Consider the following 139496-nt stretch of genomic DNA (forward strand, 5'->3'; position numbering starts at 1 on the left):
CTTCCCGGAGGTCAATTGTCATGTAAATCCTGAGCGAGACTGAAAGGAATGAAGACTAATCCTGAATGCGGAAACCACACACGTACGCACTCAATCACAGTGTGTCTGAATGGGACTGGGTGAGTGTGTGTGTGTGTGTGTGTGTGTGTGTGTGTGTGTGTGTGTGTGTGTGTGTGTGTGTGTGTGTGTGTGTGTGTGTGTGTGTGTGTGTGTGTGTGTGGTGGTGTGTGCATGCTTGTTGTATGCGAAGGTGTGTGTGTGTGTGTTGTGTATGTGTGTTCATGTGTGTTTGTGTGGGTGTGTTGGTGTGTGCATGCTTGTTGTTGTGCGCCAAGGTTTGTGTGTGCATGAGGGTTGTGTGTGTGTGTTTGTTGTGTGTGTGTGTGCATATGTATGTGCGTGCGGTAGACAAGGGGAGCGTGTGTAAACAGGTGATCAGTGTAAGTAGCCGAGGTGTCCCTGAGCGCTCCTGACCACTGGTGTCAGGAGGCCGTGATGACATCACCAGGAGGCCCGATGACATCACCAGGAGGCCCGATGACATCACCAGGAGGGGAGGGCCCGCTCCACACATATCTCAATGTGTGTGTGAGTGTGGGTGTCACCAGACGTGAGTGTCTGAGAGTGTGTATGTTGTCTATGTGGATGCGTGTCTGCCAGCACGTACTCGAGTTTGTGTGTCTGGGTCTGTGTGTGCACGACAGTGCATGTGTGAATGTGAGTGTCGGGGTGATAGTCGATATGGGCGTCCGTGTGTGTGCATACTAATGTGTGTGGTGCGTGCGTGCATCCGTTGTGTGCGTGTGTGTGTGTGTGTGTGTGTGTGTGTGTGTGTGTGTGCGTGCATGCATGCATGTGTTTGTGTGCCAATGTGTATGGTGTGCGTGTGCGTTCATGCATGTGTGTGTGTGTGTGTGGATGGCATGTGTGTGTATAAGTGTGTGTGTGTGTGTGTGTGTGTGTGTGTGTGTGTGTGTGTGTGTGTGTGTGTGTGTGTGTGTGTGTGTGTGTGTGTGTGTGTGTGTGTGTGTGTGTGTGTGTGAGTGTGTGTGTGTGAGTGTGTGTGAACGCCTGGCTGAATAGGAGAAGGCAGACAGACGGTCATTAGTCAATGCGGCCCAACTTGTTTTTCTACCCTGTGCACACATTTTGACCCCCACCCCCACACCCCCACACCCCCCTGCCCCCCCCCACCCCTCTCTCCTCACCCTGTCTCGAAAACAACTCCTCAGGCCCCGCCCCCTGGCCCGTCGTCTGACCGGACTGAGCAAACAAACAGAGCTTTATGAGACCACAGCCGGCCGGCCAGCCCTGACGTCACCCCGGGAACAGGAACCCAGACGCAGCCCTCCGGAAAACAACCGTGGCTCTCTGGTCCTCTGAGGACCGGAGGGAACCGGAGCTCAGGAGGACGTCCCTCCTGGTTCTAAACCCACGCTCCGAGCTGATGCTGGGCAGCGTTTACAAAATATAATTACTTCCACATGGGGTCTGTGTTTCTAATAGGCTGAACGACGTCCAGAGCCCAGTAATACTACGTCAGCCCCCCCTCCAGGTAGGGACCCTGGCAGGACACAGAGGTCTCCCCTGGACAGCATCCTGGGACAACCTTCTCCTGGTTAGATGAGTGACTGTCAAGCTAACGTCATAAACAGGCTGCCCTTGAAAACAAGAATTTTGTTCTTAATTTGCTTGCCTGGGTAAATAAAGGATAATAAAAAACCATCCCTAGGAAACCAATATGAAGGAGAAACAGAGAGGGGGGAAACAGATGGGATCCTTTATAAATAAATTCAGTCTTAATAAAATTATGAAAATGATAAACAATGATATGAATTGAACTGCCACTGTAATCGTATTGTAATCTAATAAATACCAAAAGCTTCACAGGAAACAGCAGGATAATCAGACTGAGGTCAGAGCAGAGATCAATGAAAGAGCCAAAGTCAAAATGATCCTTCAAACCTGTCCATGAAATATCCAAGTTTAGAAACGGACATACTTTTTACGTTTAGATAGAAGTACAAACGGGTCCAGCTACGACCTACATACATGAGCAAGCTCTCCCCTGGAGACATAGTATACCGTACATACTAGTACAGCTACTACCTGTATCCCCGAGGAGCCCCCCAGTGTTTACATAGTATGCAGTACAGACTCTTACAGCTGCCACCTGTGTACTGTACGTGAACAGGCCCCCCATCGCCATGGCTACGGGACTGTAATCCCCTCGGAGCCGACCGAGTGTAAAGGCCGACCGGGCGTGGTTCTGTGTGAGCGGGCCGTCGGTGTCAGACATCACATCATAGTAAATGACACGGTGCGCCTCGTCTCCTGTGAGCCGCCGGCTTTGTGCTGAGCAGCTGATCCACGGTGCGGTGTGGGGTACAGCCCAGGATAGTCCCGGTCCTCACACACAACAACAACAGACACACAAAGGCACTGTGGGCGGTGGTCGGGTTAAATGTGTCTTAGTAAACCCTCTCATAGAAACCCAAAGGGAATGAAGAAACAGGGACATTATAACCTGCCCTTGTCCCTTGCTGAGACTCACAACACTCCCAGAACCTCCCAGAACATACGAGACAGGAAGTGGGGAGGAGGAAGCAGAGAGGGAAGAGGAGAGGAGAGGAGAGGGGAAGGAGAAAGAGGAAGAGGAGGAGGAAGAGGTGGAGGAAGAGGAGGAGGAGGAGGAGGAGGAGGAGGAAGGGGAGGAGGAGGAGGAGGAGGAGGAGGAGGAAGGGGAGGAAGAGGAGGAGGAAGGGGAGGAAGAGGAGAGGAGAGGGGAAGGAGGAAGAGGAGGAGGAGGAGGAGGAGGAAGGGGAGGAAGAGGAGAGGAGAGGGGAAGGAGGAAGAGGAGGAGGAGGAGGAAGAGGTGGAGGAAGAGGAGGAGGAGGAGGAGGAGGAGAAGGAGGAGGAGGAGGAGGAAGGGGAGGAAGAGGAGAGGAGAGGGGAAGGAGGAAGAGGAGGAGGAGGAGGAGGAGGAAGGGGAGGAAGAGGAGAGGAGAGGGGAAGGAGGAAGAGGAGGTGGAGGAGGTGGAGGAAGAGGAGGAGGAGGAAGGGGAGGAAGAGAAGAGGAGAGGGGAAGGAGGAAGAGGAAGAGGAGGAGGAAGAGGTGGAGGAAGAGGAGGAGGAGGGGAAGGAGGAAGAGGAGGAGGAGGAGGAAGGGGAGGAAGAGGAGAGGAGAGGGGAAGGAGGAAGAGGAGGAGGAGGAGGTGGAGGAAGAGGAGGAGGAGGAAGGTGAGGAAGAGAAGAGGAGAGGGGAAGGAGGAAGAGGAAGAGGAGGAGGAAGAGGAGGAGGAGGAGGAGGAAGGGGAGAGGAGAGGGGAAGGAGGAAGAGGAGGAGGAGGAGGAGGAGGAAGGGGAGGAAGAGGAGAGGAGAGGGGAAGGAGGAAGAGGAGGAGGAGGAGGTGGAGGAAGAGGAGGAGGAGGAAGGGGAGGAAGAGAAGAGGAGAGGGGAAGGAGGAAGAGGAAGAGGAGGAGGAAGAGGAGGAGGAAGGGGAGGAGGAGGAGGAGGAGGAGGAGGAGGAGGAGGAGGAGGAAGAGGAGGAGGAGGAGGAGGAGGAGGAAGTAGGGTGGGCAGAGGAGAGGTGGAAGAGGAAGGGGGGTGGAGGAGAAGGAGGGGACGGACGAGGCAGGGGGTGGAGCAGGAGGCTGGCTGGTTCTCCCCAGCTGAGGAGGAGTAACCCAGGCCAGCATCAACAGGAAGACTGGCTGTACTGGGAACACACTGGGAGGAATGGGAAGGGAGAGGGGGGGGGGAGACAGAGGAGAGGGACAGAGAGAGGGGACCGGGAGAGAGAGAGAGAGAGAGGAGAGAGAGAGAGAGAGAGAGAGAGAGAGAGAGAGAGAGAGAGAGAGAGAGAGAGAGAGAGAGAGAGAGAGAGAGAGAGAGAGAGAGAGAGAGAGAGAGGGAGAGAGAGGGAGAGAGAGGGAGAGAGAGAGACATGGCTGAATGACCGGGTTAAATGAAGACAAACATGCTTGCATATATACCGTCATTACGCACACTGAGAGAAATAGAAGCATACTGAGGAACTGGCTCAATCTGGTCTGTGCTGACTGAACCGGTCTAAGTGACTGAAGTGAAGCGGATGATGTGTGCGACGTTGGGGAGGGTGTTCTTGACGGCTGAGGTGATGGCTGTGTTGGCAGTGGTGTGGTGGTGTGGTGGTGTGGTGGTGTGGTGGTGTGGTGGTGTGGTGGTGTGGTGGTGGTGTGGTGGTGTGGTGGTGTGGTGGTGGTGGTGGTGTGGTGGTGGTGTGGTGGTGTGGTGGTGGTGTGGTGACGGTGGTGGTGGTGTGGTGGTGTGGTGGTGACGGTGGTGGTGGTGTGGTGGTGAGGTGGTGACGGTGCTGGTGGTGTGGTGGTGAGGTGGTGACGGTGCTGGTGGTGTGGTGGTGAGGTGGTGTGGTGGTGACGGTGGTGGTGGTGTGGTGGTGAGGTGGTGTGGTGGTGTGGTGGTGACGGTGGTGTGGTGGTGTGGTGGTGTGGTGGTGGTGTGGTGGTGTGGTGGTGACGGTGGTGTGGTGGTGTGGTGGTGTGGTGGTGGTGGTGGTGTGGTGGTGTGGTGGTGTGGTGGTGCTGTGGTGGTGCTGTGGTGAGGTGGTGTGGTGGTGAGGTGGTGTGGTGGTGTGGTGGTGACGGTGGCGCTGTGGTGACGGTGCTGGTGGTGTTTGGTGGTGTGGTGGTGGCGCTGTGGTGGCGCTGTGGTGACGGTGGTGGTGGTGTGGTGGTGAGGTGGTGACGGTGGTGGTGGTGTGGTGGTGAGGTGGTGACGGTGGCGCTGTGGTGACGGTGCTGGTGGTGTTTGGTGGTGTGGTGGTGACGGTGGTGAGGTGGTGACGGTGGCGCTGTGGTGACGGTGCTGGTGGTGTTTGGTGGTGTGGTGGTGACGGTGGTGGTGGTGTGGTGGTGAGGTGGTGACGGTGGCGCTGTGGTGACGGTGCTGGTGGTGTTTGGTGGTGTGGTGGTGACGGTGCTGGTGGTGTTTGGTGGTGACGGTGGTGGTGGTGTGGTGGTGTGGTGGTGACGGTGGCGCTGTGGTGACGGTGCTGGTGGTGTTTGGTGGTGGTGCAGAGAGGTTGCAGCTCTAGATACCAGCAGTGGGTCACCCAGCAGAAGGGTCTCGTCTCATGGCCTCCAGAGCCCTGTGAACCCGCCTGACCCCCGCGCCTCCCCTACAAGGACAGAGGGGAGACCTGGCGGCCGGAGGAGCACAGCTGCCAGTGACAAGGTGACACCGAGAGGGTGTCAGGATACGACCGCCTGCCTGGCCTGACAAAGAATGATGCAACTCTACGGGGGCCTGCATCGCAATGAATGAAGCGTTTATAAAGCCTGCATCGCGATGAATGAAGCATGTTTATGACGCCTGCATCGCAATGGATGAGGCATGTTTAAGGTGCTTTCATTCTTAATAAAGCTGATCCATTGACTCTGTGGAAAACATAAAACAGGACCCTGTTAACGTTGTGCTTCTCTGAGTTAGAGAGATTGAGCACACAAAGTTCAAAGTGTAACCAATTTAAGATGTTCCTTGTAACATATTCACCAGTTGTGTAACTGGAAAGGTCCCAGGCTGCAGTGTGCGTGTGCAACGTTCCGTGTGTGTGTGTTTGGTAGCAGCCTCAGCAGCCGTAGCAGTGGTTTGTGTGCGCTCACCGTAGCCACTGAACCTCTGCACTGACTAAATCAGGTCAAGTCAGGCATGAGACGTGAGTGTCATGTCGTGACTGATGTTCACCTAAGGTGTCCTTCACCTGAATTACAACTATGTGTGCTTGTTGGTGTATGCACGCATGTGTGCGTGCGTGTGCGTGTGTGTTATGTTTGGCTATCAATCAAAATTGTACGAATGTGGGAATGCTTGTTACATGAGAGCTGACACGGTGGTTGGAGGCTCGCTCTCTCTCTCTCTCTCTCTCTCTCTCTCTCTCTCTCTCTCTCTCTCTCTCTCTCTCTCTCTCTCTCTCTCAGCAGTGAACCAAGCCTTCTGCTCATTTTATAGACGGTCTCAGCAGGTGAAGTCCCAGACTCTTTAATATTGACTTAGCGGCTCGTTAACACGGCGACAAGGTCGGTTCTGATATTGCGCTGAAGCCCCGCCCCAAGTGAAGAGTGACGGGCCTAAATACAGGGCCCGGGGTCCAATGAAAGCCTAGTGTTGAATCGAGTGGTCTATCGTAGCATTATAATTATTACTTTTCCTACTGATGTTTATTTTGACGTTTGGGTTATAATAGGATTATGTGTAGTCCTGCTAAGGCCATTAAAAACGATACGATTTTAATTGAGAATGCTGAAGTTCATTCTCAAATGATCCAGCGATTGTTTATGTAAATTAATTCAATATGAATAATTATGGGCATGGATTCCATAATCATCCCTTTTCTGGCAGGTCCAGGAGTACAACTGAGACTATAACTAGTCATTGTTTAAACACTTTATTCTAATATGTTGCATGCATCATTCATTCAATGAACTGCCAAACTGCCTACTCAATAACAAGATGTAATCAGACCAATGACATCTTTATCTTAATAGACATTTGAGCTAAGTTGAAGTTGTGTTGAAGCTGTTTTGAAGTTGTGTTAAAGCTGTGTTGAAGCTGTGTTGAAGCTGTGTTAAAGTTGTGTTGAAGCTTTGTTGAAGTTGTGTTGAAGCTGTGTTAAAGATGTGTTGAAGTTGTGTTTAAGCTGTGTTGAAGTTATGTTTAAGTTGTGCGCTTCAACACAACAGACTTAAGGCGGTTTACTTTGGCACTTGAAATCAGAGTCTGATTAAGAGTTTCTGTGAGGAGTTTCTGACGCTTCTGAATACTGCAGCAGATCAACAGAACAAGCACGCACGCACGCACGCACGCACGCACGCACGCACGCACGCACACACACACACACACACACACACACACACACACACACACACACACACACACACACACACACACACACACACACACACACACACACACACACACACACACACACACACACACACACACACACATACACACACACACACACACACACACACACACACACACACACACACACACACACACACACACACACACACACCACACATGTTCTTCCTAATTCCATATTCAAATTATGAAATATTTGTATAATTTACAAACACAGACGCACATCATTGATGAAAGGTTGACTATTTAGAGTATTAACAAAGGAGCCTCTATGTCCATGATAAGGAAATAAATAGCTTAGATCTATACAGTAGCATTTACCTTTAGCTCTGACCCCGATTCCCCCTCTGGGGTCAATAAAGTTTATCCGCACTCTTTAATGAATAGTTTATACAAGCACACACACACATCAACACGCACACACACACACACACCCCCCCACACTCCCACACTCCCACACACACACACACACACACACACACACACACACACACACACACACACACACACACACACACACACACACACACACACACACAGACGCCATGGGCATGTGTGAAGCCTTCAGGGGAACATGTGATGTTCCCAGCTCATCACTAGCAGGTCTCGTCTTGATCAAGTGCGTTGCCCGGGGAACCGACAGCTGCCACTCCCACTGCGGTCAGGAGATTGATATTGATATATTGATATATTTATGTATAAAACGTTAAATAACGGGTATGTAACTGGTATATAACAGTATTACTTGTATATAACTGGTATGTAGTAGGCTTGGAGGAGTGAGGGTCCCTCCCTTGCATTGGCGACACACGTACAAAAAACCTGAAGGATCCGGTTCCAGCCCGATCCCCCCCCCCCCGGCGCCCCCGCTGGGGACTGTTGATCCAGATGTGCTCTGAGCACCTCCAGCAGGCGGAGGCTCCAGCGGCCTCGGGTCTGAACCACTTGAGTTACGCAGGGAGGGTTAGCTCAGGTTAGCTCAGGTTAGCTCAGGTCCGCTCATGATAACAGAGGCTGTCTTCTCCCTTAACCAAATAAAGTATGTTTTAGGAGTTCTATTAACAGATGGATCCATAGAGGAATACATTAATACATATATATCATGTCAGACAAACTAATGCTAGCCTCTGAGCATGAAATCATTAACTGTTGGGGTGAAGCTCTGCAGAAACTCTAAAGGACATAAGACTACAAATAGTTTGGGCAGTTTGTCCAAACGTAGATACAGATAAATGAATCCTGTTGATTAGGGTAAATTATTTGAGAGGATTCCAGTGATATGAGAGAGAGAGAGAGAGAGAGAGAGAGAGAGAGAGAGAGAGAGAGAGAGAGAGAGAGAGAGAGAGAGAGAGAAAAAAGTCAGCGCGGAAGGAGGGGTGAGAAAGCAGGCGTGTCTGTGCCCATGCTCCTGGGATCAGCTATTTAAAGTACAGTCGCTTCACTCTGAGAAAACATTTCCACTTTGCGTCGCGGGACCAGAGGCGACGGAACCGACACACGTTAGAACCTGAGAATAAAGACCTGACGGAGCTACACGTTTACGCGTCAGAAAGCGACGCGCGTTGACCGCCCGTTTGGACACAGACGCGCAGACGCGCGGACGGAAGATTCAGACGCTTCACGTCTCTGATCATATTCCACTCATCTCAACCGCGACACATCTTGCAGGCTGCCCCAGGTATGTAACGTCATCAGACAGACCCGCAGTCAAATGATACGCGTCGGGTCAACATATCCCCCAGGGGTTTATGTGGGATTTGTTCTGATTAAGAGAACTTTCTGGAATGGGTTGGACCGTTATTTTAAATAGAGGGGATGCTATCGTGCGTCTGATTTGTGGATCAACAACAGCCTGCCTGTGGAGGCTCGTGTTTAACATCGGGCCACAGGGTTGTTTACGTGGAGGGTTGGAGAGGGAGAGTGGGTTTGGAGGGAGGGAGGGGGGTTGGTGGGGGGGGGGGGGGGGTGCGTGTGCGCGCATGTGTGTGTTGGAAGGTGGGTGGGTGTGTGTGAGTGTGTGTGTGTGGTGGAGGAAGGGTGGGTTGGTGAGGTGTATGGTGTGGTGGAGGGTGGATGTGCGTGTACACATGTGTGTGTGTGTGTGTGTGTGTTGGAAGGTGGGTGGGTGGGTGTGTGTGGTGAGGGGAGGCTGGGTGTGTGTGTGTCGGTAGGAGAGTTTACGCAGCTCCGCGAGGAACTCGCGGGCGCGGCTGATCTTTGATTCGGTCTCAACTTCGCTTCGTTTTATTAAGCAGTAGCCTATTATACAATTCATGTTCAACTTAATGTCAGTAATTAAACGCAACGAAATGGCTCTCAGAAAGCGTAGGCTATGTGTGCATGTGTGTGCGTGCGTGCCTGTGCATGTCAGTGGGAGCATCTATAAAGATGAGTCCGGATTAGTCTGTCGTCTCCCATACGCACAATGACCACATTATCCAAGTGTCCCGCCCATAAGTCTCTAAAGCATGTTGAGAATGCAGGAAAAACATGTTGAAAAACGTTGTTTTTCTTGACATTCTGAAGTATTCAATCATTTAAATTAATTGTATTTAATTCACTGGATGAAAGGAATGTATAGATGTGTAGTAGGTCGAATGAACAGATGGAAACCTGTCAATTGCTGTCGTTGCCATGTTTTAAACAACACACAAACACACACACACACACACACACGCCTCCAGCTACGTGCAACTTCGGACCTCAAAGACGTGTCATAGAACTCTGTTTGACAACTGGATGAGACATGCCGGCAGTGTGTCGGTCATCATCTCTATTACCACACACACTGTGCCGCCGTGCTGTCACACACGCACACAGACACACACGAAGCGCAGAAGCACTGCGCAAGAGAGCAAGACAGAGAGACACACAACCCAGCTCAGAAGCCTTGAGAGAGAGAGAGAGAGAGAGAGAGAGAGAGAGAGAGAGAGAGAGAGAGAGAGAGAGAGAGAGAGAGAGAGGAGAGAGGAGAGGGGGAGGGGGAGAGAGAGAGAGAGAGAGAGAGAGACGAGAGAGAGAGAGAGAGAGAGAGAGAGAGAGAGAGGGAGGAGAGAGAGAGGAGAGAGAGAGAGGGGGAGGGAGAGAGAGAGAGAGAGACACTAACAGTAACTGCACTTCTGCACTCTCTAAACCCCCCCCCCCCCCCTCCCGTTAGAGGGGCTCACCCCAGTCCTTGATTGTTGATGTACGACGCTGATTCGTTCAGTGGGCGCTGGATGTGACTCATTGTCTCACTCTCTCTCTCTCTGTCACTCTCTTTTTCCGTCTCTCTCTCTCTTTCTGTCACTCTCTCTGTCTGTCTCACTCTTGGTCGAGCACGCAGTGTTCCACTCTGTGTTTCTGTGCATTCTTAGTAGTACATTTGTGTGCATGTATGTGTGTTTGTTGTTTTCTGCCAGAGCCTCTCTCCCACACACACACACACTGTGTGTGTGTGTGTGTGTCGGTCAATTGTGTGTCAAGTGTGTGTCGGTCAAGGCCAGATTACGGTTATCACAACCTCTCAGCCCACAGGAAGGCCTCTGGTCTATTCCAGGGCATCATTCACACTTTCCTCCCATTAACAACTCACTGAAGGCTGGTTGGGTTAACCCATTCTGTCCCTGGTGGACCAGGGTGAGCCTGTTCCGAGGCCCTCGTGGACCGCTCTGAGCCTGTTTCGAGGCCCACCCTGGGATTCTGTGTACCTTAGAAAGAAGAAAGTGTTTTGCCAAATCAAGTTGGAATAGGAGGCAGCGATAACGAAGATGCATTTGACTATAAAGTGATTTTGGCTTGTTTTCTAAAACATTTGTATATATTTGGATCTTGTCATTTTCTTACAGCTGTTGAAAAAAAGGCTTGTTACTTCAGATATAACTTTAAGGACACCTGGAAATACCAAAATAACCTTATTTTTCAACTGATTCAGCTCAAACCAAGTGACCCAATAAGATAATTAGATTACACCAACATCGTCATTTGTAACGAAAGGTAAATTCACCGCTGTGGATAATAGGTCGTAGGGTGATCTTATCAGACCGACAACAATGCCTGAGTGATTAATAACCGTTTGAGTGACGGCTGAGTTAACCAACTGCCACACTCCTAAACACGAGAGAACCGATTAGATCAGAGGACTCAGGACCAATCAGATCATCAAACACGTCCACCGCTTACTTTCAAAAACAAAGGTGAGGCTCTCTAACCAGAGTTAAGCAAGTATGTGTGTGTGTGTGTGTGTTAATACATAAGATTGTGTGTGTTTGTGTGTGTCTGTGCGTTAATGCAGAAGTGTGTGTGTTTGTGTGTGTCTATGTGTGTCTGTGCATTAATATAGAAGTGTGTGTGTGTGTTTGTGTGTGTCTGTGCGTTAACATAGAAGTGTGTGTGTGTGTGAATGTGAGTATGGGTTTGTATGTGTGCGATCATGTGTGTGTTTGTGTGCGTGTGTGTGCTTGACGGTACCGGTTTCTGTAGTGCCTGAAGCTACTAAAGAAGCAGTAGCTTACAGAGAGCAGGAGGAGATGTAGAATAAGACCAGAGGAGGCAGGAGAGTGTTGGAACGGAGCCGACTCTCAGCACCACTGCGATGCCAAACGCCCCGAGCTTTGTATCAACACTAATCTTTTGTAAGAGTTGCGTGTGTTGTGCATCAGGTGTGTGCAAGTGTATACATTTGGGTTATGGGTGTGTGTCTGTGTGTATTTTGGTATACTGGTGGGTGTTTGTGAGTATGTGTGCATATGTGTGTTTTGAGTACATCAGATTGTGCTTGTATGTGTGTATATTTGGTTTTCTGTAAATGTGTGACTACATGTGTGTATGCATTCATCTGTGTGTGTGTATGTGTATTGTGTGCATGTGTTCGTGTGTGTCTGTGGTCATTCACATTTTGCAGTTGCATTTATCCAAAGCGACTTACAATAAGTAAATTTGTCAGAAGAAAGAGTATATATCACTCTTGGTACAGTATAAAGATGGTCATAGAACAAAGTGCAAAGCACTTACATTCACAAGGTTAACCCATTCCCCGTACACAACAAAGATGGCTCGGATAAGTATAGGTTAATTGTGTTTCTTCATGCGAGTGTGTTTATGTGTGCTTGTTTATGTGTTTGTTTGTGTCTGTTCATGTGACTGTACGCGTTTGTGTGTGTTTATGTGTGTGCATGTGTGATCGTGTGTGTTTATGTTTGTGTGTCTGTTCATGTGACTGCGTTTGATTGCGTGTTATTGTGAGTGTGTCTGTTTATTCAACTGTGTGTGTTTATGTGTGTGTGGTTATTTGTGTGAGTCTGTGTCCGTGTGTGTGTGTGTCCGTGTGTGTGTGTGTCCGTGTGTGTGTGTGTGTGTGTGTGTGTGCTGTGTTATCCCCCCCCCCCCCCCCGACCACATGCCCCATTGACGTGTTCCAGGATTAGCCGCCTCAGCGCCCGCGTGCAGCCGGCCTCCGATTGGCTCCAGGGTTCCCCTCTCAGCCGTCCCGTCCGGGGAGGGGCAGTAGATTAGTGTCTGGGGAGGAGCTGTCAGGGGGATAACGGAGGTAGAGGACAGAGGGATAAGACACAGGCTGGACCGCAGACAGCTGGTCCGTCCGTCCGTCTGTCTGCACAGACAAACATCAGCAGGGGGGGGTGTTGAATATGGGTCTGCAGCTGGAAGGTTCTAGGGTCAAAGCCGATGTCCACAGCATCACCGGTGGGCTTCCTTCAGCAAGACACCCTGACCCCGGAGAGTTGTTACAAAGGCCTGCATGGGAGCTAACTCTGAGGCTCTGTTATAGACTCACAGGGAAAGACCCAAAACAACCAAAATACTCTGTGGGAAAATAAAACGAATCTTATCGGAGGAATTTCTAGATGGAACAATTCATCACCATTTGTCAAGAGAAACCCTATTAATAGGTTCCCCCTCTCTGATTTAAGCGGTCTCTTGGATCATCGGCCATGGGCGTCAAAGTGCTCCAGTGCTTCCCGTTCTACCTCCGCTGTAAAGAGCGCTGCAAGGGCCGCAAGTGCCCCCCAGAGGCAGGTGAGGGTAACTACACCCACAGAAACGATCATCTCATCACAGTCCACGGTCCGACTCAGGGAAAGGGGAGGGGCGCAGTTTCCATTTCGACATCAGACCTCACCGCATCCTTTAATTGTGTTAATAGTAAAGATATCAAAGTATTAAAGTACTAACTAATAAAAAAGTCCACAGTGGATCCCAAACTGTGGGCCAGACGCACAAATAAGTCACAACCAGGGTCAAGGGAAGTCCACGAAATATAAAATATCTATACTATGTTTAGGACAGAATAGTAAAATACTTTTTTGATGAATATTCAAAGTAACATTTACCTTTACATTCAGGACATTTAGCAGACTTTTATCCAAAGCGACTTACAATAAGTCCATTTGTCAGAAGAAAGAGTAACAACAATATATCTGTCGGTACAGTAAGGATGTTACTGCCAAGCACTAACTATCACTAGGTTAACCCATTCCCCGTACACAACAGAGATAGCTAGGATAAGATGCTAAACCATGCAAAGTCATATTTTTAAGTGCCAGGACGTACAACATACAATAAGTGTGTGCATTAAGTACCATGACAGACAAGATACAATAAGTGTATCACAGGTGGGTGGGGGGGGCGGGGCTAAGCAGAGTCGAGGTGAACTCTGAACTGAGTGAGGTTATGCATCTCACTTGTTCATTGTTAAAAGGGAAATGAGAATGAATTATTTTTAAAACTCTCCCCCTCCCCTCCTCCCCCTCACCTCCTCTCCCCCCCCTCCTCTCCCAGCACCCGATGAGGACATGAAGCCCCGCCTCTGCTCCACCACGTCCTGTGGCAGCCAGGGCTCCGCCCCCGGCTCCGCCCACGGCCCCCAGGTGTACTTCTCCACCAAGGCCCGCCTCTCCTTCCGCCACCAGCTGGACAGCAACGTCAACGCCGTCGACGCCACCTACTGACCGGCGCCGGGAACTGCAGCTTCAGGATTCCTTTTGATTCTGGGAGGCGACCGCGGTGGAGACGGACAGAAACATCGTCCAATCACACGGGCTGACGGTGTCGTGTGTGTGTGGGGGCTTTAACTCTGTTTGGGGGGATGCCCGCCCCCCAAAGTATGAACTCTATCATGGATAGAAGCGTCTTGACTCTGCTCTCTGGCCATTGGACCTCGCACTGCGCTGGATTCTCGAGCGATTTAACACCAGAGAGTACTGAAGAGAGAGAGAGAGCGAGAGCGAGAGCGAGAGAGAGAGAGAGAGAGAGAGAAGGCCTTCTCTGGCTCATTTGATGCTGAGGGGAGGCGGAGGGGTCTACCCTTCAGACGGGGCCGGAGGGCCGATGCGTTGCGGCGCCCAGACGGAGCTGATCTTTGTTTACAGAGTTCCCGCCCACCAAGTGCTTTACTTCTTACTTCTTCAGATTATTTTACATTCAAGTGCTTGATTATTTTGCCCCCTCTTTTCTTTGTTGTTATGCAAAACAGACTTGATTATGGATAAAGAAAGTGTTCACCAGGTGACCAGAGCAGCAACACCGTGTAACAAAATGAGCTCGTACTGTTAACACCATGAACCCCCCCCCCCCCCCCCCCGATAAAGCAGAGTAACGAGGCCTCTGCTCGTTACACTAACGAGGCCTCTGCTCGTTACACTAACGAGGCCTCTGCTTGGTGCAGGGCAGCAGCACTAGCCCTCATGTTCGCTGGTACCCAACACGATGAGGCCTGTGTGGGTCTGGTCTGGTCATCACCAGACCAGACCCCAGGAGGGGGGGGGGCTGAAGACACTCCACGGCCATGTTACAAAGTTATAGTTTAAGCTTTCTTTATCATTTAAAAAAGAACTGGCTTCGGCACAATTCTGTAACTAACAACGTACTTTGATGAGTTTCTTCACTAACTAACATAATTCCATATAAAGAAACTATTCTAACAACATGTGTTATGTTTCCCCCTCCATTACAACATCTAGAAGTCAACGATGTACAGAAATACGATTAATTAATGTTCCCCAAAACAAACCAAACCCAAGCATCTTTCTACTACCATTTATTTAAAAAATAGGATGTCATTGTATAAAAAAACAACAAAAAGAATCAAGAGACAAAATGAAAAAATACAAAAAAAAGAAAAAGGACGCCTGCTTGCGTCATGGTCCGATGGTTGCCACGGGCAACCGAGTGCACACTACCTCCGGTTGATTGACAGGTGCAGGGGCGGGACATCACAGCATGTTCTTGGGCTTGGAGATGACGCCGTCGGGGTAGCGCTTCTTGAAGCGGGCGACCACGTCGGGGTCCAGCAGGTGGATACCGTCCAGCTGGTTGCCGAGGGTAACCCTAGGAGACGGAGAAAAGGATGGGGGGCGAGGAAGAAAGAAAGAAAGAAGGAAAAACAAACAAGAATATTAAGTTTTAAAAATGATCAACTCATCAGAACTAATCATCAATAGATGGAAACAGAGTACACACAGGGCACTACGTAACAGAAGCCACCCCGTTAGTAGTGAATCAACAGCCCCATTAAACGGGTCGTGGTCCTAATCGTCTATAGTTCTAGGGTTGCTCTCCAGTGACGCCGCAGGGCGACGTACCAGTTGGGCTGAACGTTGTGGGGCCGGCCGAACAGCTCGATCTTGCGGGTCCCCGGGGACAGCCTCTCGATCATCCCGTAGATCTCGTCTGGCTTGTGGCTGGTGGAGCGCACCTGGCAGGGGGAGGGTGGAGCACAGAGCGGAGAGCAGAGAGAACAGAGCAACGATCACAGAGCGGAGATCAGAGACCGGAGATCAGAGAGAACAGAGCAACGATCACAGAGCGGAGATCAGAGACCGGAGATCAGAGAGAACAGAGCAACGATCACAGAGCGGAGATCAGAGACCGGAGATCAGAGAGAACAGAGCAACGATCACAGACCGGAGATCAGAGACCGGAGATCAGAGAGAACAGAGCAAAGATCACAGACCAGAGATCAGAGATCAGAGACCGGAGATCAGAGAGAACAGAGCAAAGATCACAGACCAGAGATCAGAGATCAGAGACCGGAGATCAGAGAGAACAGAGCAAAGATCACAGACCAGAGATCAGAGATCAGAGACCGGAGATCAGAGAGAATAGAGAATAGAGCAAGGATCACAGAGCGGAGATCAGAGATCAGAGCACGGATCGGAGACCAGAGCTAAATGGATACACAGTCAAGCAGTGAGGAGTACCTCGGCCACGATGACATCACAGTCCAGCCCTCGGTTGAAGCCCTGGGGGCTCCCCTTAACGCCCACCTGGAACACACACACACTAAAGTTTACATTTGTACTCTCTTGACTCCATTGCTGGCCAGTGTGTGTGTGAGTGTGTATGTGAGAGTGTGTGAGGGCATGGTAGTGAGTGAGTGAGTGAGTGAGTGAGTGAGTGAGTGAGTGAGTGAGTGAGTGAGTGAGTGAGTGAGTGAGTGAGTGAGTGAGTGAGTGAGTGAGTGAGTGAGTGAGTGAGTGAGTGAGTGAGTGAGTGAGTGAGTGAGTGAGTGAGTGAGTGAGTGAGTGAGTGAGTGAGTGAGTGAGTGAGTGTCTGTGTGCGAGGGTGTGTGAGTGAGTGAGCGTACCAGACAGTGCTCCTTGCCGTGGTTCAGCCAATGGCCGGTCCTTCCTGTTCTGATGATCCTCTGAAGCTGATTGGTCTTCACCCAGATGATCTCATCCACGCGGTCGTAGCTGAAGAGACAAACAAACAAAGACAGCAATAAACACACAGAGTAAACACAGCCACGCAGTGGAGTATACAACCGAACGCCCAACATCAACATTATTTAGCTGGAAGTCGTCTAAGCTCATCTTAGTAACATAGTCCTGACACAGGGACAGAGAGAGAGAGAGACAGAGAGAGACAGAGAGAGAGACAGAGAGAGACAGAGAGAGACAGAGAGAGACAGAGAGAGAGACAGAGAGAGACAGAGAGAGAGACAGAGACAGAGACAGAGAGAGAGACAGAGACAGAGACAGAGACAGAGACAGAGACAGAGACAGAGACAGAGAGACAGAGACAGACACAGAGAGAGACACAGAGAGACACAGACACAGACACAGACACACACAGACACACAGACAGACAGACAGACAGAGACAGACAGACAGACAGACAGACAGACAGACAGACAGACAGACAGACAGAGACAGACAGACAGACAGACAGACAGACAGACAGACAGAGACAGACAGACAGACAGACAGACAGACAGACAGACAGACAGACAGACAGACAGACAGACAGACAGACAGACAGACAGACAGACAGACAGACAGACAGACAGACAGACAGACAGACAGACAGACAGACAGAGACAGACAGACAGACAGACAGACAGACAGACAGACAGACAGACAGACAGACAGACAGACAGACAGACAGACAGACAGACAGACAGACAGACAGACAGACAGACAGACAGACAGACAGACAGACAGACAGACAGACAGACAGACAGACAGACAGACAGACAGACAGACAGACAGACAGACAGACAGACAGACAGACAGACAGACAGACAGACAGACAGACAGACAGACAGACAGACAGACAGACACACAGAGACTTACCCCCAGAGGCTGAGACACTCCCGGCCTAGCTCCATCGCCCTGTCAATCAAGAAAACAAAAGCTCTTTAAAACCAACTGAAGCACCCTCCCTAAACAGCCCCTTATAAACCACCTATCATACATATAGTGTACCAAACCTAACTATTTCACTCCTTCGTGCCTGTGACACTATGCTTATTAATCGGACAAATAAAACTAGAAGACCAAAAAATATGAAAGAGAGAAAAATAATTGCAGAAAATCTCCAAACATGGAACAACAAGATAAAACTACAAAGATGGAGCAACAAGCTAAAACTACAAACATGGAACAACAAGATAAAACTACAAAGATGGAGCCTCCACTTCGGACTCCAAACATGGCTACCTGCCGGTGACCCAGAGGAAGAGGAAGCCGTCGTCCTGCAGCAGGGGGATGTGCAGCTTCCTCATCTCGTCGTCGGTCAGCGTGCCGTAGGGCAGCTCCATGTGGATGTCCCAGGGGGGGTCTGCCATCACCACCGCAAACTTACCCAGGATGGACACGTCCAGGTAGCGGATGTCACAGCAGATCCACTGTGGAGCGGGGGGAGACACCTGACTGAGTGGGGGGTACGAGGTCTGGGTGGGGGGTACGAGGTCTGGGTGGGGGGTACGAGGTCTGGGTGGGGGGTACGAGGTCTGGGTGAGGGGTACGAAGTATCTCATTCACCCAGACACATTTCCTGCACACCCAGGCTGAACAAGATCCCGTATTAAATGGTGAATGGACTTCATTTATACAGCGCTTTTAACCAGCTAACCAGTGGCCACTCAAAGCGCTTCACAATATCGCCTCACATTCACTCATTCATCACACATTCACACACCGACGGCGGAGTCAGCCACGCAGGGCGACAGCCAGCCTGTCAGGAGCAGTCAGGGCGAGGCGTCTCGCTCAGGGACACCTCGGCACGGAGGAGCCGGGGATCGAACCAGCGACCTTCCGGTGACCAGCCGACCCGCTCTGTCTCCTGAGCCCCATGCCGCCCGTTATTCAGCCCTTCAGTTGGTGACATCCACCGCGCCGCGGTCACCTGCGAGGGGAACAGCTTGCCCACGTTGCTGTCGGCGTCGTCGGGGTGCAGGCCCAGCTCTGCGGCCCCGCCCTGGGGCCCCAGCAGGCCGCCCTCCGCCTCGGGGGGGCTGTCGATCTCGTAGTGGACGTACTTGCAGGTGTCCATGTGGAAGCAGGTGTTGAGGAAGGAGCAGTCGCCCAGACTCTCGTCAGTGTGCTTGTTGATGATACGCCTGATGAGAGGAGAGGAGGAGAGGAGAGGAGAGGAGAGGAGGAGAGTAGAGGGGAGGAGAGGAGAAGAGAGGAGAGGAGGAGAGGGGAGGAGAGGGGAGAAGGAGAGGAGAGGAGAGGAGAAGGGGAGGAGAGGGGAGGGGAGGAGAGGAGAGGAGAGGAGGAGAGGGGAGGAGAGGGGAGGAGGAAAGGGAGGAAAAGAGAGGACAGAAGAGGAGGAGATGAAAGGAAGAGGGGGGGAATAGAGGGGAAGGGGCGAGGAGAAGAGAAGAGGAGAGGATCGACCGCCATCGTTAGAATGTCCTTCCTGAGTCTGGAATACTGTCAGGATAGTCTAGAGGCTGAGGGGTTCCCCTCCCAGCCACCAGGAGGTACCGTGTTCTGTGAGGTGAGCAAGAAGCCCCGCACTGCTCCTTAATGAACACTGAATTCAACCCGGAGGTCTGCGTATAAAAGGGTCCCTCTGCTAAATGTGTCTGAATTAGAACATCTTCATGATGGCTGAGCTGCTTTCACTCACTGATGGTCTCAGAAAAAGGATCTTTACACAATCTGACACAAAATAAAAACATATTTACCACATAAACACCAGCGATGAATTCACAACATCAATCAAGCGCTGCATAGTGAGCTTCATCGGCGGACGGACAGACGAGGGACAGACAGACTGAGAGGGGGGGCAGTGGTGGGGGGGGGGGGACACTGACCGGAAGTGCAGCTTGGTGCAGGGCTGGGGGGCGTAGCCGGAGCGCATGCACTCCTCCTTGGTCCCGAAGTCGCAGAACTCCTGGACCTGGGCGCGGCCGCGGGACCGGAACTTCTCCACGATGGACTGCTCCTTCGCCGTGCTGGTGTTCAGCAGCTCCAGGATCTCCCTGCTTACCTACACACACACACACACACACACACACACACACACACACACACACACACACACACACACACACACACACACACACACACACACACACACACACACACACACACACAGTCTTTAAAATGCTTTCCATGTTTCCTTCACCCCACGTTGTTTTGGCTGTTGTTCCACATATGAGCATAAAACTAACAACGAGTGCAAAACAATAAGACCCTAAGTTATAGTGTTGAACGGATCCTTGATGTTTAAGTTTGCATCTTTCTAAATACAAACATAATAAAGTTAAACCACTATCGACAGTAGAGGTGAAAACATTAACAGTATGTTCAGAGCTGCATTATCATCGTTATCGTCATCACCCCCTCCCCCATCTTTTCACATCCTCCTCCTCCCCCCCCCTCCTCCCCCCCCCCTCCTCCTCCTCCTCCTCCTCCTCCCCCCCCCCCTCCTCCTCCTCTCTCTCCCCCCCCCCCCACCTCACCTTCTTGCTCTGCTGCTCCTTGGTGGACTGCTGGTTCAGCAGGCTCTCGATCTCCATGTCCAGGTGGGACGACGGCCCCTTCCCCGCCCGGCTCTTCTTATCCGCCGCGCCCCCCGAGGACCCGCCCGCCATCTGCAGCGAGGAGGGGGCGGGGGCCAGGGAGATGGAGGAGGTGTGCGGCGGCGAGGGGGGGGCCGGGAGCGCCGGCGAGGAGCCGGGGGGGCGCTTGTGGTGCGCCGGGTCCTCGGCCTTCCTCTTCACGCCGCCGGCGCGCTGGGCGGCGCCCGCCGGCCCCGTCATGGCCCAGAGCTTGGTGTGGTCCACCGAGACGACCAGCGTGGAGGAGGGGGTGGAGGAGGTGGAGGAGGTGGAGGAGGAGGAGGCCTGCGAGGGCTGGCGCACCTCGATCAGCTCCTGGGCGGAGAACTTGAGGAGCAGGCTCTGGATGCAGCTGTGGGTGACCGGGGCGTCGGCCTGTCCACGTGTAAAACAAACGCACCATGAGGACGGGGACTGGGACACAACATCAGAACACAACACACAATGAGGACGAGGACTGGGACACAACATCAGAACACAACACACCATGAGGACAGGGACTGGGACACAACACCAGAACACAACACACCATGAGGACGAGGACTGGGACACAACATCAGAACACAACACACCATGAGGACGGGGACTGGGACACAACACCAGAACAACACACCATGAGGACGAGGACTGGGACACAACATCAGAACAACAAAGCCGAACCCAGATCTCTACATGAGGTTTAAATCACGCTCTTACACTGCTGAGGTCGGCGGTGATGGACAGGGACTCTGTGGGCAGGGACAGGCTGAGGTCCGACAGGTATCCCAGGAGCCTCTTCTCCAGCTCGGGGTCCGGCGGCCGCTGGCTCCCCCCCCCGGGGGGGCAGGGCGCGGCGGGCGCGGGGCTGTCGCAGCGCGCCGCCGCCCCCTCAGCGCTCGCTCCGGCCTCTGACACACACGACACATGAATTACACGTTACATTTAATTAACGCTGTGCCATAATGAGAGCGAGGAAGTGATTTATTATTAAAAGCGCTGTTATTGATCAGTAAACAGCAGTAGTTTATTTACATATCCAGCATGAACTTCTCCCTTCTGATTCAGTATTCTGTCTGTTCTAGCGTCTTCCGGTGACTGCGACTGGATGCCTGGACTCTCCTTATGGTTAACCGGCCAGCACCCATCACCGATTTAAAATGTTTTGCCTGTATGTATGAATGCAATTACATCTTTAACTAATATACAAGGGTTTGGTAGCGCTTATTCCATATGGGTTACATATGTATGCCAATAACGGCCCCCATTGCACTCCAGAATATCATCCCTGGAAGGGAGCTCAGTGCGTTCCTCCTCAAGGTGTGTGTGTGTGTGTGTGTGTGTGTGTGTGTGTGTGTGTGTGTGTGTGTGTGTGTGTGTGTGTGTGTGTGTGTTTCTTGCCCTCTTGGAGGCTAGGGTGGGTCAGGGGGGTGTCATAAACTCACGACCTGTTAAGCCTTTTGAGACTGTAGCTGTGATTAAGGGCTATACTAATAACGTTAATTGAATTAAATTATCCGGTTGTCCTTACCGCCTCCTGCGCCGAGCTGCCCCGGATCCTTCCGCCGCCTCTGCACCCTCTCCCGCAGGGAATCCAGCTGCTTCTTGTGCGCCTGGATGTTGCTCCATGTGTCCGACATACCAACCGGGCATTAAGGTCGACTTTAATAACAATACTGACGACCCCGGAGGATTGTTGTTGCCTGTAGGTTTACAAGCCGCAACCCGCCCGAGGAAGAATGGATGTGCGGTGCGACCGTCAAACAAGGCCTACCAGAAACTAGAACTAAGGTTCCTACATTATCCTTTTTTGGTTTCTCCCCCTTGGACGCACCTGGATGGATGATATTGTTATTTATATTATATTATATACCACGTAAATCCTTCGTACTGGGTTTTTCATGATAAGAAGGAACATTATGAAGCCAGATGGAGTGGTTTGTTAAGCGGAACATAATGACAAGCGGAACTATTTAGCGGAGGTACACACATGCAGACTTCCGCTTAAGCCCATCGATCGGACGACAGATCACCATCCAGCCGTCAGACATCTAACTCTCACTCTTCCGGTGTTTACAGAGCTGTCGGAGGGTGATGGGTTCATATGAACCTCTGTAGGACGTCACGCTGTGCGGGAGATGAACGCATGACCCGCGGCTCAGTGCTTTAGTCTCCTTTTGTTCCTGCAGGTGAACTGGTCCAGTCCTCCTCCTCTCCTCCTCCTCCTCTCCCAGGAGCAGAAACATGGCGGAACCCACCCCGGAGCAGGAGGAGCTGCTCTCGCTGAAGGTGATGCTCCTCTTTTACCCAATATAAGATGTGTGGTTCATGTGCAGACTGGTCATTTTTATGTTAGATAATGCAACATCGGATTTGTTGTATGATGCTGCATCGTTACTATAACAACCGCATCACACCGGTCCGTCCTTCAGACGTGTTGTCATTGTTTTACTCACTTGAGGCCTGACCCCAATTTGTCGTTTATTTGTTTGTGTCACCTCGACCGGTTTGTATGCTTGTGTCCATCAGAGTCATCTTAACGTCTTCCGTCTCAATGAGACCCCACCCATCCTCTCCGACCCCACCCCTTCGTTCACCTTTCTTAAGCTGGTGTCCTCTCTTTCTCTGAACAACACGTTACTTCTCCCCCACAGGAGCTTGTGGACGAGGTTTATAAATTCCGAGATTGTTATTTCGAGACTCACAGCGAGAGCGAGGCCGGGAAGAAGCAGGGCGAGGTGGCTCAGAGGATGAGGCAGGCCCTCAAGACGCTAGAGGAGAAGGAAGGTAATGCAGCCTCCGCAACACCATCAAACACACCATTAACCACTTGGATCATCTAGGCTCAGTTTCAGACCAGATAATAAGGGCGGCATGTGGCTCAGGAGGCAGAGCGGGTTGGCTGGTAACCGGAAGGTTCCTAGATCGATCCCCGGCTCCTCCAAGCGTGTCAAGTGACATCTCACCCTAACTGCTCCTTATGAGCTGGCTGTCGCCCTGCGTGGTTGAATCCGCCGGTGTGTCAATGTGTGAATGAATGGATGAATGTGGGGCAATATTGTAAAGCGCTTTGAGTGACCACTTGTTAGAATAGCGCTGTATAAATACAGTCTGTTTACCAATTATAATGCTGATATTTTCAGGTAGGTTATATCACGTGTCACCTGTCCCAGACCAAGTTCGATTCCGACTTTCCTTGTTCTTCTTCGCTGTCCCGGCCATAAATACACAAAATTAAGGGCCACAAATGTAATATAAATGTATATTATCAACCCACCTGGTTCGTGTGGATCTCCCCCCCAGAGCGCTTCAAGCACAAGGCGGAGTTCCTGCTGCAGAAGGGGCGGTGTCTGAACGTGGCCCCGGAGTTCAGCGGCCCCGCCGAGGAGAGCCTGTCCCGGGCCGTGAAGCTGGAGCCGGGCCTGGTGGAGGGCTGGAACACGCTGGGGGAGCAGTACTGGAAGAAGGCCGACCTGGTGGCCGCCAGGAACTGCTTTACTGGGGCGCTGCAGCAGGTGGGGTCACATGACACTCACACAGGTCACATGACGCTCACACAGGTCATATGACGCTCACACAGGTCCCATGACACTCACACAGGTCACATGACGCTCACACAGGTCATATGACGCTCACACAGGAAGAAAGACGATGCATCTTAAAAAATATTGTTTTCCAAATTGTAAAAATGTAGGGATATATATATCACATCCCCCGAATTAGCGCTCTCTCTCTCTCTCTCTCTCTCTCTCTTCTCTCTCCTCTCCTCTCCCCCCCCCCCTGTAGAGTAAGAACAAGGTGTCTCTGAGGAACCTGTCCATGGTGTTGAGGCAGCTGCCCTCGTCGGCCGGCGAGGAGCAGGGCAAGCGGGTGATGGAGAGCGTGGACATGGCGCGGCAGGCCGTGCAGATGGACGTCTCAGACGGGACCTCCTGGTGTGAGTAGCCCTGGCCGGGCCGGCTGATTCACTCACCCAGGCTCTGCAGAGCCTCCCCCTCGCAGAACCCGTGCACAACTTCCAGTGAGCTTCAGTGACGCCTCATTCCTGCTGTCCTTTAACAGACATCCTGGGGAACGCCTATGTGTCGCTGTTCTTCACCTGTGGACAGAACCCCCAGATGTCCCAGCAAGCACTGAGTGCCTACGCACAGTCTGTAAGTACCAAACACTGAGTGCCTACACAGTCTGTAAGTACCAAGCACTGAGTGACTGCTCACAGTCTGTAAGTACCAAGCACTGAGTGACTACACAGTCTGTAAGTACCAAGCACTGAGTGACTACACAGTCTGTAAGTACCAAGCACTGAGTGACTACACAGTCTGTAAGTACCAAGCACTGAGTGACTACACAGTCTGTAAATACTCACGGGCTGCGGCGTACAGGGAATGGGTTAAAGGTCCCATGGCATGCCACAAGGTGTGGGCAGATTAGCCGCTACAAGCCGTATTGGAAATCTGTCCCTTCTGATATCACAGGTGGGCGTGTCCACCTAGACGTGCGCTGGATAGATCAGTCTACCAGCCTATCCAGTGGACGGTAGCCAATGTTGCTCATCTATCCGTCACACATCACAGGTGGACACGCCCACCTGTGATGTCATAAGGGGCAGATTGAACGGCTTGTAGCGGCTAATCACACCACACCTGGTGGCATGCCATGGGACCTTCAACCTAGTGGTTGTTTGCGCTTTGCACTTGGTTCTACGAACACCCTTACTGTGCCGACAGCGATATATTGTTGTTTCTCTTTCTTCTGACAAATGTACTTATTGTAAGACGCTTTCGATAAAAGCTTCTGTTAAATGCCCGAAATGTAAATGTAAAAGGTCCATGAATCAGTGGCCATGTGAGGAACACAATCTGACCCCTGACCTTTGACCTCTGACCTCTGGGCTGCAGGAGAAGGTGGACCGCATGGCCTCCTCCTACCCCGAGCTGCACTTCAACCGCGCTACGCTCTTCCAGTACGAGGAGATGTTCGGCTCGGCGCTGGGGGGGTACGGCCGGGCCGGGGCGCTGGACCCCGGCTGGGCGGAGCCTCCGGAGCGGGAACGCCAGCTGCTGGAGTACCTGGGGAAGGTCACGGAGCTCATGGAGAACAAGGTGAGACTGACCCCGCCCCCCGCCCACACACCTGGTCACCAGGTGAGCACGAATGTTCTCCCGAATGCCCGAGACAAATTTCTCCTCAGGGAGACCATAAAGGCTTATCTTATCTCATCTTATCTTATCTTAATGGCCGTGTCATTAGTGTGGCCATTAATGAAAACATCTAGTCGGCTAGATGTTTTATTGTTGTAGCAGTCAAAGGCCAATGAACATCTAATCACTCTGGTGCCGTAAAGGTTTGAACGGTGCTCTTAAAGAATTGCATTTCTCCGCCATCAACATTTGCTATATTATCAGCCAACTACTTTTTGTGTTTGTATATTTTCTACTTAAATTCGTTATTATTTCCATTATCTTGAGCTGAGCAATGGTAAAAGAAAAAGAAACGTATAAGTAGTAATCTGTATCAGCGCAACGTCGCTAGGGCTTGCACCGCCACCCGCGGCCGCTAGGGGGCAGCAGAGCGCCGTGTTTGAATGCGTCCCCGCTCTTACCTCCGCAGGGGAAGGTGAAGGCGCGGCGGCTGCGGACCATGCTGGCCAGCCTCAGCACCTCCTCCCTGGGGCCCTGCTCCTCCCCTCAGTTCCGGTCGCCCGCGGGCCGCGTGGGGAGCCTGGAGCCCCGCACGCTGGCCTCCCTCGCCCACGGCCCCAACGCGGGGGCGGCCGCCATGGGGAAGGTGGTCTTCAGCCTGGCGCCGGACGACCGCATGGCCTTGTGGGTAGTGGGAGTCAGGTGCCGCGGTTGTTGAATCGAAGTTATTCAGTTTGTTGTGAATCCTGATAAGTCTGAATAATGTGAATCCCACATTTTTATTGTTGATTCACTTGATTTAAAGGATACTACTCTTTACCCATACTACTGCAAGAAGAATAACATGCACTGCTGCCATCGTGTACACGTTATGTAGCATCTCTATCTCGCTCTCCCTCTGGTGTCTCTATTTGGTGTCTCTCTGGTCCCTCCCTCTGGTCTCTCTCTTTGGTCTCTCCCCATCTCCTTTCTCACACTGGTCTCTCCCTCTCTGGTCTCTCTCCCCATCTCTTCCTCACACTGGTCTCTCCCCATCTCTTCCTCACACTGGTCTCTCCCTCTCTGGTCTCTCTCCCCATGTCTTCCTCACACTGGTCTCTCCCTCTGGTCTCTCCCCCCATCTCTTTTCTCACACTGGTCTCTCGCCCCATCTCCTTTCTCACACTGGTCTCCCTCTCTGGTCTCTCTCCCTCACACTGGTCTCTCCCTCTCTGGTCTCTCTCCCCATCTCTTCCTCACACTGGTCTCTCTCTGGTCTCTCTCCCTGGCCTCCAGTACGTTCGGCATGGTGGACAGCGAGGAGACGTGCATCGTGGTGATGGTCTACAACACGGCCGACAGCTGGGGCGTCCTGATCGGAGACACCGTGGTCATCCCCGAGCCGCAGGTCAAACGGCAGAGCGTCACGCACAAGGACCAGGTAGGGTCACCGTGGTTACAGGACCAACAAACCATGCATGGGCTTCTGTGCTGGCGCTATGGAGGGCTGTTCCCCCGCCCTGCTGATGAGGTGCTGAGGCGAGACCTGTCCTCCGCTGATCGGGGCTGAACCGCAGGGACGTTTACAGGGCATTCGGCAGGACGACCGTCAGAGGGATTTAAAGGCAGGGCCCGGCCTGGGAACATTATCAACCAATAAGAAGTTCTGCATGCACTCGCATGGGTTCAGGCTAGATTAAAATGTTTTGGGCTCCTACAATGAACCCGCGGCGAGATCCCCCTCTCTGGTGGAACACGTTCACTGCCGTTGCTTCTTGCCCGACACACTTCATCCTCTGACGGGCCGTGGTCCTGCACTGGAGCTGTCAGCTCTGCTAGTGTATGGGCTTACTAGTCGCCCTATTGCGTCACATCTGACCATTCAACCGAGTGTGTTTCTCTAGATCATATCACGGTGTCACATGATACACCTATGTTCAACCCTACTGTTAAACCTCTGGGTTGAAGTCCATCGATTAATAATAATTCATATATTTTATTCTTCCAAATAGTCGATGGGTTAGAAACCAACCGCATTTAGAAAGTGTCATATCAATAAAAACCTCAACAGGCAGGATCTGGGTCCCCTGCTGACAGGATCTGTGTCTCCCCGCCCCCCCCCGCCTCCCGCAGTCCTTTGACTTCAGGAGCGTGCGTGTTGACACACCCCTGCTGCTCATCGTCAACGGCAAGCGGCAGAACGCCCAGAGCCAGATCGCAGCCCGGGTCAGCTACAAGCCGCAGAGCGAGTGAACGCCGCCGCGGCGAGGAGCGGATCGCGGCGAGGAGCGGAACGCGGCGAGGAGCGGAGCGGCACGCGGGCGACGGCAACCAAGGAGTCGGGATTTGGTTTTTGGGAGTTTGAACGACATACTGTGATCTGAACCCCTGAGATATGTAGCATGGAGTTCCAGAGGCCCCGCCCACACGCGGCGGTTTTGATATTTTCTTCCTTGTTTTGTACATAGGAGTTGTGACCCGTTACCTGTTATTGAGGAACACTTTTGTATATATTTATTCATACCCTTGCCTTTTTACATTGTTGTCAGGGAGTGGAGTTATGTTAAAATTATGTGTGTTGAACCTTTTGAGTTGTAAAATAAACTTGGTTTAAGATGGACGACCTGACTACCTGACACACTTTGGTTGGACACTCGATGTTTTATTGAATTGACTTGTAGAAGTTTAGTGTGAAAACCCACATTTCCTGATTGAATTATCCTCTACGCAACTAGAGAACTATACTGTATAACTAACTATACTCTAACGATAACCATTAGCTTAAATAAACAGGTGGATCCACATCAGGGTGACGAACACCTTTTGAGGTGCGTTACCTGTTAGAAGGGTAAAGCAGAACATTAGATAACAATAAAGGTCACTTATCTCAAACACTAATACACAGCGTCCACTGGAGCTCCACCCGGCGACTGAAGGACCAGACCACCTGCCTGGGGGCTCAGGGGTCCTGGGGGGGGCTCAGTGGTCCTGGGGGGGGGGTCAGTGGTCCTGGGGTGGGAGGGGGCTCAGTGGGGGCTCAGTGGTCCTGGGGGGGGGCTCAGTGGTCTTTGGGGGGGGGGGGGGGGGGGGGGCTCAGTGGTCCTGGGGGGGGCTCAGTGGTCCTGGGGGAGGGGCTCAGTGGTCCTTGGGGGGGGCTCAGTGGTCCTGGGGGGGGGGCTCAGTGGTCCTGGGGGGGGCTCAGTGGTCCTGGGGGGGGGCTCAGTGGTCTTTGGGGGGGCTCAGTGGTCCTGGGGGGGGCTCAGTGGTCCTGGGGGGGGCTCAGTGGTCCTGGGGGAGGGGCTCAGTGGTCCTGGGGGGGGCTCAGTTGTCCTGGGGGGGCTCAGTGGTCCTGAGGGGCTCAGTGGTCCTGGGGGGGGCTCAGTGGTCCTGGGGGGGCTCAGTGGTCCTGAGGGGGGGCTCAGTGGTCCTGGGGGGGGGCTCAGTGGTCCGGGGGGGGGCTCAGTGGTCCTGGGGGGGCTCAGTGGTCTTGGGGGGGGGGGGGGGGGGGGTCTTGGGGGGGGGGCTCAGTGGTCCTGGGGGGGGGCTCAGTGGTCCTGGGGAGGGGCTCAGTGGTCCTGGGGGGGGGCTCAGTGGTCCTGGGGGGGGCTCAGTGGTCCTGAGGGGCTCAGTGGTCCTGAGGGGCTCAGTGGTCCTGGGGGGGGCTCAGTGGTCCTGGGGGAAGGCACGGCCCCTCTCCATGGAGGGCGTCCTGAGGTGGAAGAAGGCGCTGGGGCGGCCCAGCTCCAGGCCGGTGAAGATGCTGCCCTCCCCCTGGGGGCCCATGGCCAGGAACGGGGGGCTGGGCCTGGGGGAGCAGGGCGGTCTGAAGCCCCCGGCCGGCCCCGCTGGGGGGCACAGGGGAGGGTTAGGGTTCCCCTCATGGAAAAAGTCTTTCTTTTGTCTTATTTCTCTTTGGGATTTAATTTAATATATCATTTTCATTTCATTAAGGGCAATTAGCAGAAGACTTTACCCAAAGCCACCCACTCACAATAAGTATTAGTGTCAGAAGAAAGAGAAACCACAACATATCTCTGTGGGTACAGTAAGGATGGTCATAGAACCAAGTGCCAAGCACTAACTATCACTAGGTTAACCCATTCCCCGTGCACAACACAGAAAGGTAGGATAAGACGCTACACAATGCTATTTACTATTCTGAGTGCAAGGACCTACAACATATAATAAGGGCTTACATTACTTACAGAGTTATAAGAGGAAACATTTGATTATTTGACCCCTCTCCTCAGTTCTGAAGGTTGATCATTTAAACCTCTTTATTCTTGGCCTTGAAATGCCCGTCCTCACCAAACCATGACTTCCTGGTGGGCTGACCTCCCGAGAACTACCCCCCAGGGTGGACGTAGTACTCAAGAGGTCCCCCACAACAGGGAGTCTGTGTAGATAAGTAAGTACCTATCACACTTGGCTTCACGAGTGGTGGTTCTGTGTCAGGGAGTTTTCTAAGTCCAAAACCCCCCGACGGCGAGTTATTGAAATTCATTTTGAATATGGCGCCATGCGGTCGTAACAGAGAACACCCAACAGAGTCTGTGGGGAGGCTGTCTGAGGCTCTGAACCATCACAAGTTCATCGCCATAGCATAGCAGTATTTATTATGAATTGGAAATATGAATTAGTTTGTTTGTAACAAAGCCAAACATCATGTGTGGAATTTTTAAGCATACGGTTTATGAATCATTATTGGTTAACATTAGATATCTGATATGCTATCATCATGCTATCAGATATTTGTATGTACTAGGACAACCCCAACATTGGGATCACCCTAACTCTGGGACCCCCCTCACACTGGGACCCCCCTCACACTGGGACCCCCTAGTGGATCATAGTCTGGCTCTCCTCACCTTGGTGGAGCAGGTGGTGGGGGTGTCTCGCCGGCTCCTCCCTCTCCACCACCACCATGTTGCGGAGGCGCAGAGAGTCGTACAGGCCCTGCAGCTTCTGGTACTGCCGGTTCCTCTCCATCAGCCGCTCCGCCACCTCGCTGTACTTCCTCTTGTACTCCTCCATCACCTGGGGGAGCAGTTCACCGACACACCGATATGAGCGCCTGGGCGAGGGGTGGCGTCGGCTGACCGGGGGAACTTTGGATAAACCGCGCTGAAACATGAGGTATTATGGTCGCCAATGGTTACCTTTAGTAATGGTTCGGTGCGGTTAAGGCCATGGTAGGACTCTGGGCAGCGACTCCAGGCTACCAGACCACTACAAGACGCTGGGGAATAAGTACTGCGCTGAAGTAGACTGCCTCTAATTAAAGTCATAGAAATGACGAATGTCTGACGGAGGGGAGCGGGTTGGGCACCGAGTTTAAAGGCCCCCCCAACAGGCATGGACGGTAAAGTCGGCTAATATTAGACATTAAACGTTTAAGAGGAACTGGAAAATCCTCTGGCTTTAAAGAATTACATGACAACGATCAGAGGTGGGTCTTCTGTAACGAAACGGGAGCTGTCACTTTGTGGTGCAACCCCCCACCCACAATATGGTCCCAACGTTTAGGAGCCGGCGGCTTCACAGCACACATGTGGACCTCATCATCCAGCCCTTGGCTTCAGTAGAGCCCGCTCAGCTGGAGCTCTGATGGTACCTTCTTCAGGGACGATATCTCCCCCCGCATGGCCCCCAGGTCCAGCTCCCGGCTCTGGTTCTGCTGGTTCAGCATCTTCTCCAGCTGCTTGACCTGCACCTCGGCCCGGGACAGGGTGTAGTCCTGGTACATGCGCTCCTGGTGGATCTGAGAGCAGGTACAACGGAGAATCAATCCTCTGTGCTGAAGTGTAATCGTCCGTAAAGTACCGCTGTTGTCCAGGGAAAAAGGCTGACGCATCAAACCATCGCAGAACCAGTTTCCTCTCCAGTCAACGTTCAAGTAATAGGATGAGGTTTCTAAAGAATAAAAAGCCTACCTTGTGAGGTTAATACTGCCATTGGACACACAGTGTGTTGTGTGTGTTTGTGTGTGTGTTTGTGTACCGGTTAATGTGAGGCTTCAATTGATTAGAGGGACAATCTGGGACTATAGAGGCCCTTAATAAATGCCCGGTCCCACTCGGTTAGGGTTTGGAGTCCGCTGGCCCACTCAGCAGCACCAACATGCAGTCATTAACCCCACGCTTCACTCAAAGCAACATGTGCACACAGAGACAGGTGGACTACAGGTACGGGACAGGGCGGCTGGGGGGCTCCATCCCCACGCACACAAACAGGGCGCGACAAGCGGGTAAACAACAACAAACAAACAAACCGCCCGGACCTGGTAGCTCCAGAAGGCCAGCGCCCGGGTGCTGATGTCCAGGACCACCTCGGGCCGCAGCCCGGCCAGCACGATGGCCTTGTAGTCCTCAGAGGGGGACAGCTCGGTGCGGACGATGTCCAGCTTCCCGGACAGGGTGGAGGAGCAGGCGGGACAGACGGCAGGGGAGCGGCTGAACTCGCCAGAGCCGTGCTGGTCGCAGAAGGCGTGCGAGCAGGCGGTGACCCAGGCGAAGCCGCACAGCTTGGCCCGACACTTGGGGAAGTTGCAGAGGAGAGTGTCGTCGCAGAGAGACAAGGCCATGGTCCGTGTGACGGGATGAAGGCCTTCAAAGATCAGCTTCCTACCCCAGAGCCTGTACATGGACGGGGGATATACATCGTTAGTTTGGGGGTCAAAGCTAAACATTAGGCCCTCAACCTAAAACATAAAGTTTATTAAGTCCATTAGCAAAAATTATTCAGCATATTTTCATTTTCTGATATTCTAATATATTAAAGACTATATATCTAACTATATAACTAACAACTCTGGAGTCAATATAGTTATTAGAATAGCAAACATAAATCACTGTCATGGTAATCAATGGAAAGGATTGTCTTCAATTGTTGAAGTTATTAGAATAGCTAACATAAATCACTGTCATGGTAATCAATGGAAAGGATTGACTTCAATTGTTATTCGTTTAGGAGACATATGCTTTAGTGTACACATATTAAAGACACGTGGGCATAATATATGTAATTATCAATAATATAAATCATTATTCGCCGTTTGTGTGGATACTATACTATACGACCTGTCCACCTCTGATGTAAATAATGTAGTTTATCGCCTCCCTCACCGTGTAAATCAACGTTATTAACGAACATACGAGCTAGAAGCTAATTAGCATAACTAGCTTAACGCCAACCGATATCATCCTACGATCTGATTGGTCCTTAGCTGATTGGCGTACGTTCCAATCAGAACCGTCCAAGCATTAAACCCAATTCGCAATATACGGAAACTGGGGGGGGGGGGGGGGCGCAAATAAATACAAGAATAATATTTAATTATTATTTAATTGAATTATTATTTGATAATTAATAATAATCTAATAATCTTCTAATTTTAGCGGAGTTCGTTCTACATGGATGGTTTTTTAGACGGTTAAATGGACGGCAGTCCATTCACAGTTCAAAACGAGGAGTCCTCCTGCTTTCCTCCACGCAAGCTTTGAGTGGCCCGGCTCTATAAAGTGAGACACCTACTTAAATATGTTCTCCCCCCTCTCTCCCTCTCTCTCCCTTTTATCCGAGCCCCCACGTGGTCCGGCCGGGGGTGAAAGAGGGGCATTGTGTGAGCGTTTCTGGGGGTTCATAGTGAGCGGGGGAGATGCTCAGTCAACCACGTCCAGCACGCCTATTGTCGCGGATTCCTATCTATTCTCTGCCTTTTAAAGAGAGCCCCAGCGTAAGGTGGTGCTGGTGGGTGGGGTAGGGGTGGGGGGGGGGGGGGTCTGTAGGCCAAGTCATAATGGGCGACATGAAATACATGGTGTGCGTTGGGGATGAGTGTGGGTCCTCGGCTGGTGTAATTAGCCCTGGAGAGAATTAAAGGGGGAAATACATCCACTATTAGTCCTTGCTTCCAAAGCGTTTGGCCCAAAGTGAAGTGTTTTGGATTAATATAGTCCATCATGTTTGCTTTTAATACGGTTGGAGCTTAGATGGTGGAGCAAATAAATTCCCCCTTTCATTTCAACTGATTAATAAGTCATTAATCCACTTTACGTCGAACAGAATACTAATGTTTTGGTTGGATTGTTTTTTGTATAGGACCTATGTCCTGCAGGCAGCTTGTTTATTTAGGAAGCCAACAGGTTTGACATCCCTTTGTCATATTTTATTTAAACTTTATGGCCGCTGGGCAAATGTCTAAGGTAGGAATAGGCAGAGAGGGAGAGAGAGAGAGAAGCAGCTAGGCTGTGTGTTACAGGCCATTGAAATGCAAATATCAATGAAGAACAAGGAGTGGTGTGTGTGTGTGTGTGTGTGTGTGTGTGTGTGTGTGTGTGTGTGTGTGTGTGTGTGTGTGTGTGTGTCAGCATCCAGTGTGTGTGTGTGCGTGTCCATATGCGCGCGCGCGCGCGTGTGTGTGTGTGTCCACATGCGCGTGTGTGTGTGTGTGATGGTGTGTTGAATGTGTGTTCATGTAAAGGAAGCAGGAGGAGAGGAGGGGCGCAAATTGGACAAGTTTGGGGGGAGAGAAGAGACTTTCAGAAAACAGCCACACACACACTCACACTCCCTGGCGGACCCGCACGGATATCCCAACACGAGAGACGTCAAGGTTTTCCCCCGATTCCCGGTACATGGGATGGTTTAGCTGCACACGCTCACAGTGGGACCGACTGTCGCGTCCCCGCGTGCAGAGCGCCGCGTCCCCGCGTGCAGAGCGCCCCCCCGCTGCCGCCGCCGCCTCCGTCTCCTCGTGAATCATGTCCCGCCGGAAGCAGAAGCGACCCCAGCAGCTTGTGAACGCGGACCCAGGGGGCACGAGGCTGCTCTCTCACGGTGAGGCTGCGATCCCTTCCCATTTGTTGTGGTTTTTTTTGCTCCGACTCCACGGGACCGGGTTGTGTTCCCCAGCTTCGGGCACTTTGAAAAGTTTTCCCTGGACCCTAAGCGGCTGAATGAGTGGTTTGGGTCATAGTGTTGACTCACCTCTTGGTGGGACCGGTGAGGCTGAGAGTTGTTGTTTATAGGAGTAAGAGCTGCGCTGTGAATGTAGTATGCAAATGAAGCTGTATTTGCATTATTGGATTCCTGCTCAGTCCCACGCAGCAGATTCACCTGGGGTGTGACTATGGCGCTTACCTTTTGTTGATAGTCTCCGGCAATACAAACGGGGCCCCGCTAAGTGGCTTTGGTCGGTGGTTGGACGGGGGCCCCCACAAATGTCCCTGCGAATAAAGTAAAGGATTAACCCGCAGACATCAGTGGACATTTTCCTGCTTCTTGGAAAGGAACAAGCTAATCAGTGCAGACGGTTGGAGGTCTTTGATTGGGTGAGAGCGGTCCCTTATTTGTTAACAATAAAGTGCGTGGTGGGCTCGGGGGGAAGGGAACGGCGGTGTTTCTGCTAAAGATTAAGCCTCTGCCCTTCTATGCTGTCCCTCTCTTGGCTCACTCTTCACGATTCTCTCTCCCTTATGTCCCTTCTCTCCCCCATTTTCCTGCCTCTCAATGCCCTCGCCCCCTCCTCTCCCCCCCAGTCCCTTTGACTGTATGCTTTCACACAGCTGGGGGTTCATATGGGTTAAAAAGAGTAAAAAAAGATCTGGGTGTGTGGGTGTGTGTGTGTGTGTGTGTGTGTGTGTGTGTGTGTGTGTGTGTGTGTGTGTGTGTGTGTGTGTGTGTGTGTGTGTGTGTGTGCATGCATTTGCGTGTGTGGAGGGGGTCGTATGCACTTATTTGCTGGTTAGCGTTACACTGGGAAAGTTTGCTCAAGTACTCCGTCGGAGGTTGTTCTGCAGGTAAGAGTTGCACACAAAGGAAAGAGTTAGAGAAAGGGGAATGGCTGGGTGCTGGGGGGGGGGGGGGGGGGGTAATGCATACATCTCATTGCCCTGCAGGTGCACTGCGCTCAAGAAAAGAGTTTAAAAGTGAATCAGAGTACAGTCATTCATTCCATCACTATATCTCTCCAGGAGGGAATGGGTGAGTTAGACCTCATTGTTAGCTACCTACCCTCCCCCCGCTCTCTTTCTCTCTCTCCATGCTCAAGATTCTGAAAGAATTTGACCCCTGAGCTGCAGAGGTCAGATCAGTTGACCAATCGGAGTGTCCGGACAGTGCCCAGAATCCTTAGCATGGGCTGACCCCTGACCTCCACGCTGATGTCACGGGGGTAGGGTGAATGGGAAGATGAAAGACATAACTGCTGCATAGAGGGGGGGGGGGGGGGGGTTAAGAGGGGTTATGGGTTGTCGTGGTGATGTCCATTGTCCTCTGAAATGGGTTGTCATAGCAGCCAGCAGTTCTGCATGTTTGTGTGTGTGTGTGTGTGTGTGCCTAAGACGTTTGGCTAGTTTCTGCCCCCGAACGGCGCAGATTGAGACGAGACATCAGAATCCCCCAGAAGGGTTTCTTTGTTTGTTTATTTGCTGGCTTCACGGCGGCTTCCTGCGGCCGTCCCGTTTGAAGGAGCAACAGGACACCCCGGAATGCACACAAAACCTAAGATAAACAATCGGTCGGAAAGGTGAAATCAACAGCCAGAGGAGGGCTGGGCGACTCCTACTCCTAATAGCCTTCTTTGAAACAGTCCGGCCACGACCAGATAAAAACAGACAGTTTAATGGCTTTAACTAAAAGGGGGCAGCGTGGTTCCGAGGTCGTTTTAAGCGGTGAAATGATTTTAATTGTTGTTTTCCCTTTGGTGCTCCTCAGACGACCACCTCGGGGTGAAGTCCCCCTCCACGTCGCTGGGCTCTGAGTTCACCTCCTCCGGCTCCTCCTCGTCCTCGCCCACCTCGCTGCAGGACTGCCAGCCCCCCCTGGCCCCGCGCCCGTCCCCCGGGGGGCTCCACGCGCCCTCCCTCCCCAGCGAGAGCTCGCCCCCGCCCCACTGGCCCAGCCACATCGTCCCCTACACCACCTCCCTCCCCAACACACACTCCTCCCTCTCGCCCGACTTCCCTCACCCGTCGCTCTCCTCCCAGACGCGCTCCCCCCCCCTCCTGCTGGCGCAGACCACCCTCCCCCACTCGCTGCACCAGGGCCGCCCCCCCGCCGCCATGACCTCCCCGACCATGGGCAGCTCGGCCACCACCACCACCACCTCCTCCTCCTCCTCCTCCTCCTCCTCGCACTGCGTGCCCCAGCACGGGGGCCACAGCCCCCCCGGGGGCCTGGGGGGGCACATGGGGGCGCCCCCCACCCTGGCCGTGCTGCTGGAGGAGCTGCGGGTGCTGCAGCAGCGGCAGATCCACCAGATGCAGATGACGGAGGAGATCTGCCGCCACGTGCTGCGGCTGGGCAGCGCCGTCTTCTCCCAGGACCACTCCCAGCAGGGGGGCGGCACCGACGGCCACCACAAGGCCTCCGGGGCCGAGACCCCGTCCCCCACCCAGCCTGCGCCCGGCCTGGCCGCGGGCTCGGCCTCCGGCCTGCTGACGGGGCTGCCCTCCCTCTTCCCCCAGGGGCTGGACTCCTCCAAGCTGAGCCTGTCCCAGTCCCTGGGCGGCAGGGCCCTCCCCCCGTCCCCCTTCTCCTCCTCCTGCTCCCCCTCCATCACCTCCAGCGTCAGCTCCTCCGTCTCCTCGCTCCACCCTCTGTCGCTGTCGCTGGGCCTCCCGCCGCGCTACCTCCACGAGAAGCCGGTCAACGCCTCCTCGCCGTTCGGACACGCCAACGGGCTGGGCTTCCCCGCGGGGCCGCCCCCGCTGCCCGCCAACGGCGCCCAGGACCCCCTGGGGCCCGGCTCCTCGCTGGGCCGGGCGCAGCACGCCTGCCGCTTCTGCGGGAAGGTGCTGAGCAGCGACTCGTCGCTGCAGATCCACCTGCGCTCGCACACGGGCGAGCGGCCGTACCAGTGCCCCGTCTGCTTCAGCCGCTTCACCACGCGCGGGAACCTCAAGGCGCACTTCCTGCGGCACCGCGAGCAGAACCCCGAGCTGTCGCTGTCCCTGCTGCCCCCGGCGCTGGCGGACATGCCCGGCCCGCCGCCACCGCCGCCGCCTAGCTCCTCCTCCTCCTCCCAGAGACGCAGGAAGCGTCGTGCCGAAGAGGAAGAGCCCTTCGGCGGCGTGAAGGGCATGACGGAGAGCATGGCGCTGGGCTTCCTGTCGCCCCACCCCTCGCCCTCCTCCCTGCCGCTGCCGCCATCGGTGGACATGGCGCTGCTGTCCACCGCCCACTCGCTGCTGCAGCTCAACCGCGCCTCGGCGGCGGCAGCAGCCGCCAGCGCGTCGGGCGCGGGGCTGACCGCCACCACCTCCTCCTCCTCCTCCTCGCCGATGAACGGCCAGGCCAAAGGCGCCAAGCTGCAGCGCTTCGACGAGAACACGCCGCCGGGCTCGGCGCTGCACGCCGCCTCGCCCTACTCCCAGCTCGCCTCCCACCTCCCCAAGATCCTGTTCCCAGGCGGGGCGGCCCCCCACCACCTGGCCCTGCTGCGGCCCCCCGGCCACACGGCCGCCGGCCACATGGCCTCCCCCCACCAGCTGCCCTTCCCCTTCCCGCCGTTCCCCAAGCCGTCCACCTCCTCCCCGTCGCCCACCTCCTCCTCCCCCACCTCGGACACCTCCAAGCTGCAGCGGCTGGTGCAGAAGCTGGAGAAGCAGCCGCGGGGGGCCGTGTCCTCGGGGCCCCCGCCCGCCGCCTCCACCTCCTCCATGATCTTCAGCCAGGCGGCGCTCCACGCCGACGCCTTCGGCCACGACCTGAGCTCCACCTCCAACGCCTACCGCCGGGAGATGCTGGCCGCGCTGGGCCTCAGCCCCAACACGGGCGCCCTGATGGGGGCCCACGGGCTCCCGGGGGCCGCCACCTCAACCACCTTCACGGCCCCCCTGCTGCCGGCGGCGCTGGCGGCCAACCAGTGCGGCGTCTGTCTGCGCGTGCTGAGCTGCCCGCGGGCGCTGCGGCTGCACGCCGCCACCCACCTGGGCGAGCGGCCCTACCCCTGCAAGCTGTGCGGCCGCTCCTTCTCCACCAAGGGCAGCCTGCGGGCCCACCTGGCCACGCACCGCGCCCGGCCCCCCAATGCCCGCGCTCAGAACTCCTGCCCGCTCTGCCCCCGCAAGTTCACCAACGCCCTGGTGCTGCAGCACCACATCCGTCTGCACCTGGGGGGGCAGATCCCCCCGGAGGAGGACACGCCCCCCGAGGACCTGCCCCCCCCCGAGGCCGCCCAGCTCCTCCCCCTGGCGCTCACCGTGAGCAGCGCCGCCAAGTCAGCCGCCGCCAACGGCCCCGTCTCTGGCTCCGCCCCCAGGCCCCCGCCCCCCCCCGCCGCTCCCGTCTCGGTGAAGATGGAGGAGACGGAGGCCGCCGCCCCCAGCGCCAGCCCCCCGCCCCCGGCCTGGGACCCCCCCCCAGCATGGGCCCCCGAGGACCCCCTGCTCCCGGGCGCAGCCCCCCTGGTGGGCGGCGGCCCTTTGACCGGCGCCGTATCCTCGGAGGAGGCCGGCCCCCTGGCCCGGGGCCCCCCCAGCCCTCTGAAGGCCCCCGCTGGGCCCCTCACCAACGGCCTCCCCGGGGCCCCAGAGGGGGAGGGGGAGGGGGCGACTGGGGACCAGGAGGGCCCGCTCTCGCTCTGCGTCTCCAAGCCGACCGCACCCCCCCCCGCCGCCGCCGCCGATGCCCCGCCGCCCGGTACGGGCCCCGAGCCAGACCCTCCGGCCGCCAGCGCCTCTCCCGCCCCCACGCCCCCCACCAGCCCCAAGCCGGCCCCCCCGTCGGAAGAGGCCTCGGAGGAGGGGGGGCCAGACCCCGCCCCACAGACCAAAGGGGAGGAGCCCGGGGAAGCGGCAGCCGATCCTCCGCAGGAGGAGGAGCCTGTGACGAAGGAGGAGGAGTCCAGCGCCCCCGAGGTGAAGCCTGCAGAAGAACCAGAGGCCTCCGAGGCCACGCCCCCGCCCCCGGCCACGCCCCCGGCCCCGCCCCCGGCCGCGCCCGCCCGGCCGGACAAACCCTACAGCTGCTCCCAGTGTGGGAAGGCGTACGCCAGCCGCAGCGGGCTCAAGGTGAGGAGACGGACGGACAGACAGGTTTACCTTCAGGGCGTTTAGCAGACGCTTTGATCCAGAGCGACTTACAATAAGTACATCAGTCAGAAGAAAGAGAAACAACAACATATCTCTGTCGGTACAGTAAGGATGTTCATAGAACCAAGTGCCAAGCACTAACTATCACTAGGTTAACCCATTCCCCGTACACAACACAGACAGCTAGGATGAGAGGCTAAACGATGCTATGTAATGTTTTTAGTTGGCATGAAGTACAACATACAATATGTGCGTACAAGGGGTGTTCCGGGGTTGGGGGGGGGGGGGGGGGGTATGCAGAGTCTAGGTCATCTCTCAACAAGTGAGTCTTGAGTCTTTAGCAGAAGCTGGTGAACGACTGACGTGTGACTGTTGCTCCACTCATCCTCTCTGTGTCGTTTGTGGTGGTTCTGTTTCCCTAACCACGTCTTGTATCTCGTTTGTTTTAAAGGGCCACATGAAGACTCACCCTGCATCGACCACCACCACGCCCTCCAAGGCTCCGGCCAATGGCAGTGAGGCAGCGGAGGGAAACGGCTCGGCCAATAAGGTCGAGCAGGAGGACGGGCCGGGATTGGCCAAAAGCTCTGAGAAGGACACTCCCCCAATCAGTGTGGCGACCAATGAGGAAGAGGAGAAGCTTATGGATACTACTGTGTAGAGATGATGAGATTATCGCTGGTGGCCTGTTGTCTGAAGGGCCGTGACAAGGGAATGTAACTCGTTTGGTTTTCTTCTATGACATTATTTTTTTCTAGAGCTTAATTCTTCTTGTATATTTTGTTTTGCGGTAGTCCTATAGATCCACTCTGTCAGTGTGTGACGCGCTACTTTGGTGCCGACTCAATTTGGCGACGTTATTTTTGTTCTCGGCGAGGCCTTACGTCCCATGGTTCAGTATTCGGGAGCTCACGACTTCTGCGTCTGTGCTTTTCTATTTCTTGAACAAATATTATCCAGGACCGATGTGTACAGCAAACGGCTGCTGTAGAAACGAGATTGTTACAGCCAGAGGCGCCGAGGACCTTGGTTTACTCGCGTCCGGAGTCGATTCTTGTTCCTCCTGCGTGAGGAAATGGCCGCCAGGTGTCGGGAGAAATGTAAAAAAAAAGAAAAGGGGATTGTGGACGGCGCTCATCCTGCTGCCTGATCGACTGTGCTAAAAACTGTTATTTGTTAACACAAGTATTTTCTTTTGAAAACAATTGTATTTTCACTGCTGTAATGTTTCTCGACCTGCAGTAATAAAGAAGACCACTACAATAGTGAGCAATACTGGTGATGTTTGTCTGTAGTGCCTTTCTGAGGAGGAACCCAGTCCGCCTTTAACCCAAACAAACCAAATGAGACCGGTGCGGGTCTCTCTGGACCTCCTGAACCCTCTGTGATGACATGATGCTCAACATGTCTGTGTGTTTGGTCTCACTGGCTCTCCTCCACTAGAAACACAACATGGGGATTATTGTGATTTCCATGACGATGATATCCATGTCACTGATGGGTGTGGAATGTAGAAAATGGCCGTACTCATAAATGATTGTATTTTGTTTTTTATTTGATTGTGATGGTGGCCGGTTTGAAACGTTGGCTCTACTGTGGGTCTCGGGCGGCGAAGGGCCATGTTATGTGTTAGTGGTTCACCTTTAGTGCCAGGTGAACCTCTCTACTTTTCTTCCACTTTTCTCTCAATGCACTTGAGTGTTGTTTTGTGCCTCTTCAGCACAGACCGCCACACTCACCACCAAAACTCGACCCCCCCCCACCCCCACCCTCCTTATTGTATAGCTCTCTGGTTTGGTTTTGTAGTCGCGATCTATCAACATGTTCCTCGCTGTGAAGTCTCCATGAAAAAATGAATAAAATGGTGTTGAGGAAGAGCTGGTGGTGGCCTTGATTCTGTCCTTGGTTCACAGTGGGTTTGCCTCCGGTCCTCAGCCCGTCAGTCTCTCCCCAGCGGAGGGGTTCTGCTCGCTGAGCGCTGGTTTTCCGCGGGTTCTACTCTGTTGGGTGAGTTTCTGTTGGTCCTGAGGCTCGGAATGGGCGTCCTTTGTCTCAGAGGCCGGGCGAGCTGTCTGAATATTCGGCCTTTCTTGCATTGGGTACTCCTTTCATATGTTCTCTCTCTGTGTGTGTGTGTGTGTGTGTGTGTGTGTGTGTGTGTGTGTGCACGCACGCTTGAAAGGGGATAATCGGGGCCTGTATGAGTGTGTGACTGAGGGTGCAGCTGTAACAGGGCACCCCTCCTCTCTCTCTCTCTCTCTCTCTCTCTCTCTCTCTCTCTCTCTCTCTGTCATTCGCTCTTTCATTCCCTTTTATTTTCTCTTTCATTTCTCCCTCTCAGTGGCCAGCCCCACACCCGCCACCTCTGTAACGGCCGACACACAGGAAGCCATAATCCCCACACAATGAAGCCCCCCCCCCCCACGGTCCCCATGTCCCCCTCTCCCCCAGTCAAACGGGGGGGGGGGAGAGGGGGGAGAGGGGGGAGAGAGGGGGACACAGCCACCAGGACCAAACCTGCACCAGCTGTCCCCAAAATGGCCGTCTGTAATCCCTCTGGGGTCTACCAATACTGTGGCTCCAGAAACCATGACAACCGGTATCCAAAGAGAGGAATTCATCTGGGGCAGAGTGTGTGTGTGTGTGTGTGTGTGTGTGTGTGTGTGTGTGTGTGTGTGTGTGTGTGGGGGGGGGCAGACAAAGGAAGAGAAGGCAGCAATGTGTGAGAAGTTTGTCCACATGCGTTCACAAGGGACAAGGGATGTGTCTCAATCAACAACAGAAAAAAGTTGAATAATAATTGGTGTCAATAATTCCCTGGGGGAGAGAAGCTGCCAAAATGGGTGTGCTGGGTGGGGGGGTGGAGAGCAGGTTACAGGTGTGCGGACTGAGGGGGCTCTGCCTGCGCTTTGATCAGAGAACTAATGGCTGGTCTGGAGACATTAATCAAGCGGGCTGTACAGAACAAAGAGTTTAGGAGGAGGACGACTCGCGCCGACGGCTCCGGTTCACTCTGATGCCGGCAGAAGACCCGGTCACGTGCCTGCTTTGCATGTCGTTTTGCAAACAAACAAATCTGATTAATTAATGTCCCCGGAATCACACACTGCTGTGACGCTGTTATGCTTTGTTTCTTAAACTTTTGTAGGAAGGAAATCCGTTCGAAAATTGTTATTAAAGTTTCAGAATCAAAATCAGACTAACTTTTATTACATCTTATTGGACAAGTGCACAGGAGTATAATGCTTACGTTTGGTTTCTCAACAGCCACATAGCAGCAACAATAAATGATGCATCCAATAATGATATATCAATATATAACTATTTTTATATAAAAATATGTAAAATAAGTAGCACCATAGATCACAATAATAAATAATAATAGTTTAAGTCGTTGACTTCTCTGGCTACATTAAAGAAAAATTCTAAGGAGACAATCGGTCTCTTTAGATACACCTTTTTACAATCACCCTTATTATGGTGACCCCTTGACTTGGCTGAACCTGAAACGACAGAGGTGACACCAGCAGGACGATATCTGTCTTCTCCACCAGAGGGCGCCATCGGCCTGTCCTCCACCACTGACCTATTCTCTTTATCATTAACTATAACAAATAAATGGATGTTTACTGTCTCAAGTCGGTTCGATCAAAACGAGAGTAACATCCTATGTTCATCCCTCCCTCATTGTTTATCTTCATTAGCAAAAGGGCCCAAGACCCCTGTGAACCGAGTCTTGAACAATGGGCCCCATTGATCACATCCCCTCCGTGATTGTATCCCGAATCTCCCCACGCGTGAGCAGCAGCAGCAGCAGCAGCAGTAGTACAGGACGAGCAGTAGTGGCCTAGTGCTTATAAAGCAATTAAACCCCAACCCGCCCTCCGAGCAGCTCCTCCCCTCCTCCCATACACTTGGTCCTCGGTCGCAGCGGGGAAGCGGGACTCGAACCGTCCGCTGATCACTGCCCAGCACCCTGAGCCAGGTCCGTAACGCGGTGGAGACGCACAAGTGACGCACAGTGGACGAGAAGACACCCCGGGGTGCAGAGCACAAGGCGACGAGTCATTAGGACCGAGAAGGAGCGAAGCTGCCGACGAATCGTCTTGAATGAGAAGACCCCGCGACAGACCGGCTGAACCGTCCCGGAACCCGCCACATTAAGTCTAGACGCAGAAGGTAAGACATAGCCTATATATATAATGTATAATATATTATTCTGTGAGTTGAGGTAGTCCGCCCCTGTTTGATGGTGGATGGTTGTGTGTAGTCCAGATGAAGTGTGTCCCCTCTCTGTCTATGGTGTGAACCCCCACGTGCAGCATATGACCCGGTGACTTATGAAACGTCATCAAAAGTCATATTCTGCCGGCATGTGATCATTGTGATTCCCTCTGCTCAGATCATCTGCTCGTTCAGTTGATGCTTGTGTGTGTCTGTTCTTGAAACACACAGTGGTGTTTCTTTACCGGCGGATGAAAATGTCCAGGCTGTTGTTTGATAAACTACAGCGAGACCTTCTCTGAAGTCTGTTAATAGTTTGGGATTGATTCATTCTCAGAGAGGGAGAGATAAAGATAAAGAGAGAGCTATAGCGATGCAAGATAAAGAGAGTGATACTTTTAAAGAATCATTCAGAGAGAGAGAGAGAGAGAGAGAGAGAGAGAGAGAGAGAGAGAGAGAGAGAGAGAGAGAGAGAGATTATTTATAACATGGCAGTAATTAACAATACCTTCATGAACCGCTTTAAACACGTAGCGAACCAACAGCTGCATCAGTGGAGTCACAAACCAATGTAACAGTGAGTCGATGAAACGTTGATTAACATCGCAGCGTCACTTCATTATCAGGCTTCTGAACTAAAAGTTTGACAAATGCTCTGCGACCCACTGAGAAGGGTTCTAGTGAGGCGGCGGTTCTCCATCCGTGCTTTATAGGAACCCCTGGTCTCCGTACCCGGGCTCCCGCTCCGTGTAGAGCCCAGAGGGGTATGTGGAGGTAACCTTGAGGGGCCGCCCGTAGCGGGAGAGTTATCAGCGGTACGGTGGACCTTGCTCTCTGACAGAACTGCTTATTGTCCATCTAGCGTCTCTTCTGTTGCAGAGCTACCATGAAAAAGCTACCTTTTCTAACCAAAGCATAGTGTGTGTGTGTGTGTGTGTGTGTGTGTGTGTGTGTGTGTGTGTGTGTGTGTGTGTGTGTGTGTGTGTGTCTGTGTGTGTGTGTGTGTGTGTGTGTGTGTGTGTGTGTGTTGGTGTGTGTGTGTGACGTGTGTGTGTGTGAGACGTGTGTGTGTGTGTGTGTGTGTGTGTGTGTGTGTGTGTGTGTGTGTGTGTGTGTGTGTGTGTGCGTGCATCTTCCTGACTCTATTTACTGAAAACATTCCTCTCTATCTTTGATCAATTTAACCGTCAATGCTTGTTTTCCCTGTTTCACCGTCCAACGCTTTGCTTTGTGAACTGTTAACTGTGTCAGTAGCCATCATTACAATACGTTATTATTATACCTTAATATATTACTACACTATTACTTTAGACTGTGTCAGTAGCCATCATTACAATACGTTATTACTATACGTTACTATAATAATAATAATAATAATACATTTAATTTAGAGGCGCCTTTCAAGACACCCAAGGTCACCTTACAGAGCATATAGTCATCATAAATCGTTTTAAAAAAAACAAGACATTGTGGAAAAAATAAATAAATAAATAAATAAACATAAGAAATAAGAAATAAATAAAACAAAAACAAGACAAAACAAAACAAACAAACAATCAAAACAGTGATCAGTTAGACGTTGTGTGCGAGTTTGAACAGGTGAGTTTTGAGTTGTGACTTGAAGGTTGTAATGGTGTCTGACTGTTTTATGTGTGGGGGGAGGGAGTTCCAGAGCCTGGGTGCTGAACAGCTGAATGACCGGGCACCCATTGTAGTGAGTCGTGATGCGGGGATACATAGTAGTCCAGCAGAGGTTGAGCGGAGGGAGCGGAAGGGAGTGCATTCTTGGAGGAGGTCGCAGAGGTAACTGGGGGCTAGGTTGTGGAGAGCTTTGTAGGTGAGGAGTAGGGTTTTGTATTGGATACGGTAGTGTGCTGGGAGCCAGTGAAGTTGGATGAGGACAGGGGTGTACTCATACTATGTCACTATGCTACTAAAATAATAATAACAACAATATTGTAGTGAATTTAAATTGCGCTTCTCTAGACACTCAAAGAGGCTTTACAGTGAAGGGGGGACCTCACTAACCACCAGCAGTGTGTACTGGTTGTGTATACTACTATACTATGACTATAGACTGTGTCATAGCCATCATTACTATACATTATTACTTTACGTTACTGTATTACTATCTTAGTATACTGTACTACTATACTATACTTTACTATACTATCACTTCTTAAGGCCCGAGGTCCACTTAGTGTCATTGGTCGTTAAGCTCCGGTACCAGGGGCGGGGCTAGGGGCGGGGCTTGGGGCGGGGCTAGGGGCGGGGCTAGGGGCGGGGCTAGGGGCAGGGCAGGCTAGCGTCGGCATTTGACCCATGAGCAACAAGCTGACGCCTCGTAACCTCAGTGTAATGTGTGTAGCAGTGTGTGTAGTAGTGTGTGTAGCAGTGTGAGTTTGTGACTCCTATAAAAACATAAAAACAAGTGTTTCAATAACGCATAAACGGTCGTCTCGCGGTGCCCGCCCGCCCGCCCGGGGTTGGGAAGCGGCCCCCTGTCCCCGCCCCCTCCGCCCACGGCAAGCCCCCCCTCGGTGAGTCAACAGCCCCGCGCTTTAACGGCTGTTTAATGTTTACCGTCCCGCCTAATGGCTCTCAAACGACTTCACCGAGCGACGGTAACACGGAAATACTGACAGAAATGTAGAACGCAGAACCTCTCAAACTGCTCATGGGTCCCCCGGAGGTTCTGTTACGTAGGTCTGCTCCGAGCGCTGGGTCTCCACGGTAACCGTTTGGCTCACGAAACCTTTCCCCCCTTCTTCTGTCGTGTCGTCCGCAGATGGTACCGGAAGCTCCGTAGCAGAACCGAGAACGTGGGAGCATTCAGCCCGTCCGTCAGCGTCCGTCCGCCCGTCCATCCCGCTCCAGAGACCTCCCCTTCCCCCCCCCCTTCCAGCGGGTCCTTCCTCCCCCAGTCTAAACCCCCTCTCCCTCCCTCCCCCTCTCACCACCCCCCCACCCCCACCATGTCGCCCCACGCCGCGGCCCCCACCGCGCCCCACGCCCAGGACTCCGCCCCCGCCGCCAAGGGCTCCGACTCCGGCTCTGTCTCCGGCGGCGGCGGCGGCGGCGGCGACTCCATGAAGCTGAAGAAGGAGATCTCGCTGCTGAACGGCGTCTGCCTCATCGTGGGCAACATGATCGGCTCGGGGATCTTCGTGTCGCCGAAGGGCGTGCTGATCCACAGCGCGTCCTACGGCCTGTCGCTGCTCATCTGGACGGTGGGCGGGATCTTCTCGGTGTTTGGCGCGCTGTGCTACGCCGAGCTGGGCACCACCATCACCAAGTCGGGCGCGTCCTACGCCTACATCCTGGAGGCCTTCGGCGGCTTCCTGGCCTTCATCCGGCTGTGGACGTCGCTGCTCATCATCGAGCCCACCAGCCAGGCCGTCATCGCCATCACCTTCTCCAACTACATGGTGCAGCCCGTCTTCCCCACCTGCATCGCGCCCTACCTGGCCAACCGCATGCTGGCCGCCGCCTGCATATGTGAGTGTGTGTGTGTGTGTGTGTGTGTGTGTGTGTGTGTGTGTGTGTGTGTGTGTGTGTGTGTGTGTGTGTGTGTGTGTGTGTGTGTGTGTGTGTGTGTGTGTGTGTGTGTGTGTGTGGGATAACTGTGTGGGTGGTTTGTTTGGGGTCCTGTGTGATGCATGCATATCGATGTGATATTCGGCGACCGTGGCAGAGAGTGTGTCTGGGTTCGATCTCCGCTCTGTCTGTCCTTTGAGAGACCTGACCCTCAATTATGAAGTAATAATACTGATTACAATGAGCGTGGTTGGGATATTCTGTAAATTGATATACAGTATATTTACGTGTCTGACAGGGAAGGAGAGCTACAGAGAGCTATAGCAGAGGTTTGAGTGATGAGTGAGTGAGTGAGTGAGTGAGTGAGTGAGTGAGTGAGTGAGTGAGTGAGTGAGTGAGTGAACGAGTGAACGAGTGAGTGAGTGAGTGAGTGAGTGAGTGAGTGAGTGAGTGAGTGAGTGAGTGAGTGAGTGAGTGAGTGAGTGAGTGAGTGAACGAGTGAGTGAGTGAGCGAGTGAGTGAGTGAGCGAGTGAGTGAGTGAGTGAGTGAGTGAGTGAGTGAGTGAACGAGTGAGGGCTGCAGACAGAGGGGTAGATAGTGGCCGACACGTGAGCGCCACAGAGAGCTATAGCCGGCTGTGACTGATGGAGTAATGAGTGAGTGAGTGGGTGAGAGCTGTAGATGGCGTGGTAGATAGCGGCAGACATGTGAGAGGTGAGGCAACGCTCCGAGTCAGCAGGTCCGCTGCTCAGAGGCTGGGAGAAAGAGGAACCCGCTCGACTCATTTCCCCTCCAACACACGCGGGTGTGAGGAGCCCCCCCCCCCCCCCGCCCTCCGCTCCAGGCGGCTCTCTGGTCGAGGGTCCGTAGGGACGTCTGTCCGCGGGCCCCATCCCCGGGTGATGAAGAGGCCGCCACGCCGCCGGCCAGTCGCCATGGAGACGACAGGAACCCGCCCCTCAAAAGAGAGTACGTCTCCTTTAATCACGGTGTGCCCACGCTGTGATAAACCTGAGTCGCCACGGCAACCGCTGGAGATTCAGGAAGATAACTCAACTTGACATGAAGTGAAAACCAAGAGGGCCGACCGAAGCTTCGGCCATAACAGCTGACGCCGGTTTGAGTACCACACGGGAAGCCATAAACAACACTCATTAACCCGCGGTGCGCACGTGGACACGTGCACACCCACGCAGATTATAGAGATATACGTATTCACAAACGCACACACACACACACACACACACACACACACACACACACACACACACACACACACACACACACACACACACACACACACACACACACACACACACACACACACACACACACACACACACACACAAACACACACACACACACACACACACAGATAAGCCGGGCCTTGTTGCGTAGACCGATGAGCCGATAGGCGGGAGTTAAAGTCCTCGCCGCAGTGAAGACTCTGACCTTTAGAGCTCCAAGACGACTCAGCAAGACTCCAGGTCCTCCAGGAAACACACACACCCAGACCCACAACCATCACACGCACGCACACACACACACACACACACACACACACACACACACACACACACACACACACACACACACACATACACATACACACACACACACAGACACACACACACACACACACACACACACACACACACACACACAGACACACACACACACACACACACACACACACACACACACACACACACACACACAGACACACACACACACACACACACACACACACACACACACACACACACACACACACACACACACAGAGTTCCTTTTCCCAGCCTCTGTTTTACTCACCTCATCCCTCCCCCCTAACCCCCGTCCCAACATAACAGACACCACGGGGGGGGGGGGGGGGGGGATCCATCTCCATCTTCCCGTAAGGAACTTCTGTGGTGACCTTAACAACACTCCCACTCACCTCACTGGACAATACGCTCGGAATGCAAATATCCCCCCCTGCCCGTCGCCATGGCTACCTTTACGGTTTGGTTCACACACCTAGCCTTCCCCGCGGAGGCCCAGAATAAACACAAAGGAGGACGAGACGCCGTGTCTCCGGCGAGGCGCTGCTAACACTGTTAGCCTCGATGCTAACAGCCCCCGTGCAGTAGCTCCAGAGGCGGGGGGCCTAACGTCATAACATAACATCGTTCTGAATAACATTACTTGGAATCTGTTGTTTTCTGAATAACGTTTTACGGAGCAGAATCAGAGATACAGTGTTTTGTCTGCGTCGGTTCAAAGTCCGTCCCAGCCCTGACTCGTGACCCCCCCCCAGACCGACGGGGGGCGACGGGCTTCTGTTGAACCCCAACAACGCCAGCTCACCTCCACATCTGGAGGGCGTTCCGTCGCTGGGTCCTCCCGGAGCCCCGCTCCCCGTTCCCCTCTCACCACCCCTCTCGTCTGGCCGTTCACTGCGTCTGTAGTCCCCCCCCCCAGGGCCCTGAGCTGTTTTGGTTTCCCTGCCTTCCTGTAGAGGGTAAACCTGTTAGCCCCCCCACCCCCCCCCCGCGGCCCCAATGCGGTGGGGGACGGGACGGTTTATCTTCTTTGCCGTTGTTTTGACTAAGGCTTCATGTTTAGAAGAACACGGTTCAATACGCCAGCGTACGTTTGGTTTATTGCTCTGGGGCTGAAGGACTCCAGGGGGCCCTGTCACTCAGGCCGTGGTCCCCCCCCCCCCCCCCTTATCACCACAGGGGGCCGACCGACCAGACGCTGTTCAAACCTTGAGACGAGAACAGATAAAGAAATTCAAGAGCGCGATGAGAGATGAGAGGGAGAGAGGGAGAGAGAGAGAGAGAGAGAGAGGAGAGAGAGAGAGAGAGAGAGAGAGAGAGAGAGAGAGAGACAGAGAGAGACAGAGAGAGAGATAGGGAGATGTTGACGCAGCGTTTCAGGGGAGTGGGAGATTGGGGGAGGTGGGGGGAGGTACACTTGTTACTCCAGGACTCTCCCTAGGCTGCCTTTGAGTTAGTTCCCACACAATGCATCTTATGTGAATACAGTACACACTAATGTGTACACACTAACACTTTCAGAGTGAGATTCAGAGGAAACTACTACCTCTGGTTCGCCGTATTGAGGGTCTGCTTGCTCAGGGACAAACAACAATGTACTCCTTGAGACGGCTCTACGCACCTGTGTGAGAGAATGTGTGTGTGTGTATGTGTGTGTGTGTATGTGTGTCCAAGTATGTATGTGCTACACTCAGCTGTTTCCTGCTCTGAAAAACAAGAGTCTGGACTGCTTGAGTCAGCAGCCTCGCTTCCTCAAACCCTTCAGCCTGGCAGGGCGGAAAATATGTGTGCGTGTGTGGATGCGCGTGTGTGTGTGTGCGTGTGTGTATCTGTGTGTGTGTGCGCTTGTGTGCCTGTGTGTGTGTGTCTATGTTTGTGCACAACCAAACCGAACCAAAATCCAAACAATAACCACTAACCCATGGAGAAGGGGTGAGCCGATGCCTGCGAGGCTGTGAGCGTGGGGGGAGGTTCACGTGTGGTTCTCGTCCCGCTCCGCAGGCCTGCTGACGTTCGTGAACTGTGCGTACGTCAAGTGGGGCACCAGGGTGCAGGACTTCTTCACCTACGCCAAGGTCATCGCGCTCATCGCCGTCATCATCACCGGCCTGGTGAGGATCGGACAAGGTAGGGGTCATCTGCGTCCCCCCCCCCCCCCTCCCCCGTCTCCCCCCCTCCCCCCCTCCCCCCTCCCCCCCCCCCCCCGGCAGAGAGGCGGGTTCTGAACCCGACCGTCTCTCTGAGGGTTTGTCCACACACCCATCGTCCTTCCACTTTGAGGCCTTCGTCAGACTGATGATGAGAGAACCAATCAAAGGACAGGAATCTGTTGTTTTGATAACCCCGCCAGTCCCGCAGTCTGCTGGTTAACAGCAACACAAACTCTAGTTCCCTTGGTGACGGAATGGTTGTGGCTCCAGAATACTCATTAGTTAACAACAGGTGCTTTAAAAAGATACTTAAGAAGCAGAGATGTGCAGCGGTCCGCGGTCGCCTTGAGAATGTCCCCTAAACGCTCGGGTGTGTGTGTATGTGTGTGTGTGTGTGTGTGTGTGTGTGTGTGTGTGTGTGTGTGTGTGTGTGTGTGTGTGTGTGTGTGTGTGTGTGTGTGTGTGTGTGTGTGTGTGTGTGTGTGTCTCCTCAGGCCACACCCAGAACTTCGAGGGCATGTTCGAGGGCTCCTCCACGGACCCCGGGGCCCTCGCCCTGGCCCTCTACTCCGCCCTCTTCTCCTACTCCGGCTGGGACACGCTCAACTTTGTCACCGAGGAGATCAAGGACCCAGAGAGGTAAAGGAATAGAGTCACGATTAAAGGGGAGGACCTTCATAGGGTCACGATTAAAGGGGAGGACATCCATAGGGTCACGATTAAAGGGGAGGACATCCATAGGGTCACGATTAAAGGGGAGGACATCCATAGGGTCACGATTAAAGGGGAGGACATTCATAGGGTCACGATCAAAGGGGAGGACATTCATAGGGTCACGATCAAAGGGGAGGACATTCATAGGGTCACGATCAAAGGGGAGGACATCCATAGGGTCACGATTAAAGGGGAGGACATCCATAGGGTCACGATCAAAGGGGAGGACATTCATAGGGTCACGATTAAAGGGGAGGACATCCATAGAGTCACGATTAAAGGGGAGGACATTAATGTATATGATTAAAGGACAGGCTGTATGTGATATAGTAATGATTAAAAGGGGAGGCTACATATGTGATATAGTAATGATTAAAGGGGGAGGCTACATATGTGATATAGTAATGATTAAAAGAGGAGGCTACATATGTGATATAGTAATGATTAAAGGGGGAGGCTGAATATATCATAAAGAAGTTGATAAATGGGAGGGGGAACTCTTTTTGCTAGACACACCCAAGCTGTATTCACGTTAATAAAGAAACAGATTGTGGATTGGGAAATAGTGAGTCAGAATCCACCCTATTTATATATTAAATTCAGTGTGTCGGAGAGATGGAGACGCTGAGAGCTCCAGTGATGTGTGTGTGCATGCATGGACCGTGCACGTGTTGGTGTGTGTGGGTGTGTGCATGCATGGACCGTGCACGTGTTGGTGTGTGTGGGTGTGTGCATGCATGGACCACACACGTGTTGGTGTGTGTGTGAACGTGCATGTGGTGCGTGCGTGTGTGTGTGTGTGTGTGTGTGTGTGTGTGTGTGTGTGTGTGTGTGTGTGTGTGTGTGAGGGAATGCTCGGTTTCGCCCCTGCTTTGATTCACGCCGTCCATCAGACGATCATATGAAGCAAAACGAGGCACGTGATTGGACTGCATGCCTCTCTGGGAGTTCTCAGGCAGATTAGGTGACTGACTCCACCACACCTACCCCCCCCACCCCCGACCCCCACCCCCGACCCCCCCCCCCCATGGGTCAGCTCTCAACCTCTGTTGCTCCTGCACTCCTCTGAAGTATTATTCTCCCTCTTCCCTCTCCCGGTGCTCTGTCGCCCCCTGCTGGTGATTGTGGTGAACCGCAGGAACCTGCCGCTGGCCATCGCCATCTCCATGCCCGTTGTCACGGTGATCTACATCCTGACCAACGTGGCCTACTACGCCGTCCTGCCCATCAACGCCATACTGGACAGTGACGCGGTGGCCGTGGTGAGTGCTCTGGTCTCTCTCTCTCCTGCACGCGCTCGCTTTGTGGCAGATTAAACCTCACGCAGTAAGCCGTTACCCCCTCCAGGCCGCATGTCGTTTGAGTCTGGAGTTATGAACCCTTTTAAGTCCAGACGGGGTATTTTGGGGGTTCAAATTGTTTGAATAAATGTGTCAAAGAAAGTATTATTTTAAAGAATTCCAACCACACCAGGGACCGGTTTTGAATAGGATTAAAGATCAGAGTAATGTTGTTAACCTCTTCCCCTCGAGAGGACCCCTATCCCCCCCCCCCCCCCTTCAAAGGCATTAAACACATGACAGAGCGGTGCTGTGACCCAGCCCCTTTCAGTTGATTCATTCTCTGCTATTACCATTGATAGCTCAATGAAACACAACTCTGCTGAAGTACAATCCCAAAACCATCAAGAACAAAGTCCACCTTTTCTAGCTACGACCATAAATGATGCCTTACCTTTGTTGTTTCTGTCGTCAGAGTTAGGTTGAATCGCATGTTTGATGTAATGCTTAATATAAACCGATTATCTGGTGTCTCTGGGCAACATTTTGATACCTCACCGCCGGGGTTCCACATCCATGTGTAGACGCTTAGGGAGGGTTTCACAGGACGGGTCGATCGCCCGCAGAACACGCGGCCTTGGTCGCCATCTGGTGGCCGTGTGGTGCACTTGCACGATCGTCTTTGCCTGGCGTCTCTGACCTCGACCATAACTGGGGTCCGACAGCCCGGCGTGCATTAAGCCCCGCCCCCTCTCTCCTCCCCGCCAGACGTTTGCCGACCAGGTGTTTGGCGTGATGAACTGGACCATCCCGCTGGCCGTGGCGCTGTCCTGCTTCGGGGGCCTCAACGCCTCCATCCTGGCCTCGTCCCGGTGAGTAACCATGACAACGCCTCCTCCGGGCCCAGGGCCAGAGGGTCCGTGTGTGTGTGTGTGTGTGTCTTGTGTGTGTCTCTGTGTGTGTGTGTGAGATGAGAAGATGGAATGCTTACACACAAACAACTCGATTCGATGATAAAAAAAAAGGCACACCCGCTGAAAAACAGAAAGTTAATTTCCTGTCTCGTGTTTGTCTTTGAGGGCAGATTATTGGTCGCGTGTCTAACGTTTGTGTGTGTTTGTGTGTGTGTGTGTGTGTGTGTGTGTGTGTGTGTGTGTGTGTGTGTGTGTGTGTGTGTGCGTGCGTGTGCGTGTGCGTGTGTGTGTGTGTGTGTGTGCAGGCTGTTCTTCGTGGGCTCCAGGGAGGGCCACCTGCCCGACTACCTGTGCATGATCCACGTGCACCGCTACACCCCCGTTCCCGCGCTGCTCTTCAACGTGAGTAGCCCCCGGCGTCTGCTAGCCGCGCCGTGCTAACGATGCTAACGACGTAGCTCGCGCGTCGCGCTCCACCTCGTACCCAGACGTTCACCTCCCCCTGCCTGGTGTGTGTCTCTCCCAGGGGGTGATGGCGTTGATCTACCTGTGCGTGGAGGACATCTTCCGGCTCATCAACTACTACAGCTTCAGCTACTGGTTCTTCGTGGGCCTGTCCATCCTGGGACAGCTGTACCTGCGCTGGAAGCAACCGGACCGCCATAGGCCCCTCAAGGTACCGCTCTCACGCCACTCGTTTAACCTTAAGTATTATTTCCGTAGTGCGTGTGTGTGTTAAAACCCACCTTTTTACGATTGTTCTCACTGCATAACCTCCTTCCCTTCCTCCTTTTTTACTAATATACGTTCTTATTAAATGATTTTATTTTGTGTTTGCTCTGTAAAGGGTCTTTGAGTACTTCAAAATACACTCGATGAATCAAATGTATTATTATTATTTTGTTTTAAATCGGTGCGGCCATTACATCTTCAGAATGGTCAAAGTTCTGCCCTCTGCTGTCCCGACAGCGGCGCTCCAACGCCCGTCTCGGTCTTACGCTGACCTCTGACCTCTCCCCCCCGTCCCCCCGTCCCCCCACAGCTCAGCCTGTTCTTCCCGATCGTCTTCTGCATCCTGACGGTGTTCCTGGTGGTGGTGCCGCTCTACAGCGACACCGTCAACTCCCTGATCGGCATCGGCATCGCCCTATCAGGCATCCCCGTTTACTTCCTGTGCATCTACACTCCGGCCACCAAGAGGCCGCTGTGGCTGCGGCGCCTGATCGGTGAGGCTCTCTCCAGACGATCACCTTCCACTGTTTCAACGCTCTGCCTTTAACCCTAGAACCAATGTAATGAGGCGTGGATTGAGCTAGGGGCTACTAGACAGAATCCTCAGGTCCTCATCACGTTGAACATCAGTTTTGAGCGCAAAAGTTGGTTGCACTTCCTCGCAACTGAATTTTGAACCTTTTAGATACAAATGACTCACACAATTATTGTATGTTGTACGTCCTTTCACTTAATTTAGAACTTAGCATCGTGTAGCATCTCATCCCAGCTATCTTTATGTACGGTTATGAAGGGGTTAACCTAGTGCTTGTATCCTTACATCCTTACTGTTCCGACAGAGATATTGTTTCTCTTTCTTCTGACCAATGTACTTATTGTAAGTCACTTTGGGTAACAGCGTCTGCTAACCGGGCTCCGCCGTTAACACCCTCTCCTCTCCTCCTCCTCCCTCCAGCCCGGTCGGGCCTGCTCATCCAGAAGGTGTGCTTCTCCGTGCTCACCGAGATGGACACCGACCACGAGGAGTGAAGCTCCGCCCCCTCCTCCCCCCCCCCCCCCCCCCCCCCCCCCCCCCCTGCTCCTCTCAGACTGTTAGGAAACGCACAAGGGACCCGGCTGGGACTCAGAGCCGGATGTCCTGCCAATCAGGACGGAACCGGCTTTCTTGTCCTCTCCGATGGTTGATCGTCACCATGGCGACGACGACTAAACAACCATCCCCTGCCACGACGAAGCTGGTAACCGTGACGAGCCGGTGGTGTTTCGGTGGTCGGACTACAGAGAACTATTTAAGAATCAACACCCCTTTTTTATATATATATATATATATTATATAGTAGAATTCTTTTTTTTTTTTTTTTAAGATGTCTGAAGAACTACATTGATTTTATGTTCCCAATCAAACAGACCTGAATGCAATACATTATTTTGATTACGGTTGGATGGTTGAAGTGAAAAGCCTTTGAAACCAAAAGCACTGTGGACCAAATAAACTGCGTAGTACGATGTATAATATAGAGGGAGGTGTAAAAACCGTCTTTACTCCAGGGAGCTAAAGCGGTGTTCTGAGATGTTTCACAGCTAGAAGACATTGTTTTAAGGGCTATCTCTGCCAAATTTGAACTAAAATTGAATTGACTAATATATTAACAATCGAATGAACAGTTAAAGGTTTTAGAATCATGTTGCTCTGATCACCATAAACAAGTTCAACTTTAAAAGCGTTTATTTATAATAAAATTACCAGTGAACATAATCTGAGTCCTTTCCATTTCCGTTGCAGCTTCACAAATTCATAACACAGTCCAGTAAATATTGTACGACTTTACTCTGGATAATAACACACAGACAACTCTTCACTCCGCTCCCATTATTGCGTCCATATTTACACACGATTCGCTGGGCTCCAATCCATGCATTGCCCGGTTTTGCTGTGCGTGCAACATAATGTAGTTTGTGTTGTTTATTTTCAACCTGGTTTGCTAAAGAGGCTCATTTAGCTAAAAATAACAATAACTAGCCAATGAAAAACGGGAACGCTATAAGTGCTGCAACCAGGAAATTACATCACCTTCTCGTAAACCATGTCGGGCGTACCGGTGTACCAGTCGCGGCTCGCCTATAGAGGGCGCTGGGGCGCCGCCCTCCCGCCGACCGGACATCTTTTCTTTTTTAAATATCCTATATATTTTTTTTAATAATCTTCTCATTTTGAGAATTAATCTATTTTAATTGCATTCGAATAATGCATTTACTTTAGAATATCTTTAGAATCCCCCTTCATTAAATCTTCATTGACTTAGGCCTACATGTTCAACGTTCATTTTGGTGATGTCTTCCGTGGGGCGCAGTTCGCTCAGCCCCACATGCCTGAATTATTAGCCAATGGTTCCCCCGTTGCTAGGCAGAATAGTACATCATTTCGCCAATCAGCGTCGTCGAATTGTATGGCTTTGGGGCGCTCAAGACCGCGCATTTGCCATTACCTCAGAGATCAGCAAGATGGCGACTTTGAGTACTGCTACCACCTATGGCTACCACTGTTTCCCTGTGAGTTCAGCTAGCCCCATTCAGTTGAGTCTTTGCTTATGAATCCCTTCGAAAGAAGAACATTTGCAGAAAAATTGCAAGTAAAAGAAAAAGCCAGAAGTGAACATAACCCAACAAGCAAGAGAAAAGGATAGAGCCTACAAGAGAAGTTTTTCCAGAGTTTGGTTCAGGCTTGGCTAACTAGCTGTGGGTATGCCAATGCAATTTTTTGCTTTCCTTGTATACTTTTTAAAATAAGTGCGTGTGATAGGTAGTTCGTGGACACAGACAGGGTTGACAGACCTGAAACATCTGTCAGAACGGATAAAAAAACACAAGCGAGCAAGAGTGCATATGAACAACTGTGTGAAGCTAGCCATGCTAGAGGTAAGCAACTTCTATTTATTCCACTAGCCTATATGTATTTCCCTTGAGATGGACACTGGTTGCAGACCCTCACAACCTCCCCCCACCCCTTTCAAGTGTACTGTATATAGTTCTCTGCAAACCTATGGTGGGACCAGGCCTTCATTGTGCATATTGTATATAGTCCTCTGCAAACCTATTCAGTGTACAGGTTTTAAAGATTTGCGTTTCCATTTGCGTGTCCACACCGCAGTAACTCTTCTGCGTTCCTCAGCTTATTTGAACCTCAATTTGAGTTTGAATATGTCGGTTAGAAATGTCAGTTGGAAAATACCAGTTATTAAAATGAATGCGTTTGCTTCGTTTACAGCCTTAATCACTTCATAGTGATGATAAGATGACGGATATATATTCCACTACGCCAACAATTGAATTAGAAGTTAATCAGTCATCGAGACGTCATAACCGAACCAGTTGAGACGTTCATTTGTTGTTTTTAGTTAGAAGATACATTATGCCAGATGACTTAAAGTGTGATCATATCTCAATATTAACAGTATTAATTGATATGTATTGCCGGTTTAACAATGCCGGCATGACTCCAAACACCTTCCCGTTAAGAAAAGTTGACCTGCCAGAGGCTTTAGCAAACGTTGTCCAAGTAGCAGTAATAATGAGAAAAGGAGTCTGAGCAGTGCTTTATTACAGACGCACGTTCATCATACGTGCTGACAGACAGCCCCACACTGTAATGCGGGGGCCTGGGTTTGACCCCAGGCTGACCCCCCTACTCCTTCTCCTTGCCACTCCATACATCACCCTAAAGTCTGGTTTAACATGGCTGCTCGTCGGCTTACCAGCTACTGGGATTAATATCTCTCCTGGTAACCGGGACCACATGCTCTCCTCGTAAAGATGACTGCGGATGACATCTCCTACAATATCAGGAGAGAAATCCCTGCGAAACTGCAACGATGTCCGTTTAACCCTTTACTGCCATCCACTACGGTTTTAATTGGTGGATGAAACTGAGCTCAAAAAATGCCAAGGCAGTTATAAACTTCTTTCGGAAAGCGGGCTCTTACTCAAAACATGTGAATGGTTTTAATAAACTTGACGTGAATAAGTTGAGTTTGTTATTTTTATTCACATTGTATGTATTGTTTTTTCTCTATTAATTTTAAACTCATTTATTGATTACTTCGTTTTTACAACGTCTCTATTCCCCCGGTGTCAAGCGCCTTTTTACAGTCAATGATATAAATACCGATGGCTAATAAATGATTATTATCTCGGTGTTCCCTAGCCTACCGCGCCATCCTGAAGCTAACAACTGTTTATCATCCCGGTGTTCCCCAGCCTACCGCGCCATCCTGAAGCAGCCACTGAAGAGCGTCCGGGAGATCCTGGTCAACCAGACCGCCCACATGCTGGCCTGCTACCGCAAGAACTGTGCCAGCCCCTCTGCCGCCAGCCAGGTCGGTGGACCACTGACTGCGCTCCCAAATACAAGAAACTGTGTCTCACGATTTAATGTGATGTCGGTGCAGCTCTTCCCAGGGGTCTGACACATGTCCCGCAAAAGGCTGTGCAGAGTTTTACTTCACTGCGTAGTCCAATTCAAGACGCTCTGGATCCAAAGACGGAGTGTTGTTAAGACTCAACATGTCGTTTAAATTTACAATTAAATTCAGGGTATTTTGCAGACGCTTTTATCAGAAGAGACAATGAGTACATTCGTCAGAAGAAAGGGAAACAACATATCGCTGTCGGTACATTTAAGATATTCATAGAAACAAGTGCCGAGCAGTAATATGTCGTTGCGTGTCGATAATATTTGTATTCATTGTTCCATTTCAATTTCGCTGGATTTGAGTTTGTTCTGTTAGCGTTGTATATATTTGGTAAAGTCTAGTTATTCATAAGTGCCTTCAGGTCATTCATCGATCGGCTTACTAGTGTCATACCGTACTGGACATACATATTTTCTACCCCAACGAGACCACTGTAACATTTTACGCAACACGACTTACAAATGTAATGTAAGGCCCAATCCCATTTCTACCCCTTAACCCTCCCCCTGTTTTGAAGGGGTAAGGGGAAGGGGAATGGGATTGGGCCTTAGGCCCAATCCCATTCCCATTCCCTGGGCCTAAATGTAATGACTTCTCTGGCTGGTCTAATGGACTCCTCTCCACCCCCCCCCCTCCCAGCTGATCCTGCCCGAGACCATGAAGGTGTTCCCGGTGTACATGAACAGCCTGATGAGGACGGCCCCCCCTGGTTGGCAGCACGGAGCTGTCCACGGACGACCGCGCCCACCAGCGGCTGGCCGTCATGGCCATGGGCGTGGAGGACACCCAGCTGCTGCTGTACCCCCGCCTCATCCCACTGGTGAGGGGGGGGGGGGGTTCACCGAGGGGCAGGGGCTGACTCTGACTCGGCTAGAAATGGTTTTGAATGGAACTCAGCGGAACTCAGCAGAACTCGGTAGATGATGGTTTTTCGATAAAATAGATTTCCGATCAATTGTAACGTTTCCGATCTTTCCGCAGCACAACATGGAGCTGGAGGGCGAGGCGGTGCCGTCGCCGCTGCGCTGCTCCGAGGACCGCCTGTCCGACGGCGGAGCCTTCCTGCTGGAGAACGGGCCACGCCCCTCTTCCTGTGGCTGGGCCAGGCCCGCCCCCCCCGAGCTCATCCAGGGGCTCTTCAACCTGCCCTCGCTCGCTCACCTGCAGCCCAACACGGTCAGCAACGCACGCAGGCTCCCCTCACCCTCAAGCTGACCACCTGTTTGGTGATCAGTCAATTCACCGCTGATCGGGTTCAGTGTTTCGGTGTACTTTGACGTTTAAGATGCCAGACTTTATAGATGGATATATCTTTTAATCGATAAAGTCTTTACATCTAATATAACAGAGTGATAAAAAAGAAAACACCATCTATCTATTATTTGTTACCATCTATCTACAGATAGATGGTAACAAATACTAACAATTATAAGATATCGTAATATTTTCCAAAAAAAAAAAGAAACCTACTGAAATACTTAATACTTACTTAATACTTCAGTATTATTTCCTCAATGAAGTCAATTTCAATTATACCTTAAGCTAGAAAAGGCAAAATACATGAGGCATTTTTTTAAACTTATTTGTTGAACGTCTATATACAACTTTACAGCAATAAATGTATCCAATTCTCTGACGAGAAACAAATCGGTGGCTGTTGCAGGCAATAAGCCGGTCCAAACATTTAATCTAGTAATGCGCACTAAGTACAGATGACCAGAGTCTTCCACAAGGCTACTGCTAAAGCTAGGCAGCTATTTATTAATCTTCTTTTTTGGGTATGGTCTCCTGTAGACAAGTTTGCCGGTGTTGCACCCGAATTCTGCTGCGACCCACCGAAAAGTGTGATCATTTTCTTCACATGCACGTGTGCGTTATAACTAAACGAGATCTCCCCCCACCGTGGTCTTTCTTTTCTTGATCCTAACATTAATTCTAAACAGCATTTTACGAAGTAGCCTGTAATAGGAAATGCTAATCAAAATGCTAATGTAAAATGCTAATCAAATCAAATGTATTTATTAAGCACCTTTAATAAAAAGGTAAGGGGGAGATTTTATGTTTATTTATGTTTTTTCGTGTCTGTCTATGCTTCAAACTCGTACAGATTGCAGAACATGTGCAACAGCGCCCCCTGTGGTCACACAGAATTCGGTGGGATCCCGGTGTACCGGGACACGGAGCTGTTCGCCTACGGTGGCTGTGGACCTGTGGTGAGTGCCTCACACCTGACCCCCCTAGATAGGTAAGATTGCACTCACCAAGGAAAGCTTAGGAACATACAAGTTCAGCACAGAACGTACATAGGTTACGGGTTGTCTACCCGGGTAATAACGAGCGCAGTAGGTCGGCTTCGTAACACCCACGTCTCCAGAGTTGATCACCGACAGCTCTAGCCACTGCGCTAAAGTTAAAAATAGAATTTATAATTCACATAGCATTGTTCACTTTTTTGGAATTGATTATTGTGAATTAAGTCATTCACAGTAATCACAGACAGTTATCCACACTCATCCATTCACCCACATGGGTTCGATTCCGGCCTAGGGCTAGGCCGGAATCGAACCTATGTCTCCGGAACAGCTAGGTAACAGCTCTACCACCTGCGCCACATAGGCACCAGCTAGTGTGAGGTTATAATTGACTTTACAGTTCACTTAAAATTGATTATTGTAAAATATTTTGATTCCAGGGAGCGCAATTTTGGTGTGAGTTCAACCCACGTGTCTCAAGAATAGTGTCATTGGTGGGGGCTTGGACCCAGGTCTGCTGTGCTTATGAAGGTCAGTCCTTAAAGACGTCTGTACACATACATCCTGCATTTGCTGATTAGGAAATCCTCCTATTCTGTACATTCTAACTTGAACTACGAGTAGAACTTCACAGACTGTGTGTCTCGGTGGCGCAATGGAGAGAGACGCTGTCTGATGATAATTCAACCTCATCTGAGATCTAGCAACCTGGGTTCAAGTCCTGGGTATGTCTAAAATATTTATTTTTTTACACTTTTACATAACAAGAGGTGCCTCGGCAGGTGAGCTGTTTCCTATCTGTTCTGGGGACATGGGTTTGTATCCTGCCATGGCAGTTAGTGGGAACAACTGTCTAGTGAAGGGATCCATACTCTCACACATTCATTTCGAATGACTGTCTGGGGGACTGGATGGCTGTGAATGAGTGCACTCACTCCCAGCCATCCAGTCCCCCAGACAGTCATTCCCACTCACCCATTCATTCTGAATTACCGTCTGGGCAAATTGATTATTGTGAATTAAGTCATTCACATCAATCAATTCACACAGACAGTTATTCGCACTCTTCCATTCACCATACATTCATTCCCACAAAACCTGCTGTGGCAGGATTCGAACCCGTGTCTCCAGAACAGATAGGTAACAGCTCTATCACCTGCGCCACAGAGACACCAGCTAGGAATTGGTGAGAGGTTATAATTGGCTTTACAATTCACGAGACTGGTTCAAAATAGCCAATATGTTTGATCTGAGTGTTGTTGGTGGGACTTGAACCCAGTTCTGCAGTGCTTACAATCGTCTCCCCTTATTAACAACAAGACACTCCACTTGACCACAGACATGCTAGTCATAACATTGGTCAAAGTCATATTTGACACGGTAGATTCACATGACATTGATTCCAACCATAAGTATAACTTCCGAACTTCTTATTCTGTGTCTCGGTGGTGGACCGGAGGTAGTCGATGCACACCTAATCTCAACCTAGATCTGGAGACATGGGTTCAAGTCATCATTGTCTCCTTGAAACCTCTGGGAGACAACTTTGAACAGTTTTAGCATTTTAGAACCTTTGACCAATAAGAGGTGTCTCGGCAGGTGAGCTGTTTCCTATCTGTTCTGGGGAATGAGTGCACTCATTCACAGCCATCCCCCAGATACAAGTATATGTAGATTACGATTGCTATTGTCATACATATTACCTGTCACATTGATATTAAATCCTGTACGGCGAATGAAAATATTTAGTGTAAAATAATAACTTTTCTGTACAGGGACTTCAACTGAAAAATCGACGCTTCCAACTTCATCAGACGAAACAGTAACGTCTGAACAATTGGCTTCTCGAACAACGGTTCAAACTACAACAGCAGAGCCATTGACTTCTGCATCCATAGTTCTGACTTAAACGGATGGAACAGTGACGTCATGATGACCAATAAAAAATGACAGCATCACCCCTTGTGATTTCTTAGAGAACTAATGACATTTTATCAATAATTTATTTTATAATTGATAAAACACAACAGTGTTACCCCTTATGTTTTTAAGATAAGAAAACACCAGTGTTTTCCCTTAAGTTTGAATTGATAGAAAACAAACGTTTTTTTACGAAGAATACAGTGTTACACCTTATGTTTTTTTTCACGACGACCAATAAAAACGACAGTGTTAGTCTTTTAGTTTTTTTTCATTACGCCCGATAAAAAAGAAGACAGCGTTACCCCTTATGTTTTTAAGCAAAAAAAACACCACTCTTGCCCCATCATTGGTTCGACCCGTGGTTCAATTCATCAGACTTATCCGTTTCACCGGTTCGTCAGGGCCCATGAGATTGGTCTCGATAATGTTGTGTCCTTTCCTCTGTTTCTACGGTTGTTGAATTCGGCGGAACAGCTTTACATCTGAATAGTAATATGAAAAAAGAAGGTCAGGTTATGCAAAGGACTACAATGACGAGCATCAAAACAGTCAGCACTATAACAACGCGTGTGAATGTTGTCACCAATTACAATTTTCCATCACAGTATGCTTGGTACCTTGCCAAGGAGGCACCGTTTGACTTCACTGTTGTAAGTAGGCATTACATTCAATGAAAAAAGAGCTGACGATTGAAAAGATACGTTTAAAATAAGAATTGGATTTTTGACATAAGGTTACAATATCGAAAAATTCATACTTGTATGCATATTTTATCATTGTCAATTCTCTGAATAACCCCTTACTTTAGAAAGACATGCCTGTCCTCAGAAAATGGTGGTGCACAGTACTGCTTGAGAACTTCCATCTGGATGGGGATGTTTTTGTTTATTTCAAATATGAATATATACCTCAACCCCAATATTAACAAAATATGTATAATTCCTACAATCATTTCTCTTTATTTATACAGGCACGGCAGAAGGTTCCCACACTTCATGGAGGAGGCCAAACAAATGGCGGCTGGACTACTTCCACCAGTCTCCAGACAGAGGCGAAAAAGAGAAGTGAATGACGTTTCCAGTGACAGAATACAAATAATATATAGTATAGGCTTAATATTGATTTGACTGTTTGATTTGGAGCTGATGGCAGTTCATGAAGAAGCTATATCTTTAGGCTTCTGTAGATTATTTGTTAAATAAATTGTGAGGAAACTGGTGTGGTTATTCTTCAATGTATATTTATATCAAATTATGATGATATACTTTACAAAAAAATACATTTAATTCTATTAGACAAATTACTTAATTCTAATGGTCAATTACTTAATGAGTAAAGTGTATAATAAACAATTCCATAAAATAATTGTCTACACCCTAAATCAGTTTATTCGTCTAAATAACGTTAAGAAATTGAGTTATAAAAAAAGCTTACTGACATGTCATAATATTGTTTTATTCTAATAAGTTTAAGAACGCAAAGAAAAAATCCTGAGGTATTTGTCTAAATAACGTTAAACCTTTTTTAAGCTCTAAAAATGGTTACTAACGAGTCGAAATATTTTTTTATTTCTATGTTTTGTTAATTCAAGCGATAAATATATTTATTTGTCTATAGAAAAAATTATCTGAGGTAACTTGCGTCCAGCCACAGTACTTCTGTCCCGCCTGGGTGGTGTTCTTTCATGCCAGGGTGTTCTCCGGGGCTGCAGTTGGATACTATTGGATTTCTGTGGCAAGGAAGGCGAAATCATAGGAGATGAACTTCGGTTGAGATCTTTGAACAGAAAACTATTCAAAAAATGAATATGCATAGATAAAACGAGTATAGCAACGTTAGACTTGCCTGCAAATCAAAATATATGCTGCAACTCAATACTTGCGTTTAAAGTTCTCGTCGGACTGTAAACAATGACACGCCGACGGATGAGGAATTCTAGCCCCGGAGATCCGGTGCCCCGGATATATCGTCCCCATAGGTAGGTCGTTGTCATAGCATACGTTTCGAGATTGGTGTTCCATGAAATGCTATTTATGCAATTAAATGAACCAAACAGCAAGTTAAGATTTTGACTTCGTTAATGGAATAATGTTACAACTTAAAAGGCATTCCCACACACGCTTTGTTTCACAGTCAGTCAACGCCTGCCCTCTGATGGACAAAACGAGAACTGCGGGCAGTATATTTTTGTGGCCAGATACATACGAGAAGAACTTCGTTAAACTCTAAAACATATCATACACATTTAAAGCCGAAATACAAACAGCAAACGCCGCTTTTTTAAGTATGATTTTATTCATATAATAAAGTTATAAATTAAAAACCATTCCCGAACGCCAATAATCACAGTCAGTCACACCCTGCCGTCTGGATGGACAAAACATGAACTGCACGCAGTCTATATATATTTTCTGTGCTTGGAAGGAAACGCAATATAGATTCGAGGTGAATTTCGGCTGGGCTCTATAAGCAGAAAACTGTATTCAAACGCATGTATAAATAAAACTAGTATAGCAACGTTACACTTGTCTGAAAATAAAATGCTCCAACTCTTAAAAATATTCCCAAACTTAAATATTCAGCGAAATGAAACTATGCAGTATATTTTTGGTGGCGAGGAAGGCGAATTCATACGAGTTGAACTTCGGTTGATATCTTTGAACAGAAACTATTCAAAAAAAAAATGCATAGATAAAACGAGTATAGCAACGTAGACTTGCCTGCAAATAAAGATATATGCTGCAACTCAATACTTGCGTTTAATGTTGCTCGTCGGACTGTAAACAATTACACGCCGAAGGATGAGGAATTCTAGCCCCGCATATCCGGCACTACCGGTGCCCCGGATATAATGTCCCCATAGGTAGGTCGTTGTCTATGGTTGTCATAGCATACGTTTCGAGATTGGTGTGAAGCAAACAGCAAGTTAAGATTTTGACTCCGTTAATGGAATAATGTTACAACTTAAAAGACATTCCCACACAACGCTTTGTTTCACAGTCAGTCAACGCCTGCCCTCTGATGGACAAAACGAGAACTGCGGGCAGTATATTTTTTGTGGCCAGATTACATACGAGAAGAACTTCGGTTAAACTCTAAAAACATATCACTACACATTAAAGCCGAAAATACAACAGCAACGCCGCTGTTTTTAAAGTATTGATTTTATTCATATAATAAAGTTATAAATTAAAAACATTCCCGAACGCCAATAATCACAGTCAGTCAACCCCTGCCGTCTGGTGGACAAAACATGAACTGCACGCAGTCTATATATATTTTCTGTGGCCAGGAACGCAAATAGATTCGAGGTGAATTTCGGCTGGGCTCTATAGCAGAAAACTGTATTCAAACGCATGTATAAATAAAACTAGTATAGCAACGTTACACTTGTCTGAAAATAAAATGCTCCAACTCTTAAAAATATTCCCACAAACTTCAATATTCAGTCGAAATGAAACTATGCAGTATATTTTTGGTGGCGAGGAAGGCGAATTCATACGAGTTGAACTTCGGTTGAGATCTTTGAACAGAAAACTATTCAAAAAAAAAAATGCATAGATAAAACGAGTATAGCAACGTTAGACTTGCCTGCAAATAAAGATATATGCTGCAACTCAATACTTGCGTTTAATGTTGCTCGTCGGACTGTAACAATTACACGCCGACGGATGAGGATTCTAGCCCCGCATATCCGGCACTACCGGTGCCCCGGATATAATGTCCCCATAGGTAGGTCGTTGTCTATGGTTGTCATAGCATACGTTTCGAGATTGGTGTGAAGCAAACAGCAAGTTAAGATTTTGACTTCGTTAATGGAATAATGTTACAACTTAAAAGACATTCCCACACACGCTTTGTTTCACAGTCAGTCAACGCCTGCCCTCTGATGGACAAAACGAGAACTGCGGGCAGTATATTTTTTGTGGCCAGATTACATACGAGAAGAACTTCGGTTAAACTCTAAAAACATATAACTACACATTAAAGACGAAAATACAACAGCAACGCCGTTGTTTTTAAAGTATTGATTTTATTAATATAATAAAGTTATAAATTAAAAACATTCCCGAACGCCAATAATCACAGTCAGTCAACCCCTGCCGTCTGGTGGACAAAACATGAACTGCACGCAGTCTATATATATTTTCTGTGGCCAGGAACGCAAATAGATTCGAGGTGAATTTCGGCTGGGCTCTATAAGCAGAAAACTGTATTCAAACGCATGTATAAATAAAACTAGTATAGCAACGTTACACTTGTCTGAAAATAAAATGCTCCAACTCTTAAAAATATCCCACAAACTTCAATATTCAGTCGAAATGAAACTATGCAGTATATTTTTGGTGGCGAGGAAGGCGAATTCATACGAGTTGAACTTCGGTTGAGATCTTTGAACAGAAAACTATTCAAAAAAAAATGCATAGATAAAACGAGTATAGCAACGTTAGACTTGCCTGCAAATAAAGATATATGCTGCAACTCAATACTTGCGTTTAATGTTGCTCGTCGGACTGTAAACAATTACACGCCGACGGATGAGGAATTCTAGCCCCGCATATCCGGCACTACCGGTGCCCCGGATATAATGTCCCCATAGGTAGGTCGTTGTCTATGGTTGTCATAGCATACGTTTCGAGATTGGTGTGAAGCAAACAGCAAGTTAAGATTTTGACTTCGTTAATGGAATAATGTTACAACTTAAAAGACATTCCCACACACGCTTTGTTTCACAGTCAGTCAACGCCTGCCCTCTGATGGACAAAACGAGAACTGCGGGCAGTATATTTTTTGTGGCCAGATTACATACGAGAAGAACTTCGGTTAAACTCTAAAAACATATAACTACACATTAAAGACGAAAATACAACAGCAACGCCGTTGTTTTTAAAGTATTGATTTTATTAATATAATAGTTATAAATTAAAAACATTCCCGAACGCCAATAATCACAGTCAGTCAACCCCTGCCGTCTGGTGGACAAAACATGAACTGCACGCAGTCTATATATATTTTTTGTGGCCAGAACGCAAATAGATTCGAGGTGAATTTCGGCTGGGCTCTATTAGCAGAAAACTGTATTCAAACGCATATGTATAAATAAAACTAGTATAGCAACGTTACACTTGTCTGAAAATAAAATGCTCCAACTCTTAAAAATATTCCCACAAACTTCAATATTCAGTCGAAATGAAACTGTATGCAGTATATTTTTTGGTGGCGAGGAAGGCGAATTCATAAAGATATAAGCTCTAAATCCAAACTTGCATTCGAGTTGCTAATAAGAGATTGCTGTTCGGCAATTTCACAGGCTGAAATAAAACAGCAACACCACTATTGGTATGATTTTGAGTTTATTCATAGAATAAAGTTACAAATGAAAAACATTCCCACGCACACACAGTTCAGGTGACCCGTCTTTACTCCAGGGAGCTAAAGCGATGTTCTGAGATGTTTCACAGCTAGAAGACATTGTTTTAATGGCTATCTCTGCCAAATTTGAACTAAAATTGAATTGACTATTATATTAACAATCGAATGAACAGTTAAAGGTTTTAGAATCATGTTGCTCTGATCACCATAAACAAGTTCAACTTTAAAAGCGTTTATTTATAATAAAATTACCAGTGAACATAATCTGAGTCCTTTCCATTTCCAAAACCCGTTGCAGCTTCACAAATTCACAACACAGTCCAGTAAATATTGTACGACTTTACTCTGGATAATAACACACAGACAACTCTTCACTCCGCTCCCATTATTGCGTCCATATTTACACACGATTCGCTGGGCTCCAGCCGCCAATCATTCCCATCTAGCCAATGGTCTCCTTCCATGGGCGGGCCTTGTCCCTGCCTGTCTGGGTCACAGGCTTGTTATTGGCCGGCCCTGCTTCCTGCTGGAGAGGATTATGGGTAAAGTCTGCCTCAATGGACCTGGGGAAGGAAGAGGAGGAAGGTGTGAAGGAGACTGTAGAGATGATGGCTGCATTCCAGTAGTCTTGTCTGTTGTACGTCCTGGCACTTAAAAAATAGTACTTAGCATCGTGTAGCATCTTATCCTACCTATCTTTGATGTATACGGGGAATGGGTTAACCTAGTGATTGGCACTTGGTTCTATCAACATCCTTACTGTACCGACAGAGATATAATGTTTCCCTTTCTTCCGACAAATGTACTTATTCTTAGTCGCTTTGGGTAGAAGCGTCTGATAAACGCCCTGAATGTAAACGTAAATGTAAAGTGACTCTTCACGACTCAACAGAGACAGAGAGGGGTCCATTGTGGGACCCCCCTAGCTCTCATTCTCTGGACACGTTGGCCCTATGAGCGAGAGGAGCTCAGACCGGCTCCAAGCGGCTCAGACCGGCTCCAAGCGGCTCAGACCGGCTCCGAGCAGCTCAGACCGGCTCCAAGCGGCCCCTGGCCAAACCAGCGCGGCAGAGCTCCCGTTAAATCCATCACCAAGGGCCCGACGTGCCCCGGCTACAACCATAGCTTAGCTTAACCTCATCCTAGTCTAGAAGGTCACGGGGGTTAAAGGTCGCGGCTGACCTTTGGCGGCCAGCTCCAGGTGATTCTTGATCCTCCTCTCTCTCTCCTCCAGCTGCTGCCCTAGCTGGGCGTTCTTCCAGCCTGGAGAAAAGAAAAGTAGAGTTCAGGCGTTCCCCCGAAAAACAAAATAACTCAACAGACAGCAATGCTAAGTTCCACCTAGCGTCGAGAGCCAAGATGGCCGCAGCAGGGTGATAGGCCCAATAGGGCTTCTATGAAACACTGTTACCCAGCAGCGGCCATCTTGGCTCTCACCGCTAGCTGGGAGCTAGCGTTTAGAGCCAAGATGGCTGCTTCTGGGTGATACGGCCAATAGGGCTTACCCACCCAGCGGCGGCCATCTTGGCAATCAACGCTAGCTGGGAGCTAGCGCTGAGAGCCAAGATGGCCGCCGCCGGTTGAGTCGGCGCGGTGACTCGGCAGCGGACCTCACCCTTCTTCAGGCTCTCCACGAAGCCGTCGTTGGCGGGCAGGGCGGAGGCGGGGTGGACGATCTTCTGGGGGATGGAGAGCTTCTCCCGCACCCAGGGGTGGCGGAGCAGGGCCACCTGGCACAGCGAGAAGCTGTTGGAGGTCAGCCAGTAGGTGAAGACCGCCTGGGGGGGGGGGGGGGGGGGGGGGGGGGGGGGGGGGGGGGGGGGGGGGGGGGGGGGGGGGGGGGGGGGGTGGGGGGGGGGGGGACCAGGTTAAAGAGATGGCACACGCACACGGGCACACACACACGATACCGATAATAATGGCTATAAAGCGATTCTGCAATAATCAATATATTGTTAGACGATTGCTATAGCTTTACATCATGATATATGTCTAACGATGAATCCAGCATGACTGTGAAAAGGTTAACTTCTGGATTTCAGTCTTTATTCACGGTCCAAACAGTTTCTCAGTTGCTCTGGTTAGTAAACTGAGTTAACGTCCGTTCACGTTTCCTACATTCATGTGTTGCAACCACCTCAAATTGTATCAGTTAAAATATTGTTATTTGGGGCACTATTTCCTATCTAACTTCATTAATAAAGCATAAAAATTCAACAAAAAGAATAATATTTTCTTTTAGTAAATATAGAACAAGATAATATCAATATTTGGCGCCGCTGTAACGGTTCAAGCAATCACACGAAGAAGGGCGACAATGTTTGGCCGTACGGATCTTTAGTCCCGCCCCCGTCACTGACCGTGGGGAAGTTGATGGTGAGGGGCAGGATGACGAAAGGCATGATCCGGAACACCGTCTTCATGGCCTTCATGTTGGGGTTATCGATGCCCGACTCTGCACCCAGCTGAGAACACACACAGGCTGGGGGTCAGAGGTCGCTGACCGCATTACAGCCCAGACCAGGTAGTATAAGATCTAGAACAAGATCTAGAATAGGATCTAGAATAGGATCTAGAGTAAGATCTAGAATAAGATCTAGAGTAGGATCTAGAGTAAGATCTGGTGCAAGTCTTTATCCACTAACGAGTGGCAAGAGCCGAGATGAAGTGGTTCTTCACGACTAAACAGATATAAAGTTCAAAACACGTTTATAGACTAAACACACACATACACACACACACAGTGCACCTAGTCTCTGCATTCCCCCTCACTCCTCTTACACACTTAATGTATGTTGTACTTACAAATATAACTTAGCATTGTGTAGCATCTTATCCTAGCTATCTTTGTTGCATACAGGGAATGGGTTAACATAGTGATTGTTTCTCTTTCTTCTGAAAAATGTACTTGTGTAAGTACTAGTGTAAATCGCTCTGGAATAAAGCGTTTTCTAATCGCCCTGAAAGTAAATGGAAATATAGAGTTCCATTCAGCTCAACGTTATCCCTCCCCAGCCGACTGGGTCCCCGGTTAGGCCCCGCCCCCGATGAGGCCCCGCCCCCTCCCACCTCCAGGATGAAGAACATGGTGCCGGTGACGGCGATGGGCAGCAGGTAGAAGGGGTCGGCCATGGTGAGGTCGGGGAACCACAGGGCGCCGCCCGTCTGCAGGCTGGGCACCGGCAGGTAGGCCATCTTCCTCAGCGCGATGAAGAAGGAGATGAAGACGGGGGCCTGGGAGGGGGGGGGGCGCAGCGAGGTGAAGGCGGGCCTTGGACAGGATGTGAGCACTCATAACGGGCCAATGGCTGAGCGGGCATTCACAGGGAACAATCCAAATGGAAACACACTTAAACCATTTGACACGGTATGTTAAAGGGGCGGTATGTTAAAGGGGCGGTATGTTAAAGGGGCGGTATGTTAAAGGGGCGGTATGTTAAAGGGGCGGTATGTTAAAGGGACGGGGGAGGGTGAACCCACCTGGACCAGCGGCACCAGGAAGCCCCTCAGAGGGTTCACGTCGTGCTTCTTCTGGAACAGGGTCAGGTCCGTGTAGGCCTTGGAGACTGGACACAACACACACACACTTTTCAATTTTTTTTACTAAATAAGTTATTCTCCCAGCGGCCATCTTGGTTCCTCACACTAGCTGGGTGGGGGGGAACTGAATGACCTTGCGGCCATCTTGGTTCCACAGACTAGCTGGGTGGGGCGATCTCAATTCATTTCCCCCACCTAGCTAGTAGTAGTTAGCAGCTAGCAGACCTAGCTAGTGTGTGGAACAGAGGAAGCTGCTGGGAGAACGCAGCCCACAGAATGACACACTGGTACCTTCTTAAGGAGAAGGAGAAGGAGAAGGAGAAGGAGGAAGCCCTCACACTCAAACTTGTTGCCGCCCTGCTTGGCCTCCGTCATGCGGCTGGTCAGCTTGGTCATCTCCGGCATCACGTTGTTCAGCTTGGCCGCCTCGCGCTGCCCCTTCACGATGACCGGGAACACGGCCAGACGGGCCAGCACCGTGCCTGGGGGAGGAGGGGGGAGGGAGGGGAGGAGGGAGAGGAAGGAGCTATGTTTATGTTTTTGCCATCTACTGTGTATCCAATTTCCAATTTTATGATGTGATAACTGAGCTGATCGAGGGGATGTTGTGTTGGCGGCTGACTCTGCAGGCCCTCCGTCTCTCCATAGGGAGAGGAACGGTAAACGGGCTGCATTTATACGCGCATCTCTAACCAGGGGCCACTCTACAGCCCCACGATATCGCCTCACATTCACACCGACGGTGGAGTCAGCCACGCAGGGCGACAGCCAGCCGGTCAGGAGCAGTCAGGGCGAGGCGTCTCGCTCAGGGACACCTCGACACTCGGCTAGGAGGAGCCGGGGATCGAACCAGCGACCCTCCGGGTACCAGCCGACCCGCTCTACCTCCTGAGCCACGTGCCGCAGAGGAGGGCTCTGACCTCACCTGCGACGATGGCGCCCCACCAGGGCATGCCCAGGTCCATGTGCATGAACTCCAGCAGGCTCTGGATGAAGCCCACCGGGGTGTGTCCGGCCAGGCCCAGCTCCACCAGGGTGGGCTCCGCCAGCTGGAGGACCTCGGCCGCCGTGGGCAGGGCCTCCCCCAGCAGCTGCTCGCCCAGCGGCGGGGGGAGCAGGAGGGTCGGGTCGGCCAGCGCTCCGATTGGAGAGGCGTCCAGAGTAGGCGTGGCCTCCAGAGAGGGCGGGGCCGCGGGGATGGCCGTGGTAACCGGCGAGATTGAGATCTGGAATGGGGCCGTGAAGAAGAGGCCAAACGGACGTTTCTAGGCCAGCAGTACGATGCATATGCATCATTATTATTATTGTTATTATTTTAACTAATGAAATGAGTCATGTGTTGTGGACCTGGTGGGGGAGGGACTCTGTGAGGACCGGGGTGGGGTTGGACAGCACCGGCGCGGTCGCCAGCTCTGCTGCCGAGTACGGAGCATCCTTCGCGGGAATGTCGTCCATGGAATACGTTTCACGGGGAAACTGAGGATCGGAGACGGACAAGGGAGCAGCGTTGAGTCCATCATCTGGGCTAGCGGTTTAATAGCGGTCGCCTGACAACAACAACAACAACAAAAGCACCGTGTGTGCAGAGTCCGGCTCACCTGTGTGCTGTTGTGCCTCACCGCCACAGCATTGACCAATAGAAACCTTCCGTTGGTACGTCTCCCGAGGAGGACCCTGGCAGTGGGACTCGAGCACGCCACTGCCGAGTGGAGACGACATCTCTGTCCGAACGCCTGTTAACCCACGGGGATACATGATAGGAAAAGGGTTGACCGACGCGAAGAGGGTTAACCGAAGCAACAGGTTAAACCGGTGGGAACAGGGTTAACTGATGGGGACTGGGTTCATTGATTCTTCACGTAACGACTCATTGAGTGCAGAGAAGTGTACAAAGTCAAGAACGACACAACATGAGAGATCGGTGCAGAAACGTTGCACCGCAGGCCAGTTGTGAACCGTCTCTGTAGTTTAACAATTACAGGTCACTCGGAAGGCGGACCTGAGAGTGGACTGCTGCCTCTCAAAGTCACACCGGGCGTGCAGCGGCTAGCGGGTTAGCACACACACAAACACACACGTCAAACACACACACAAACACATGGACGTTCCTACGACCACGCACCGCATGGAGCCACTGACCTGGTTCAGGAACTCTGCCGGTCGACCCCCGCTCCCCGGGCATAGTGTACCCTGAGTATGTCTGAGGAGGCGTCGCGCCAAGCGGCCCGGAGTCACCCCGCTGCTACCGAGGGCCGCCATCTTCAGGTGACGTCATAGTCGAGCTACGGAAAGCAACAAGGACGCAGCAGACAGCGTTGCCAGATTGGGCCAGATTTTCCAGCCAATCTGGCAACACTGCAGGGAAGCGTGTCAGAATATTGGCCACAAACGCTAAACACAGAATGGGAGTTTCCATCGTTTCAGTTGGTCGTTGGTCAAATCGAGGCATTTATCTTAGCCTTTTTTTCGGAAATATTCAACATGTTTACATTGTTTACATTTATATAGTCTGCGATATGTTTACTTCCTGTAGCGGCTGTACTATCATCAACGCTGTAAAGAGCTATATTTAGTAAATGTCTAGTTTGCATTTTCAAGGATTTGTTCAATGTTGTAAATTATTGCTATAATTAAGATTGCATATGAGGATGGACACCATAGACATCCTACATGATATAGGATGTCTATGATAGACCCAACGAGTTGCAAGTGGGGAAATCTCCCGACTTCTTGCGGCATTTCACGGAGGAACGCCCCCTTTTGGTCAGGCCCAATCGGGATTCTGATTCCGGTCACCAATCCATGCATTGCACGGTCTTGCTGTGCGTGTAACACAATGTAGGTTGTGTTGTTTATTTTCAACTTGGTTTGCTAAAGAGGCTAATTTAGCTAACAATAACAATAACTAGCCAATGACAAACGGGAACGCTATAAGTGCTGCAACCAGGAAATTACATCACCTTCTCGTAAACCATGTCGGGCGTACCGGTGTACTATACAAATGGATCGCAGCATGGCGGTGCGTGCGATAAAGGTCTGCGCACGCATCCGCGCGTCAGGCAACCCCAGCCTGGCTGAAGTGAGAAAAGGACCAGGACGAAGGTTCTGGATATGTCCCCGATCCTGTAGTGGACAGCCGAGGACAGCCGATGACCCAGTGTAGGGAGCGGACGAGCAGTTTCGTTAATTAACTGATTCCGCCTTTAATAATCCATTTTTTAATGCTTCAGTCTTAAGAAGAAAGAAAAGCAATGATTCACGACCAGTAAATTGTGCGATTGAAAAGTTATTTTTTATTATCCATCGATCCATCATCCCCCAAAATAAGTGTTTCGAAATGACCATATAATTATAAAGCGTTGTTTCCTATATTTTGTCCTTCATGTGAATATCTTAGCCCACCAAAAGTGCTTATTATCTATGCTTATTTTGGGCCATGTCTAACAAACAGCACACCGAAACTATGAAACCAGAACAAAACACAAGAATGATTTAAAAAAAAGATTGATTAAACATAGTCACGGCTTTAATAGTAATCATCGTGCCGGTCAAAAAGGGATAGTGTCACCAAAAAAACACATGCTGGTGCTCTTTCATTTTACTAACCAGCTTAACTTCACTAACCAAGGCACAATTCAGCTTTGAATCCTGCAACAACGTTCAAATACCTGTTCAATGCAAAACCGGAATGTTTAAAAGCCTAAACTGCCTTTTACTCTGTATCCGAGGTCTGCTTATTGTAACACAAAAAGCCATTATTCTTTAGTCTCTTTTTAATTGATTTTTTAACTTTGACCTTGTCAGCCTTACTTCCCAGTCTCTGTTTACGCTTTGCCAATCTCGGCCTAGAGCTCAAACACAATCCGGAGAAACAGTTTGGAATGTCAAAGACTTTTCTATGTTTCTTCTGTATTACTCCGCCCTCCCCCTCCCCCTCCTCACGGACTTCCATAAGCTCCATACTTTCCCTCCGGCCCCTCTTCCTCTCGTTAACCCTGCTCTCTGGATCGCTGACTTTTGGGATGGTGCCGCTGGCTTCCTGTTGACGAGCTTGATCCCCTGGTTCACGAGACTCCTTCTCATTGGTCGGAACCTCTACACCTGTTGTCCTGCGCTCGCCACCCTTACGGTCTGACCTCTCACTCTTCGTTAGTAGAGGGTCCCCCGGCCCGACATCACTGCTCCCCGCCGACACTGGCCGTTCATCCATTGGCTCAGAGGAGGAGGGTGTACTGTGGTGGTCATCACCACCGCTATCGTGGCCATCGTCAGTCTTCTGTATTACTCCGCCCTCCGTCTGCCCCTCCTCCCCCCTCCTCCTCTCGGTAACACGGCCCTTCAGATCGCTGAGCGGTGGGGCAGTGCCGCTGGCTTCCTGTTGGCCAGCTTGATCACCTGGTTTGCGAGACTCCATCTCATTGGTCGGAAGCTCTTCGTCTCTCTTAATGCGCTCGCCACCCTTCCCGTCTAACCTCGCACTCTCCAATGTTCGAGGGTCCCCCGCCACGACATCACCTCCTGTGACCTCACCACCCTCAGGGACATCAACCCCCTCTGTGACCTCATCACCTCCTGTGACCTCACCACGCTCAGGGACATCAACCCCCTCTGTGACCTCATCACCTCCTGTGACCTCACCACCCTCAGGGACATCAACCCCCTCTGTGACCTCATCACCTCCTGTGACCTCACCACCCTCAGGGACATCAACCCCCTCTGTGACCTCATCACCTCCTGTGACCTCACCACGCTCAGGGACATCAACCCCCTCTGTGACCTCACCACGCTCAGTGACATCAACCCCCTCTGTGACCTCATCACCTCCTGTGACCTCAACACCCTCAGGGACATCAACCCCCACTGTGACCTCATCACCTCCTGTGTCCTCACCACGCTCACTGAGATCAACCCCCTTCCTGACATCATCACCTCTCTCAACATCAACACTCTCAGGATCATCAACCCCCTTCCTGACATCATCACCTCTCTCAACATCAACACGCTTAGTAAGATCAGCGTTGCCATCGTCAGCGTTGTTCAGAATGGTCTCCGACTCGACCGGGTCCACAGACGACCCGTGGTGGTCCTCCTGAGGTGAATCACTCACTGGAGGAGAAGAAGGAGAAGTAGGAGAAGAAGACGAAGAGGAAGAAGAAGTAGAAGTAGAAGATAGTTAAATAAACTTTTGTCCAAAGTATATTCATGGGAGATTTGTCGTGGACCTGGTTTCCAAACTTACTTTGTCTTTCTCTCTTTCTGTAAAAAAGGAGATAGCCGCTCTGGCTCCTGTGAGGAAGGGGATCAGAATAATGTTCATAATCCACAGGAACAAGCATCGAGTCGCAGCAATTTAAAAGTATTTAAAAAAGTCTGCACAAACCTTTCTGGATTAAAGTTGTTTTTCTGTTGATAGTATAAGGATTACAGTTAAAATACCAACACATTACGAGAACTGAAAAGGATATGAATATTAGACGATAGCCAGTGTCTGCCAAAGAGACGCCAGACTTACCGGTGCAACCCTGGAGTCGTTGAAGTCGTACCAGCAGCCTCCGTCGTCTGGAGACTGGATGGTGGCTGTGTAGTGGCCACCACTCAGGTTGCCCACATGGTCCACGGTGGCATAGAGCTCATAGCTCACACCCTGAACAGGGACAAAGAGACCACATTGAGGAAGGCATAAGCAGGAGGATTGACAGGCTTCTGCACCTGTTTGAAGCGACACTGGCTTCACCCTGCGTCCCGCACTACTGCTACTACCCGTAATGGCCACAGGGTGGCACCATAGCCTGCCCTGAGGGTGCACTCACACTAGGCCATCTGGCCGTGGCCGTTGGCCGTTTTCACACCTAACCGTGCTCAAATCTGCCAGTGTGAGTGTGGCCAGTCTGGCCAGGCCAGGCCAATTTGGGCACTTGGGAGAGGTGTGCTGCACGTAGTCAATGCGATGACCACGGACATAATAAAGGCAACGACCCTTCTTTCCCATTAAACGGTAAACATTGCGTCAAGCGGTTCAACTGTTGGTGTGTTCTCTGTGTTGTTATCCATTGTTGTTAAAACTCTGACTGGCAGCAGACTTTATTATGGTCATCCAGCTCAGTTAGCGTAGCCGTGCGTGTGCGCGTGTCGGCTTATTAGCATCTGTACCGTACCGGCCCGTACCGTAGCAGCACACCTCTCCCAAGTGGCCAAATTGGCCTGGCCTGGCCAGACTGGCCACACTCACACTGGCAGATTTGAGCACGGTAATGTGTGAAAATGGCCACGGCCACGGCCAGATGGCCTAGTGTGAGTGCACCCTTAGTCACCATCAGAGGGGCATGAGTTGACTATGTATGCAATAGTTTTCAATGTTTTCTATAGTGTTCATTCGTCTCTGTCCGGGAATGTGTGTGCTTTTGTGTGTGTGCGTGTGTGTGTGTGTCCATGCAAATGTGTGTGTGCGTGTGTTGTACCTTTGCCATTTCAATGCCCAGAGGAACATCCACAGGGCAGTCGTTTTTCACGTAGTCCATTATGCAGTAGTTGAACTCAAATCTCTTGAGCAGCAGCACAATAACCTTTGGATAGAGTTCTACTTCACATTCCTATCGACAACACAGAATATGAAAAGGGGAGGAGCCGAGTCAAAACCTCTCTGTTAAGATGGTTGTACATTTCGTCATTAACTTTGTTACTTACAGTCGTGGTGTCTCTTTTGGCCTCGCACTTATCACAGTACACTTGGTTGTCTCCGGTTAACGTTGATTGGCTGAAAAATCCTTTCAACCCGTCTTCCTGTGAAAGGCCCAGACGAAATATTATCTCAAATCACAACCATTGAATATTATAGAACATTCATGCTGTGGGTAGTCTCCTTTTTGTAATCTAATTCTCTAGGTTATAATAAAGTCTGCAGGTTGCTTACCACGTTATAAACTCCATTGTGGGCATTGTTAATCGGGAGATTAAGAGTCCAAAATGAATTGTGTTCATTAGTGCGATCGCCACACAAACATGATGTCTGGTGAATTAACCTTCCATGGAAAACCTGCACACACACACACACACACACACACACACACACACACACACACACACACACACACACACACACACACACACACACACACACAGATAACAGATAACAGGCCATCACGGTGAACCATGTTGATTGAAGCTAATCTATACAGTAGGCCTATACATTTAAGAGGGACGCGTCAAGCGATCAGACAAAACGTCAACTAAACACACACACACATACACAATATAAATTTCCCAATGTACACAATAGTACAGAGACTTGGTGTGTGTTCAGTCCTGGTGAATCCAACATGCAGGAGATGTTTATTCTGAAGGTGCACCTCACCTTTGAGGCCTCAGGACTCGCCAGACTGAGAATCTTCTCAAAATACTGGGCCGCATCTTGCTGCTCCCATACTGAAGGATGAAGAAACAAAGGGTTTTAGAATAACATCATCAGATACACACTCGCTATTTTTCTTCAGGTTTCTTTGTGTACCATTTTCTATCCCAAGTTTGCAGATGATGTTTTCCGTAGTGGGAGAACTGGTCTTCAGCTGAAGGAAGAGATCTTTGAGCTGAGCATCGATGTAGGAGCTTTCACTGTGGCAAAAACAATTTTGGGGATTTGGTGACGAGAGGACAAAGGCTTAAAGTCATAGTCAAAGTCTTCACATACCAGACATACATGGAAATCGAAAAGACGTTTCTCACTATCCCACAGTCAAAGAGATAAAGTGAACAGGCACAAGAGATAAAGACAAGACATTTCCTAACACTAAAGTAAACAATAAAGTGCACAACAGATATACATTTACTAATCATAAAAACATACAATAAAGTATGTGTCTATTATGTGTAAGTAGGTATAGCAAAAGTTTTTTTTAGTTGTAATACTGCAAAATACAGTTAGTAATAGCAGCAAAAGATAAATTGCATATTGTAATAGTGCAAATTATATATGTTGTAATAGTGCAAAAAGACAGTCCGTTAATGATAGATAATGGGCTTAGGGACAGAGGTGGGGCCGGGGTAGAGAGGTTAGGAGGACCGAAACACAACAAACCTTTGGACAGCGTCTCTGAATTCTTTGGTCATGAAGAGCACTTGAAGCACGCTGTTCAGGTAGCAGGTGGAGCCCTGGTTTCTCAAGCCTTTGTACTTGGGTTCTGCATCATGAGAGAGGGATACACACAGAAACACAACAGATACCACCATAACCAGGCCTATACATGCCAATTAAAACATCCAACAAGATATAGGACTAGGAGTAATGTCCCGTCATACAAAATACAACTGTACCTGCTCGATCCCATACACGAATATAATTACTCATGGCGTGTCCCTTTGAAGGAATATAAATTAAAATTGTTATTAGGAATTGTTAAATTATTAAATGCAGAACTAATTGGTTCGTTGTGGAAGAAAAAGCGTCAAAAATATTTGACGCTCATAAGAATTTGACCAGCTATGAGCGCGCGTATTGATCCATTCCCAAATGCAAATCGAAATGGTTGTCGATCGGAAATCGACTATTGGAATAGGCCTAATCATCAGGTCGTCATGCCTACCTTAAGCTTGGCTCTGTCCAGTGTTGTGTTGCCTGCTCCTCAACACAAAATGGAGTTGAACTATTCTTGAGCCATTCTTTCACTTTCGATTTCGAAGCCAAGCCACGAAAACAACATTCATGTGTTAGGCCTGCAACAGGCATTTAGCTCAGGAGGTAGACTGGGTTGGCTGTTAAAGGGAAGGTTTCTAGTTCGATGCCCGTTTCCTCCTAGCTGAGAGTCAAGGTGTCCCAGAAGCCTGACCCTGACTGCACCCCGACTGCTCCAGACGAGCAGCTGGCTGTCGTCTTGCATGGTTGATTCCGCCGTCGGTGTGGGAATGAATGTTAGGCAATATTGTAAAGCGCTTTGAGTAGTCACTGAAAGCACTAAATAAATGCAGTCCATCTACATGGTTAGGTATATTCAGAGGATAAAATACGCACTGCAACAATATCGCTTAAATGAAGCAGAAAAGTTGTGGCCTGGTTTGATTTGAGAAATGTGTTGTTTTGAACTTCAGATATGACTTAATACTTGTGATATTTCCTCCCAGTATTCATAATTCACACAACATTCCTATTTCACCCATGGTTAATTATTTTAAGATAGGCCTACGTCCTTGTCTGAGCAAGGGAATGAGTCATTTCCTTAGATGCGGGATTAAATTGATTTGATGCATGATTAAACAAATCAAACGAAATATTGTCCAGGCATTCGGTTTAATACGTCATTAAGTTACCCAACAAGTATGCTACATAGTTGACGATGACAATCATTCACATCAACGCATGATGAACTGTACAATATCAAAGTGCTCGCTGGTCAGGGGGTGGTCGGGGTGGTCGGGGTGTCAGGGCGTCACTGTTGTCGCTAGAGCTGGACTCCGCCCGGGACCTTGATCACCATTTGGATCGCGGACTTGTGTTGAACTCCATAAGAGACCAGGGTCCTCTCGTCGTCATCCAGCCCATCGGTTGTGAAGATCAGGCGGATGTTGTCCACGCTCTTCCCTGAATACCGAGACGATATTTGACATTAATGCACCGTTAAATGGCCAGATCCACACAGGCTAAACCCTGCAGCTGTTGGTCTGGTGATTAGTTGGTTCGAATTAAATAATGGTATTTTAAAGGCCATGTACCTGCCCTCCCTGGAAGACGCTCGCCTAACTTGTTCTTGAGCTGCAGCACTGTCATCGCCTTCATCTGTTCTTCGGTGTTACACAGGTCGATGGTCATGTTCTCTCCGTTCAACCCGATCACTATGACTTGGTAAATCTTCCCCATGGTGTCGCATGAGGCAGAATGACCGGACTTTACGTGAGCGAGATAATTAAAAGGAGACTCAAAGTTTCACTTTCCTTCTGGTCTGCGGAGTGAAGTCAGTGTTATATTGGCGGTTGTGCGCTCAGCTCCGACGACTCACCAGAGAAGAGCAGCGTCGGTATCCGATGTGAAACCGACTTGTGCACATTTCCGTCTTGGCCACATGTCAATGAATACAAGACTGACTGCAAGATCTACCATAACAAGAAGCCATAACAAGAAGCCAAGAGGTTTGGCTTCAGGAAGACCTTTCTGCCACCCTCAGCAAGTCGTGTTTCATAAACCTAACCTAGTTGTGTTGCCTAAACCTAACCAGTAGTTGTGTTACCTAAACCTAACCAATGGGCCTATAAACCTAACCAATTGTTTTGTTAGCTAAACCTAACCAATAGTTTTGTTGCTTATAGTTTATAACAATCTCAACAATCTCATAGCGGACTCATCACCTTCAGGCAGAACGTGTACTCCCGTGTGCACAACGCGCGTTCCCGCGTCACTAGGGGATGGCTCAATGAATCCCTGACAGCCTGCCGCGCAATCACGTGTTTTCTCAGAAAGATAGAAACAGAACCGAAAGCCCGTCTTCTTCCAGTTGCCACCAACACGCAGCAGTTTAACTCATCTCAGCAAACGAGCAATAACAGTCGATAGAAAGTAAAATGAGCGAGCAGAATTCAGAGAAGAGATATGATCCGGAAGACACCACTCTTAAATTTGTCAACAGACCAGATGACTTAGACCCGCTTCGTAAGTGACCATCAAATTCACTCAATTAACCCAGCGTGTTGTTTTGAATTCGATATTGTAGGAGCAAATACGTCCATCCCTTATAATTATGAAACTTTTGTTATTGCAAACTTGAAAACCGTAATGCTTTTATTTTGAAGCCTCGATCAGGGTCATCGATTGATTGCATATCGACCACTGCGTGTGTCTCCCTCCCCTCAGCACCTGAGGACGGAGACGAGCAGCTCAGCGCGGAGATGTCTTGCGGTCACGCCGTGAAGCCAGAATCTCTGACCGGGTGGTGTCGCAGTTTGCTGGACCAGGTAGCCATATTATTCACGTTTATTACACTGCTTTGTTGAATAATCGATTCAGATTGTTACGAGCCGTCAGCAGTCTGCATAACAGACCATCAATATGTTTAACTGACCGTTGCAGATGCTATTTACAAAAAAGACTGACCTTTCATTTTGAGCAAAAGCAACCTACACCAAAAGCAGTTCATGGGGTCTTGCATCGGCCTGTTGGAGTTTATTAGATGATAATGACCGGCTGTATATTATTCCTTACTTATTTAACAGCGACGTGACCAGACCAGTTTCTCTATTGTGCAGACGATCTGTAATTGGTAGTGGTAGTATCCCCTGGGTCCCCCTAAACCGTAGCTACAAGAAAGAAACCAACTTTATTGAAATTAATATGGACAGAACGGGAGCAAGACCAAAAGAGTGACGTTTGGTCCTGCGTTCTTCCTCCGCAGGGCCAGTACACATTTAAGTGCCCTGCACCCACGGAGGGCACGGAGCAGTGTGGTGCCGAGTGGCCCTACACAGAGGTCCGCCGGCTGGCCGCACTGACCGCAGAAGAGATGCTGGACTTTGAAATGAAATTGGGCCGTCTAGCCGCCGCACGGTTTTGTGACTTTAAAGCAGTAAGTGGCCTTATTATGTGTCCAGAGAAGGAAAAAACGCGACTAAATGTCAGCTATTTCATGGCCACCCTTTTGTCTTCATCCCAAACAGTGCCCTGGCTGTAAAACCTACGTGGAAAGAGAAGCGTTAGACAATCTCTGTTTCCAATGCACTATCTGTAAAGAAAGCAACAAGCCCACCAAGCAGTTCTGCTGGCAGTGTCTGAGGCCCTGGAAGGGGAGGGGGCCGCGCAGCGACCGCTGTGACAACGACGACTGCTCAGACAAGGATCTGGAGCTGCTGAAAGGGTGTGGCACCATCACGATGTCCCAGGTGGCGGGGGTGGGGCCTGTCCCTTCCATCAGGGCCTGCCCCACCTGTGGCTTAAAGGTGGAGCACGACAAGACCGGTTGCAAGAACATCCTATGCCCACGCTGCAAGGTGGAGTTCTGCTTCGTGTGTCTGAAGCTCACCGGGCAGTGCCTTCAGACCAGCTGCTATTTCATAGCCTGCAGCAGCGGCATCGCACCGAGGCAGACCGCCATGCCAATATGGAAGAGATAATAACGGTGTATTTGATTTATCATTCATGTTGTCGACACTGTGCCTTATTGTTATGGCAATAAAAAAAAAATTGAATGGTATGGTGGCACGCCACTGCTCATTATTATGTAAAATAATTAAAGGTGACATATTATACCAGCAGGTGTGACGACAAAACGGATTGTAATGGCTAATCACACTCGCACTTGGTGGTATAATATGTCAACTTTAAGATACAACATGCCACCCTAGAAATTGCCTATTTAGAAGCCATAGTTTGAAGATAGCGTGCACAGTAGATCAAGATTGTATCATTGATTATGTGCAGCCATAGTTTGAAGATAGCGAGCAAAGTAGAAGAGAATGAGTTATATAAAGAAAGAGCCGTTCCACAACGTTCCAGTGTACCCGAGTCACTCATGATGTCAATAAGAAGCGAAACTCATTCTGCGTGCGACCATGTAGGCCAGCAATCTCTGTTGACATTAACCTCCACTAGTAAGTGAGAGTAGCCTACATCACATTATCAAAACTCCAGTTTAGATATAATTGGTACGATAAGAGTCATGATCATCTACAGAATAATGCCAGAGGCAAGGCTAAAGACCAAAATACATGTCTTCCATCGTTTGCTTGAATGGAGACTGCATTGTTACGCAGCGGTTTAGTTTCACTTTCGGTATGTGACTTGAATGAGACACGTAGGGATTCAATTATATTCTTTCACTTCTGACTGAAGACGAGTCTGTTGCGTTCACTAATAAGTTCACGGGGTTTCAGGGACCCCTAGAGGATCCTCGAATGTATTGCAGGAAAGCCGCAAATGTTTTTTTCTACCATTATAGGTTTTTAACCTCCGAGTCCGCCTCAACGGGTTCTACATAGTGACAGCTAATTGATATGCATTTGTTACTCATCATTCATTACCTGGTTCAGCTGTATGAGTCTTATTCTATACAAGCTTTCACATTTGTACTTTTTTATCTTTTGTTAATTCTGGTTTTGGTGTTTGTATGAGTTTTGCCTCCGACGTTTTGACGTTGGTCAGATAAACAACGTCAATGTGTCGTGGACAGACCTTTCAACACAGACTCACCCCGAGAACGTAAAATAGCGACTGTTGGCATAGGCACTTTAGCGTCGGTGGCTGACGGGAAGGCCCGCCGCTCCCTATACGCAGAGTAGGCCTACGCAGTAGGGCACCAAGTACCTGGGGGTGCACCAAAAACGAAGGTTTCTACAAAAATATATCTACATATATAGATATATATATATTACATTATTGAATTACAAAAATATATAAATCAGTTATGAAGAGGCCCACCGTTGTTTTTTGTTGTATAACCTCCTCCAGGGCCAGTGTCGGCCCTGGACGTCATTCCTCCTCCTGAGTGGGCTTCCTATTTATGTCTAGTGTACACCCCTACTGTCCACAAGCAGATGTTGGCCTGAAGTTCTTCCCAGACCTACAGCCTAGCCATCCAACATGCATATCTGAGAATCAGCCCTCTCTTTAATAAAGACAAAAAGTTATGAGAGAAATGCACATAAACTTTTTGTTGTCTCATAAGCAGCGTGGTGCCGGCTCCTTTTGAACTTTTGTCCCCAGACTTCAAAAACGTGGCCACAGGCCAGCTGTGTCTACACACCTTAAGCCACAAATGTACACCTCCTTCCCGCAAAAAATGCGGGATGAAAAAAACTCTACTGTTGGAGGTCACGCCCCTTTCCCCGCCTTTTCGAGATAGCTATAGATGCCAAAATGTTTGCACACATTTCCCGGGGCCCCGAGAACGACATATGCGATTTGGATTTCTAGCACTTGGAGAAAAAAAGTTTTTAAAATGGAGTGTAATTGGACAAGGCCTCTCAGAAGTGTTGCCTGCAGGACCTACAGGCTCAGAATGTGGTGGAAAGCAGTTTTAGTGACAGGAATGTCCTCCTACCGCAGGAAGCACACTCAGGAGGAGGAATGACCTCTCACGCATATTGAATTATTTGTTTCAAATAACCCTGCCTCGTTAAATCAATGAGCTTGGTGTTTTGCTTTCAAGAATAGGTTATAGGCTGTGTCACTTTAAAATCTGACCATGCGCGTCTCTCTGAGTGACGTAACAAACCACCTGACAGCGATAAAAAAAACGAAAATAGAAACATATTCCAAGGTACCTTTTGTAGGAAACCTTGGAGGATCTGTCTATTTCCTAACCAGCGGATCCTAGTTCACGTGACGTTGAGTCACGTGACGTGGACGCAGGCCCATTGAAAAGAAAAGGCCAAAAAACCCTCAGGCATGTCCCATGTTTAAAGCCGTTATTGTATTTAATTAATTAAATATTAAAATATATATATCACATAAATGTACAATTATTTAGTTATAATATTATAAGTAGAGACCATAGCTTTTATTCAATTATCGTTATAACAAGATCTGTATCTGACAATTGACCATCAACTCAGAAATTCCATGAATGAGATTGGTATTGACGTATGGCACTATATCCCTATGCTCCCATCTGGAATTTAATAGACCATTCTCGTTGCTTCGAGGAAGTCTGGTTTTGTCGGTATATAATAAATAAATAAATAGGCCTATATTTATTTATTAATGCTGTGGAACGCTCCGTTGACTTGCATGGGCCACCCCGACTTCCGGCGGTGAATTATCTTTTCCTTCAGTGTCACGGTTTACAGGTGGCAGGCAGGCAGGCAGGTAGGACCCAATAGCAGACAAGTTCAGGTGATTTATGAACGCAAAAAGGCAAGAAACACCGAGAACACAGGTGACGCAGGTAACATGGGTAACACAGGGAATACCAGGGAACACAGGCAACACACAGGACAACTCTCCACAAACCACAATGATCTGACAAGGAACAAAGGAAAGACAAGGGATTAAATACCAAACACAGGGCACGCAACGAGTAAGAGCTGAAACACATTAGGGGAGGGAGCAGTAATCACACAGGAGGGAAACTTGACCGGACATGGGGAGAAACAAGACACAGATACCAAAGTAAAACACACCAAAACAAGACAAGGAAACAGACAGGTCATGACAGTACCCCCCCCCCCCTTAAGGGTCGACTACCAGGCGACCCACGACATGCAAAAAAAAGAAATTCAAACCCAAATAGGGTGGGTTGGGGGGATAGCCAGGAGGAAAGAACCCCAAAAAACTTCTGGAGGCCTGCAACGACGAAGACCCACCGGTGGCCGGCATCGGCGAAGACGAAGGCAAGGTAGAATGTGGGCCCCTTCTGGAAGGTTCGGAAGGCGGGACCCCTCTGGAAGGCAAGGTAGAGGGCGGGCCCCTTCTGGAAGGTCTGGAAGATCTGGAAGAGGAGCACCCTCGGGAAGGAGTAGGGTTCACGAACCGGACAGGGCTCGGGGACCGGGGTCAGCTCAGGGGCTGGAGAGAAATGTGGAACCTGATGGTACTCCAAACTCAACACCCCCACTCTGATGATCCGTAAGGCAGGAGGAGGCTGGTAGCGGGGGCCCGGGGGCTGCGGCTGGAAGCAGGAGCGTGGAGGCTTAAGACTCTCACACTGGGGTTGAGAAGCTCGACTGCCCTCTCGGGTAAGGCACCCTCCAACCCGGGCCTTGAAGCAACAGCGCTGCACGTACGCCCCAACGCAGCCTCCAACAAAAAGAGCGTCCGCTGGGTCCAATGATGGTCGGATCATTCTGTCACGGTTAGCCGGTTAGCCAGTGGCAGGCAGGTAGGACCCAATAGCAGACAGTTCAGGTAAAGGGTAATTTATTAACGCAAAAAGGCAAGGAACACCGAGAACACAGGTGACGCAGGTAAAACAGGTAACACAAAGGACAAAACTCACCACAAACTACAATGTTTGTGGTCTTAGTGAAACAGCCTTGCCTTGGAGTTGGAGTTATTGTGCGAGAGAGAGCGCACCTGCCGTGGTGAAGTTTGGCTTGTGGTGGTCTTATATGTGTTCAATGATGTATCTGTCTGATCGTATTATCTGTAGATGGATGGTTAAATAATGTCACAAGATCGGTCATACTGCAGGCTCTCATTTCACTGATTGTGTGCTCGTCTCCGATATGCTATATACCTGGCATTTATTAAATTCATTGTTCTTCTGATTGCGCAAGAATGATGCCAACAATCTGGGGATGAGGACATCCCCAGATATTGACGGGTATTTCGCACACTGCCATCTCAATATATAGCATATACAACAAATATATCACTGTATTAGACACAAATGTATTTTCCACTAGCTGGTGGTGGTAATTACATTGTAGTGAAACTAGTAGCCTAAAGACAACACAGCTTTATGTTACGGCGAAACATGGAGGCACTGCAGCTCTCGTCTCGACAAATTTGCGTTACTTTACTCTGGTATTTATTTTCCCTGATTGGTTAGACAGCCTTCAAACTTAGTGGTCAAGCAAAAAGAGGGAGGGGCTCGTTCTGCATACCTAATAGCCGGAGCGCATAACTAATAGCCGCGGCTATTAGGTATGCAAAAACCGTACGGATTCCGTACGGAATTCCTGCCAAACCGCACGGATTCCGTATGGTTTTCTTGCAGTTTAGCCCTTTTACCGCGCCATAGGGACAGTTTGTGGCCTTCTTGGCTTTCCATAAAGGTCTGCGCACGCACCACGCGTCAGGCAACCCCAGCCTGGCGGAAGTGAGAAAAGGACCAGGACGGAGGTTCTGGACATGTCCCCTGTAGTGGACAGCCGAGGACAGCCGAGGACCCAGTATAGAGAGCAGACGAGCAGTTTCGTTAATAAATGATTCCACATTTATAAATCCATTTTTTTATGCTTCAAAAGAAAAGCAATGATTCACGAGCAGTAAATTGTGCGATTGAAAAGCGATTTTATTATCCATCGACAGCCCCCCAAAATAAGTATTTCGAAATGACCATATAATTATAAAGCGTTATTTCCCATATTTTGCCCTTCATGTGAATATCTAAGCACACCAAAAGTGCATGTTATCTATGCTTATTTTGGGCCATGTCTAAAAAACAGCACACCCAAACTATGAAAGCAGAACAAAACACAAGATTGATTAAAAAAATGACTGATTAAACATAGTCACGGTTTTAATAGTAATCATCGTGCCGGTCAACATGTTAAAAATGGATAGTATCCCCAAAAAAAACACAGCTGATGCCCTTTCATTACAGCTTAACTTCACTAACCAAGGCACAATTCAGCTTTGATTCCTGCAACCTGGCACAACGTTCAAATACATGTTCAATGCAAAACCGGAATGTTTAAAAGCCTAGTTCAACTGGCTTTTATTCTGTATCCGAGGTCTGCTTATATAATACCATAAAGCCATTCTTCTTTCGTCTCTTTTTAATAGATATTTTATCTTTGACCATGTCAACCTTATTTCCCAGTCTCTGTTTACGCTTTGCCAATCTCGGCCTAGAGCTCAAACACAATCCGGAGAAACAGTTTGGAATGTCAAAGACTTTTCTATGTTTCTTCTGTATTACTCCGCCCTCCGTCTCCCCCTCCTCACGGACTTCCATAAGCTCCATACTTTCCCTCCGGCCCCGCCTCCTCTCGTTAACCCCGCCCTCTGGACCGCTGACCATTGGGCCGGTGCCGCTGGCTTCCTGTTGGACAGCTTGATCACCTGGTTCACGAGACTCCTTCTCATTGGTCGGAACCTCTACACCTGTTGTCCTGCGCTCGCCACCCTTACGGTCTAACCTCTCCATTCCCCTTAGTAGAGGGTCCCCCGGCCCGACCACATCACCTGCCCCGACATCCCCACACTCCATGACATCATCACCTCCCGTGACATCACTGCTCCCCGCCGACGCCGGCTGTTTAACCATTGGCTCAGAGGAGGAGGGTGTACTGTGGTGGTCATCACCATCACTATCGTGGTCAGCGTTGCCATCGTCAGTCTTCTGTATTACTCCGCCCTCCGTCTGCCCCTCCTCCCCCCTCCTCCTCTCGGTAACAACGCCCTCCGGATCGCTGACCGTTGGGGCGGTGCTGCTGGCTTCCTGTTGGCCAGCTTGATCACCTGGTTTGCGGGACTCCATCTTATTGGTCGGAAGCTCTTCGTCTCTCTTAATGCGCTCGCCACCCTTCCCGTCTAACCTCGCACTCTCCAATGTTCGAGGGTCCCCCGCCACGACATCACCTCCTGTGACCTCACCACCCTCAGGGACATCAACCCCCTTCCAGACATCATCACCTCTCTCAACATCAACACTCTCAGGATCATCAACCCCCTTCCTGACATCATCACCTCTCTCAACATCAACACTCTCAGGATCATCAACCCCCTTCCTGACATCATCACCTCTCTTAACATCAACACTCTCAGGATCATCAACCCCCTTCCTGACATCATCACCTCTCTCAACATCAACACTCTCAGGATCATCAACCCCCTTCCTGACATCATCACCTCTCTCAACATCAACACTCTCAGGATCATCAACCCCCTTCCTGACATCATCACCTCTCTCAACATCAACACTCTCAGGATCATCAACCCCCGCCCAGACATCATCACCTCTCTCAACATCAACACTCTCAGGATCATCAACCCCCTTCCTGACATCATCACCTCTCTCAACATCAACACTCTCAGGATCATCAACCCCCTTCCTGACATCATCACCTCTCTCAACATCAACACTCTCAGGATCATCAACCCCCTTCCTGACATCATCACCTCTCTCAACATCAACACTCTCAGGATCATCAACCCCCTTCCTGACATCATCACCTCTCTCAACATCAACACTCTCAGGATCATCAACCCCCTTCCTGACATCATCACCTCTCTCAACATCAACACTCTCAGGATCATCAACCCCCTTCCTGACATCATCACCTCTCTCAACATCAACACTCTCAGGATCATCAACCCCCTTCCTGACATCATCACCTCTCTCAACATCAACACTCTCAGGATCATCAACCCCCTTCCTGACATCAACACGCTTAGTAAGATCAGCGTTGCCATCGTCAGCGTTGTTCTGATTGGTCTCCGACTCGACCGGGTCCACAGACGACCCGTGGTGGTGCTCCTGAGGTGGATCACTAGCTGGAGGAGAAGAAGGAGAAGTAGGAGATGAAGAGGAAGAGGAAGAAGAAGTAGAAGATGGTTAGATCAACTTTTGTCCAAAGTATATTCATGGGAGATTTGTCGTGGACCTGGTTTCCAAACTTACTTTGTCTTTCTCTCTTTCTGTAAAAAAGGAGATAGCCGCTCTGGCTCCTGTGAGGAAGGGGATCAGAATAATGTTCATAATCCACAGGAACAAAGCATCGAGTCGCAGCAATTTAAAAGTATTTAAATAAGTCTGCACAAACCTTTCTGGATTAAAGTTGTTTTTCTAAGGAAAGTAGAAGGATTACAGTTAAAATACCAACACATTACGAGAACTGAGAGAGGATATGAATATTAGACGATAGCCAGTGTCTGCCAAAGAGACGCCAGACTTACCGGTGTCACCATGGAGTCGTTGAAGTCGTACCAGCAGCCTCCGTCGTCTGGAGGCTGGATGGTGGCTGTGTAGTGGCCCCCCCTCAGGTCCCCCACATGGTCCACGGTGGCATAGAGCTCATAGCTCACGCCCTGAACAGGGACAAAGAGACCACAATGAGGAACGCATAAGCAGGAGGATTGACAGGCCTCTGCACCTGTTTGAAGCGACACTGGCTTCACCCTGCGTCCCGCACTACTGCTACTACCCATCATGGCCACAGGGTGGCACCATAGCCTGGCCTTCAGTCACCATCAGAGGGGTATGAGTTGACTTTATATGCACTAGTTTTCAATGTTTTCTTTAGGGTTCATTCGTCTCTGTGTGTGTGTGTGTGTGTGTGTGTGTGTGTGTGTGTGTGTGTGTGTGTGTGTGTGTGTGTGTGTGTGTGTGTGTGTGTGTGTCCATGCAATTGTGTGTGTGCGTGCGTTGTACCTTTGGCATTTCAATGTTCAAAGGAACATCCACAGGGCAGTCGTTTTTCACGTAGTCCATTATGTAGTAGCTGAACTCAAATCTCTTGAGCAGCAGCACAAGAACCTTTGGATAGAGTTCTACTTCACATTCCTAACGACAACACAGAATAAGAAAAGGAGGAGCCGAGTCAAAACCTCTCTGTTAAGATGGTTGTACATTTCGTCATTAACTTTGTTACCTACAGTAGTGGTGTCTCTTTTGACTTCGCACTCATCACAGTACACTTGGTTGTCTCCGGTTAACGTTGATTGGCTGAAAAATCCTTTCAACCCGTCTTCCTGTGAAAGGCCAAAACGAAATATTATCTTAAATCACAACCATTGAATATTATAGTAGCATGTTGTGGGTAGTCTCTTTTTTGTACTCTAATTCTCTACGTTATACTAAAGTCTGCAGGTTGCTTACCACGTTATAAACTCCATTGTGGGCATTGTTAATCGGGAGATTCAGAGTCCAAAATGAATTGTGTTCATTAGTGCTTGCGCCACACGAACATGACGTGCGGTGAATTAACCTTCCATGGAAAACCTGTACACACACACACACACACACACACACACACACACACACACACACACACACACACACACACACACACACACACACACACACACACACACACACACACACACACACAACCAGACACACACACATGATATAAATTGCCCAATGTACACAGACTTGGTGTGCGTTCAGTCCTGGTGAATCCAACATGGAGGAGATGTTTATTCTGAAGGTGCACCTCACCTGTGAGGCCCCAGGACTCGCCAGACTTAAAATCTTCTCAAAATACTCTGCCGCATCTTGCTGCTTCCATACTGAAGGATGAAGAGACAAAGGGTTTTAGAATAACATCATCGGATACACACTCCCTATTCTTCTTCAGGTTTCTTTGTGTACCATTTTCTATCCCAAGTTTGCGGATGATGTATTCCGTAGTGGGAGAACCGGTCTTCAGCTGACGGAAGAGATCTTTGAGATCAGCATCGATGTAGGAGGTATGGGAGCTTTCACTGTGGCAAAAACTATTTTTGGGACTGGTGACGAGAGGACAAAGGCTTAAAGTCATAGTCAAAGTCTTCACATACCAGACATACATGGAAATCGAAAAGACGTTTCTCACTATCCCACAGTCAAAGAGATAAAGTGAACAGGCGCAAGAGATAAAGACAAGACATTTCCTTACACTTATGTAAACAATAAAGTGCACAACAGCTAGACATTTACCAATCATAAAAACATACAATAACATATAAGTCTATTATATATATGTAAGAAAATATAGCAAATGGTTTCCTTAGTTGTAATACTGCAAAATACAGTTAGTAATAGCAGCAAAAGATAAATTATATGATATATTGTAATAGTGCAAATTATATATGTTGTAATAGTGCAAAAAGACAGTCAGTTAATGATAGATAATAGGCTTAGGGACAGAGGTAGAGCCGGGGTAGAGAGGTTAGGAGGACCGAAACACAACAAACCTTTGGACAGCGTCTCTGAATTCTTTGGTCATGAAGAGCACTTGAAGCACGCTGTTCAGGTAGTCGGTGGAGCCCCGGTTTCTCAAGCCTCTGTACTTGGGTTCTGCATCGTGAGAGAGGGATAGACACAGAAACACAACAGATGTACCACCATAACCAGGTCTATACATGCCAATTAAAACATCCAACAAGATATAGGACTAGGAGTAATGTCCCGTCATACAAAAATACAACTGTACCTGCTCGATCCCATACACGAATATAATTACTCATGGCGTGTCCCTTTGAAGGAATATAAATATAAATTATTATTAGGAATTGTGAAATTATTAAATGCATAACTAATTGGTTCGTTGTGGAATTTAAGAGAAAAACAAAATATTTGACGCTCATAAGAATGTATGACCAGCCCTATGAGCGCGCGTATTGATCCATTCCCAAATGCAAATCGAAATGGTTGTCGATCGGAAATCAACTATTGGAATAGGCCTAATCATCAGGTTGTCATGCCTACCTTAAGCTTGGCTCTGTCCAGTGTTGTGTTGCCTGCTCCTCAGCACAAATGGAGTTGAACTAATCTTGAGCCATTCTTTCATTTTCGATTTCGAAGCCAAGCCACGAAAACAACATTCATGTGTTTAGGCATGCAATAGGCATTTAGCTCAGGAGGTAGACTGGGTTGGCTGTTAAAGGGAAGGTTTCTAGTTCGATGCCCGTCTCCTCCTAGCTGAGAGTCAAGGTGTCCAAGAAGCCTGATCCTGACTGCGAGCCCGACTGCTCCAGACGAGCTGGCTGTCGCGCCTTTCATGGTTGATTCTGCCGTCGGTGTGGGAATGAATGTTAGGCAATATTGTCAAGCGCTTTGAGTAGGCAACTGATTAGAAAAGCACTGAATTAATGCAGTCCATCTACATGGTTAGGTATATTCAGAGGATAGAATACGCACTGCAACAATAACGCTTAAATAATGAGTCAGAAAAGTTGTAGGCCTGGTTTGATTTGAGAAATGTATTGTCTTGAACTTCAGATATGACTTAATACTTGTGATATTTCCTCCCAGTATTCATGATTTCACAACATTCCTATTTCCCCTATGGTTAATTATTTTAAGATAGGCCTACGTCCCTGTCTGAGCATGTAAGGGAAGGAGTCATTCCCTTAGATGTGCGATTAAATTGATTTGATGCATGATTAAACAAATCAAACGAAATATTGTCCAGGCATTCGGGTTAATGCGTCATTAAGTTATCCAACAATGATGCTACATAGTTTACGTCTGTCATCGCATTCATTGGTTCTTCAGTGTTACACAGGTCGATGGTCATGTTTTCTCCGTTCAACCCGATCACTATGACTTCGTAAATCTTCCCCATGGTGTCGCATGAGGCAGAATGACCGGACTTTACCTGAGCGAGGTAATTAAAAGGAGACTAAAAGTTTCACCTTCCTTTCGGTCTGCGCAGTGAGGTCAGTGCTATATTGGCGCTCAGCTCCGACGACTCACCAGAGAAGATCGGTATCCGATGTGAAACCAACTTGTGCATATTTCCGTCTTGGCCACATGTCAATGAATACAAGCCCTGCAAGATCTACGACATTTTTTGAATTGCTTTTATTGTTATCCTTTAACCAAAATAATTACAAACAATAATACCTTCAAACAAGAAGGACCAAAAAGCCTTAACAAGAACTTAAGCAAATGGGAGAGATGTAGGCCTATAAGGTATTATTGTAGAAAAAGTCTTTAGCACCTGTAACTGCAGAATTTGAATGCGTACACTAAAGTCACAGTAAATTTGAAGTTGTATGTATTTATTTTGCATGTGTAGGCTACTCTAAAGTCACAAATGTGTAACAGTATGAAGACGTAAATATTTTTTCGACCATTGTAAACATAAAATAGGGTAAACGAGTACGCAAATCAGTGTTACATTACAGGTGCACAAATCCTTTTGTTACAATCATTGCAGCGCAGTTGTTGCAAAACACATTAGCACAACCGTGTTTCATAATCTGAGAACATGCCCCAAAGGTGAACTAATGCATCAGAAGTTGCACATCTGTGAAAAATGTCCTCACAAATAAAATAATAAAGAACGCTATGTTGATTCAGCATTTTAATGAGCAAGCACAAGTCCATCGTTACAACTGCTCGAATATGCTCCTGCAAGTCTCAGCTGTGGGGTTTTTTTGCAGGTAGTTTTGCAACACGTCTAGGTGGTAAATGTGTAGCAAAAGCATTCGTATCCGTAGATGCCTGAGCGTCCGTGGGCGGGACAAAATAGTTCCGCCCATAATTTCCTAATCCAATGAAAGTCGCCGGCAGGGATGTATTTCTCAAATTACACTGGGACCCACCACGCGCCAGCCATATTGACCTATAAAGAACGCAGCATACTCTTTGCGCGGGATACGTTCCTTTCTGGAGAAGTGAAGAGGGCTCCTACTGAACGGAGATGGGTATCCTACATTATATTAAATGATATGACTTAGTTCAAGTGAATTCCCCCCAAAGTATTGCATTAACATGCCGCAAATGTCCTTCAATGTATTTTAATGGTCGCCATAACATAAATTCAGAAATGTCTTGGATGCTGCGCCGGCTGAAGTTGCCCAAAAAAAGATTATAAAAATCGTTTGAATCCCCCCCCATCGCCCAAATGATTAGAAAATGTTTTAAGCGCTGGTTTGAACCGGTAAAATTACAATTTGGTACGCGATCACAAGATAGATAGGCTAGTGGTACTCATGCTTGTCCATTGAGCACATTTGAGGCCTTCATAGTCCCGACACAGCGGCCATGGAAGCCCAGGGGACCGGTGGTGCAGGGGGTCTATCACCCTTCTCCCCCAGAGGGCGCCGGGGACCGCATTGGCGCAGCCCCACTCAAGGCAAAAGGGAAACACCTGCGAGGGAGAGCGATCAGACGCAGGTGAGAGACATATAAAGGGTAGCGGAGACTGGCTAATGGGAGAGACGTGTGGGTCCAGTGTAGGATCGAGGACCGGACCGAGATGCGCTCCGAGGACGGGCCGCGGCCATATGGACAGAGCGCCGTATCCCACAAACGGGATAAGAACGAGTGAGAGAGAAGGAGAGAGGACCGGACCGTCCCCCGAGGCTCACGGAGCTCGGACTTTTGATTTATAGTTCTGCCGGGAGGGGAGATTCCCCTTGTTGTAGTATTTTATTTGCCAAAGAATAAATGCGCCGTTGCCGGCCGTTTTCGCATCGAAGACTTGTATTGATTGGGGGGAGGTGGGGTACGACGGTACCGGATTACCACAGATCTCAAACTCGGGACATTGTTTTCATCGCAAATTGTCCCGCTTTGCAAGTTTCAGAGAAAAAAATACAAGAAATTCAACAAAATGCTATCCCTAAAAACACACAAAAATAGCAGCACAATATGGTCGAGTTTTTCAAGGTAAAATTAGCTTAATATTTATAAAACAGCACTAAAACAATGAAATTGACATTTTGTTGTCTTGTTTACTCAATAAAGTCAACGTTTTTGAATCCATTGACTTCTGTTTTAGAGTGGTTCCTCCAGCAAGATCAATTTAACAATACCATTGAAGAAAAAAACGAACTGAACAAGTGTTTGAGGAAATTTTCCCTAGCTGTCAGCAAGGAAGCACAATAAAATAAAAACAAATAAACCGCTAATAAAACCAATAAATCCCAGCAAAAAGTGTTATCTTGTTTATTATTGGAGTGTTCACGTGTAGTTTATACTTAAACATTATTCACCTCAGGCTCCGTGAATCAGAGATGTGGACTCGAGTCAAAAAAATACGAAAACGTCGAAAAGGAACAGGACACATCAGCATAGATATGACAGGTGCATTGGCAATATAATAATGACTTAAACTCCTAAACTCATTAATATTAGCCTTCCATTAAATGTATTTTATTTCTTTGTCTTTCATTTTTTTATTTTCTTTGTATTTAAAGGGTAACCTCCTAAATGATAAAAAAAATTGGCCTGCTAAATTAGAATTATTAGTTACTTGTCATTTTCATGCAAATTTAGCTCTACCGTTAAGACAGGCAGATTCTGGGTCCAGCAAAGGGGAAGCTGAGCTAGCTGTACACCGAGATGAGGGATTTCATTGTATTGATTTGTATTTTCTTCCACCCAGTGGCGTAACATCATGGTGATATGCCCGGGTGCAAATGTTTATTTTGTGCCCCTCGACAGGACTTCAGAGCGGGGGGGGGCTGGTCGCGTTGTCCTGCTTACTGCGGTGAGGGTTTCGTATAATTTGGTTAATTAATTAAGGGCGCCACCAGAGGACACCCCGACACATTTGCGCCCTGGGCGATATATATATTTTCTTCCTCCATGCGCCACTGATGCCTCTGGCCCCGGTGTAGTGCACCGGTTGCACCGTCGATATTTACGCCACTGCTTCCACCCTCAACAACTCCCAAGGAAAGTTATGTGTAGGCCTATCTATGAAACCAATGATGGTATAAACAGAAAGTGGCTCACATGCTGTAAGAAAGACAACTCTCTGTTCTGCTCAGTATGTTTTGCCTATCCAAAGCCATCTGCAATATTTGGAACCTTTTCACCCTCGATTTACCTAGGGTTGCTTATTTGCTTATAAAATATTTGCATGTGATACTCACACAATTCTATCCACACACACATTCCAACATTGACATGTATTTGCAATGCAAAAATCCACGGCTGAGGGCTATTTTCTATTATTTTACACAGTGGCAAAATTCTACACATGCTATTCGCACGGTCTCGTTTTGTCCCAGTCCACCCCTGCCCAAGACGCATTCACTTCCGTGAAGATGAAAAAAGAAAACTGCGAGCGAAGAGAAATCTACACTTTCGATATCATTTATGCTTTCTTCAGAATCACAGTTTAAGTTTCATATCGGCTATGTTTACGTTGACGCTGGAGCGTGAGGACGTTCAGCAGTGTTGCCAGATTGGGCGTTTTTTCCCGCCCTATTGGGCTACTTTTAATCACGCACCGGCTACGCTATTCTCTTAAAGAGAATACCATAACTACATTACTACTACTACCATTAGTAGCCTACTACAAATTCAGCTACTACTACTACTTCAGCTATTACAACTCCTACTTCAGCTACTACTACCTCATCTACTACTACTACTTCAGCTACTACTACTCCAGCTACTTCTACTAATACTACTTCAGCTTCTACTACTGAAGACACAGGCGGGTGGTAATGAAAATGTCCTTAAGGAAATTGTGGCCTAATGTAACTGACATCCACTCAAGCAGTCCTTTCAGACATCCATACATAGCACATATGCCACGCTAGTCAAGGGGCAGCTTTACCAACTTTAGGGTCACAGTGGGGCCTTCCGTAGCCTACTAATACAATTCAAACCCACCGTCGACTCTCACTTCTCCTCTGAGAAGACAGAGAATTTCGGCGCATGCGCATATCAACACATTTGAAGACAGAAACAATGAACATATTATAACTGTATTGATAAGAAATGACACTGTACATTAGAGTGGCAAGTTGAAATTATGATCCACAGCCTAATAATGACATTATTAAGTAAAAATACATGGTTACTTGTTCAGGACTTGAAAGAGTTTGTGACTTGGACTTGGACTCGACTTGTCTTTCCCAGTCTTGACTTGGAACTCGACTCGGAATTGAATGCTAAGACTTGGGACTTACTTGGGACTTGCGAAACAGTGACTTTGTCCCATCTCTGCCGTAAATAGTGCATAGCCCTCTCGACATTCGGTCTCGGGGGCTATTCCCCACTATTCAATTCGCCTTCGGCAAATAATTGTTCAATATATATATATCTGTGATATTTCCTCCCAGTATTCATGATTTTACGACATTCCTATTTCCCCTATGTTTAATTATTTTAAGATAGGCCTACGTCCAGGCCCGGTTCTACGTAAAATTACGCCCAGGGTGAGACCTCTTCAGTGAGGATTTCAATCAGCACTAACAGCTAATCCCCCCCCCCCTTGTCCGTTCCATTTGGAAACATGTTTTACTTCGCTTGTTTAATTAAATTTCATTAATTAATTAAGACCGCCACCAGAGGGCACCCCCAACACATTTGCCGACCGAGGTTACCATGTTGCGCATGTAAGGGAATGATTATGACTTGTTATTTGATAAATGCCAACATAAGTCTCGTGGTAATGATAGCCTTTTATATAATATTCTAACAACTTCGGTAAGAAATACGGCACCTATTTTATTAAGATTTAACCAATCAAACTAAATATTGTCATTCGGTTAAATTAAGTAGGGTAATCTTTTCTTGATTTGAAGGAACAAATACAAAGCTGACGATGACAATTATTCAAATGAACGGGGTGGGTGGAGGGGGGGGGGGTGGGGTCCACGGTGGGTCGGGGGGCCACGGTGGGTCACGGCGTCATTGTTGTCGCTAGAGCTGAACTCCGCCCGGGAGCTTGATCACCATCTGGATCAAGGACTTGTGTTGAATTCCATAAGAGACCAGGGTCGACTCGTCCACCATCTGATTCTTATTTGCGAAGATCAGGCGGATGTTGTCCATGTTGTTTCCTGGAAACCGAGACAATATTTGACATTGATGCACAGATAAAATGCCAGGCTATACCCTGCAGCCGTTAGTTCGGTTAGGCTATTAGTTGGTTGGAAAATTAAATAATGGTATTTTAAAGGCCATACCTGCCCTCCCTGGAACACGCTCGCCTAACTTCTCCTTGAGCTGCAGCACTGTGATCGCCTTCATCTGTTCTTCAGTGTTACACAGGTCGATGGTCATGTTCTCTCCGTTCAGCCCGCTCACTATCACCTGGTAGGTCTTCTCCATAGTGTTGCATGAGGCAGAATGACCCGAATTAACGAGAGCCAACTTTTTAAAAGGAGACTCAAAGTTTCACTTTCCTTCTGGTCTGCGGATTGAAGTTAGTGTTATATTGGTGGTTGTGCGCTAAGCTCCGACGACTCACCAGAGAGGAATAGCGACGGCATCCGATGTGAAACCGACTTGTGCACATGGAGTAGGCTATAACTTGTATAGTGGACTCTTCAAAGCATTCTGGCAGAACGCGCGATCCCGTGTGCAGAACGCGCGTTCCCGTGTCCTTAGGGGTTGATCCCTGACAGCCTGCCGCGCAGTCACGTGTTTTATCAGAAAGATAGAAAGAAAACCGAAAGCCCGTCTTCTTCCATTTGCCACCAACACGAAGCAGTTGGACTCTTCTCAGCAAACGAGCAATAACAGTCGGTACAAAGTGAAATGAGCGAGCAGATTTCAGAGGAGAGGAGTTATGATCTGGGAGACGCCTCTCTTACATTTGTTGACAGACCAGATGACTTAGATCCGTTCCGTAAGTGACCATCAAATTCACTAAATTAACCCAGCGTGTTGTTTTTAATTCAGTATTGTAGGAGCAAATACGCCCATCCCTTATAATTCTGAAAACGTTGTTATTGCAAACTTGAAAACCGTAATGCTTTTATTTTGAAGCCTCGATCAGGGTCATCGATTGATTGTGTGTGTCTCCCTTCCCTCAGCACCTGAGGACGGGGTCGAGCGGCCAAGAGCGGAGATGTCTTGCGGTCACGCCGTCACGCCACAATCTCTGACCGGATGGTGTCGCAGTTTGCTGGACCAGGTAGAGAGATTCACAACCCTCGGTCCGCGTACCAGAGCCGGTTCGTGGACCCTTTAGAACAGCGCCTTTAAATACATCCAGAAAATAAATTCCAGAAAAATAAGAAATTATGTCTAATTTTTAACTTAATTCTTAGGCTATTCGAAACAGGTTATGTCCTCAAACACATAGACCATACACTTATTTGTAGTTGAATTATTGGTATATTCAATTGATATTATTAGCCTTTGTTGCCAGCTAGTTCATAATATGCAACTAAGGTTCAATTTAGACGATCTGGACAGAAAGTAAACAGGAGTAAACAGGGCCTAATCCACTGTAAATTAAGCACAATTAAATGCACTGTCTTGGCACTACTTTTGTGTTTATTTAAGTCTCAGTCGACTTTTCTTGTGTTTCTCTTATAAATTGTATTATTGTATATTATAGTTAGCCTCAGACGCAAGAATTTCATTGCTGTGGTTTTAATTGATGTGAATTTTTTTTAGCGGAAGCAATAAAAACAAGTTATAAATCAATTAAAAAAGACCCTTACGATTGGCATTGGGGTTTATTAGGTGACAATGACCTGTACATTATTCCTTACTTATTTAACAGTGACTTGACCAGACTAGTTTCACTATTGTGTAGACCATCTGTAATTGTAAATGGGGGTGGCCCCTGAGTCCCCCTACTAAACCGTTGCTACAAGAAACCACCTTTATTGAAATGAATATGGGCCAAAAATATAGGGCAGAACAGGAGCAAGACCAAAAGAGTAACGTTTTGTCGTGTGTTCTTCCTCCGCAGGGCCAGTACACGTTTAACTGCCCTGCCCTTGCGGTGGGCACAGTGCCGTGTGGTGCAGTGTGGGATTATACAGAGGTCCGCCGGCTGGCCTTACTGACAGAAGAAGAGATGCTGGACTTTGAAATGACATTGGGCCGTCTAGCTGCCGCACAGTTTTGTGACTTTAAAGCAGTAAGTGGCCTTATTAAGTGTCCAGAGAAGGAAAAACTAGACAAAATGTCAGCTATTTCATGGCCACCCTTTTGTCTTCATCCCAAACAGTGCCCTGGCTGTAAAACCTACGTGGAAAGAGAAGAGTTAGACAATCTCTGTTTCGACTGCACTATCTGTGAGGAAAGCAGTAAGCCCACCAAGCAGTTCTGCTGGCAGTGTCTGAGGCCCTGGAAGGGGAGGGCGCCGCGCAGCGACAGCTGTGACAACGACAACTGCTCAGACAAGGATCTGGAGCTGCTGAAAGGGTGTGGCACCATCACGCTGTCCCAGGTGGCGGGGGTGGGGCCCTGCCCTTCCGTCCGGGCCTGCCCCACCTGTGGCATAAAGGTGGAGCACGACCAGACCGGCTGCAAGAACATCCTGTGCCCACGCTGCAAGGTGGAGTTCTGCTTCGTGTGTCTGAAGCTCAAGATAGATTGCCTGGAGACCAGTAACTATTTCACAGCGTGCAGCAGCGGCATCGCACCGAGGCAGACCGCCATGCCAATATGGAACAGAAAATAATGCTTTGTTTGTTTTATCATTCATGTTGCCTTATAAAATGATTATATGACAATAAAACGTTGTAATGCAATGCAGTGGCGGCTGGTGATCAAAAATGTTGGTGGGGCACAGTAATAGACAGGGGGTCTTGGGTCTTGGGTCCCCTCCCCATATATATATTTTTAATTTAATAGATTTGATTTCCTGTATTCTGGTGCATTTTGGGGTTGGCCACTACCTTTTTACCTACTGTTCATTCAGATTCATAGCCTACATCTTGACTTGCAGGGCCTGGACAAGCTTACACTGCATATAGGCTAGTTGTGTTGCGCGAATGCTGCTGAGGGAGGTAGCCTATTTGATTGATTCGCTGAATTGTCTAATCATGTGGTGATAACAAAAAAGAAAAGCGATACCTTTGGCCTGGGGCGCAAACTGGTGCGACCCAATGGCGAATTTTCTTGCGCCAATGAAAAGCTGTCTCTGCTTCATAGACTGCAAAAAGTTAGGGAGCTTACTGACTTCAACGTGGCCGGCGCCCCTGACTTGGAGGAGGGCTTTATTTCGAATGACCAATAACTAGCCTAGCCCAAATCATTGACGTTCAGACGCATTTAAATGGTTACTTTTATTTCAATAGACCCAGTAAAACAGAGTTATAAAGTTGATACTTTATAACTCTGTTAATAATCCAAAAGTTAATAAGTTAATCATAAAAAATAAAAAAAGAATCGAGACTGAATCGTTCTACAAAGTATTGCGATGCATCACAGAATCTAGTATTTTTCCCACCCCTATTGGTTACTGTACTCCAACAGTTCTAACAGAGTATTGTTTTGCATGTAAGCTTTTTGGTGAAGCTAGAGTTGCTGACAAGCGCCTTGTGGTGGGGAATAATAACTGGCAGTGTCTTTCAAAGTTACTGAAGCACCATGAAACAAGTGGTTACCACAAAAATGCTTATCTGATGTGGAAAGAATTGGCATCCCGCTTATGCCTAGGTAAAACTATTGATAGCGAATTGCCGAGAGCCTGTTGACTCGACTGCATACTCTTCTTTGCAGAAAGAAACCTGCCACTGAGGGGGGCAAAATGCACAGTTAGGAAATCCTCGAAATGGAAATTTTCTGGGTATCCTTGATCTCATAGCACGGTATGATGTTACACTGGCAGAGCATCTTAGAAAGGCTGCCTCTAAAAAAAACACCGGATATCTGTCCTGGTGCACTCAAAATTATTTTTTTGATTATATATATAGATATAATATCAGAGTGTGTTTTAGGTCAAATTTGTGCCCAGATGAAAGGTGTGTGGGGGGGGGGGGGGGGGGGCGCCTGCTATGTGTCTGCATACCCCCCAGAAAGTAGGCTTATTCTTATTGCTTATTTATTTTTATTTTTTTTCCACAATGTCTTGATTTTTAAAAAAAAATGTATGATGACTATATGCTCTGTAAGGTGACCTTGGGTGTCTTGAAAGGTGCCTCTAAATTAAATGTATTATTATTATTATTAGAAAGTAGGCAGTTGCGCCCCTGGTCTGGGGGGTGAGGAGCTCCTGGAGGTAGGGGGGGGCATGTCCGTGGATGCACTGGTGGGTGAGGAGGGAGACCTTGAATTCAATTCTGAATGCGACAGGGAGCCAGTGAAGGGATTTGAGGATGGGGGTGATGTGTTCAAATTTGCGCACCCTCATCAGGATCCTGGCAGCGCTGTTTTGTATGTGCTGGGGCTTCTGGGTGCTCTTTCCAGAGATGCCGATGAGGAGTGCATAGTGCACATGTCTTACATAGTTTGTTTGAATGGAGACTGCATTGTTACGTATAGCTGATTAGTTTCACTTACGGTATGTGACTTGAATGAGACGGGCACACAACAGTTTATACACGTCGGGATTAAATTATATTCTTTCACTTCTGACTGAAGACAAGTCTGTTGTGTTCACTTAGTAAAATACAATAAAAGATTCAAAGTACTAGTTAGCTACTGGACTAATCGTTTAATTCTGCCATACAGCAAACGTAACCTTCATTTTTAACACACCAAAAGCGTTCATCGGGGATTCAGTGACCCCTAGAGGATCCGCGAATGTATTACAAGGGGATACGCAAATGTTTTTTTCTACCATCATAGGTTTTTAACCTCCGCCTCAACGGGTACTACATAGTGACAGGACAGCTATTTGATATGCATTTATTACTCATCATTCATTACCTGAAGTGAAAGAGATAAAGTACAGCACAGGCACAAGAGATGTAGACAAGAACAGCTCAAGACATTTACTAATCCTAAAAAAATACAATACAATATAAGAGTCTACTATTATTCTGCTCTTGCTCTCAATTAGCTTAGCAGATAGCTATCATGAAGGGGGCCTGTCCGTAATTCTGACGCCTCATTGTTCTGACGTCTAAATGGTCCAAAATTTTCCCCATTAGATCGACATGCCACTATGCCGACGGTTCAATGTTACGAAAACGGAACCCATTGGTCCGAAGGGCCGTTTTCCTATAAGTCAAACGGCATCAGATGTACGCTGGTTCCCTCTTCCAGTTAGTTCAGTCCACTGATAGCCTGATCCATCCATCCCTCAACGGGGCAGACATCACATTGGGGCTGTCACTCAAAGGTCCATTTTGACGAGGTTGTAATGGAAGTCCACATCACACGTGGTGTTAAAATAGGGGTCCTTTAAAATTGCTTGTTAACATCTGATTTACCACTTCATCTCGACTCTGGTCCGGAGCCATTCATCTAATTGGGTTTAATTGTCATTAATTTACATTTACATTTAGGGCATTTAGCAGACGCTTTTATCCAAAGCAACTTTGGATAAAATGTCGCTTTTATCCAAAGCGACATTCATGATCGTCAGTGTTCATCAAAAACATTCAACAACACCATCAACCTTTCACAGCCTCGGGGAACTGATGAGTCACAAATCAAACATGCATGTTCAAATGTTAGAGTGAGGCGGAGTTGTTTATTCCTCTGCAAGTACATACTGCAGTGGTGACGATAGTCTGCAAAGTAGATCAACAACATTTTTTTAACACTTACGAGAAGCCATAGTTTGATGACAGCGTGCAACGTAGATCCACAACATTGTTTGATCACTTGAGAAGGAATCATATAGAGAAAGAGCCGTTCCACAACGTTCCAGTGTACCCGAGTCACTCATGTTGTCCATAAGAAGTGAAACTCATTCTGCGTGCCACCATGTTTTAGCCAAAGAATCTCTGTTGACATTAACCTCCACTAGTAGGTGAGAGTAGCCTCCATCAAATTATCAAAAATCTAGTTTATAATTGGTTCTATAAGAGGCATGATAACAGAATAATGCCAGAGGCAAGGCTAAAGACCAAAATACATGTCTTGCATTGTTTGTTTGAATGGAGGCTGCATTGTAACGTTTAGTTTCACTTTCGGGGCACATAACAGTTTATACACGTAGGGATTCAATTATATTCTTTCACTTCTGACTGAAGACGGATATGTTGTGTTTACTTAGTGAAATACAATAAAAAGATTCAAAGCACTATGCTAATCGAACACAAATATAAAATGTTCAGATTAGCTGGGAATTGCGTGTTCCAATCTCACCCAATTTTATTTTTATTTTTTTTAACCTTCGTGCAAACATTTAACAAATCAACACACTCATATCTTCAACTTTATCTAAACTCGATAGAGTTGAAGATTCTCGATAGCATTTAATCCTTCATCAGAATCACAGTTTAAGAATAATTCCATACCCGCTTAGTATATTACCATTTGGTCTCAATGAAGTTGAGGCTAGAGCTTGAAGACGTTATAGACAATATATTATGCTGTAGCCCAAGGTGACCATCACAAAAACTAACCATTGCCGACGTTGCGGAGCCTAAACAACGTCCATATTTAACCTAGATACACAATGTCAAGCTTAAACGGTTATTTATTCTTACACCGGCGCAAAAAATATTAAGGGTTTGGCTTTTTGCACCCCTGGTAAGTCGCAGTAGCGACGCTAACTCTGAATTGAAGAGGTTGCCGGATCGAATCCCTCTATTGTCAGATTTATGCTTTTTTCAGATTGTCATGCTTTTATGATCGCACACTTTTTAGTCAGCAAGCCAGTCCTCCTGTATCACAAAGTTTCAAATTCAGTGCCTTTTTAGTCAGCCAGCCAAACTTCCTGTATCATAAAGTTTCAAATTCAGTGTCTCCCTGATATTCTGAGGACAAGCCCTAAAACTTGGGGAACAAACTTACACATAACATCTTAATCTAGCAATAAATCAAAGATTAAAGTAAGCTGTTTTACTTGCATGTTCTATTGAGGAGGCCAACAATGCAAAATAGTGTAGCTATTCCCAATGCTATCCTAGGCAATCATGGCTGTTTGTTTACAAATGTATTTGAGGAGTCTGCACCACACTTAAAAACGTTGGGTGAAGATCTTGTTGGGGTTACCTCGTCTGCAGCAGTTATTTAAATTGTTTTATTACATTGTGTGATCAATATGCCAGGGTAAATGCACAGGGGTGAAAATAGTATACATTGATATTTGCACTGGGGGGGAGGCGGTATTAATATAACAGATTTATGTGTGCATATACTTCTAATTGTACCAGGGGTGCAAATAGCCTTCACTTCTAATTGTACCAGGGGTGTAAATAGCATGTACTGATAATTGTACCAGGGGTCATTAATCATTTTAGAGTAACTAGAAATAACATAACCGTTTAAGCTTGACATTGTGTTTCTAGGTTAATTTTGGACGTTGTTTAGGCTCCGCAACGTCCGCAATGGTTAGTTTTTGTGATAGTCACCTTGGGCTAGAGCGTCATCGATAACATCTTCAAGTAGCCTCAACGTCATTGGGACCAAATGGAAATATGCTAAACGGTTATGGAATTATCCTTAAACTGTGATAAAGGATTAAATGCTATTGAAAACCTTCAACTGTATCTAGTTTAGATACAGTTGAAGATACGAGTGTGTTGATTTGTTAAATGTTTGAACGAAGATTGACGTTTAAAAATGTACCTAGTTACAAAGTCTGAAGAAGTTGAAGTGTCAGAGAATTTACTTCCATGGTTAAAAATTTTAAAAGAAGGGAATAGAGAATCATAGAGAATAAGAAAGAATGAAAGTGAGAATAAAACTTAAAAACAATAGTTGAGCGCTTCATGCACTAACCTAATAAAAGCCATTCGAAAAATCTTGTAGATCTTGTAGGTCTGGTTTTCACTGACATGTAGCCAAGATGGAGATGTGCACAATTTGGTTTCACATCGGATACCGACGCTGCTCTTCTCTGGTGAGTCGTCAGAGCTGAGCGCCCAACCCCCAATATAACACAGACTACACTCCGCGGACCAGAAGGAGGACTCTGAGTCTCCTATTAATAAGCGTGCTCATGTTAAGTCAGTTCATTCTGCCTCATGCGACACGATGGGGAAGATCCACCAGGTGATAGTGATCGGGTTGAACGGAGAGAACATGACCATCGACCTGTGTAAAACTGAAGAAGAAATGAAGGCGATCACAGTGCTGCAGCTCAAGGTGATGATAGGCGAGCGTCTTCCAGGGAGGGCAGGTACATGGCCTTTAAAATACCATTATTGATTCTTGCCCCTACACGATAACAATACGGCACGTTTTCTGTTTTACGTGTACATTTTTCATGAATGATTCGTGGTGGTGTGCTGTCTCTCTAAGGAGCTGGTTCTGGCCTTGATCCGGTGCATTAATGTCAAATATTGTCTCGGTTTCCAGGGAACAGCATGGACAACATCCGCCTGATCTTTGCCACCAATGTGCTGGATGACGACGTGATGACCCTGGGGTCTTATGGAGTTCAACACAAGTCTGTGATCCAGATGGTGATGAGGGTCCCGGGCGGAGTCCAGCTCTAGCGACAACTCTAGTGACCCCCGACCCCCGTGGTGCCCCATGGCCCCCCGACCCCCCGTGCCCCCCCCCTACCCAGCGTGCGCTGTGCTACTTTATGGTTCTTCATGTGTTCATGGTCATTTGAATCATTGTCATCGTCGACTATGTACTTGCTCAAGTCATGTCTTCACAACAATAAAAGATGACTTAATGACGCATTTAACCGAATTCCTGGACAATATTTGGTTTGATTTGTTTAATATTACATAACAGGTTATTATTATGCTAATTCTGTTGGCATTTATCAAATGATAAGTCCTAGACATCCCCTTACATGCACAGATAGGGACGGCAGGCCTGATGTAGACATTTTTGAATAGGCTTATCTTAAATTAATTAACCATAGGAGAAATAGGAATGTCGTGAAATAATAACTACTAGGAAGAAATATCACGTATATTTATCAAGATAAAGACAACTAAATAACTTAATACAATCAGGGCTACAACTTTTCTGCTTCATTATTATTTAAACATAGATGTTGGAGTGCGTATTTTATCCTCTGAATATACCTCACTAACCCTCACCCTAACTAACTATCACCAGCTGATGAAACACATGAATGTTGTTTTCGGGCTTGGCTTCGAAATGTAAAGTGAAAGAATGGCTCAAGAATATTTCAAATAGTTTGAATAGTTCAACAACAGACTTGAAACTTGAAAGAGCCAAGCCTAACGTAGGCAGGACGAACTGATGAACCTCCATTGATTATTCCAATAGTCAATTTCCAATTGACAACAATTTCGATTTGCATTTGGAAATGGATAAATACGCGAGATTATTAAAATAGGGCTGGACAAATGGTTATGAGCGTAAAAGTATTTTTCTTTTCCTTAAATTCTCATAAGATCCGAGAGACACCCCTCTATCTTAGGCCCCTTCCACAGCTCCTCTTTTCCCCTTTCCTTTGATGCGTTTCAGGAATATCTCCGTAAAGACGGACTCATTGCAAAAACGCATCGAGCTGTAGAAATGCTGTAGTACATGTTCAATGCTGATTCTGAAAATCTCCGAAAAAATGTCATACATCTTGCGGGTCTGGTTTTCACTGACATGCATCCAAGATGGAGAAGTGCACAAGGCAGTTTCACATCGGTAACCGACGCTGCTCCTCTCTGGTGAGTCGTCTGAGCTGATCGCACAACTACCAATATAACACAGACTTCACTCCGCAGACCAGAAGGAAAGTAAAACTCAGAGTCTCCTTTTAATTACCGGGCTCACGTTAAGTCAGGTCATTCTGCCTCATGCGACACCATGGGGAAGATCTACCAGGTCATAGTGATCGGGTTGAACGGAGAACACATGACCATCGACCTGTGTGACACTGAAGAACAGATGAAGGCGATGACCGTGCTGCAGCTCAAGGAGAAGATAGGCGAGCGTCTTCCAGGTAGGCCTACATGGCATTTGAAATACAATTATCGATTATTGGCCCGACACAATAACAATACGCCACGTTTTTTGTTTTTTGTGTTCATTGGCGGAGCTAGAACATTTTCAGTTGGGTGGCCAGGGTGAGACCAGAGAGATCATTTTGGGGTGGCACATAAATCTGAATATGATATAAGGCATCTTGAAATTAAGGGAATATTTAAGGCATGTACACGCTGTAACTCTACATCATAATATTAATTCAGACAGTGGTGTAATCGTCAAACACATGTTTACTTTATCAATTTCTTGAAGTTACCTATGAGCTTTTTTTTTCTTATCAAAAAAACTTCAGAGACTCATTTCTGACTCATTTTTGGGACTCGGGTCCCGTGGCATGAAAATGACACTTTATAAGGTTTTCTCACATTAATTTCAGTTCCCCTAGCCTGCCTATGGTGCCCTAGAAGCTAGAAATGGCATTAGTTGCGAGCACTAGGTATCCTGCTCCGCTTTTGTAAATATAGCTCAGACGCTCCGATTTGAATTTAGCCTCCACGTCAAAAGGGACAAGCTACCTCCCCCTTTCTCTGCCTTGCCCGCCCAGAGAATTCTGGAACCAAGGCTGAATTTCTTGAACATCTTCAAGTACTGAATTAGGGGCCCACTAACACCTTTAAAAAAAAACTCTTTAAACGTCACATTTCTAAAGGCCTCTTGTGTATGGATTGAACTCCGATTCTAAGACAACAAGTGCAGGTTGGTCTCAGCTTTTGAGGTCTGTTTAATAAAAAACACCAACTCAACCTTCTGATCTAACACTGTAAAAGAAAATGTAAAATTGCCATGCATTTATTACAAAATAATTTGCACAATTCTATTGACATTCCTATAGGTCTTGACCAGTTTGAGTGTGGAAATGCTTCGTTCACAGGTATCTGTACTCGCAGGTATGGCAATGGACTCTTTGCATAGCCCGAACAGCTAATGGAATACCTCTTCAATGATCTTTGTGGCTTCTACAATATCAGAGGCCATCTGTTCACCAGATGTGGACATAAGAGCCAGACATTAATGCATAAAGTCCCTTTAAAAATGCAAATGCAAATTATGCAAATAATAAAAAAAAAAAATGCAAATAAGACAAGGGTGGCCAATGGGATGGGCAGGATTCAGTCTAGGGTGGCCCCGGCCATCCCTGGCCACCCCCGAGATCCACCACTGTGCGTGTTATGTGTTCATGAATGACTTGTTGTGGTGTGCTGTCTCTGTAGATTTTCCAAATCATAAAAAAGGACACACACTGGACCTTGTCTGCACCACCGGCATCACCATCAGCAATCTGTCAAGCTCCGACCTCACCAGCTCCGACCACCTGGCTATCACCATGGACATTCTTATCCCCACACCACAAGTCAAGCAAAAACGCTCTATAACTTTCCGCAATCTCAAATCAATCCAACCCACATCTCTCTCCTCCCTCTTGGCCGATACCATCCCTGACTCCGCCCTCATCCAGAACGCCTCCCCTACTGACCTGGTCACAATCTATAATGACACCCTCTCCTCCTGTCTCAATCAGCTCGCTCCAATAAAAACTAAGATTGTCTCTTTCACCCACTCCACCCCCTGGTACACTGATCATCTCCATCACCTCAATCAACCAATCATCAACCAATAGAACCGGTCTCACGCTCCACCTACTACTCCTCCATCATACAATCAGGCAGCAATAATCCCAAGACTCATTTTTTCATCAAAAACAAACTTCTTAAACCTCTGGACACCATCTCCAACTCCTTCACTGTCAGTAAATGCATCTCATTTCTCTCACACATCCAAATAACAGTAGACAATATACACAGCCAACTGACCGACGCCTCCACCTCCACTGTATCTTCTCCGGAACCTCTGCCAACCCCTCCGGCCATTCACCCACTCTCCTCATTCACTGAAATCACCCCAGCAGACCTATTTGCCATACTCACTGGCATGAAAACCTCTCCCTGCATCCTGGAGCCCATCCCCTCCACCCTAGCCATGGCCTGTCTCCCCTCACTCTTGCCCCTGACCACCTCAGTTATAAACTCCTCTCTGTCCACTGGCCTAGTGCCCCCCGCCCTCAAACTAGCTGCTGTCACCCCCCAACGAAAAAAACCTGGACTTGACCCTGAAACATTCTGACCCATCACCAACCTCCCCTTCCTATCAACATTTTTTAGAAAGAACCGTTCCCTCACAGTTAAAATCGCACCTCGACTACGATAACCTCTACGAACCTTCTGGTTCCCTCTCCATCCTCATCCTCCTTGACCTCAGCGCCGCCTTCGATACCATCAACCACTCCATCCTCATGTCCCGCCTCCAGTCCTCACTTGGCATCACTGGCACAGCTCTCACCTGGTTCATTTCCTATCTCTCTGACAGACACCAATTCATTTTAGTCAACTGCAAATCCCCCACCTCCCGAGTCACTCATGGTGTCCCCCATGGCTCTGTCATTGGTCTCCTACTTTTTATCATCCACATCCTCCCACTCGCTCAAATCCCCCGCCAACATGGCCTCCATTTTCACTGTTACGCCAATGACACTCAGATCTACCTCTCCACCACACCATCTCTTCAGCCACCCATTGCACCACCTGCCGCACTGATGTCCAAACTTTGAGGCAACACAACTTCCTCCAATTAAATTGCAATCAGAAATCCTCATCATTGGCCTAAACTCCCTCACCCGCCCCACCCAGGACTTCTCACTTAATATTGATGGTTCCATTGTCACCCCCTCCACTCACATCCACAACTTAGGTATCATCCTTGACCCCACCCTCTCATCCCTCCCCGATATAAACCAGATTACCAAAACAGCCTTCTTCCACCTCAGGAACATCACTAGTCTCCATCCCTCCCTATCACTCTCAGCCGCCGAAACTCTGGTCCGCGCATTCATTTCATCCCGCCTTGATTACTGTAACTCCATCCTATACGGCTCATCAAAACACTTACTTAATAAACGGCAATATGTTCAAAACTCTGCAGCCCGTATGCTCACATCCACCCGCCGCTCAGACCACATCACCCCTGTCGTCCAAGACCTCCACTGGCTTCCCGTCAAATACCGGATTGATTTCAACATACTACTCATCACCTTCAAAGCCCTCAACAACCTGGCGCCCCCCTCCCTCTCTGACCTCCTCCACCGCCATACCCCTACCCGTTGTCTCAGATCCGCCTTTGCCAACCTCCTGCACCCCATCAGGACCAACCTCCGGTCCTGGGGTGACGGAGCCTTTGCTGCAACCACCCCCGCCCTTTGGAATACCCTACCCAACGACATCCGCAATGCCAACACAACCTTTTTTTAGGGTTTCTTATGATTTAGCGATTGTAAAGCGTCTTGGGGAAAAGAGCTATATAAATTTGATCGATTATTATTATTATTATTATTATTATATGGAGCAAGTGCCTGTGGTGCTGGCCTTGATCAGGTGCATTAATGTCAAATATTGTCTCGATTTCTAGGGAACGGCATGGACAACATCCGCCTGATCTTCGCAACCAATGTGCTGGTGGACGACGAGATGACCCTTGGGTCTTATGGAGTTCAACACAAGTCTGTGATCCACATGGTGATCAGAAAAACTGATGGTGATCAGACGACCTGATGGTTTTCCATTGATTATTGCAATGGTCGATTTTGAATCGACAACAATTTGCCTTCGATTTGCATTTGGAAATGGATAAATACGCGAGATTAATATAATAGTACTGCATAAATTCTTATGAGTGTAAAAATCTTTTCCTTTTCTATTAAATACCACAAAGAACCAATTAGTAATGCATTGAATGATTTCACTATAATTTCAATTTATGTTCCTTCAAAGGAACAACAAATGAGTTATTTTAATAAAAAAGGGATCAAGCAGGTACAGTTCTATTTGCTTTTTGCAGCAAATCTCTAATTGAAAAAAATATATAAATTAAAATTAATAAAAATAATGGCGCTTTTCCAATGGCGTATGCTTCGGACCCAGCACGCCTCAGCCCAGTAATGAGGGCGAAAAGTGGGCGTGGTCCGGACTGAGCCGTACATCCTCGTTGGTATACTGAGACGCAGTGGCGTAACATCATGCTGATATGCCCGGGTGCAAATGTTTATTTTGTGCCCGGGGGGGGGGGGCTAGTCTCGTTGTCCTGCTGACTGCGGTGAGGTTCTCGTATAATTAAGTTAATTAATTAAGGGCGCCACCAGGGGGCGCCCCCGACACATTTGCCGCCGTGGGTGATATATATATTTTTCTTCCTCCATGGGCCCCTGACGCCGTCTGGGCCCCGGGCAGCTGCACCGGTTGCACCGCCGATATTTACGCCACTGCTGAGACGCCTGAAAGGGTGCCGGCAAGTTCGGGCTACACACGTCGTCCGTTGATTGGTCGACAGAATCGCACTTCTAAATGACAGGGGGATAATAACAAACAAACACATTACCCGCGAGGTATAGGTTTGTTAAACGGCGAAAGCTTAGTTTATTGAGGAAAATGTCGCGCAAAAGTTTGCCGCAAACGGGGCATGAGTCATCGTTACGGGTCAAAGTTAGACCCGTACCGTGTTCTGAATTCAGTATTCAAACATCCCTTATAATCATGAAACTTTTGTGTATTTAAACTTGTAAACCGCAATGCTTTTATTTTGAAGCCTCGATCAGGCGGAGTCGGTGGCTCAGAGCGACGTCGCAGTTTGCTGGATCAGGTAGAGACATATTATTCACATTGATTACACAGTTTTGTTGAATACTCGTTTCTGATTGGTCCATACAAGCCTTCAGTGGTCTCCATAACAGACCACTACTATGTTTAACAGACCGTTGCAGATGCTCTGTTAAACATAGTAATGGCAATGTCTTTGCCTCCGCAATTCTTTTTAAATCAATTAAAAAAGGTTATATTTTATATGATGCCTATTCAACCAACATTTGAAGGGGCTATATTCCAGATACAACATGCCACCCTAGCAATTTCTTATTTAGAAAATCAATGCTTTTCTACGTTTAAAAGCATTCGCATGGTCTGATTTAAAGGTATTTGGGAACTCCAAAGGTGTGGGATTTGACGTGCATTAGAATGCATCAACCATTAACACCCTCAGGTGCTGTATTGACATCCTCCCCACTGGTCATATTTCCAGGTGTAGAAAGTGAAACCAGAAGGAACAGACAGTTCTGCGATCCGCCAAGCTCAAGGTACTCCTTTATGAGACAGAGAGTAAGAGGCCACGGTAAAGAACCCAACAAAATGAGCGTGGAAAAGGCTTATGATCCGTCGGACCCGTCATTCAAATTCGTCGACAGACCGGACGTGATCGACCCATATCGTAAGTAACAGTGAACACGTTTTGTTTGATCGAGGGCATACCGGTTAAACAATATCCTATGACCTGACGCACAAGCCTACTGCAACATATCAGAGATTATTATGGGTTGCCGTTTATAAACCTTTGCTGCTCAGAAACGTTACAAATGTTTCAGATTTAGCTCGAGCTTCCCCCCCCCAAATTGCACTGCCATTTTCATTTTAACTTTTTCACACACATAAAATGTCCCTTATTTACATATAAGATTAAGATTCAACGTATAATTCTTATAAGTGAAAAGTTAAATGAAAATTGCAGTGGGTTTTGGAGGGATGTTTACTTGCTAAATCGTGGAAAAATAAAGCAAAGCTTGAGCTAAATCGGGAAAAATTGTATCACGTTTTTCAGCACCAGTGGTTTACGAACGGCACCCCGTAGATCATAGAACAAATTCCTGCAACATTAATATTTACACTGATGAGCTCGCAACGGTAACATCACCGGTAAAGCATGTAAAGTATGTCTAATGTTCGACTAGAACTAGTCTTATTCATACCACGTGTTAGAAATGTAAACGGCTTCGATTGTGAAGCCTCCATAAGGGAGTCTGGTATCGATTGACTTTGTTTGGACCGTTGTTTCTTCCTCCCTCTGCCTCAACACCAGAGGACGAGTCTTGCAGAGCAGAGATGTCGTGCGGTCACGCGGTCACGCCAGGATCTCTGACAGGATGGTGCCGCAGTTTGCTCAGCAAGGTAATGACTTCGTATTCGTGTTTATTTCACAACAGGGGCGCATCCAGAGTCATGGTGACGGTGGCCCAACAAAACACAGCCCCCCCTGGACATGGGGGGGCTGTGGACATTAAGACATTAAGTTACTTATAATAACGAGACATGGAAAGGAATAGGTACAATTATGTATTGTAGACTAACAATGTTTTCTATACATAAAATAATGAATTTTGTCGTAGAATATGTAAAAGTTTTCCTAAAGTAGTGCTGTATTGTACTGTCACACAGGGGCAGTCCAAATTTACTTGCCCAGCCGTTCAGCCAGATGGCGAAATGTGTGGCGCCGAATGGTCTTATCAAGAGGTCCGTCGCTTTGCTCTGTTGACCGTTGAGGAGATGGACCATTTTGAGAAAGAACTTGCCCGTATAGTTGTTGCCAAATTCAAAGCAGTGAGTATCCTGATAATGTGTCTGTATAGGAAGGGTCCCTAACATTTGAACTATATGCTAGAAATATTCTGCTTCCTGTGTTCCCAAACAGTGCCCTGGCTGTAAAACCTACGTGGAACGACAGGCCTTAGACAATCTCTGTTTCCGCTGCACTATCTGTGAGGAAAGCAGTAAGCCCACCCACTATTTCTGCTGGCAGTGTCTGAGGCCCTGGAAGGGGAGGGGGCCGCGCAGCGACCGCTGTGACAACGACGACTGCTCAGACAAGGTGCTGGATCTGCTGAAAAGCTGTGACCCCATGACGCTGGAGGACGTGCCGGGGGTGGGGCCCTGCCCTTCCATCCGGGCCTGCCCCAACTGTGGCATGAAGGTGGAGCACAACCAGAAAGCCTGCAAGAACATCGTGTGCCCACGCTGCAAGGTGGAGTTCTGCTTCGTGTGTCTGAAGCTCAAGACAAAGTGCTGTGAGACCAGCAACAGCTATACAGCGTGCAGCAGCGGCGTCGCACCGAGGCAGACCGCTATTCCCACATGGAACTCATGAACAAGCTGCATGTTTAGAGTGACTCCCATCAAATGTTCAAATGTGCACGCCTTTGATTACAATTTTTGTCAATGTTCTTTGGCTGTAGCTTACTGCACTTGAATAAATGTCTTTAAATTGAAAATACTACTGTGCAGCTATGCATTACATATTAGGGTTAACCTTTGAATAATCCACAATACAAACTTTTGTTTTGGTTCGGGAGTTAAGCATTAGGCCTCTTTATAAATCTCTGTATAATGGCTTTTAATAAAGTACTCATTTTACTGTGCTCCTATTATGTATTCTGGTTGAAATCAAATTCATAAATAAATCAATATTAAATCATACTGTACATTTTTTACATTCTTATTTCTATGTTTATTCGATAACCAACATAAATACAGTTGGTAACAGAAAAGCAAAACCAGAAAGATAATTGGGAAACATTATGAGATGTATTGATCGAGGTTGATGGTAATTAGGGCTGCAACTAACAATTATTTTAATAATCGATTAATCGGTCGATTATTTTATCGATTAATCGATGAATCGGATAAAAAATAATAATAATTAATTGCTGCATCTTTATTCAAAAACGGAACATTACTTCAAATTCACAGTGCAAACTGAAGTGTAAAAACACCAGGTTATTGCTCCAATGTCCCACAACTATTAAAAGTAATGTTAAATGACAAAAAAATAAGAAAACATAGCTGGGATAATACAAAAAAAAACATGCAATGTTTGATACACATTTATATATATATATACAGTGTACAAGGGATGTCCATGGATAACCGGTCAACCGATAAGATCTTTAACCGGGAAATAATAACGGTTAAAAATAAATTAAATCATCTTAATTTCACTGAGATGACAGGAGATCGCTACCATTTTCGAGAATCCTTGAAATATTACTTGTATTTTTGCTTTAATTGCTGATAAGAAGAGATCATAGTTCAGGGGCCGTATTCACAAAGCATTTTATCTTACCGCTAGGAGTGCTCCTAACTCGCGCTAAAACATTTTACGTAGGAGTTTTTTCTTAAAAGTTATTCACAAAGCCGCTGAGACCTACTCTTACTAAGGATAAATCACAAAGAGTGAACTAAGAGTGACGCGCCGTTGCTATGGATTACGTCAATTCTCGTGCACGAGTTTAGAAGCTGTCAGTTCGGTGATTGGTTGTTCAGACGAGCCCACTGAATCACCGAAAAACAAGGAAATAGCCTAGGCTAGAAATGAATTCCTATTAAGTAGTTATAGTGCAGTTAGCAGAATACACGCATGATGACAATTTTGTGCAGACCACGATAATGACGTTGTAGCCTGCACGTTCAAGAGAGAGAGAAAGCAAACAATAAAAATACGTAAAATCTAAAAGAAAATAAATGTTACGAACTACCCAAGTGTTGACTGATTTGTGCCAAGGTGTTTACCTAAAATGTGTTTTCAAAGTGATCCCTAAATGCCTGTCCACTCGGTTCCACACGGCCAAATTCCTTGTAATGTTGATCGCCATCATCATCATCATCATCATCATCATCGTCTGGCTGTGGAATGTTCCTCCGCTTGCAGAGGTTGTGTAGAATGGCACATACAGTGATTACTGTGCTTGCCCTCTCTGGGGTGAGGCGTATTTCGCCGTGGAGGACATGAAACCGACGTTTCATCTGCCCAATTCCTCTCTCCACAACATTTCGTGTATGTTTGTGTGCTCGCAAAGAGCCAATACGATGTGTTTTACGCATAGGACTAAGCGTAATCTCCGTAATCACTTACATTTAACTTTGCTCCCGGTTGTGGATTGAGGTAGGGTGTCTAGAGCCACGTCTTGCATGGATAGTCACTGTCACCCAGCAAGTGACACCCAACTGGTACATCTCAAAAAGCTGCCTCAGACCGCTCACCATTAAAATGCGCGAATCATGGGTAGCTGAAGATCCAGGCCACTTTGCAACAACATCCAGTAGGCTATGTTAAAATTTGCATCAAAAACAACCTGCGTGTTGATGGAATGCACTTTCTTCCTATTGACGAACACGTCCTCGTCTTTTGATGGCGCAATTATTTTTATTTTTTATAAGTTATATTTCTTTTTTTATAATTTATAATTTTTAGAACATTTTATTTCGGGACTAATCGGATTATTCCTGTTAGTCGGTGATGTTATTGCATCGCGCATTAACTCCACAATAAGTTGAATACCCTAACATTTCGTCTCGCAGGCATTTTAAGATTCTTTGTGAATAGGTCTTACTGAGTTAGGAGTCCTCTTGAGGACTTTTAAGCTCTCCTAGACTTAGGTGCTACTTTTAGTCCTAAAATACTTTGTGAATTGCTCTTAGTGAAAAAAGTTAGGAGTCCTAAATTTAAGAGTGACACGCCCATTATTTTTAGGAGTTACTCCTAAATTCGCCAGTTAGGATCTACTTTTAGCCCTAAGATCCTTTGTGAATACGGCCCCAGGATAGGACGTTAAACAGGTCATAATTCCATCTTTACTATCTATTTTATATTGCTGGGAAAACAGGTTTTCGCCAAAATCTCAACTTTATTTTTTTTTTGTTTTGCATTTGAACGCATCAATCATAATACTGAGCCGATATGAACACATCATATTTTACACTGTTAGCGACTTTTTTTTTTTAAGCTTTTTTTTAACCCTAACCCTAACTCTATGTCCTGCCGATTTTAACATGGATTTAAAAACTGGATTACTATTTTTAACTGACGGGACTTTCTACACCGTCCAGTTGTGTGATTGCCACCGCTGCTTTGAACTCCGAGCCCGTCTGCACACCGTCTGCAGCAGCAGCAGCAGCTGACAGTTTTCGGTTGGACTAGAGCGATACGGAGTTGAAGGAGTTTTTTTAACCCGAAGACAGTGAAGGTACAACACTTTTATATAGGTCTAGGTACACTTGACAGTGTGAGTGTAGTACGGTCTACAGCTGACAGCTATGCGTAGAACGCCTCCAAATGCTTCCGAACATCGCCGAAACTCCACCGGAAGTTAGGAGATGACGTATCTCTCCTCAGATGCCGGAATTACCTTGATAAGTTACCTGTTTTCCTTCTTGTCATCGTTGCTTTAATTAAAAATTTCTCTTTTTACTTAATTACTTACTTTGCTATTTTACTCTTTTTAATGTCTCTTTTTTTCGCCGCATTCTACGACGTCTTTCTGGTGGTGGTCGGGTCAGCCATCTCTTCTTCGTTACTAGACTCCGGTTGCATTGTGGGATAGCGTAGTGAACTCTAGTGATGGCAGTGTGACACTGAAGCCGTTTCTCAATTCGCGTACTTGTGCGTGCTCGTGTGCTCGTGGACTCGTGAAACGTCATCAGTCGTTGCCCGAGCACTGTTCCAATTCGAAGCACGCATCAAGCGAGTACTGTCGTAAAACCCGGAAGTGTTCTGGATGCTTCCTCGATACAGGCCCCCAGGACAGGCATAGGCCGTTTCTCAATTCGTAGCACGCGTACTACGGACTCGATGACTTGCTAGCACGTACTTGGCAAGTCTGTACTTCAAGCACATACTTGCGAGCACGCGAGTACGTACCTGCAATTGGAACAGCAGCGGACTCGATGACGTCACCACCTCTGCTCGTCCGTTAACTGTGCTACGGCCTCATTTAGGCATATACTACTAGTACTGAACAATATAAACAAATGATATAAAACAAAATCCCAGCCTCTTTCATTTTCAAATAGTATGTAAATATTCTGAATGAATAACAATTGAAAATATATGAGTGTCCTGTCATGTGTAGGCCTATAAGCTATACACACACACGACCTTACATATATATATTTATATATTATTATTATTATTATATTAGGCCTATATATTATATAAATATATAAGTTAAGAGTAACTTAAGCTACAGTTGTAACTTGTGCGTCTTCTCCATATTGTCCGCCCTCGTACTGCTGCGAGTGCAAAATGCATCCTGGGATTTATAGCGGGAGCAAGCACACACGAGCCACCTCCGATGCATGCTCGGTGAAACGCCGATATCGAGCACGCATCCAGAACACTTCCGGGTTTTACGACAGTACTCGCTTGATGCGTGCTTCGAATTGGAACAGTGCTCGTGCAACGACTGATGACGTTTCACGAGTCCACGAGCACACAAGCACGCACAAGTACGCGTATTGAGAAACGGCCATATACTTCCGCAATCCACCCGTGCTCAGAGGCCAAGCCTGGTATTGCAGCTGTTTTAGCTGGGAGTGGACGGAGGTCCGTCATTTCATGTGGCCCAGAAGTAGATATCGCCGTCCACTCCAATACAAGTGGGGAACAGGATTGTGTCTCCGCAAAAAATGTCTGGATATCAATCAAAGGCTCATAATTATCTTTCTACCCTGTTCTAAAAAAATGTACGTTTTTTCTTTTCAAAACGCCTCCTCAAGCGTTTTATTAGCAGTTGATGTTGGGTGGGCAGCTGAAAGGAGCCGTACTGAAACAAACGGCTCCTTGCTATGGACCTATTTTGAAGTGCACGGCTCCATTAACTTCCGAATTAAATTAAATTCCGAATTAACTTCCATTAACTCCATTAACTTCCAAAGTCTGAGATTTGTCCTTTTACTTAACATGAATGGCGTTGAACACGGATGTATGACACACATCATTGAAATAGCTGTAACAGGCACGGACGTATTGATTACCTGAATGATTATGGGAGACCTACGTAATTTTCAGAATATTGTTAATTGTCTAATATTAACATTTCAGTTGCGTTGGTAGGTATTTCATTTTCATTTGCTTGTTTAGCTATGTATGACAGGGTTATGGTTAGCTATGTATGACAGTTGACAATGTTGGTGTATTACAATTCAATATTTGGGTAGGCTACTCCAACTTCGTTGCTGGTCGATATGTAAACATTTACTTTTATATAAATTATTGATTGCATTCTTCGTAAAATAGTTAGTTGGAAGGAATCTGTTTCTTAAGCAATAACATTGAACTGATTTTTTTAGGCCTACATACGTTTACTATGTTACTATGGTATTATATGGAGCAATCTTACATATCTATGAAGTTTTCCAGATCAATAAAGTTCTATCTCTTTTTTATTTGAACTGCCTGTATGTCCTCTTGATTATAGTATTACAGTGTGTACCTTGGTTATCAGCTATCAATAATAACCGCTCTTAGATGGGTTGTAGATACTAAGTTTTATAACAAATAATTCAATACGTGAAGATTTGGTGATAGAGGTAAAGCATCTTCTTTTAAATATTATAAGCCTTGGTTTAGTTATTCAGTTCTGTTGGATTCCAGCCCACCATGGTATATATGGCAATGAAATTGCTGATAAATTAGATAAAAGATACTAACCTAATTAGAAGAATTTAACCTTAAGTATATATATTTTTTATTTTTATTTATTCATTTCTTTTGTTAGTTTGTTTTATTTTGTTTATTTTGTTTCGTTAGTTTGGTTTTTTCATTGAATTTATTTGTATGATTTAAAGTATGATTTGCCAACGTCCTTGTCAACGTCCTTGTCACAAACTCCTGTGTAGTAGTCCAGTAGGTCGCGGTATATGGGGAAAAACTATGATCCGCCACTAAACTAGAAGAAGAAGAAGATCTCTGCATCCGGTACGTCACGGACTAGGTCACGTGTCCTGGCCACATAACGCGGAAGCAAATCGCTCCTGTATGTTACCATGCGCCACTGAGCAGTTTGCATAGGAATGAATGGGCGGCCATTTTCCAGTCCGTGGTCCATCCTTTATTATGTCCATGGCTCGATATCGCCGTTTCACCGAGCATGCATCGGAGGTGGCTCGTGTGTGCTTGCTCCCGCTATAAATCCCAGGATGCATTTCGCACTCGCAGCAGTACGAGGGCGGACAATATGGAGAAGACGCACAAGTTACAACTGTAGCTTAAGTTACTCTTAACTTATATATATATTTATATAATATATAATATATAATATAATAATAATAATAATATATAAATATATATGTAAGGTCGTGTGTGTATAGCTTATACACATGACAGGACACTCATATCTTTTCAATTGTTATTCATTCAGAATATTTACATACTATTTGAAAATGAAAGAGGCTGGGATTTTGTTTTGTATCATTTGTTTATATTGTTCAGTAGTATATGCCTAAATGAGGCCGTAGCACAGTTAACGGACGAGCAGAGGTGGTGACGTCATCGAGTCCGCTGCTGTTCCAATTGCAGGTACGTACTCGCGTGCTCGCAAGTATGTGCTTGAAGTACAGACTTGCCAAGTACGTGCTTGCAAGTCATCGAGTCCGTAGTACGCGTGCTACGAATTGAGAAACGGCCTGAAGCTTCGATACGTGCTTCAAACCCTGATCTACAACTCCCAAGAAGCACTGCTTCGAAGCTTGCTTCAGAGCAAAAAAAATCACGTGACATGTGACGTCCGAAGCAGCAACTGGTTCGTTGCCTGAATGAATCCGACTGGTCCGCGGCCCGGTGGAGAAGCTTTGAGCAAAAAAATGAAACCGAGTCAATCCATAAGGCAGCCTACCTCAATACAAATCTCTTAGTGTCTAACCCCATCCCACATAATCACCCCCTAGAGTTACTCAAGCACACCCAACCAACCTTGCCTGAAACCAGCTGGTCACCGCCTAATTATTTGATGAAAAAAAAAAACACAATCGATGCTACAATCGTTTACGGGAGTTGTGCATAGTAGAGTATGTAATAGAACAACGTAAGGTATCGATTAGAGTAGGCTAGGGGTTAACACACTGACTGTGGAGTGGAGGACCCGGGTTCGAAAAGGTTTTATATGCTGTTTCAATTATATCCTAGCCTACATCAGTTAGCCTATCTGGACAGAAGGCTAGGCATATCCCTTTAAGAACAATTTAGACATCTGTATTTAGATCAATCTTTATTCGTGAAAAGATCATGCTATTAAGTATTTGGGTTTGTGTGTTTGTGCAAATAGTTTTCAAAGCAGGGATACGTTGAATCCACTGCAGCCTAGAACTTCGCCAGCAGAGGTCACTGTCACTGAAGCTTCGAGTAACGAACCCATTTTCGAAACATTGGCTCAACTGGTTCAATGCTTTATAAAAGCTTCATTTGCCCATCACTAGTGAACTCCGTTGTTTACTGTGGCGGTAGTACGCATTCGGAAACGTTTTCCGTACTACACAATGCGTACTGAGCATTTGGACGCGCTATATTTGTGGCGTACTACAAAATGCATACTATATAGCAGTCAAGGATGAGTATTCGGATTCAGCCAAAGCTCGCTGTAGGCGTGCATGAATGAACCAACCTGTCGGCGGCAGGCTGTAAACAGTGCCGCGCCTACGAGTGACGTTTTCATCGCGCGACACAACGAATCGATGACCAAATTCGTTGCCAACGCTTTCAGTAATCGATTTTTATCGATTCGTTGTTGCAGCCCTAATGGTTATTGAACTAAATACCTTTCTACAAATCAAGGAAGTGTACCAGATGATTCTCTACAGCTGTATTTGAGCAACATAATGTATGTTACCTAGCAACAATGTTTAAGCAACAATGTTTAAGTTATGAAAACCATTGTTGCAAATACTTGAAGTTACCTGCTAGCGTCTAGCCATGTCCATGCTAGTCTCCTAGCCATGTGCGTGCTAGGCTACCAACAATGTCTATGCTAGGCTACTAGTAATTGCTAGTAGCTAGGCTGCTGTCCATGTCCATGCTAGGCTGCTATCCATGTCTATGCTAGGCAGCTATTGCTATTCCCCTCCCATTCATATCCAGAGTGGCACGATGAGGCCCAGCCCCCTGGTCCCTGACGTCCACACTTCCTGCTGCCGTGGTGAATGAGGGCCCTGCCCCCCCCCCCCCCCCTTAATCCCCCTTCAAATGATCAGGGTCAAAGAGTCCCCAGGGACCAATCACAGAGCTGGCATAGCAGGTAAGCACAGGTGTGGACCACAACATTAACATTGGGTGAGCAGGTGTCTCCATTATGTGTGTCAAAGCACCAATAATGGTCAATTTGGGTCATGCTGACGAGTGTAGTCTTCTACCCGTGCTGTTATGACCACATGGCTCAAGCATGGCATAACAAATTGGGAGACCCGCAGTGACAAGTTTTTGGTATATTTATTTACAAATAAAAGGCCCTAACAAGGAAATTAAGTATCAGTGTAGATGGCAGCTTAACTATGTGTAATGTGTTATGGACTGGTGTAATGAGAATGTACAACAAAACCAAAATAAAGACGATGAGGTTTGGCAGCAGCTTCAGTCACCCAGCATCGAGAGACCGACAGGCTGGATGTCTTCCTCCTTTTATAGGCCAATCAGGTCAATCAGTTGCACCTGCTGCAGAAAAGGAAGAGCCAAATGGCCCAAGTAGTGAAGCAGCGCCTCCCCCACCACACAGGGGAAGGACACCTTCCCTGACCGCCATGGTATACGTTACCAAGGGGGACGTAACACACTCCCCCTTAAAACAGAGGCCCAACATACGTATGTGGCCTCTGTATACAGTGACACTTGGGCACGTGGCGTCAGCGGTGCCTGCCAGTATCCTTTTAATAGATCAAATTTACTCACAAATCTGGCAGATCCTACCGCATCCACGCAATCCTTCATCCTCGGTAAGGGAAAAGAATCAGGTTTAGTCACTACAGTGCTACGGGCAAAGGGCAAAGGGCTACGGTCAAAGGGCTACGGTCAAAGGGCAAAGGGCAAAGGGCTACGGTCAAAGGGCTACGGGCGGCCCTTAAACACTCCATGTCTGCGTCTCAGTTTTTCTCCAATTCCTGAAGCGCAATCGATAGGCTTCTGCACACAGCTCATAAGACAGAAGTATGGCATCCTTTACCTTAGTATACACTTTCCTCTCTACAGGATCAAGTGCTAAGTAGGCCTCTTGAGCCTTCGGCGGAAGCACACTCTGAATCAGTGCAGTGCGGTCTGTAACTGTCCAACTTCTCTCCTCTGCCAGACTTTCAAATAATGAGAAAAATACATCAGGATCCCTCTCATTAAATTTCGGCATCAGACGGACCACATCACCCAAGCTGTCCCTAGACCTTGCATCAACAGCTACGTCAGCATCAGGTCTTGCCTGGCGCAACCTCTCTAGCTCAAGACGCACCCCCCTTTCTTTCTGGCATTCTCGGGCCTGAAACTCCATCTGCATGGCTAACAGTTCTTTTTGCTCTGCAAAGGATAGACCCGTACCCACTGAGACAAATCCAGCCCCTGCCCCTTTAATGGGTGAACCACCTGGACTAGATGTTTCGTCATCTTCTAACACGCCCTGGTCAATTAACCCCATATGTGCTGCAGCAAACACCTCCTTTTTCTTAGACCGAACATGCATAACTTTGGGGGTAAGGCTATAATGTGTGACGACCCGCCACAATTCTTCAACTTTCAATCTTTTAAGCAACTCGACTGATGGACTGGCCACAAACTCCTTAAAAAGATCCATCCTACTGTAAGCCAATCAACGGTCCACAAATGCTTAATCGGTAGTACCAATAACCTGTTATCAGCTATAATGCCCCGACTAAGAACAGTGAGTAGCGTGATATATCACCAAAAGCACAAGAGGGATAATTATCAGAGCTGCCCTGTATCTAACTGGCAGTAGAAGTCCCTATCTAGCTACCACCTAGTCTTCGGTGTGCCCTCATGCAATTTGGTTGCGAGCAACCCCAGCGCGTTTGACACACCCAAAAACAACAAACAAAACAAAAACAAAAAAAAACAGCGATAAACGCTCTACTCCTACACGGGGGTTCACTTAGCCCATAACTAACCCACTGGCTTCAATGACATTTAAGGTGCAAACAATCCCATACTACTCACCGACCAGCTGAGGATCATAACCGGCAACCAGGTCACCAGAAAGGAAGGAAAACTGCCACTAATCCCTCTCACAAGCTCTCCCTTGCTGCAAGCTGCAAGCCAAACAAATCAATTAAATCAATCAACAGGCCAACTCAATAACCCATATTCAAACAAACAAAAGATCAAACTACCAATTAACCAAATATGCAACCAAGCAAGACAAACAAATAACCAACTACTCAACCACTGCGAGTCTCCCAACAATAACACTCTCAAACTAACTATACAGGCCTTGGAAAGATATGAAAAAAAACCTTAGCAAAACCTATCCCGGATGAGCCCCCAATTTGTTATGACCACATGGCTCAAGCATGGCATAACAAATTGGGAGACACGCAGTGACAAGTTTTTGGTATATTTATTTAAAAATAAAAGGCCCTAACAAGGAAATTAAGTATCAGTGTAGATGGCAGCTTAACTATGTGTGATGTGTTATGGACTGGTGTAATGAGAATGTACAACAAAACCAAAATAAAGACGAGGTTTGGCAGCAACTTCAGTCACCCAGCAGCGAGAGACCGCATTGGCCATTTTATAGGCCAATCAGGTCAATCAGTTGCACCTGCTGCAGAAAAGGAAGAGCCAAATGGCCCAAGTAGTGAAGCAGCGCCTGCCCCACCACACAGGGGAAGGACACCTTCCCTGACCGCCATGGTATACGTTACCAAGGGGGACGTAACAGTGCCCAGGGACACTCAAGCAGACCCCTTATTAGTGTTGTACCAGAGACACCTGTGTTTCAACGGCACTTGGCCCAAAGATGTCTTCTGACTAAAGGCTTGTCTACTTCTGTGATCCCCAATGCAGCGCTGCCTTGCGAGCCAGCCGTATTCACACGAGATCACGCGATAATCCTAAACCTAATGTACTCACCTTCCACTACCAAAACTACTGCTATTTAATGCCAGGCTTTGTCCTTTCTGACATTGTCCTTGGATGAAAAGGATGATTTGAGACCCTTTGATTGACTGCTGACCTGATGCCACCGGTCATGACGTAATAATGTTGGTGAGTATTGTGATTTATTTTGAAAATTGACCGGATGCTCCATGGCTTTTACTTTTTCACTTCCTGCCCTGCTCCATCTGCTCTGTTGAAATTGACGCGGTTCAGCAACGGCTTGCGGCAAAAATTGACATGCTACGGAATGATAGCGCTGCGGCACGGCGAGCCGCTCCTGGGACGCTGCTGAGACGTTCCGCAGCCGCGCCCGGTGGAAATGATCTCATTGATTAGAGTGGAACCTATCTGCTGCGGTGACCAGACAAGACGCGCCGCTGCCGTAACGCGTCCGGTGGAATCAGGCCTTTAGACAATCTCTGCACTATCTGTAAAGAAAGCAACAAGCCCACCAAGCAGTTCTGCTGGCAGTGTCTGAGGCCCTGGAAGGGGAGGGCGCCGCGCAGCGACCGCTGTGACAACGACGACTGCTCAGACAAGGATCCTTCCATCAGGGCCTGCCCCACTTGTGGCTTAAATGTGGAGCACGACAAGACCGGTTGCAAGAACATCCTTTGTCCACGCTGCCAGGTGGAGTTCTGCTTTGTGTGTCTGAAGTTCAATACAAAGTGGCTGGAGACCAGCTCCTATTTCATAGCCTGCAGCAGCGGCATCGCACCGAGGCAGACCGCCATGCCAATATGGAACAGAAAATAACGCTGTTTGATTTATCATTCATGTTGTCGACACTGCCATATAAAATTATTATATGACAATAAAACATTTTATTGGAATGGTATGGTAACACACCACTGCTCATTATTATATACAATATTTAAGATACAACATGCCACCCTATTAATTGCCTATTTAGAAAATCCCATATTTTCTTTGGAAGCTTTAAAAGCATTTGCATGGTCTTATTTAAAGGGATTGACCTGTCGCTAAGCTCCGCCCTTAGAACGCAGATGAGCCAATGACATACTTGACTATACTTTGACATCAGCCTCGGCCCTCGACTATACTCAGACATCAGCTCGGAAAACTACATTGAAAACAAGGGAGGGGGCATAATATAACTATTTAATGGTGGATTTATGTTGTTTGTGTGAACAAAACAAAAACACGGTCAAACGATGTGCTTTGGGTACATGTAACACGGACAGTCGATATGCCGAGAGGCTGCAGAATTTGGTATAGATCATCCCTTTTCCCAATCCAAAACGGGCCAAGAAAAAGCGTGTAATGTGGATCAGACTGTGTTGCAGGCAAGAATACCAACTGAATTTAAACTTGTCACCTTCTGTATGTATTTTGAGATTTTGAATATGTTTCAACCAATCCTGTTGCTGGAAGCAGAGTTATTTGCAGAAAAACTAGACCAGCCCATGAACATTTTAAAATGTAAATACACAGACATTCCTGTATAATTAAGCTGTATGACAGCTCCCTCTGCTGGACAACAGTCTCACACCAAACACGTGTTGTAGTAGCAGAGAATGGCCTGCGGGGCAGTATATACATTGTTAAATACATGAATAGGCTTGAATTTAGTAGTAATATGGAGGTTTCATATTTTTACAAAATGGATTATGTGAACATTGCTGAATAACAATCATGTATATTAAATGTGTTGCAGGAGTTTAGCTTGAAGTAGTGAGGTTAGTGACAGACGTGAGGGAAAGGTGTGTGGAAGCACACGGTTACATGTGGGGTCAAGAAGATCACTCCGACTGGAGGTCATTGATCCCTCAGCCTCAGACTGCTGAGCTCAGCAGGTCTTCTGGAAGACGAGGCTCAGATGAACTGAGGAGACAGGACCTGCAGGATGTCAGGATCAGGGCGGGTTTAGCTCAGGTGTGTCTACCCCCGACCAAAAAGGATCAGTTGAGGTTCAACTCAGGTGTGTCTGCCCGGACCAAACAAGGACATTGATTAGGTTCAATATACAAATGACTCTTGCATAACCCCCGTATGAATTAACTCAAATCACAGCTTGGCACAGATTTAAAGTCATTAGATGATCAAAACCAGACCTAAACTACCGTGGATTTTAGTGTTTCAGATGAGCTTGAGAATGGTTACCCTCTGGTCCGGTGCTGCAGGCCCCTGGTCTCCAGCCTCAGTCTCCGGTCCACCCTGGCACCACAAGCCTCCGGTCCCCAGCCTCTCAGCCTCGCCTTTCAGCTACAGAAGCAGGTTTATATCAGCATTTGCCCAACAATAAACTTAAATGACTCATCCAAAACCGAGTTACACAATTAATTCAACTATTATTTTATAACTCAAGGCTAGAAAAGACTTGAGACTAGACATGAGCATCCCATTTTTGGGAATGAAGACCGAGCAGTCCACAAGATTAAAGAAGTGGTTCAGGCCATGCATTGGAACTGACCTGAGAAGACTCTACTCTCACAGCAGAGCACTGACCTGTTCTGGAGGACTTCTGACAGGAGGTGGAGGTCTGGCTCTGGCTGAGGAGGTGGAGGTCTGGCTCTGGCTGAGGAGGTGGAGGTCTGGCTCTGGCTGAGGAGGTGGAGGTCTGGCTTTGGGTGAGGAGGCAGACACCTTGGGACAAACTACATGTTACCTTTTTAACTTTGTACAGTTCTAGAGTATCTTCTACTGTAACATGTGGGAATGACGGCCATTATTTTAGCTTTGATATTATCCAGTTGGTAACTCTGCACCAAAGTCGTTGTTTAACTTCTGTGGCAATTAATGACAGCAGATATTTAGAACGTGCAAAAGCTGAAGTAACAAAGAACACTAAGCAGTATCGATCAGCTAGATTGCTCCCATGTTTTATTTATAAGCGCACTTGTGTTTACAAGCGGAAACGCAGTATATTAAAAGCCGGAAGCGGAAGCGCTTCCACACTATCAAGTCGTTCCAAAGTCCGACGTTACAAACGCTAGGAAGCACTCGAGCTAGCACTCTAGTCTCATCTCCATAGGACGCGACTAGCAAGGACGCGTCCTAGCAAGGCTGCAGCCTTCACATTGGGAAACAGCCCTAGGGGGAACAACCATGTAATGATGCTGTATGGTTCTTCATGTGTTCATGGTCGTTTGAATGATCGTCATCGTCGACTTTGCACTTGCTCGAGTCATGTCTTCAAAACAATAAAAGATGAGCTTTTAACCGAATGCCTGGCAGGCATTCGGTTAAAAGCTTCATGAAGTCATCTTTTTTTTTTTTTTGGCGGCCCAACGAGCGACAACGACGACTGCTCAGACAAGGATCTGGAGCTGCTGAAAGGGTGCGACACCATCACGATGTCCCAGGTGACGGGGGTGGGGCCCTGCCCTTCCATCCGGGCCGGTCCCACCTGTGGCTTAAAGGTGGAGCACGACAAGACCGGTTGCAAGAACATCCTTTCTCTACGCTCCCAGGTGGAGTTCTGCTTTGTGTGTCTGAAGTTCAATACAAAGTGCCTGGAGACCAGCTCCTATTTCACAGCCTGCAGCAGCGGCATCGCACCGAGGCAGACCGCCATGTCAATATGGAACAGAAATTAACACTGTTAACTGTTAACTCGACACTGTGCCATATAAAATTATATGACAATAAAACATTTTATTGGAATGGTATGGTAACACACCACTGCTCATTATTATAAACAATATTTAAGATACAACATGCCACCCTATTAATTGCTTATTTAGAAAATCCCATCTTTTCTTTGGAAGCTTTAAAAGCATTTGCATGGTCTTATTTAAAGGGATTGACCTGTCGCTAAGCTCCACCCTTAGAACGCAGATGAGCCAATGACATACTCGACTATACTTGGACATCAGCTCGGAAAACTCCATTGAAAACAAGAAGGGAGGAGGCATCATATAACTATTTATTGGTGGATTTATGTCGTTTGTGTGAACAAAACCAAAACAAAAACACGGTCAAACGATGTGCTTTAGGTACATGTAACACGGACAGTCGATATGCCGAGAGGCTGCAGAATTTGGTATAGATCATCCCTTTTCCCAATCCAAAACGGGCCAAGAAAAAGTGTGTAATGTGGATCAGACTGTGTTGCAGGCAAGAATACCAACTGAATTTAAGCTTGTCACCTTCTGTATGTATTTTGAGGTTTTGAATATGTTTCAACCAATCCTGTTGCTGGAGGCAGAGTTATTTGCAGACAAACTAGACCAGCCCATGAACATTTTAAAATGTAACTACACAGACATTCCTGTATAGTTAAGGTGTATGACAGCTCCCTCTGCTGGACAACAGTCTCACACCAAACGGCATTTTCCGTTTGAACCAACGTAGCTATAGTACATGGATGTGAGACGGGTTGGTGGATTGAACGTGTTGTAGTAGCAGAGAATGGCCTGCGGGGCAGTATGTACATTGTTAAATACATGAATAGGCTTGAAATTAGTAGTAATATGGAGGTTTCATATTTTTACAAAATGGATTATGTGAACATTGCTGAATAACAATCATGTATATTAAATGTATTGCAGGAGTTTAGCTTGACATTAACCAAGTTAAAGGACAATTAAATGAACCGCACCAAACATGTAGAAGTCAATGTGGGATTTTAATATATAAACAAAAACACTTGACAGAAGTTTAATACAATTTTGTAAAGGAAAGCAGAGGAAAACCTTTTCCCAAATGAATCTTTTCAAAATGTCTCCACCATTCCGAAAGCAAGTGAAGAGGTTTGTGTAAAAGCAGTCCTCCCTGACCAGCTCTGTCCCTGACTCTAAACCCTGACTCTCAACCCTAACGCTGAACCCTCTGAAGGCAGGAAGACGCGCCTTCAGTGTAAAGGTTTGAACCACAGAGAAGGAAGAAAAGAGGAAGCAGTAGAGAGAAGTGAAGTAGTGAGGTTAGTGACAGACGTGAGGGAAAGGTGTGTGGAAGCACACGGTTACATGTGGGGTCAAGAAGATCACTCCCACTGGAGGTCATTGATACATCAGCCTCAGACTGCTGAGCTCAGCAGGTCTTCTGGAGGACGAGGCTCAGATGAACTGAGGAGACAGGACCAGCAGGATGTCAGGATCAGGGCGGGTTTAGCTCAGGTGCGTCTACCCCCGACCAAACAGGATCAGGTGAGGTTCAGCTCAGCTGTGTCTGCCCGGACCAAACAAGGACATTGATTAGGTTCATTATTCAAGAGATGCAACATTATCTGAACCAAAGATAGGTCATTAAGGAGCAGGCAGGCTTTAGGGCGCATTGCTCAAGGACGCATCACTGTATTCTGAGGACTTGAACCCGGCACCATTGGTTTGAGAGTTGAACCCCCAACCCCCTACCTAGTCCACTATGTCCAGATAATGCAAACTTTTGAGGAATCCTTGATGGTAGAGTCCTGGTGGTCCTCAGGATTTGCCTTCCAGATGTACGGCTTCTCCATCAGTCCTCCAGATTCCTGGTCTGTTTACAAACGTAAATTGTGGCACCACAAGCCTCCGGTCCCCAGCCTCTCAGCCTCGCCTTTCAGCTACAGCAGCAGGTTTATATCAGCATTTGCCCAACAATAAACTTAATTGACTCATCCGAAACAGAGTTACACAATTAATTTAACTATTATTTTATAACTCAAGGCTAGAAAAGACTTGAGACCAGACATGAGCATCCTGTTTTTGGGAATGAAGACAGAGCAGTCCACAAGATTAAAGAAGTGGTTCAGGCCATGCATTGGAACTGACCTGAGAAGACTCTACTCACACAGCAGAGCACTGACCTGTTCTGGAGGACTTCTGACAGGAGGTGGAGGTCTGGCTCTGGTTGAGGAGGTGGAGGTCTGGCTCTGGGTGGGGAGGTGGAGGTCTGGCTCTGGGTGAGGAGGCGGAGGTCTGGCTCTGGGTGAGGAGGTGGAGGTCTGGCTATGGGTGAGGAGGTGGAGGTCTGGCTCTGGGTGAGGAGGTGGAGGTCTGGCTCTGGGTGAGGAGGTGGAGGTCTGGCTCTGGGTGAGGAGGTGGAGGTCTGGCTCTGGGTGAGGAGGCAGACACCTTGGGACAAACTACATGTTACCTTTTTAACCTTGTACAGTTCTAGAGTATCTTCTACTGTAACATGTGGGAATGACAGACATTATTTTAGCTTTGATATTATCCAGTTGGTAACTCTGCACCAAAGTCGTTGTTTAACGTCATTCCATTGGGAAGGGTTTAACTTCTGTGGCAATTAATGACAGCAGATATTTAGAACGTACAAAAGCTGAAGTAACAAAGAACACTAGGCAGTATCGATATTAAATCAAATATACTCAGCCATATTCAGGTGCTGGGTTCCGTTGAAGAAATGTCAAATTATCTTCTACCTTGAAATGATTTTCAGCCTTCCCTGATGTCAAAAATGGGCCCGCAAGTAGAACGCCGTTTTGTACGCAGTGAGAGTCCCGTCACGTCATCGTGGTTAAAAGTACGGCGCAACCATCGGAAATGATCAACATATTGTACGACGTACGTGTCAGTATGTATTTAATATCAAACTTAAGTTGTTTAAGATAGGGGCAACAATTCCAAATGGAAACCGACTGAAAAATAGTTTCCGTTGGCAACGGCTCGAGGTTACGCAAATACAATCCAGAACCTTCCGCCAGATTCCCTCAGGGGACTCCTGTCCAACTAACTGCCAGGTGGTTTCTTATGGTTGTCAAGACTACAACGTTCTATGCTAACCATTGGGACTAAATCAAGTGACCGCACTCAGAACCTTCCACGGCGGGAAGCACAAACCGTCCGACTGGAATCCGAACATTCCGGCCGGAACCAACCAAAGAAAAAACAGAACCAGCGCCTCACCTTGAGCTGAACGGAGGAAGATCCTGAAGTCCAGCGATGGTCTTCATTAAAACAAAGCCAACAGACTTACCTTGAGGAGATCTGTTTGTTGCTGTTGGTCATTACTACTATTCAGTGTACCTTTACATTAATATGCACCCAGTGTGTACAAGTTATATCACTCAAAAGCATACGAAGAACCAAACTACCATGTACGTCCCACAACAACTTTAAACCTAAAATCCTGGAATCAATCAAAACCGCGTCTACATTTGACAATTATCTAGATTAATCAGGGTACAAACCATACAGAGCAAATCTAAACATTGAGCTCACAGAGAGCCGACCATAGCCCTGCAACGTCACCCTGACCGCCTCATCACCAACAGCAAATCATGCCAGCCAGCCAACACATGTAAAGCTCCAGTGAGAAGTGGGCATCTGAGTGAAAGGATTGCCCATAGTAAAAAGAAGCCCAATTCCTGAACTATCCAACCATCTTCATGGTTTAAAGTTTTACAGACTTGACATTCCATTGTGTTAAAATCACCTTAGTCTGCTCCCTCGTTACTTATAAAACTCTACATCTCCAGCACTAGAGTGTTGCATCCTACTCATGGGGGTGTGGTCTGAGTGAGCAGAGATGCATGCTGGGATACAGTGCTGTCTGAAGTCTTCAGTTCTATAGACACGCACCTCAGGAGAAACCAAGGGTTTGAGGATCTGTCGTGACATCAGTTACATGAGCTGGAATATCCTTCAAGATGGCGCCAGGATTCTCAGAGGAGAAAGGCCACGAGGAAGATGTGTGGGTTCTTCCTCTCAGCCAGTGGAACACAACAACGGTCTTCATCAGAGTACCATGGAACACTTTGAAACATTCTCCTCTTTACACCTTGAAGCCCCAGTGAAGGTTTCCTTACCTCCTCAGCTGAAGAACACAACTTCAGCTCGAAGAGTGCACTAGCTGGAGTTCCCGGATTGGTTCTGATTTTAGGGAACCAATCGTTCAGCTAGTCCTGTCCGAAACAAATACAGTTCAGCCTGAGAAGACGTGCAACTGAGAGCAAGACAAGATCCACAGGGCTCTCCATCAATCCAGCCAGGTAGGAATAGCCGTCTCATTACAGGTCTGAAGGTCATCTTGAACATCCATTTAGGTCCCTTTCCAACGTCAGACTCTCCTTGTGGAATTCCTTTTGGTGTCCATCCTCCATTGATCCTGATTGGTGTAGTCCTAGTTTGAAGTCACTGATCTGAACACGCCGCTTGCATCCTTTTACACTTGAGTTGGATACTCTCCTTCCTGCCCAGTGTGTTGGATCTCGCTCCGGAGCGTCGCTCTGGGCTCTTCATGTCTACTGGAGGCCCTTGAGTAAACGTGTGGCTGTCCATCAGGTATGATTTAGTTGACCATTCCAATATCCCAAGCCAATCACACAGACCCCCGTATGAACATTATCACTGTCAAAGCAAGCCGGACACACACACACATAGAACCCAGGACAGGCACGTAGAACCCCATGCCAGGTGTGAGTGGGAGACACACACACACAGTAGAACCCTAGCGATGCTAAAAAATCTCCCATCTCATGTCAAACCCAAACACACACACACACACACACACACACAAACACACCACTGAGCCATAAAAGGCCAAACAATCATGCAGGGTAAAAACCTCATGCCAAATAACATTCCATCATCCCCCCCCCCAGCTCTCCTGCCAGGGCACCCATAACAGAACAACCAATGTCTCCAGAGACGTGAATTATGTACAGTACAACATTCTTCAGTGGCGTCCCACATTGGTGATGGATTATGCTTGGCGTCTCCAAAATGTGTCCCAGGTTGATTCAACGTTTCTGAAGTCATGTCTTTGTAGTCCAGTGGTTTCCTGAATGAGGGGCATTCACAGATGCAAACGGTGCAGCTTTAGTCAGCCTGAGGACAGGAAGGAGGTCATCTGTTCAGAAGACCACCCAGTGGAGGGGGTTGGCTCTTGAGGAGCAGGATCCATATGGGGATGGCCCCAAATAAGACCTTCTTGGAAATGAAACTGTTCCTGAGGAGTCACGATGCCTGGAGGGGACTGTTGAATGTGTTCCATGGTTCTCTGTGTCAGACTGAAGTTGTGTTTTAGTCGTTGAGATGAGGAGCCCCCTCATCTCCCCCTGGTGTTTCTCCTTCTGAATCCCTGTCTCCATCTTTAAGAATATTCCAGTCCATGTAACTGACGTCACGACAGTTTCTCAAACACTCGGTTTCCCCTGAGGGGGCGTGTCTACAGACCTGTAGACTTCAGACAGCTCTGTATCCCAGTATGCACCGCTGCTCACTCAGACCACACCCTCATCAGTAAAGGAACACTCATGTGATGAAGATGCAGAGCTCAGGAGAGTAGAATGAAAGAAGACTGACGATATCAGAACCCAACCCATTACTCAAGCTTACAACAATAACTTGGAGCCTGTAACCATTTTAACAAATCATTAAAACCAACATAAACCAAACACCTAAGTAACCCATGAACCAGTAAAACATCCTTACTACTCAGATCAACCTTCAGGTAACAGGTTAACTCACCAGGAAGCCAAAATACATCAATGTGCCCAAGAGTAATGAGAAATTAAAGACTTACAGTTTGCAGTTCATCTTCATGGTTAAGTTGGGATACTCACAGAACTGCAGTTAAATATCCATGATAGACCTTTGAAGGAAGGTCCAAATTTCAAATGAGTTAAACCACCACAATCCCCGATTTCCTTCACACATTAGTGATTTATATTCAACATACAAGTCTCGTCAGTTGTGCTTTCCCACACAATTCTACTCACATCAGGTTCAGATGAGATGCTCCTCTTTACTTCAAAAAGTCTTTAACCTGTGAAACAGGAAGAGATGTTAAATAAGTCACAACAGATCTCAACAAAACAGTACACACACGTTCTGGTTTCTGTGAACACAACAACATACGTTTGGGAGATGCTACACTGCCAAACAGTGGAGGACACCAATGTACTGTCCAGTTCCCTCTTAACTGAAACGCACCAGATGCAACCAATTAACTGATTAAGAAAACCACTTGGCAGGCGAGCTGCGGCAGGTGAGTCAAAACTCAATGCAGGTTTGGCACCCTGTGGTCGCCTTGGTAACAGTGAGAGGCTATTTCAGCTCTGTGTTCGATCTTAAATGACCTCTCTCATTTTAATTAAAGGGACGAGTCTGATTTGACTGATTTAGATTCATACTTCAAAACGAAAAAAGTCTTCATTCAATTCACCTTACTGTGTGTGTGTGTGTGTGTGTGTGTGTGTGTGTGTGTGTGTGTGTGTGTGTGTGTGTGTGTGTGTGTGTGTGTGTGTGTGTGTGTGTGTGGCTTTCATCAAAGAGACCAGAGAGACTCATTCACTGGTTAAACTGGAGTCATCGCCTACCACCACACATCAAAGATTAACTTAATATAGATACAAACTATATAGATACACCCCCCCCCCCCCCCCCCACACACACGATACATACAGTTCTGGTCACTAAATACCACTCCTTCTCTCTTCTCCTTCTCCCCTCTAATCCTTTTCTCCTCTCCTTCCGTCTCTCTTCCACACAGATCGCATTTTTATTGCCTCTACTCAAGAGAATAGATTTGGGTGGGGATTTCTAGGTTTCATAAACATACGGGGCTTAGCTCAGAGTGAAAATGAAAATGCTGCACGCCAAATATATGTGTATGCTTTATTGTGCATGCAAACTTTATCTAAATAAACGAAATAAGCAGTTTATTATAGCTTTAAATAGCTACCTGGCTGCTATGCTGCTTATCCGCAAATGTCAAATGTCGCAAATGTTCCATTCAAGTTATTGCAAATGAATACAAGTGAGGCAGACCTTACACATTGTGGTAACCCGGTTCTATCAGCCCGCCTCCGATCAATGAACAAGAGTCTCTGCTGCTCAAACTGCCAACAAGGCACGTTTATCAAGTCCAAAAAACAGAAAAAAGGGGAATCACCCATCAATGCAAACTCACACACACACACACACACACACACACACACACACACACACACACACACACACACACACACACACACACACACACACACACACACACACACACACACACACACACACACACACAGCATCCAGCCACTGCCTTAAGCTAACGTATTTATCCACGATAGCAGACACTTTAAATAATAGTTATAATTACATGCAACTTAATTAACGCAACGAAATTTCAAATTGTATACTAGATACATACAAATATGTATAAAGGAAAATATACGAAAATGAAATGAGTAAAGTTAATGCAAAATTATGATGTAGTCGAGTACAAACAGTATACTCTCATTGCAATCTTTGGAAGTTAATTCTGACTGATATACTGTTATCTTCCACAGCATGACATAACACATCTCAGGACGTTTTGGTGATCCACTTTGTTGGAGAATCTCCATACTGAATGTAGTTCTTCTGAAGCAGATGTGCTGTGAATTCCAATATTAACACAACCGTAACAATGACCTACAAAAACTATTAATGATAAAATGATACCTTTTACTTATGATCAAAAATGACGAAATCAGGGCATCGACAACTTTCCATATTTCGCCACGACTTCAACCAGATTTGTGGGTTTGTGAGTAGCCTAGCCTACTAGGTCGGAGCCTTTTTGCCGAGAAACCGCAACGCGTTGCAAAGTAAAAGAATCCGTTAAAACAAAGCGGGATATGCTCCATTTACTTGCATTTACAACTTTTTTAACGCGCTGGTACGAACGAAAAGGTATTTTTAAATATTACACGAAAACAAACATGACCACCGACTTCTCTGTCTTCCGTTTCCAGTTTATGCGTCGATTTTCATGATAAA

General features: G+C 47.8%; 12 protein-coding genes and 2 long non-coding RNA genes across 18 annotated transcripts; 8 read left to right on the forward strand and 6 right to left on the reverse strand.

Moving 5' to 3' along the window:
• Positions 1-8328: 8328 nt before the first annotated feature.
• On the forward strand, positions 8329-15167 carry LOC130369983 (uncharacterized protein C17orf114-like). The gene is made up of 3 exons (XM_056575615.1): positions 8329-8603; positions 12835-12940; positions 13703-15167. Exons 2-3 carry the CDS (start codon positions 12856-12858, stop codon positions 13870-13872), a joined length of 255 nt encoding a protein of 84 aa, XP_056431590.1. The 5' UTR covers positions 8329-8603; positions 12835-12855; the 3' UTR covers positions 13873-15167.
• Positions 14700-21967, reverse strand: mettl3 (methyltransferase like 3). Its single transcript, XM_056575579.1, has 11 exons — positions 21730-21967; positions 20919-21109; positions 20124-20597; positions 19473-19648; positions 18554-18767; positions 17866-18053; positions 17500-17538; positions 16509-16617; positions 16123-16188; positions 15505-15617; positions 14700-15250 (listed from the first exon to the last, which is right to left on the reverse strand). Exons 1-11 carry the CDS (start codon positions 21836-21838, stop codon positions 15136-15138), a joined length of 1794 nt encoding a protein of 597 aa, XP_056431554.1. The 5' UTR covers positions 21839-21967; the 3' UTR covers positions 14700-15135.
• Positions 21968-22201: 234 nt separating this feature from the next.
• On the forward strand, positions 22202-28037 carry ttc5 (tetratricopeptide repeat domain 5). The gene is made up of 9 exons (XM_056575584.1): positions 22202-22487; positions 22853-22985; positions 23502-23713; positions 23985-24135; positions 24261-24352; positions 25097-25300; positions 25809-26023; positions 26615-26759; positions 27452-28037. Exons 1-9 carry the CDS (start codon positions 22443-22445, stop codon positions 27569-27571), a joined length of 1317 nt encoding a protein of 438 aa, XP_056431559.1. The 5' UTR covers positions 22202-22442; the 3' UTR covers positions 27572-28037.
• A 944-nt stretch (positions 28038-28981) lies between these two features.
• LOC130370380 (E3 ubiquitin-protein ligase CCNB1IP1) lies at positions 28982-32533 on the reverse strand. Its single transcript, XM_056576141.1, has 5 exons — positions 32443-32533; positions 31599-31953; positions 30933-31079; positions 30187-30355; positions 28982-29163 (listed from the first exon to the last, which is right to left on the reverse strand). The coding sequence occupies exons 2-5, from the start codon at positions 31899-31901 to the stop codon at positions 28982-28984; spliced, it is 801 nt and encodes a 266-aa protein (XP_056432116.1). The 5' UTR covers positions 31902-31953; positions 32443-32533.
• Positions 32534-34080: 1547 nt separating this feature from the next.
• On the forward strand, positions 34081-41019 carry si:ch211-212k18.5 (sal-like protein 4). Its single transcript, XM_056576142.1, has 4 exons — positions 34081-34156; positions 36035-39180; positions 39238-39333; positions 39806-41019. Exons 1-4 carry the CDS (start codon positions 34081-34083, stop codon positions 40013-40015), a joined length of 3528 nt encoding a protein of 1175 aa, XP_056432117.1. The 3' UTR covers positions 40016-41019.
• Positions 41020-46643: 5624 nt separating this feature from the next.
• Positions 46644-55492, forward strand: slc7a7 (solute carrier family 7 member 7). The gene is made up of 9 exons (XM_056575591.1): positions 46644-47076; positions 50662-50787; positions 51305-51449; positions 52663-52786; positions 53573-53676; positions 54024-54120; positions 54245-54394; positions 54761-54944; positions 55406-55492. Exons 1-9 carry the CDS (start codon positions 46668-46670, stop codon positions 55477-55479), a joined length of 1413 nt encoding a protein of 470 aa, XP_056431566.1. The 5' UTR covers positions 46644-46667; the 3' UTR covers positions 55480-55492.
• A 4512-nt stretch (positions 55493-60004) lies between these two features.
• LOC130369988 (uncharacterized) lies at positions 60005-64984 on the forward strand. 2 transcript variants are annotated; one of them, XR_008892934.1, is made up of 5 exons: positions 60005-60095; positions 61027-61132; positions 61612-61702; positions 61806-61896; positions 62947-64984. It is a non-coding gene; the product is annotated as an uncharacterized LOC130369988 (long non-coding RNA). The 2 variants fall into 2 exon arrangements; XR_008892935.1 differs by lacking the exon at positions 61806-61896.
• Positions 64985-68413: 3429 nt separating this feature from the next.
• Positions 68414-74277, reverse strand: oxa1l (OXA1L mitochondrial inner membrane protein). Its single transcript, XM_056575581.1, is given in 12 exon segments — positions 68414-69016; positions 69019-69030; positions 69650-69730; positions 70083-70245; positions 70828-70932; positions 71537-71701; positions 71948-72033; positions 72346-72489; positions 72933-73233; positions 73355-73483; positions 73606-73740; positions 74147-74277. Coding segments are annotated over 12 exon segments (1548 nt in total). The 5' UTR covers positions 74267-74277; the 3' UTR covers positions 68414-68909.
• A 927-nt stretch (positions 74278-75204) lies between these two features.
• On the reverse strand, positions 75205-81119 carry LOC130369948 (apolipoprotein B receptor-like). 3 transcript variants are annotated; one of them, XM_056575570.1, is made up of 12 exons: positions 80584-81119; positions 80315-80357; positions 80079-80181; positions 79512-79615; positions 79359-79429; positions 78918-79040; positions 78692-78787; positions 78466-78597; positions 77520-77651; positions 77388-77410; positions 77247-77293; positions 75207-77113 (listed from the first exon to the last, which is right to left on the reverse strand). In XM_056575570.1, exons 2-12 carry the CDS (start codon positions 80346-80348, stop codon positions 75720-75722), a joined length of 2259 nt encoding a protein of 752 aa, XP_056431545.1. In that variant the 5' UTR covers positions 80349-80357; positions 80584-81119; the 3' UTR covers positions 75207-75719. The 3 variants fall into 3 exon arrangements, with proteins under 3 accessions (XP_056431547.1, XP_056431546.1, XP_056431545.1); XM_056575572.1 differs by lacking the exon at positions 80315-80357 and having other exon boundaries at positions 75205-77113; XM_056575571.1 differs by lacking the exon at positions 80584-81119 and having other exon boundaries at positions 75206-77113; positions 80315-80574.
• A 571-nt stretch (positions 81120-81690) lies between these two features.
• On the forward strand, positions 81691-85059 carry LOC130369969 (uncharacterized). The gene is made up of 4 exons (XM_056575601.1): positions 81691-82637; positions 82839-82939; positions 83377-83547; positions 83639-85059. The coding sequence occupies exons 1-4, from the start codon at positions 82550-82552 to the stop codon at positions 84089-84091; spliced, it is 813 nt and encodes a 270-aa protein (XP_056431576.1). The 5' UTR covers positions 81691-82549; the 3' UTR covers positions 84092-85059.
• A 902-nt stretch (positions 85060-85961) lies between these two features.
• Positions 85962-95094, reverse strand: LOC130370382 (uncharacterized). The gene is made up of 14 exons (XM_056576143.1): positions 94057-95094; positions 93782-93824; positions 93543-93645; positions 92959-93095; positions 92806-92876; positions 92464-92586; positions 92241-92336; positions 92017-92148; positions 91542-91673; positions 91409-91431; positions 91267-91313; positions 89563-91139; positions 87448-87585; positions 85962-86012 (listed from the first exon to the last, which is right to left on the reverse strand). The coding sequence occupies exons 2-14, from the start codon at positions 93813-93815 to the stop codon at positions 85962-85964; spliced, it is 2664 nt and encodes an 887-aa protein (XP_056432118.1). The 5' UTR covers positions 93816-93824; positions 94057-95094.
• A 5510-nt stretch (positions 95095-100604) lies between these two features.
• Positions 100605-103824, forward strand: LOC130369968 (uncharacterized). Its single transcript, XM_056575599.1, has 4 exons — positions 100605-100894; positions 101082-101182; positions 101972-102142; positions 102233-103824. Exons 1-4 carry the CDS (start codon positions 100804-100806, stop codon positions 102686-102688), a joined length of 819 nt encoding a protein of 272 aa, XP_056431574.1. The 5' UTR covers positions 100605-100803; the 3' UTR covers positions 102689-103824.
• Positions 103825-109731: 5907 nt separating this feature from the next.
• Positions 109732-117322, forward strand: LOC130369960 (uncharacterized). Of its 2 annotated transcripts, XM_056575585.1 has the most exons (7): positions 109732-109999; positions 113503-113628; positions 114676-114729; positions 115165-115350; positions 115996-116084; positions 116352-116513; positions 116605-117322. In XM_056575585.1, exons 1-7 carry the CDS (start codon positions 109864-109866, stop codon positions 117055-117057), a joined length of 1206 nt encoding a protein of 401 aa, XP_056431560.1. In that variant the 5' UTR covers positions 109732-109863; the 3' UTR covers positions 117058-117322. The 2 variants fall into 2 exon arrangements, with proteins under 2 accessions (XP_056431560.1, XP_056431561.1); XM_056575586.1 differs by lacking the exon at positions 114676-114729.
• A 15932-nt stretch (positions 117323-133254) lies between these two features.
• On the reverse strand, positions 133255-137572 carry LOC130369989 (uncharacterized). The gene is made up of 4 exons (XR_008892936.1): positions 137459-137572; positions 137303-137331; positions 133580-133645; positions 133255-133336 (listed from the first exon to the last, which is right to left on the reverse strand). It is a non-coding gene; the product is annotated as an uncharacterized LOC130369989 (long non-coding RNA).
• Positions 137573-139496: the final 1924 nt, after the last annotated feature.

This window comes from Gadus chalcogrammus, chromosome 17 (assembly GCF_026213295.1).
Source record: "Gadus chalcogrammus isolate NIFS_2021 chromosome 17, NIFS_Gcha_1.0, whole genome shotgun sequence".
NCBI classification, from domain to species: domain Eukaryota; kingdom Metazoa; phylum Chordata; class Actinopteri; order Gadiformes; family Gadidae; genus Gadus; species Gadus chalcogrammus.

Coding starts and splice junctions, on each gene's coding strand:
- slc7a7 (XM_056575591.1), top strand. CDS start 46,668: ATGAAGCTGAAGAAGGAGATCTCGCTGCTGAACGGCGTCTGCCTCATC. Junction 52,787..53,572: donor ACAGTGACGCGGTGGCCGTG/GTGAGTGCTCTG, acceptor CCTCCCCGCCAG/ACGTTTGCCGACCAGGTGTT. Junction 54,395..54,760: donor ACCGCCATAGGCCCCTCAAG/GTACCGCTCTCA, acceptor GTCCCCCCACAG/CTCAGCCTGTTCTTCCCGAT.
- ttc5 (XM_056575584.1), top strand. CDS start 22,443: ATGGCGGAACCCACCCCGGAGCAGGAGGAGCTGCTCTCGCTGAAG. Junction 22,986..23,501: donor GACGCTAGAGGAGAAGGAAG/GTAATGCAGCCT, acceptor TCTCCCCCCCAG/AGCGCTTCAAGCACAAGGCG. Junction 26,024..26,614: donor CCGGACGACCGCATGGCCTT/GTGGGTAGTGGG, acceptor CCTGGCCTCCAG/TACGTTCGGCATGGTGGACA.
- mettl3 (XM_056575579.1), bottom strand. CDS start 21,838: ATGTCGGACACATGGAGCAACATCCAGGCGCACAAGAAGCAGCTGGAT. Junction 20,598..20,918: donor TCACCGCCGACCTCAGCAGT/GTAAGAGCGTGA, acceptor ACACGTGGACAG/GCCGACGCCCCGGTCACCCA. Junction 16,189..16,508: donor ACGGCAAGGAGCACTGTCTG/GTACGCTCACTC, acceptor TGTGTGTTCCAG/GTGGGCGTTAAGGGGAGCCC.
- LOC130369960 (XM_056575585.1), top strand. CDS start 109,864: ATGGGGAAGATCTACCAGGTCATAGTGATCGGGTTGAACGGAGAACAC. Junction 114,730..115,164: donor GTCGCAGTTTGCTGGATCAG/GTAGAGACATAT, acceptor TCATATTTCCAG/GTGTAGAAAGTGAAACCAGA. Junction 115,351..115,995: donor GGACGTGATCGACCCATATC/GTAAGTAACAGT, acceptor CCTCAACACCAG/AGGACGAGTCTTGCAGAGCA.
- LOC130369968 (XM_056575599.1), top strand. CDS start 100,804: ATGAGCGAGCAGATTTCAGAGGAGAGGAGTTATGATCTGGGAGACGCC. Junction 101,183..101,971: donor GTCGCAGTTTGCTGGACCAG/GTAGAGAGATTC, acceptor CTTCCTCCGCAG/GGCCAGTACACGTTTAACTG. Junction 102,143..102,232: donor AGTTTTGTGACTTTAAAGCA/GTAAGTGGCCTT, acceptor CATCCCAAACAG/TGCCCTGGCTGTAAAACCTA.
- LOC130369969 (XM_056575601.1), top strand. CDS start 82,550: ATGAGCGAGCAGAATTCAGAGAAGAGATATGATCCGGAAGACACCACT. Junction 82,638..82,838: donor AGATGACTTAGACCCGCTTC/GTAAGTGACCAT, acceptor CCCTCCCCTCAG/CACCTGAGGACGGAGACGAG. Junction 82,940..83,376: donor GTCGCAGTTTGCTGGACCAG/GTAGCCATATTA, acceptor CTTCCTCCGCAG/GGCCAGTACACATTTAAGTG.
- LOC130369948 (XM_056575571.1), bottom strand. CDS start 80,348: ATGAGTAATTATATTCGTGTATGGGATCGAGCAG. Junction 79,616..80,078: donor TTCAGAGACGCTGTCCAAAG/GTTTGTTGTGTT, acceptor TTTTTGCCACAG/TGAAAGCTCCTACATCGATG. Junction 79,041..79,358: donor CGAGTCCTGAGGCCTCAAAG/GTGAGGTGCACC, acceptor GTGTGTGTGCAG/GTTTTCCATGGAAGGTTAAT.
- si:ch211-212k18.5 (XM_056576142.1), top strand. CDS start 34,081: ATGTCCCGCCGGAAGCAGAAGCGACCCCAGCAGCTTGTGAACGCGGAC. Junction 39,181..39,237: donor AGGAGTCCAGCGCCCCCGAG/GTGAAGCCTGCA, acceptor CCCCCGGCCACG/CCCCCGGCCCCGCCCCCGGC. Junction 39,334..39,805: donor CCAGCCGCAGCGGGCTCAAG/GTGAGGAGACGG, acceptor TTTGTTTTAAAG/GGCCACATGAAGACTCACCC.
- LOC130370380 (XM_056576141.1), bottom strand. CDS start 31,901: ATGGCCTTGTCTCTCTGCGACGACACTCTCCTCTGCAACTTCCCCAAG. Junction 31,080..31,598: donor TGGCCTTCTGGAGCTACCAG/GTCCGGGCGGTT, acceptor ACCTGCTCTCAG/ATCCACCAGGAGCGCATGTA. Junction 29,164..30,186: donor CCACCACCTGCTCCACCAAG/GTGAGGAGAGCC, acceptor TGTGCCCCCCAG/CGGGGCCGGCCGGGGGCTTC.
- LOC130369983 (XM_056575615.1), top strand. CDS start 12,856: ATGGGCGTCAAAGTGCTCCAGTGCTTCCCGTTCTACCTCCGCTGTAAA. Junction 12,941..13,702: donor CAAGTGCCCCCCAGAGGCAG/GTGAGGGTAACT, acceptor CTCCTCTCCCAG/CACCCGATGAGGACATGAAG.
- LOC130370382 (XM_056576143.1), bottom strand. CDS start 93,815: ATGAGTAATTATATTCGTGTATGGGATCGAGCAG. Junction 91,674..92,016: donor TGAACATTGAAATGCCAAAG/GTACAACGCACG, acceptor GTCCCTGTTCAG/GGCGTGAGCTATGAGCTCTA. Junction 87,586..89,562: donor AGGGGGAGACGGAGGGCGGA/GTAATACAGAAG, acceptor TCCTGCTTCCAG/CCGCAGCCCCCGGGCCCCCG.